Source organism: Anabas testudineus, chromosome 10 (assembly GCF_900324465.2).
Source record: "Anabas testudineus chromosome 10, fAnaTes1.2, whole genome shotgun sequence".
Taxonomy (NCBI): domain Eukaryota; kingdom Metazoa; phylum Chordata; class Actinopteri; order Anabantiformes; family Anabantidae; genus Anabas; species Anabas testudineus.
The window spans coordinates 9,837,272-9,953,770 of record NC_046619.1 but is presented as its reverse complement, the minus strand read 5'-3'; the positions used below and the strand labels follow the sequence as shown (position 1 = coordinate 9,953,770).

General features: G+C 41.0%; 13 protein-coding genes across 15 annotated transcripts; 5 read left to right on the top strand and 8 right to left on the bottom strand.

The window, feature by feature from the left end:
• Positions 1-9,211: 9,211 nt before the first annotated feature.
• LOC113160006 (alpha-1A adrenergic receptor) lies at positions 9,212-20,310 on the top strand. Its single transcript, XM_026357012.1, has 2 exons — positions 9,212-11,087; positions 19,054-20,310. The coding sequence occupies exons 1-2, from the start codon at positions 10,115-10,117 to the stop codon at positions 19,617-19,619; spliced, it is 1,539 nt and encodes a 512-aa protein (XP_026212797.1). The 5' UTR covers positions 9,212-10,114; the 3' UTR covers positions 19,620-20,310.
• A 485-nt stretch (positions 20,311-20,795) lies between these two features.
• On the top strand, positions 20,796-21,908 carry LOC113160904 (5-hydroxytryptamine receptor 4-like). The gene has a single exon (XM_026358368.1). It carries the CDS (start codon positions 20,796-20,798, stop codon positions 21,906-21,908), a length of 1,113 nt encoding a protein of 370 aa, XP_026214153.1.
• Positions 21,909-23,665: 1,757 nt separating this feature from the next.
• Positions 23,666-24,752, top strand: LOC113160127 (gastrotropin-like). Its single transcript, XM_026357196.1, has 4 exons — positions 23,666-23,788; positions 23,912-24,072; positions 24,178-24,267; positions 24,464-24,752. Exons 1-4 carry the CDS (start codon positions 23,722-23,724, stop codon positions 24,521-24,523), a joined length of 378 nt encoding a protein of 125 aa, XP_026212981.1. The 5' UTR covers positions 23,666-23,721; the 3' UTR covers positions 24,524-24,752.
• Positions 24,753-28,151: 3,399 nt separating this feature from the next.
• Positions 28,152-44,119, bottom strand: ccnjl (cyclin J-like). 2 transcript variants are annotated; one of them, XM_026358649.1, is made up of 6 exons: positions 43,856-44,119; positions 43,120-43,230; positions 39,790-40,000; positions 32,362-32,661; positions 32,085-32,244; positions 28,152-31,530 (listed from the first exon to the last, which is right to left on the bottom strand). In XM_026358649.1, the coding sequence occupies exons 2-6, from the start codon at positions 43,195-43,197 to the stop codon at positions 31,014-31,016; spliced, it is 1,266 nt and encodes a 421-aa protein (XP_026214434.1). In that variant the 5' UTR covers positions 43,198-43,230; positions 43,856-44,119; the 3' UTR covers positions 28,152-31,013. The 2 variants fall into 2 exon arrangements, with proteins under 2 accessions (XP_026214434.1, XP_026214433.1); XM_026358648.1 differs by having other exon boundaries at positions 43,120-43,227.
• Positions 44,120-44,385: 266 nt separating this feature from the next.
• Positions 44,386-48,935, bottom strand: c1qtnf2 (C1q and TNF related 2). Its single transcript, XM_026358288.2, is given in 4 exon segments — positions 44,386-46,204; positions 46,206-46,330; positions 47,583-47,840; positions 48,137-48,935. Coding segments are annotated over 4 exon segments (939 nt in total). The 5' UTR covers positions 48,177-48,935; the 3' UTR covers positions 44,386-45,688.
• A 139-nt stretch (positions 48,936-49,074) lies between these two features.
• slu7 (SLU7 homolog, splicing factor) lies at positions 49,075-53,863 on the bottom strand. Its single transcript, XM_026358286.1, has 15 exons — positions 53,719-53,863; positions 53,264-53,423; positions 52,804-52,957; positions 52,633-52,713; positions 52,347-52,511; positions 51,966-52,031; positions 51,707-51,838; positions 51,491-51,588; positions 51,338-51,405; positions 51,010-51,149; positions 50,310-50,471; positions 50,108-50,209; positions 49,913-49,990; positions 49,683-49,799; positions 49,075-49,582 (listed from the first exon to the last, which is right to left on the bottom strand). The coding sequence occupies exons 2-15, from the start codon at positions 53,410-53,412 to the stop codon at positions 49,403-49,405; spliced, it is 1,692 nt and encodes a 563-aa protein (XP_026214071.1). The 5' UTR covers positions 53,413-53,423; positions 53,719-53,863; the 3' UTR covers positions 49,075-49,402.
• A 609-nt stretch (positions 53,864-54,472) lies between these two features.
• Positions 54,473-66,474, bottom strand: nsd1a (nuclear receptor binding SET domain protein 1a). Of its 2 annotated transcripts, none has more exons than XM_026357719.1 (23): positions 66,071-66,474; positions 64,603-65,468; positions 64,036-64,177; positions 63,756-63,928; positions 61,874-63,674; positions 61,658-61,782; positions 61,114-61,330; positions 60,916-61,019; positions 60,744-60,803; positions 60,102-60,323; positions 59,890-59,982; positions 59,674-59,797; positions 59,379-59,579; positions 58,983-59,162; positions 58,528-58,684; positions 58,227-58,432; positions 57,974-58,086; positions 57,620-57,889; positions 57,404-57,520; positions 57,153-57,294; positions 56,656-56,762; positions 56,328-56,532; positions 54,473-56,008 (listed from the first exon to the last, which is right to left on the bottom strand). In XM_026357719.1, exons 2-23 carry the CDS (start codon positions 65,449-65,451, stop codon positions 55,221-55,223), a joined length of 6,396 nt encoding a protein of 2,131 aa, XP_026213504.1. In that variant the 5' UTR covers positions 65,452-65,468; positions 66,071-66,474; the 3' UTR covers positions 54,473-55,220. The 2 variants fall into 2 exon arrangements, with proteins under 2 accessions (XP_026213504.1, XP_026213503.1); XM_026357718.1 differs by having other exon boundaries at positions 61,114-61,333; positions 66,071-66,473.
• A 1,106-nt stretch (positions 66,475-67,580) lies between these two features.
• si:ch1073-44g3.1 (UPF0461 protein C5orf24 homolog) lies at positions 67,581-69,446 on the bottom strand. Its single transcript, XM_026357143.1, has 2 exons — positions 69,222-69,446; positions 67,581-68,956 (listed from the first exon to the last, which is right to left on the bottom strand). The coding sequence occupies exon 2, from the start codon at positions 68,951-68,953 to the stop codon at positions 68,285-68,287; it is 669 nt and encodes a 222-aa protein (XP_026212928.1). The 5' UTR covers positions 68,954-68,956; positions 69,222-69,446; the 3' UTR covers positions 67,581-68,284.
• Positions 69,447-69,858: 412 nt separating this feature from the next.
• atp5po (ATP synthase peripheral stalk subunit OSCP) lies at positions 69,859-72,377 on the bottom strand. Its single transcript, XM_026358220.1, has 7 exons — positions 72,249-72,377; positions 71,896-71,946; positions 71,688-71,798; positions 71,395-71,524; positions 70,527-70,639; positions 70,233-70,319; positions 69,859-70,054 (listed from the first exon to the last, which is right to left on the bottom strand). The coding sequence occupies exons 1-7, from the start codon at positions 72,273-72,275 to the stop codon at positions 69,944-69,946; spliced, it is 630 nt and encodes a 209-aa protein (XP_026214005.1). The 5' UTR covers positions 72,276-72,377; the 3' UTR covers positions 69,859-69,943.
• Positions 72,378-74,651: 2,274 nt separating this feature from the next.
• LOC113160794 (serine/threonine-protein phosphatase 2A catalytic subunit alpha isoform-like) lies at positions 74,652-78,364 on the top strand. Its single transcript, XM_026358219.1, has 7 exons — positions 74,652-75,245; positions 75,699-75,908; positions 76,027-76,200; positions 76,287-76,376; positions 76,836-76,997; positions 77,112-77,230; positions 77,330-78,364. The coding sequence occupies exons 1-7, from the start codon at positions 75,144-75,146 to the stop codon at positions 77,400-77,402; spliced, it is 930 nt and encodes a 309-aa protein (XP_026214004.1). The 5' UTR covers positions 74,652-75,143; the 3' UTR covers positions 77,403-78,364.
• A 368-nt stretch (positions 78,365-78,732) lies between these two features.
• On the top strand, positions 78,733-85,761 carry sfxn1 (sideroflexin 1). Its single transcript, XM_026357393.1, has 11 exons — positions 78,733-78,837; positions 80,432-80,601; positions 80,699-80,869; positions 81,063-81,161; positions 81,264-81,339; positions 81,657-81,742; positions 81,849-81,976; positions 82,102-82,151; positions 82,394-82,443; positions 83,081-83,128; positions 83,250-85,761. Exons 2-11 carry the CDS (start codon positions 80,438-80,440, stop codon positions 83,344-83,346), a joined length of 969 nt encoding a protein of 322 aa, XP_026213178.1. The 5' UTR covers positions 78,733-78,837; positions 80,432-80,437; the 3' UTR covers positions 83,347-85,761.
• Positions 85,762-85,822: 61 nt separating this feature from the next.
• On the bottom strand, positions 85,823-98,987 carry atp7a (ATPase copper transporting alpha). Its single transcript, XM_026357392.1, has 23 exons — positions 98,729-98,987; positions 97,633-97,763; positions 95,945-96,449; positions 94,194-94,967; positions 93,738-93,950; positions 93,481-93,644; positions 93,151-93,312; positions 92,890-92,966; positions 92,446-92,665; positions 92,103-92,336; positions 91,902-91,993; positions 91,404-91,531; positions 90,698-90,852; positions 90,473-90,607; positions 90,161-90,355; positions 89,831-90,013; positions 89,496-89,709; positions 89,185-89,331; positions 88,942-89,084; positions 88,305-88,508; positions 88,075-88,192; positions 87,872-87,974; positions 85,823-87,752 (listed from the first exon to the last, which is right to left on the bottom strand). Exons 2-23 carry the CDS (start codon positions 97,750-97,752, stop codon positions 87,479-87,481), a joined length of 4,560 nt encoding a protein of 1,519 aa, XP_026213177.1. The 5' UTR covers positions 97,753-97,763; positions 98,729-98,987; the 3' UTR covers positions 85,823-87,478.
• Positions 98,988-99,565: 578 nt separating this feature from the next.
• Positions 99,566-116,180, bottom strand: atp10b (ATPase phospholipid transporting 10B). The gene is made up of 21 exons (XM_026358475.1): positions 115,673-116,180; positions 113,523-113,727; positions 113,127-113,212; positions 112,775-112,881; positions 111,625-111,756; positions 111,264-111,391; positions 110,810-111,062; positions 109,445-109,644; positions 108,268-108,432; positions 107,035-107,566; positions 106,810-106,910; positions 106,599-106,725; positions 106,296-106,480; positions 104,223-104,490; positions 104,035-104,111; positions 103,827-103,952; positions 103,540-103,740; positions 103,325-103,405; positions 103,090-103,194; positions 102,702-102,889; positions 99,566-101,833 (listed from the first exon to the last, which is right to left on the bottom strand). Exons 1-21 carry the CDS (start codon positions 116,080-116,082, stop codon positions 101,554-101,556), a joined length of 3,957 nt encoding a protein of 1,318 aa, XP_026214260.1. The 5' UTR covers positions 116,083-116,180; the 3' UTR covers positions 99,566-101,553.
• Positions 116,181-116,499: the final 319 nt, after the last annotated feature.

The window sequence follows — 116,499 nt, the reverse complement described above, 5'->3', positions numbered from 1 at the left end:
AGAGGAGGATTGTGTTTTCATGAGGAAAAGCCACTTTTATATACTGACAGCTTTTCTTTCTCTACGGGGGGCCTGATGTGACCTCTGCTGTAGAGGAGTTCAGCGCCATGTCATATCATCCAAAATCTCTTGCTGCTTTCAAAGACCTTTCCAATGTCAGATGTCCAAGCTAACCAAACAACTTCTACTATGAGAAAGAGTTGCGCCTATTCCCAAAGAAAACGTCTCATTACTTTCTGTAGATGTGTTTTCTTTAAATGAAACGCTTCCTGTAGATTTTCAAGCATCCTGTTTTTGCTTTTAATTATAATGTGTACTTTCCTTTTAAAGATATGAGACATTTTCCACAGGCCAGGAAGCCTTTGATGGGTTTTAGCAGCTGAAAACAAACCAATTCAAAATGAGAGAGGAAAAATGAGTGTGGGATGAGCACATTGCACCTGGACCTGAAAGAGGACAACATGTCCCGTCCCTTCAGTGAAGAAAATCAATTTGAACAGACAGCTCCAGCAGGTCATTGCTCATCCTTCTTAACCTTTCTACCTGCTTCTTGAGGAGCAGTTCTTACATTGGTTTGTTGCATTTGTTTGGCTACATATAACACCCCAGGCACAGGGTTTTATTTACTAGTTTTCACAGGATATTCTGAGAAGCTGAGAGCCATTGACGCAGGCAGACCCACCATCACTTCACCCAAACTCAATAGGTTTTCATTAAGGCTTCAGAGCTGAGGTCATGTGACCTGTCTTGGCTCTGTGTTCTTTTGGATCAATGAACAGAAATGGGTCTGTTCGCTTTGCTTTGCTAAACAGGATATAAGCCACAGCAACTGTTGTGTTGTGCACAGATAGTCTAGCCCAAAAATAAAGATTTAATTTTTTTTGTGCCTGTAAAAAACAATGTTGGAGGAATTTAGGAGTAAACCTGGGTGATTGAGGAAATAGGTAATCTGTAAAAAATGTTCCAGGTTCTCTGGTTGAATGGTGCTCATTGCTTATCTTAATGGCTAATTAATTTTTGAGTATACACTAGCCATTATTTATGATCACAGTCCATGAAGTTTTATCATCACTCAACAATTCAAGATGTTCAACTATTTCGAGAATAACAATTTACAATATAAAATACAGTAATTGGCAAACATGGCAGGAAACTGTTGCAATGGTTTTACCAAATCCAAAACAGTCATCAGCCAAATTCTCTTTGTTATGAATGTAGTTATAGAAATCCAATCATTCGAATGATACGCAACATGAAACACTGCAAGACTAGATTAGAATAATTTTAAGAACCTGCAGCCATTCTAGTGGCTCTGTGACGTTGTACTTGGAAACACAGTGGTGCTAAATTTTAACATCAAACTGCTAATATGCTTGCAATGACAATGTAGCTACTTCATCCTGAAAGTTGGGTTCAGTTTAAGGGGAGCTACATCTCTACAGGACAACGGACACACCCGCACAAAGCTCTGTTTGAAGACCTGGTCAAAAGCTTAGCAGCAATTTGGACTATTTGTAAAAAAAAAAAAAAACCCAGAGGTGTTTTGTCTGAGTTTAACAACAGTCATTAGCTGGAAAAAGCAGGAACAAGTCAAAGACATCAGATGCTTGTGAACGAGCCAACATTTTCCTGCACCTTAGAGCCAAGACTGGCAGGAGAACAAACAGGGATGAGATATTTCACAGATAAGATACAACTTTGACCCAATGATGACACGCGGTGAAAAGTCAGGAGACCAGAATCAGTGTGAGTAATCCCCTGAAGACCGTGGATCAATCAGTCCAGTATTTTGTACATTTAGTCTGTTGAGGAAAAGCCAAGTGGCTGAGTGATGCTGCCTTCAGCTTATTCATACTGTTTTAACAAAATGAGACAAACAAGAGAATGTAAACACTTCCCTGAAATTTGAATGAGTGGCCGTTACTGACAGTAACTTATTTAACTCCAAAGGCTCAATGCATTATTGATTGACATTGAGCTGTTCTTATCATTCATCTAATGATGGACTAAAAAGTTTCTGGTCCCTGTTTTCCATTTTTAATTTTCTTGATGTGCTGACACACAAAGTGCACTATGAAAATGAATGCAAGTTTGTTAGTCATAGTAAAGATCAAAATGTGCCATCGTCATAACTCTGATTTCAATCACATTTGCCAAAAGTTTGATGTCGAAGGAAGATGAACAAAGACAGCTGGTACACTATAATTTAGCTGATCGGTCCCTATCGTCGTGTCAATGTTAGTTTGTCAGCTCCATTTATCATCACACTCACAGGGTTACATTTACATGCTACACACAAGTGACAATCAATAATAAGTTCTAAAGGCACAAAGATACACACACAGATTGCTTTGAGTGTGAGCAAAACATTTCCCCAAACTGAAATTGCTATTTATTTCCAGGTAGAGATGGTTTTCTAATCGATTGCTGGCGTTGAAATGGAATAATGATGTGCAGCACTGCAGTAGAATTATTACGATATTCATTTTAAGATGATAGAGACTCCGCTAACGTGCTCTTTTATAGACTCAATCATTATGTCTTTGAAGGACTAACAACCTGTCAGTTGAGGTAATGTGACAGCATTTTGGTGGTGAAACACTTTTCCCTAATTTGCCTCAGTTCGATTCACATGCCATTGATCAACAATCACTCAAAGGTCTCCCTCATCATATCTATTAGTGTTTCTTTAGCACTGCTCGGGAAACATGCAGAGGACAGATGTTCCAGATGTTCCACTGATCTCAGTCATCTAGATTCCGCAGAGCAAACATAGAAAACAATACGTCTCCCTCTCCTAATCATGTAATGGCTGTGGCCGACTGCACCGCTAAAGTGTCCACTCAGCAGCACTCCGTGTATGTACAGCCTGGGCTCCTGCCAGGCCATTTCCGGACTCTAGCATCCTCAGCCAAGAATTCCCTCTGATGTACGCACCTTCCTACAACCTCAACTACAGCTCTGTCCGTCAGCCTCACGCGCACACACCTCTGCTACGGCCCAGTTTTCCCTCAAACAGCCTCTGCTAACACACTAATTTTGCAGCCATGAGCGTTTCTGATGGGGTCAGCCAGGACCCATGCTAAAGCTTCATCAAATTTAAGTGATGTGCCACTACCTTCACTGCTTCCGATTCCCATTTGGCAAATATATGTAGTGCTTTAAAAAAGAGCTGGACTTGCAGTTTTCCTCTTAAGGTAGTAAATCAGCTCTTTGACCAGCTGTTCATTTGCAACAGGACAGGTACCTTATCAGTCTGCAACAGTAAATGCCCCACTGCATGGTTTTCTTAACTGTATGGCCAGTCATTGTGACTGTGTGGACAGGTATGATAACTTTTCCTGGGTGGTTCGCAATGTGGAGATAAAAAAGAGGGAGCGAGAGAGAGAGAGGTGGGGGCAGAGGGAAGCTGAGCTGAAAGATAGTCTTTCAAGGTATCTTTGGACAGATAAACTCAATCATGCCTACAGCTCCTTACAAGCAAGACAAAAGCTTTTCAGCTGCTCTTTTGTGCAGCCAAAACAGTTTGGTCTCCTCTGGCACACTGACAGCAGAACAGCAGTCTTCTTCTCTTTTCATTACTCTCCACTGACTGATGCCTGATGCTGCTGAACTGTCCAGAAGCTGTGATATAACCAGCAGAATCTTGTTGCCCTTAAATTATCGGACAGCCGCAGTCCAAGATCCAGGAGGATGAGTAATTTTCACATTAGAGTAGAATTGACAAATCCAGTCAGTCAGATAAAAGTCATCGTGTCAACAGAAGCACTGTTGCATTGAATTTAAGCACAAGCTTATTTAATCTGTTACTCAATAAAAGTAACATTCGGTGGCACCAGGAAGTGGCAGTTCACTCCCTGATCATGTTTTACCGGTTTGCTTGTTAATGTCAGCACTTCTTATCGAACTCCACTTTCCAATCATCCCGAACGGTCGAAGCAGACGGCCGCCCATCCAGAGCCTGGTTCTGCTGGAGGTTACCCTCTACACTGTCGCCCTGCGCTTGCTTCAAGAAGGACTATTGGGTTTCTCTAGATGTATAATTCTGTGCCATGAGATTATTCTCTATATACATAAAACTGAATTGAATCAAATAAATAAAATAACTTCAATCCATTTCACCTCTCTGATTGTCTTTAACAACTCTGTGACACAGCTGATGAAAACCAGAAGCTGTATATAGAGTGTGAAATGTTAGAAAATGGTCTGGTTGCTGTTCACACACAAATTCCAATATGACACGGGTTAAAGGAGCTGAGAAGGTGATGTGTAACGCATGCATTGTAAAGTATAGTAAACGATAGCTGGTCCCAGCTGTGAACATAATTTCCACCATCTCTGCAGGAATTTCCCTTTGCAGAGCAGTATGAGTAGATCTGCATTTATAAAGCATTAGCAAACCACTAAAATCAGCAGTTTGAAATATGAGGAGTGGGGGAAATGGTTTCTCTTCATCTCCTCCACATTTCAGCCCAAAAACTTTGGACTTATTTTGTATTTCCATGCTCCACTTTAGATGAACACACATATTCTATCATGTGACGTTTTTATTTAATAGACAAACTTGGATGGGAGATGGTCAGTTTGACAAAATCATCTTCAGAGATGTTTCCATTATTATCTTTCTCTGCCTGTCGGAGTCATTCCCAGCAAAGTCCCGAAGGACAGTTTAACATTACTTCCCATTTCAAGTGACAATCTTTGGAGACTTGGGCTGATATGGGGATTTCTTGGCCAAAATATTTCATGTTGTCCCAAATAAAAAGCATTCAGCATTAAACCAAGATGACTGTTGTCAGGGAAACTCAACGTCTGGCGGCCTGGGTCTGGTTTCTCTGTTGTGCTTTTTGGAGAAATGGGCTACCAGGTGGCTGCGTCTGCCACGTCTGTGAGCCGGGCTGTGAATCCTCTCCTGCTTTGACAGAAACCAGAAGGGATCTCTTTTGCTTTTCCAAGGGAGAGTTAGGTGTTGAAAGACGGAAGGGACGATTATTCTTCAGTCAATGGAAACCTTTATGCAGAAGCAGTCTGGTATTATTTCAAGGATTTATTGGACTTTATGAGATTATAGAATTGAAGTAAATGTGGCAGTTAAGTAATATGATGAACTGATGTGTTAGTCACTTGGGGTCACAACAAGGAATGTGATAACATTAAACTGTCAACCATGTTAGCAAACAGGGTTGTATTCACACACAGTAACACTTTCTGCCTCTTTACCTGCTACCTTCCCACTGTGTTCATCAGCTAGTGACTAACTGTGTCTCTCTTTACTGTGAAGCACTTTGCAATGTTTGATCTTGAAAGGTGCTATATAATTTAACTTTATTTAATTACTTACTTACAGTGTGCGTATCAGGGGCTAGACACAACACGAGTGAAAGTGAGACTGAACCAAAACGTTAAAGCTCAGTGAGCTTAAAAGATGCTTTAAATCTGTTGGATCATCACTTCGAGGGATCCTTTGCACATTACATGTTGTTATTTAATCCATTCTCAACATAAGCATATTGACTAGAGCAGCTTTAGAGAGAATTACTTTAAATACAATGCTTTTACTTCCAACTGGTCATTAGTAGCTGCTGCTAAGGACAAGAAATTGTATATATGACATGCAACTCAACACCACCAACACACACACAGGCCATAAGAATTGGATTTTTGCTCCTGGCATCTTTGTGTTTCTTGTACCAAGAGCATGAAGCAAAACAAAATATATGTCACGTGGTTCCTGCCATTTCACTTGGGAATGTTAAAGGGTCATTGGAACCGCAGCAAAATAAAAAAAAAGGTATTATTAACCGTACAATTGAAAGATTTGTTGTCTCGCGTAATTGCAGGTACATGCCTGGAGGTTATTTTTACAGACATTAGTCCAAACATGCTGAAATGAAACTTCCTCTGAGAGAGGGGTTCAAAATGTGCAAGTGCCAAACATTTTGTGAGACAGCATGATGGAAAGTATCCTCGTATTCTCTGCAGGACAAGTGCCTGAATGTATAAAGAGCGACAAACGAGGAAGAAATAATCGTGTTCTTTATCTTTGGATCTTGGTTTTTTGAGTCTATTTATGGTTGTTGCAAAATCATAGCACTAATCCAAAAAATAGTTATACAACAAAAAGTATTTTCTGGGTCTCGGCATATTACACAACATTATCCATATATGGTGTGGGAGAGACTACACGACCGGGCAGCAGAAACCCACTCATCCAGGTGGGCTGCTATAGATTAGCTTTGTGTGTGGGCTTAACTGCCAGCTGGCAGCTATCTGCCTATTGATGGGATGAAAACACCTCTATAACAGGAGTTTGCCCTAAAATCAGAAACTCTACATTGTGCAAACTACTTATTTGCCTCCCAAGAATTTGTTGTTGGAGTCACTGTCAACTGCGCTAGAAGGTGAGTGTGTCCATACCTCCTGTGAGTTGGTGCCACTGATGAAAAATAAACAAATGTCACTAACGTACAGTGCTGAGGCACTTGTGCTTTAGTGTCTGCATTATTTACACTTACTACTACTTCACTTCCATTGCACTTTTTGCTTCAACACGTTTTCCTGATGCTGAAGTAATTTTCAGATTAAGATTTTAGAATTTAAGAAAAAATCAACTCAGAAATGCTTTGTTAGATTATCCTAACAGTTCTCAACATTTTTGGCTCATGGCGTCTTACAAAAAGCATATGTAGCTGGGGCCCCTTATCATATTTCATTGACCTGTTAGCAGTTCCACGAAAGAGTGACTTCCCCTCTAAACGTCTCACATGGTTTGATTTAAAATACTGTAACTACAACGTTTCACAAAAAAAGCTAAACAATGATAAAGTTACAGCAGTAACAGCTGCTGAATAATCCATTAATATGAGCAGTGTAATAAAACACAAGGTGTTATTCTGCAGTATATTTTGCCCCTAACGCAAATGCACTTTTTCTTAACTCATTTTAAAAGCAGGACTCGTACTTGCAATCGACTGTTTTCACATTCATGTGTTGATACATCCACTTAAGTTAGAGGATCTGAACACAACACTGGTTTTCCATTATCTGCTCCAGACCTGACAAACAGCAAACCTGTGAAAAAGCGCTGTCAAAACACCTCTTTTACAGAGTTTATCACAGCTCTCACTGCTCTTAAATCTGTCCTGTGTGTTCAGCGTGATGATTAAAGGATTTGTTTCACTCGTTCAGGCAAATAATGTTGAACATATGGTGTCAGCGGGCACGGCTTTGAATGAACTAGTTGGAGGCTGGACCTTGAACAGGAGAAAAGGTCAAAGGGAGACTCTCACCTCTTAATGCTTCACAGCAGGAAAAACATTTAACTCATATGGTTGAACCCAAATAGTTTAATGCAGAATATCTGGACTTTGGCCAGAAATGAAATTTATGTCAAACTGACACCAACTCATTTCACCATATCTGAGTTGAGCAAAGCACAATTTCCTCTCTTAAAAATCTCTAAATTACAAAATACAAATACTCAAGCAGCATATCCACTAAATGTGGAAATGTCTTTATTCCCTACAGTCTAGAAAAAAAAACATCTCCTTTCTTAATCTCATATGAGTAATGTTAGATGGATTAAAATAATGACAAATTACAGAGCAAGACAAAGAGCCATGTCTGTAAAACAGTTTCAAATTGAAGATTTATATCATTTAAACTGCCCCGAAAAAAGAACTCAAAGCAAATCCTCACTACTGAAGCACAAAAAAGAAAAAGTTGCTTCTGTTCAAGTCGAATTTCCAGCGAAAGATGTGGAATTTTTCTCTCGTCCGCAGCACTTGGCAGCGTGCTGAGCAGCAGAGGCTTTTATGCTATTTGAAAGTTCAGTGTATTCAATCAAGCGAAATGGGCAGTGAGATGTATTTCATCCCAGCACTAAAATCCAGTCCTAGATATGAATGGATATGATTCCAGGTGATTTATCTTTCAGGAAAGATGCTCAGAATACCCGAGTAGTCTGGTGCCCATTGAAGGATTGAGAGATAGCGTGCGTAATCCTCCCTGGAGGAATGTTGTCTTGCATTATACAAATTAATTATCTCTTGATTTACAGTCTCTCCGAGCTCTGAAGAGCCTAGAGGTGCCTTCATTTTTATTTATTTTTTTGCTTGTTGAGTCACTCAATTCACTCAGATGTTTTAAGTTGACCTTCAACCAGACATTTTGGTAACTCTGAAACACTGATCAGACCAAAGTTGTTTAAATCCGACTAGTTCCCAAAGTGAAAGGCTAACACTGCTGGGGGGCTTTCACTAAGTTTCATTAACACTAAGTTTCCAATGACTGGAAGACGACACTGGCATCACTGTGGCAGATCATGACTTAAAAACCATAACAACATGGAACAGAAAAAGCAGCTGTTCTACTCATATATGAGAGGAAGGAGGCGGTGATCACCGGGTAAAGAGAATTAAAACTCACAGTGCAGCGAACTTTATGTTAGATTTGTGTATTTTATTTATTTATTTCAGACTTGAGTCATCCTAAAATCCTTTTTAAGATGATTCAACCATGAAACCTTAGAATTAAGGAAATAAAAAGTGACTGACTGTTTTTCTGAGGAAGGATCCAAAACCATTAAATGCTTTTAGTTTGCTTTGTGTTCTTAGTTTTTCTTTGTGTTTCTATGGTGACAGATGCTGTTAAGTCTTCTGAATATGCAAGAGATATAAGCTGTCGCCTCACAATTCGACCACAAAGAACCTGTTTTATGATAATGTAACTTTTATTGGGTGCATAATGAATCATCATTAACTAGTGCATCTTAAAGAAAAGCACATTCTTTTTCTTTTTTTACATAACTTTCAAAAGAGTGTTTCTTGACACCATAATTCACATATTTACTTGCAAGCATAGAAAAGTTGCTTGAACGGGTCAAATCGGTGATTACATAGAAGTCATGATCCACAAAAGAAGTACAAATTGAAAATATTAAAAACCAGAGAATAAATGATCATAATAAACATGTTGAATGTGCTGATTTCAAACACACCAGCAACATCCCACATGTTTACACCCAGGTTTGGAAATAACCTGAAGCTATGACAAGTCATGGAAATTTCCAACAATTAAGAAGGATGAATAAGAAACCACTTCTGTAACCTTCATACACCTTTAAAATCACTAAACAAATTTTTAAACTAAAATAAAGGAATTCAATTCTTTCTATGAAATCATAAAAGTTGCCATTCTCTGACAGTCAGTGTTCACTATCTATCCTCCAGGAGTGAAAAAGCTATTAAACAGGAGAAACAGGAATGTGCCTGTGTCCGAACTCAGCCCATAACATCAGTCACTCCTCACTAACAGAGCTCACATCCAAAATGAGATGATACTTGTGCACTTTACCAAAATAGGAATTTATTTCATGAGGAATTCTTCCTATATAAGAGCGGATGTCAGAACTTCACCAATTTCACTTTTAAGACAATATATCTGAGCACATATCCATTTCTTTCCAGGGGCTCATAGTTGAACATACATGGCTAAAAAACACTTTGAAAAAAGTTTTGTAATATTCCTTTTTTCCTATACGTGGCGCGTTTTAGGAACCTCAAACCAAAACAAATCTAAGGTGGATTTGGCACAAAGGTCATTTATAATTGTCCCATTAAGTACCCTCCCACAGTCAGAAAAAACAACTACAAAGAAGCCAAAGAGGCGCCTCTCCCAAAAACTGCGCACTTCTCCGCTCCATCTCTCAATGGTGCGCAAAAGATGCAAAAGCATGTTTGTGCAGTTTGTGCGGAGTCAAGGCTGTCGGCGTAACGACGCGTCACGTGCGCTTCACGGGCTCGTGTTTAGGTATGTTTGGTCAGTGTTTGGCGGAGCTGTGCGTGCTGGAGAGGAGGCAGGAGATGACAGCTGCCCCATTCACTTCTCCACTGAGCCCTCAGGAGAGTGGAGGAAGGACTGCATGGGGACTGTGCGGCTGCACAGTGAACAGTTTTCTGTCATAAATCATCTTAAGGCTGATTTGGAGGCGCAGCTGAAACATGCACACTTGGGTCGTTTAGACAGTTTTTGTAGGATATGTTTAGTACAGCTCTTTCGTGAGTTACAGTTACAATAGATCTGAATCCTGCTATGGAGGACTTCCTGAGTCAAAATGAGTCTGAGCACTGACAATGTGACAAACTTGTGGAAAAATGGTTCCTCGGAACTCGACGGGACTCCGGGCGCATCCTCCCATGTCAACTTCACCAACAGCTCCAGGGGAAACCACACGACTCCCAGCGAGGTGGACCTCTTCCGAGCCATTCCGCTCGGGTTGGTGCTGGGGGCTTTCATCGTGTTCGCCATCGCCGGCAACATCCTCGTCATCCTCTCGGTGGTGTGCAACAAGCACCTGCGGACCCCGACGAACTACTTCATCATCAACCTGGCCATCGCCGACCTGCTGCTGAGCACCACCGTGCTGCCGGTGTCCGCCACTCTGGAGATCCTGAACTACTGGGTGTTCGGCAGGATCTTCTGTGACATCTGGGCGGCGGTGGACGTGCTCTGCTGCACGGCATCCATCATGAGCCTGTGCGTAATATCCATCGACCGCTACATCGGAGTGAGCCACCCGCTGCAGTACCCGGGCATCGTGACCGAGAAACGGGCGCTGCTGGCCATGCTCGGGGTGTGGGTGCTGTCGGTGGTCATCTCCATCGGACCCCTGCTGGGTTGGAAGCAGCCGCCGTCGCCGGACGACACGGTGTGCCCCATCACAGAGGAGCCGTTTTACGCACTCTTCTCCTCCCTCGGCTCCTTCTACATCCCTCTGGTCGTTATTCTAGCCATGTACTGCCGCGTCTACATAGTCGCCAAACGGACCACTAAGAACCTGGAGGCAGGTGTGATGCGGGAGAGGATGGACTCCAGCGAGCTGACCCTGAGGATCCACAAGGGCTCTCAGGTGCACGACGAGCCCGGCAGCTCAGGCGCCGGCAAGGGCCGCGCGCACCAGGCGAGAAGTTCACTGACGGTAAAACTCCTGAAATTTTCCCGGGAGAAGAAAGCAGCTAAAACTCTGGGAGTTGTGGTCGGCATGTTTACACTGTGTTGGCTGCCCTTCTTCCTGGCCTTACCCATAGGTAGGTTCAATAAGTCAGCTCACGCTGTGCGGTCTGTTCTCCTGCCACTAATGGAAACATACCACCCCCCACACACCCCCCACACCCCAAAACTTCATTGTTTTGAAATAGTTAATGAGACTTGGAGAAAAGATAGTACAGTCATTTCAATCTCTGTGGGAAGTTAAAGTGAGGCAGTTAAAGGCTGCTGCAGGCCTCACAAATCATACCTACCTGGCAGTGGGGAAGTCTCCTGGGAAGCATTTGCTGCTTTGAATTGTCACTAAAGCACTTAGTGGGTTCTGATGTTTTGATGTTTTGATGCTACAAACAATGCATGTGTAATAATACCCATTATCAGAGCATTTAATATATGGCACAATGAGCATGTAGTAGTAGAGCTGTTTTGTTTCTCTGATTTATCTAATTTACTTTGCCTCAAATAGACTTTTTTCATTAGGGGGAAACTATTACTCTGTTTACTCTGTAAAGCCAAAGCAATACTGACAGTGTGGTCTCTGAATTCAGGGATGAAAACATGGTTTTAGGAGGAGTATGTGGATGAATTCTTCACGAGCTTATCCAAACATTATTAGTGTTATCTTTGTATTATCCCCTGAGTGACAGTTAATCTTGATGCAACAAACAGAGCCGTCGTGTGTGCCAAGTGAAGAGTAGGTGGCCTCCCTCTGCTCTGGTCTCTGGTTGATTCAGAGGCCTGTGACGCTGGGACTCCCTGATGCCACTGAGCCTGGCAAGCATTCAGCGCCCCGCTGGCACCGCTGTTTACGAAAGTGCAGAGGAAATTAAACAATACAAATTGTGTGGTGAAATGCTCGTGCTGCGGGCTGTGTTGTGACAAGCGGGTTAAGAAAACATGATGTCTTTATTTAGTGATGGAGTTCGGAAAAAGGGGCTCGCTGGAAACACAGGGACGGCTGCTCTATTTTAGCAGATGTTTTTTCCTGAATCGCCGCTTGCCAGCGTGTGTTGTGGCAAAGTCACATGTGGTTGTGGACAGTTTATTTCTTTATGTAAGTGCGACTTTGTGTATTGTGCATTTGCTCTGTGTGTGTGTGTGTGTGTGTGTGCCATTTTCTGTCACTGCAGGTCATCACATCCTCTCACACACACACCTGGGGACCAACCACACAGCAGGGATTATTTTATCTTCAGGTATTTTTGATGAAATACTAAAAGTACTCACAAAATATGATTTTCCAAATTCCCAATTTACAGATGTGAAAGGTTTCAGAGTACAGAGTTTATGTAACACTAATCAACAACCTGCCAAAAAAAACTAAAGAACAGAGACACTGTTGCTCTGTACAGTCTCTGGTGTAGCATACTGATACGCTGTGACAAAGCACTGCACAGCCTTATTTCATACTTTTAATTGGCCTAGAAGAAAGACAAACACTCAGGTCTTCTAGGGGGGAATTCCACATAATGCAGCTACTACTATATAAACAAAGAAGGACACTGAAAAGTGCTTTCCTCCCTAACAGTGTGTGTGAGCGTCCTCCATCTGTGGGAGACGCTTTACAATTTAAGATTGTGCTTCTGCTCCCTGATGTGATTTATGTCTGAACTTTAATACTACAAGTCCGTTAGGGCAGCGGCACTCTCCTTGTGTTGCTCCCTGACTATTCACACAGAGTGGGATTTCCTGTCTCACACTTGTTATTGCCTTGCTCCTTCCTCTGCATTCAGTCACCGATATGTAACATATGCGAGGTTTCTGGTTGGCAGTGTGCATGTGCCGGTGGCTGTCGCGTGTGTTTTGTTTGTGTGTGTGGAGGGCTGATGCGTATTCACGTGTGTTTATCTGCACGTCTCTCCTTTATCTTCGTGCATCTTTAAAAGTCCCCCTTCACTTGTTTGTATTTAACTTCGCTGAGCTGTCTCCTGGTTTCTGACCTGACACTGAGTGATGTATGGGCACAGTTTGACATGACAAGGAAAGTTTCTTTGAGCTCACCTTAAAACATACACACACTAGCATGATTTGAAGGAATATTTTGAAGTTAGTCCAACTGGGGAATTGAGAGACATCTTATTAAGCAGTTTAATCCTTGAATGATGATGTGCTTTTGAGAAATTTGAGAAAGTGCACTGACTTATTTTGTGGAAAAAACGTACGAGACAGGGTCTATTATTCAAAGCAAAGTCATTAATGCGTGGCTGGAGGAGATTTTCAAAGATGAAACTGTGCTGTGACCACTGACCTCTAAAGTCTCAGCCTCAGGTCGTGTGAAGATGAAGGAGGGAGCTCACATACCTAAAGAAATATGTAGTGTATGAAGTCCCTCGTTCACATCAGTGTCAGCTGAATTCAGATTCTGTACATACAATGGGTTTGTGCATAACACTCAGATAACAGTGTCATATTCATTCTTCCTTTTATGCATTTAACGTGGAGTAAAGTAATGTGTACAGTAGTAGTATAGTCATTTTTACTTCAAGCAGGCTTCAGTGGATGAAACAAACAGCCTAAAGTTTCCTTCACATTCACTGTGCACTGTCTAACGTCACGTCTGTGTCAGTAATGGTGACATATCTAAACCTTAAGAGATAACATCAGAGCACACACTCATATTAGAAGAAAAACAGCAAGGTAACAACTTCATTAAACAAAAATAGGCGAGAGCAGTAACTGACCAAAAAGGGATTTTCAAGAACTTAACTCTTCCAGAGAAATACAGTAGCTCAACCCATGCATTTGAAGGAGAAGTCTTATCTTAGATAATGAGGGGTTATTTTTATTGACAGTGTTGCAGCTATCAGGAGCAGACCTGTTTTACAGTAGTATGTTGAGCAAGTGACAAATATACCAATATAAGTTTATATCTTTTATACTGTAGTGCTGAAAAAAGTTCAAATTGTTTCTAGAGGACTCTGCAAAATGTTTGATTGAAAAACAAGACATTCCCAAGCCCAGTTTCTATTGCAATATGTATGGCAGTAGAAAACTACATACGTTGGCAACTTACAGCTTTGATTACATCACTGAAGCAAATGAATTCCTCTAAGAAATCCTGGTACAAGCAGATATATAAAAATAAGTACACAGAATCAGTCTACAAATGTTTAGGGTTGTAACTAACTAATTTAAAGTTAAACTAAACTTTACATGAATCTGAATAGTTTTCTTCTTAAAGGATTAATCGTTTCTTTCTATAACACTGCAGACAACAGACAGACATTTCATTGAGGCATTTTTCTTTTTTTATTTCTAACTCATCTAAATAGAACTATTTCACTCTCATGGGGACACACACACACACACACACACTTTCCCACCAGCTCTTTAACACCCAGACACTACTGTCCTGTGAAGGGTTTGCATTCAGCAACTGGTGCAAGCAGTGAGCCCGAATGTGAGAGAAACGAACACTTTGAGGTGTTAACAATAATTTCCGTTCGTGTGTGTGTATGTATGTGTGTGTGTGTGTGTGTGTGTGTATGTATGTGTATGTGTGTGTGTGTGTGTCTTTGGAAGAGATATTTTGTATCTGTATGCGTCTCGCACACTTGTGGATATGTGGGTTTGTGATTGTTACATTAAGCTAGCCAGCCCGGTGCTCCGGGGGTAATTGAAATGATTTCAGAAGAGGAAAAATAATGAGAGTGCTAAGTGTCAAAGCGATGGAGAAGAAAGGAAGTGGCAGCGCCGAGCTAAAAGGGCCACAGGGCAGCGGGGGTGAATCCAAGGGTCCGTGGGATGTCAGCTCAATTTTCCAAAAATAGTTTCATGCTATGGTTTCATTGAAAGCAATCTGCAAGGGCAATAACACTTCTGTCCTTTTGGATCAAGACATATTAATCATATTTATGGGCGAGTTATGAAACAGGATGTGCGAGTTGTTGTGTGTGTGTGCGCACATGTGTGTGCTCTACATGGTACAGAATAGGTAATGCTTCTTCCAATTAGTATGAATAACAGGATGCCTGGTTTTGTTAAGATGTTCCTGTGTTTCATAGCGACATGCGCGCACGTGTGCCTGTCTTCAGGAAGGAGGTGCAACATTTCACTTAGCAGAAGGGGCGAGACCACCACCACCAAGCCTCCCACGGTTATCTATATAGCATTGTCTTTCAGCCATGGCCCTTGTGTCCTCTGCGTACTCTAGCCTCTCAACATAAACACTCTTTAATAGACAAAAAATGAACCATGGTCCCACAGAACTTAAAAACACAAACATGTACCATATCTGGCTACAGGAAAACTCTGTTGCCACTCAGATTTGTTTCTGTGTTTCCTACACTTTTATTTTGTGTTTATGTAAAAAAGGAGGCACAGGGACATGTTGGCAACGTTCCACCTTTCTTTTCTGTATGGGCATCTCTAGATAGGGGCCACTCCATCCTGAGAGGCCATGCAGCTGTGACAAACCCTATAGATGCACATTTAAGATGTTCACACTGCACAGTACATGTGTTTTCTTCTAAATCCAAACGTTTCCTGACAAATTAAAGAGATTTCAGATGTGACAGAGTCAGTGACTTCTGCTCGACACAAGCTTTTCTCACCAAAAGCTTCTTAACACACTGATATTTCTTACACATTTTGTTGCTTTTGTTTTTATATATATATATGCTCTTTTTGAAACTGTCACTTTGAGATAGGGAACTTTTTATTTTGTTTAATTGACAAAATATTTTTAAAAATTGCTTAAGCTTGGTTGAAGGATGTTTGGAGAAACAGAAAAGTCTTCTGAAGATCTTGGTATCTCATCACCCAGCTATCTGCTCAGGAGCATTACCATTACAGTTACGTCTTGCTATACTATAACAATAATTAGTAATGTTACAAATAGAAGAATTAATAAATATTATCATTATTGCCAAGCATTTATTAGGACTAACAAGCAACAAATAAAAACGAATGAAGGTGGACTAATAAGAGAACAGAAATGAAAGTCTGACTAAGTTTAATTCCACCCCACTCCATATCCCAGTCACAGACATAACTCACAGTTATGTAATCACATTTAAGTGGCTGTCCAGAAGCGAAAATAGCATGTGAAAATACCAGCCACTAAGCAGAGACTCATTCATCTACAATACAAGAGGCCAAGACACATTCAGACCGCATTCTCTAGTTTCATCTCACAGTCTGGCAACCGCAGCGCACACACTCACACATGGCTTGTATTGCTGTGATTTAGGAGCCACTGAGTTAGATGATGATGTCACACTTTCATTCAGGTTAACATTCGGATGTGTGTGTTTTTTCTCAGGATACTGAATGAATGGCAGTTAACAGTTAAATGTGCCAATAATTGAACAAGCATTGTTATGGACGCTCAATGTTTTTGTGATGTTTTGAGCCATGTCTTGTTTCAGGCCGTGCCATTAAACCGTAAACATGCTGGGCATCATGATAGGTCATGGTTTCCTGTCCCTGACCTAACTGATCCAGCATGGTCAGCCTCTTTCTACTCTCACCCGTACAATGACTAAAGGCTCTGCCTCATTTTTGGATTGGATCTGCTGAAGCTGAGCTGCTGAGGTTGGCCCCACTGGGTTGAGATGGGCCTCGACTGAATGCCACGTGTTTTACCATCTAAACATGATTCTACTGCTAAGAGTTATACCAAACACAACAACACACTTTGCATGAGTACACCTTTAAATCTTTACACAAGCAAAAGGTTGAGCTACAGTACAGTGGCACAACTGACCTGCTCAGTTGTCCAGCCACCATCATAATCCCACTAATCTTTCTTATAACCACAACATAGCAACCCGTCCAAATTAAAAGACTTATCTTACCAGTGTATGGCACCAAAGTAGTTTGTCTGAGACTGAGATTCATCAGGGACACCTCTCATTAACTGGCCCACCACACAATAAGGTTTAACACTATGCTTCCCAGCATCTCTCTTTAACAACACAGATGCGCTCAATCCAACCCTCCACTAATGTACCCCATAATCTATCAATGAAACCATTAAGTAAGTAAGCTGCACAACAAGCTAGTCAGCATGGTAGCAGCAACCCATGCTATCCAGCACCATGAGCCTGAGGGAGGCTACCAAACCACCTTGTTTAGCCAGTCCTCCTCCACAACGCACCACAAACTACAGTTTCAAGTCTTTTCGAGTCCATTCTACAAGTACTGCACTTACCTATATCTGATTCCAGCCACACACACTTCTTCCAATCCACACTGGAACTCACTGGAACTGGCTGCAATGTCAGCCATGTTTTTTTACTTCCTGCTTTTGGTTCCACCCAAACTCAAAGATCAGGAAAAAAAAAACTCAGTGCCAAAAAAGAACTTCATCCTCCACTGGACTGACCATAGTTTTCCCACCATGCCCACCTGTTGCTAGATCGAAGCATTTTGCTCACACTGCGAACAGATTTATTTGGCATCCTAATAAAACTGTGTGATATATTTCAGATTAGATAGATTATTTGAAAGTGGACACAATTTCCTGGGCAGTTATCATTACATGCAGACACTATTATATTTCACCCCTCGGTTATATAATGTAACCTGTTCAGCTTAAAATAGTCATTAAAGCTGTTGATGTGATATTCATGGAGATGCAAGCTCAGGTGTCTATGTATTTGCCTATAATAATTTACCAGAGGTAATTTCACACTTGAAAGCCTGAGATTATAGTTTATCTTCAGCTGCTCCAGGAATGTGATATTAGTTCAATATTGGTATAAAGAAACATAGTTTTAGTTGAATCTGCCTACACAAACATGCTGTCTTTATTTCTTTCACATTAATCTTACGCTCACTGTGTTTATTAATTCCCCGCTTTTATCTTCAGGCGTCCTCCTTCACCCCATTAACTTGTGAGACATTTAAGCTTGGCCACAGTGGGAAAACACAGGGATTGATTAACAGGTCTTAGTCATAAGGATACAAGACTAACAGGCTACAGAATCTTTTATAATGCTGCAGTTTCCATTGTTAGGATTGCCAGTAACTGTGCCAGTAACCTTCTAAAACATACACCATAGAAAGACATGCACACATACATACACACAGTGTATTCTGTGCAGCAAAAAAACTCCTTGTATTTACAGGTGCAAAAAGGGAAAGCTTCTTGTGTTAGTTAACCTCTCAGAAAATAGGATGCCATGTCATTTAACCAAAACGTAAACCATTTTCTCAAACCCATTTGTCCCAGTGTATTTATCTGAAAAGAAATGAAGGGTCACACCACTCTCACTTTCTCTGTTCGTATAAAAGGGCTTCAGATAAACAGTGACAGAGTAGCTACCTTGTTCTTTTTTAAAGGAAGCACTTTGTCTGTTTATGAAGGTTTCTCTTTAGGGATAAATAGCATGTGGGACTGATTATCCTCCCTGATGCTTTATCCTGTTGCTTTAGACACAGCCTGCACAGACTGTAAAACCCTATCACTCTTAATCACTGCTGCCCTCTGCTGAGCAAAATATAACCTGCAGTCACAAAGAAGATCAACGAACAAGCAAGGATGTAGACTCAACACTACCCCGATTAGATAAATTACTGCAAATGTTTACCTTTTTTTTGTTCTTATTACTAGGAATGCTTCAATGAAGGGCATACACAACTGATATGATTATGAGCATTGCTAAAGTTATGAAGCACCAGCTAGCTACATAATAAAACTAGGAAATTATGATGTAGTAAGTAAAAAAAAAGTTAGATTTCAATGTTTATCTGAAATTCCCAAGACTAAGTCCTTCCTTATCAGTGAGAAAATGTTCCACATTATGTCACTTTATAAATATTATGTACAAATGTGTTTTATTTGTTATTGCAAAGTCCTGTTAATTAACAAAACAAATACTGTTAAATATCAGAAACTATCAATGTATGATGGAGTTTCAGGAAAATATGGGACCTGTAAAATAAAACATCACCAAGCCTTACTGCATATTAAGTCTTTCTTTAATGGGTTCACTTAAGTGTCTGTACACAGCTACTGATTGACCACATTGCCATTTTCTCACTTCATTCTTTTCTCCCCAGGGTCTTTTAATGTGAACCTGCGCCCACCTGACCTCCTCTTCAAAGTGATCTTCTGGTTGGGTTACTTCAATAGCTGTCTGAACCCCATCATCTATCCCTGCTACAACCGTGAGTTCAAGCTGGCCTTCATTCGCATCCTAAGATGCCAGTGTCACCAGAAGAAACGTCCTGGCTGGAGGGCATATAATTACCGCTCATCCAACTTCAGCTCCTCTGGAAACTCACGCAAAGGCTCTGCAGATCACAACTCCAGCTGCTTGAATGGCAGCCAGCGTACTCTTCCATCCTCAGCCAGTCCAAGCCCGAGCTATTTAAGCAAGGGTCTGCCACCTTGCCCTGAGGGGGAAACATTATACATCTGGGGGGCCACCACGCCAAGTCCCTCCACGCCAAACCTGCTGCCTGGCAGCACCACAGACTGCCATCCAGGAGCACTTAGAGGGGAGATAGGAGGACGAAAAGCATCTGACGAGTCTATCGGTGGTATTTTCTCGTTCTCCTTTGGCAAGAATAGAGAGAAGGGAGGGGTCAACAAAGACAGTACCGTGCCTGAGAACAAGGTGTGACTGCTGAGCGCTGCAGAAATGTAACGTGTTCACTCTTTACAGGGATTAAAATGTGTTTGTTTGGATTTGCTTCATTCACTGTACATGGTCCATGATCATCCATCAGTCAGTGGATTGCCATTTGTCGTCATTGTGAGGTGGTGATATCTGAATTATGACTATGCTGCTGTATCACAGGTAGTTTTTCCTTTATTATTGTACATGTGGTTGACAGGTTGAATTGTTTTAATGGACGGTAAAGGGTTGAAGACTGTTTATCTAAATCACAGTTCGCCACCCTCCTTGGGACCAGAGGATCAACATTGCATGCCTTTTGAATCAACTAAAGCAAAATCTGAAGGTGAAAGGACACAGGTTCAGAAAATAACTCTACCCATGACCTGTACAAAGACTGAACACAAAAAAGTACCTGACTCGTGTAAAATGTGTAACAAGACAAACGATCACCTTTCTGCTGCAGTCAATTGATGTCTACATGGTATGTTGTGGAAATAAAATATAACCTGTTTTATCTGCTGTGCGCACAATCATCAAATATCATCTTGTTTGTGTTTGATGTTCAAAAGGTTCTGAAAATCTATATTTGAAATTTGATCAGAAACATGAATAAACTTAGACCATTGCTTAAATGTAGCTTGGATACAAATCTCTGTAACTCTCTGGATATAAAAAGAAAACACATTATTATAGATAATATGATTTTAAAACAAGGCCAGGGATGCTATGTAATGCCATTTATTGGTTTAAAGGAAACATATGTGTCTGTTACTTTAAGAACATTTCCAGTGAGCAGAGATCAATTCAATGGTTTATTGCTTACACAGCAGGGACCTTGGATTATGCTCAACCCTCAAAACATGTAACTTTATATTGAGTACGTACATATTTCCTCACTTACCTCATCACCCACTGACTCCTGGTAAATGCTAGTTAATCATTTACTCCTGAAGGCTTTGTCATGGCAATAAATCAATATTGGACATACGCACAAACACACACATGAATGGGCAAATACAAAAGAGAGTGAGGTACATGTGATGTAGCTCCATATGGTGAGGGAACAGTATCAGATTTAGATTAACCAGTGTGACATGACAGCACTGAAGGGAAAAGCATCCACTTGATGGGCCTTATGGATTTATTTCGAGTGGCTGGTGGTTTGGATTTTGCTGCATCATGATTTCCATCCCAGAGACTAACACCTCAGATAACCAAAGCCTATTGAGTATTGACAGCAGCGATTCTGTGCTATTTCGTAGCACCGCTGTTCGAATCTGCATCTTATGCCTGCTTCTTCCCATCCCCATCTTTGCCTTCATGGGAAATCTTTTTATCATGGCAGCGATGGCACGTATCCAAAGCCTCTGGACACCCACCAATGCTTTTGTGGTTTCCCTGGCAGTGGCTGACTTCCTGGTGGCAGTGCTGGTGATGCCTTTCAGTCTGGTGCGCTCTATCGACACCTGGCACTTCGGGGACTGCTTCTGCCGAGTTCACTTCATACTGGACGTCACCTTCTGTACATGCTCCATTTTTAATCTCAGTTGCATCGCACTGGAACGATACATAGCGATATGTGACCCACTGCACTACCCTGCCCGAATGGCTCCCAGAAGTGTGGCCGTGCTGCTGCTCCTCTGCTGGATTCTGCCTCTGATCATCTCCACCATTTGTGTTTCCTTCGGCATGTACACTCCGTCACCTGCTGCTGTGTTGAACAGCAGTACACAGGGGGATACTCAGATCTGTCCGACCACGTTTAACGTCCCCTTTGCTGTTGCGACCTCAGTTATGTCCTTCTTCATCCCCATGATTTTCATGCTTTTTGCCTATGGGAAAATCTTCATAGTAGCCCAGAAACAAGCAAGGTGGATTCATGCAATCGCACACCATACTGAGCAGCTTCAGATGACCCAGAGCCCCCTGAGAATGAACTCCAGCAGACAGGTCCAAGCCCAAATGGACAGATTTTCTCTGAAGAAGGAAAGCAAGGCTGCCAAGACACTGGGTCTCATCATGGGGGTCTTCCTGTTCTGCTGGCTTCCTTTCTTCTGTTTGAATATGATCCATCCTCTGAAAGGCTACAGAATCAGCCCCCTGATCCTAGAGGCCTCCACGTGGCTTGGATATGCTAACTCTTCTCTGAACCCTTTCCTCTATGTCTTATTCAACAAGAACTATCGTCAAATGTTTGTGTCCTTGTTAGACTGTGGGATTCTGGGGAAATCTCCCTCCTTAAAATCTGGTAGACAAACACACTCTGTTAATTTAGAGACTATTTCAAGATGATACTAGCCTGACGATGACAGCTAGTACCTTGTTAGAAAAGTTGAAATAACCAGCAGCACTCAGATGTATCTCCATCAAAAGTGATGTTAATCTTTTAGTTTAGGGTTAGATTTATTCTACATCTCCAGTAAGTTGTAGTTTGCTACGTCTATCATACAACAAAAACACATATGCAAACCTTTGCAAACCAGCGAGTCCTCTAATCTGACAGAAACAGAAAGTTGTTTCATGCTGAACTTCGTCTCCTGTGGGAAAGTCGTCTGCTAGATGTCACCCAACCGTAATACATCTCTCTACTTGACAGTTTTTATTGCTGGGGCAAACAATGGAGAAGTATTTTACAGGAGAGAGTTCTCCTCTAAACGTCACCCACATTTTCTTTTGTAGAGCTTTTATTATTTTATAATTTATTCTTTTAACCCTGGTATTTAAAGATAAGATCAGAAATGCCCATATTATTGTAATTGTTTTTAAAGTTGCAACAGTTTCTATTCTATGTTTAAATATTTTTTATTGTGCTTATTAAAACTGTTTAATTGAGTTTGCCACTTGCTCTGGCCTCATATCTTTAATAGTGAATTGTTTGTTTTTTGCTGGTATAAAATTAACCTTATACTGTCACATGTGGCAATATGGAAACATAAAGCACTGTGGCTATTTTATTGTATACTAAAGGACATTTAAATTACATTTTGTCATACATCTCATACGAGGGGGAGCAAATTTTACTGTAGCTGCACTTTGAAGGTGTGACCTCAACGTAAGTCAATAAAATACAGTGTGGAGAAAATGGCGAACAGAGGAGAATCTAAGAAGAAAAGGAAGAAGGACTGTGCTGTCACAACACTGCGGCTGGATAGTGTAGTGGTAACATCACTGCCCTCCACCCTGCCTTTGCCTTGTACTTTCTAAGTCACTTTAAATAAAAGAGGCTGCGAAATGACTAAATGTAAAAATGTAAATGTAACACTGGATGACCTGCATAAAAAAAACGTACGTTAAGACATTTGGGTGCAAGGCCTTCATCAGCGTGAAACAGTGGAGACTCAACATAGCCTGTGTTGTACTGTACATAGTTTGGTAGCATTGAATGTGAACACTGAAATCATGAGGGCTTTTTTTTTCTCCACAGTACTTTGTGCTTTTTTTCAGATTTCTCGAGGATAAAAGGTCAGGAGGGTTTCTTCACAAAAGCAAATGCATTCAATTTGTCCCACCGATTCCAGCCGAAAGGGAGACGTCTCCTGAAAAGGTCTGAACCTTATAATATGCTTGAAAGCACTTCATCTTTTCAACAGTCCTTCTTTAAACATCCACTTCATGCCCCCTCTACTTGTGCATTCATTTCACATCAAACGATGCAGCAGCCACTGCGCTGCAATATCCTCCAGTCAAACAATTACAACATTACCAACATGTCTTATAGGGCATGTGGGTGTCATGTACTGTGCACACACCATACTTCATGTCCTCAGTAGTTTATTACACCACACATGCTCACACTTGCAAACCAAACCCACGAAACATCACAAGTGCTGGAAAAACATGGCATTCACAGGAGCATGGAAATATACAGGATAGTTCACGAGTAAGAACACTGTAGCTTAAAACAACATGACCAGTATTCTTGGAAAAACATTGCTGTCATTTTTCATACACGCATGAGGATGACACACCGTGACAATGCTGTATGTGTGAGAGAAAAGGAAGAGGTCGGGTTTGGCAGCGTCTCAAAAAGAACATATCTGCAGCAGGCCACTCCTCTATTTTCATTTGTCTGAGACTCCTTCCTTACTTCTCCTCTTTTATCATCATGGCTTTCAATGGGAAGTATGAGCTTGAGAGTCAAAAGAACTATGAGGAGTTTCTGGAAGCAATAGGTACTTGATTTTTATTATTACTTATTGTTACAGGCATTTTTATATGTGGGGATAAACGGGAGTTGTCATGGGTTTGAACTTTGTTGAAGTCATTTACCGGAAACTTCACCTGCTCTCTCACAGGACTTCTCGATGCCAAGACAGACCACAAAGTGATAACAGAGGTGGTTCAGGATGGGGACAACTTCACCTGGACTCAGAGTATTCCCAACTGGACCTGGTCCAATAAGTTCACTGTTGGCCAGGAATGTGAGCTGAAAACAATGACTGGCTCCAAATTCACGGTGAGTTGACAACAAGTACAGGTTCTTAAAATGATAATGTACTGGCATGTCTGTTGCACATCCAGCTCATTTCCCTCTGTGTCCTTTTGCCCTTGTGAACTGCAGGCGCCTGTCACTATGGAAGGCAGCAAGATTTCAATACAGTTTCCTCAGTATCACTTCACAGCAGAGATCATTGATGATAAATTAGTAATGGTAAGAGAAATTACTTATTCACACAAGCCAAAGCTTAAACCTATGCCCCCATCCATCCAATATTTTCACCACTTTTCCTTTAAAGGGTTACAGGGGTCAATCCTAGCAGTCATTGGGCAAGACCCAGGGTACACCCAGGATAAATCTGGAGTTTGTTATATTCTGAATCTAAATCTTTTTTTTTCTTTGCCGGTAGAATTGCATAACTCCAGGAGAGAAGGGTGTGACATTCAACAGAGTTAACAAGAGGATCTAATACTGCAAGACTCAACATGTTTCAATGCAAAAGAGGATATGGGATCTGAAGCACATGATGACAATACTTGCTCCACTTACCAGAAGAATAACGATATCATCTCCACTGTGGAGCCAGTGTTAGTTTGTTGTTTATACTTTCACCTCTTGTTGAAAAGAAGTATGCTTTATGAAAAGTGTTCGCCTGTAACAGTGACCATGCTCGATCCAATAAAATGTAAATACATTTACTGCAGCCTGTTTTGCTAGTGACACACTACACAGAAATACCACTACCATTAACAAAGGATGTAGATCCCAGCCAAAATGCAAATACACACAAGTCACAGAAGAGTATGAACTCAGGGTTTCCTCATCAAACCTGGGAAAAGCACCTAATCCTGCTCCTTCTAACCCGAGAGCAAGTGGGGTAAATCCAGCTGCCAGATGTCAGGCCCGTCTGTAGTGCTCAACACCAATGCCTAAATTTAAAGGTGAACATAAATAACATGGCAGGTGTTACCTAGATACCACGGTACAGACCGTCTCTAGAGCTGCCATGATGGACACAGAGGAAAGATTAAGGCTGGTCAGAGCCTCTGCCCCATGTTTTTCCTATATGGTTTAAAGATATGGATCTTTCCCTATGAGAAACAGGAGAGAAATCCTAATGCCTTAATGCCAGTTTTTACAGTTTGTTTTACAGTAGATTTTTCAGCATTTGGCCTTGTTACAAATGCCAGAAACATATTTATGATACAGGATCGTTGGTTAAATTTAAAATCTCTTCTCTGTGTTGGGACACTAATATACTTAATATTTAACACTAACTCCCCCTATGTGATTCAGATTTTATTGTAATATTATAAAATAGGATTAGATAGGCTTTTATTAATCCTGCAGCGGGGAAATTCCTGTGTTATGTACATTTTGTGCTTAGAGTGCTTTGGAAAGATTTTGAGTATTAAATATTGCACATCCTATGATTATTGACTTATTGTTTACTGCATAACACCTTAAATTACACATAATTGTATTCATATTTTATTTTTATTGTTATTATTTTCTTTCCTTTCCTTTCTTTAAACACGCTGTCCGTTCAGTTCTGTCTAAATCTTTTACCTTTAAATAACAGCTGCACAGACTATTTGTCTACTGTCCATATCTGTCTTTTGGGAGGCTATGAACAAAAACGTATACACTGCCTGTGCAAAAAAAAAAAAGTCACACACTATAATATTTCGTGTACCACCTTAATATGTAAGAGCAGCAGGAAAAACATGCACTTCTTCATTGTCGCCACTACGAGGCGTCCTCCTTCCTCTATAAAACAAGTAGTAAATGGTTCTACTGTTGGGAGTAGGAATATAAAATGTTATCAAATTAATAACTATTGTGTGATCACATTTGGAAAAACTAATACTGGTAAATTACTGAATCTCCATTTATTAATTGATGTTACCTTGCTGTAACATGGTCTTGTTGATCTTCACTCGTCCTGCATATCTGACATGCTGCATTTTAACATGACAAAGAATGAACTTGGGAATATTATTGAAGAGCGCGTTGCTTATGCAGCTGTCAAGTGGCACAAACCCTGCAGATGGTATCACATCACAAGTTTCCCTTCATGGATGTTACATGAGGTTTTTCATGTGTGGCATCACGTGTTGGTACTGGTTAGAGTATGGTCGTGTTTTCTGTTATGTCTGCTACAGGGAATAAATCTGATTTTCCCCACAAATATTTTAATCCCAGTTTCTCGGGCTCAATGCATTTTGTATCTTACATATAATCTTCTTTGTGGTACAAACACCTCAAATGTAGACTGTCCATAACATTTGTTTTGTGTTTTTTTGCTTAATCTTAATCTTTGGGACTCTTTGTTGACACTGTTATTTTGTGGACACTATTAACTGAAACGTCCAGTGTGGACCTGTGAGATGTCTGTTTCTCAAACTAGACTCGAATGTACTTGTCCTCTTGTTCAGTTGTGCACAGGGGGCCTCCATCTTCTTTTTCTATTCTACTTAGAGCCAGTATGCCCTGCTCTAAGAAAGCTTTTTATGTGATCTTCTATTTCTTGGCTATTTCTTTCATGAAATAGATTTAATTTTCCAGAAAAAGAATAAACTAATGAGGAGAAAGTTTGCTGTTTCTGGACATTTTGAGCACATAAACAAACACACAGTGGCTTATGCTCCAAAAACCCCAATTAGTAAAAAAGAAGTTTCCCAATGATAAATTAGCCTTTTAAATTGATAAACTATAATTATCAATTATCGGAACACAGGACTAATGTTTGCCCATAATGTGCCTCTGTACACCTGTGTAGATATTTAATTCGTAGTTATTTACATTATTAACTATCTACACACTACACTGTATTTCTGTTCAGCTTCGACTTCGTCTTTATTTAATGGCCAAAAAACAAGGACATATCCCAAGTGTTCCAAAACCTTTGAACAATAAAGCATATTTTAATTTATGTTCAGCCGTCCAGATAGAGCTGTACAAGTTTAAAGCACATGTATGTAGACACCCAGCACAAACGTAAACACCCTGAACACCCACCCAGTCCTTCTCCAAATTCTTTTGCTTCTTTAGCTCCACATACAAAAGCTTACAGGAGACTGTGAGAATGATCCATTATTAAACTGACAGCGCTGAGCACAGCACTGCTCTACTGTCTCCACCCGCTCCACCTGCTGCTACATGTACACGAGAGTGGTGCCAAATAATCATCTGTCTTTAATCTGTATGCCAAGTTAATTACATTTTGATCTGGCTTATGTGGAATAATTTGTTATCAATTATTTGTTACTAATTAAAAATCTGTGAGCTGATATAACTTGGTACTGGCTTCATGTGTATGAAGTCAAGTTGGAAGCCCAAATGTTTCTGAACTGAGCAAGGACTCAGTACTTTCAATAAATTTACTGCGCTGTGTCCAAGACAAGAAAGGCTTCTTACACAGGAGTACGTCTTCGGTAGGTGGGTGTGTGTGTGAAAGCTGCTGAATGGATTTCTATGTAAGAAAATGCCATAAAACAGTAAAATGTCTGATTGGCTGTGGGGGTGGAGGTAAGGAGAAGAACTGCATTTTTGTATGCTGCTAATAATGTATGTAATATTCGCCTTGTGGGTCACGATAGTGGGAAGGAAAGACTTCAAATCCCTTTAGACAGTGGCAGAGAGAAAAATGCACACGCGTCCTTTACGATACAAACATTACATAAACACCACAGTGTCACTGGGTGAGAGGCGAGATACACACTGGACAGGTCACCACTCGATCACAGCGCTGACATATAGAGACAGACAACCATCCAACTCAATATGTATGTCTTTGGAGGGTGAGAGGAAGCCAGAGAGAACCCACACAGACACCGGGAGAATATGCAAACTCCACACAGAAAGGCACGGGGCCGATCCGTGGATTCGAGCCCTGGTCGTTCTTGCTGTGAGGCGAGCACTTCCACATCACCACTGGTTTTAGTTTCGTTTTTAATGAATGGTATGTTTCACTGACAACATGTGGTCACAGCTGGAGGATTATTAAAACATCATCTCTGGAGCTGAACCCAGAGACCACCCTTCCCCTAAAAGCTGCATTCAGGCTTGCTCAAAAGAAACACACCCCTCAGAACCTCAGTTCACTTGTGTGTTTATTTTTCCATGACACATGATGATAAAATAATCCTTTCTATCATTCGGTGTCACATAACTACAGATTGGTACAAAATAATATAAAAAATATAAATTGGAAGTTTGTGGTGTTTCATTACTGTCACATTAGACAAGTGTTGTTTGGTGAAAGCGACATCAGCATCTTTCACACGAGAGGAAAAATGCTTGGTAAAAAACTCTAGCTAAAAGACAAAAGCATTTAGTAATACGTCACTCAAACGAGGTGGCTGCAATATGCAACATACTCATTGTGTTCAAATCCCACTGCTCTCTAGAGGAACCCAATCTACAGCAAGTCAAATCACACAATCATCAAAAATAAGTTACAAAAAGATGAACCAGTGGTGTACACAAGACAGTGATGGCTGTGGTCAGTTTATACAGGAAAAAAAGAACAGGAAACATATTGCACCTTTGACACCTCAGTGAGAAGTTGCTCATGAATTATGAGGAAAAGAGAAAGTTGAACTCTTTAAGAAAGAAAGAAAAATCTAGTTCACACCAACAATATTCATCTGGTGACTCACAAAAAAGCATCAACTAAAAATGAAATGAAACAAAAGGTAACATAACTGTACATAAACGTTAGCAAAACAAAGGCATAGTGTCTTTAGGCTTAATGTTTTTATCAATGAAAAGCACATTAATACATTTTGAAGTGGTAGCAAAACAAACTGCTGTAGAAGATTTGGTGACACATGATTGTTTAAGAGTGTTGTAGTTTTCAGAAAAGCTTCATGTAGTGATACGTGAGAGATGCACAATGTTTACAGCTCAAACGTCACAGCTGATGAGGATGAGGGAAAAGCAAAGTCAGAATATTTAAACTAGCCTAACGTTTGAGTAAGATTTGCAACCAGTACATCACGAATTATCACTAATTTCTTCCCAAACTTGTTTATTATGACCCAGCACACAACAGAGCAGCCACTGGTTTCAGTCTAATGCTGGAGCAATTAGTGGATTAGTCGACTGACAGAAAAGTAATCAACTTTTTTTGAGAACACTCCTCTTTGTCAAATAGGAGTAAACTCAATATCTTATAAAGTATGCAATTTGAATGGTTAATAATGGACATTTTTCTCAATATTCTTAGAAATGTTGCAAACAAAACAATTAATTAGGATCATAAACAAATTCATCATCATTAAAAACAACTGGTAGATGCTGCCCTCATTCAGTCCGCGGCATCCTACAAGTTGGTGTCCTTGGTTATTTAAAGTATCACTAAAGTAACCAGTGGCCAACTGGCACTGGGAATCTGGATGCATTTAAACTTCTAGAGGAAGTGAAGATTGCAGCTTTAGAAATCTTGGAAGCAATTACTGATGACTGGCTACAGATGTTTGTGTGTGAAAGCAGTGACCATGAGGTTGTTCACAATGATGCAAACAGACTGTTTTGTGCATTCAGATAATAAGCTGTAAGCAGAGTATGGTCCAGTGATGAAAAAGGGGTTATTTCAGACCCCACAGATGCTCCATTAGCATCCACTTTAAAGCATAATAGCACAGAATCATGGGAAGGCCGCTAGTTAGCCTTAAAACCTGAGATTTTACAGTTTACAGTTTCTATAAACAGGTACAAAGATTATTCAATGGTGTATTTCTAAGCTGGTATAAAAAAGCTAAACTATACAAAATAAAACAATAAAAAAAAATTAAGAAAAAAATGGATGTTCATAAATAAAAGCTATGGCGTGTTTCATCATATTCAAGTAATCTTCAAGTCCCTGAAACTTAGTGGTTCATGTAAACATTGGAGTCATTAACACAGACACAGAACCAACAGTTCTTAAGAAGGCAGCAGCAATTCATATATACAATAAACAACCAACATCCATGTCTCCTTCACCATGCTGGTCCAGTCACATCAGTTTGTGTTCAATTCTTTGAGTGGTGTTGGAGAAATTAAAACTTTAGTATGACACAGCTTGCAGCTGCAGAGCCCCATTTTCACACAGGCGTGACGGCTCTGCCACAACTTTGGAGATGGGAGAGAAGACAAGATTCAGTAAGAAAAAAAAAATCTAAACACTGCAGGCATGTCAGAGCAGCACGCTTCACCTGCTGTGAACAAAACAAACGATTAGTCGTCTTATCTGAGGTCTTATGTAGTGAGGAGTTCCCAGAGAGGCCCCTCGGGTAGGACCTACAGGCCTTAGTTCAAAGTTTGCTGACATTCAGGAAACACCATCACAACCTTCACCATAAAACAGCTATTTTTTTGTTTCCTGCCAAGTCAGCAACAAACCGCTGTTTCTTCTTCTATCGCTCTTAAATGTCGGCTAAAATAACAATACTAGCCAATTACCTTCTCTGACACGTTTTCATTTTTTGGGATTAGAAATAAAAAGTATGTCAAGCAGCAAGATATCCTTATCACAGATACTTTGTGTTCTGTACACTTCTAAAATTGGCTCAGCTATCACACAACTGAGAATAGGCACTGAATGAGGTGGATGTTGGATCAGGCGGCTGCTTTCATCTCATTCACAGTGATGACAGTCTCAATAAAACCAATGAATAAAACCGGTTTAGAATATGGCATAGCATTTTTTCAATAACTTGGTATTTCATGAGTCAGTGGAGCATTTGTCACGTCAGAGTGATGACTTCCACTGGGTCTGTTTTGCCTTTGGACCTTTGTTTGCGTTTGAGGCGTCTCTGTGAGAGGGACGGGGAAGTTGGACATGCTGATGGTGTTGTGGTGCCGACGGAGAGAGAGAGAAGGTCTGTAAGTGGATATGATGGGGTAGGGATGGATGGAAGCACAGCAGTGCACTCCCGCAGGGGTTTGGGTTCCCTCTCCGTCTCCTGGCGTCACCTGTCAAAGCAGCCAGCTGCGAATGTGTGATGAGCCCCCAGGTAGCCCCCACTGTAGGCCATACTCAGACAGTGCCGCGGCTCTCCAGCGAGGGCCATCTGCACAGATATAGGGCCCTGCAGCGGCACTGCACGAGCACCCTGCTGGAGACTAGTGGTCAGGCTTGGGTAGGAAGAGAAGCCAGCAGCAGGAGTCATTGAAGCAGCCCCAGTTAGTAGACCCATCCTGTGGCTCTGAAGGAAATCCTGAGACATGTTCACTACAGGCCCCAAAGCCTGGGACTCAGCTAGCACTTGCAGCTGGGACAGGGATGGGGAATGCTGGGAAAGGTGTGGGAAGGCATCAGACTGAAAGAGCAGCTGTGGTGTGGAGGAGGTGGAGGAGGAGGGTGGTCTCTGGATGGCTGACACTGGAGAGAGGTGGGAGGTCTGGGGTTGAGACTGTATAGAGGAGGGTCGGTGAGGAGGAGTGGATTTGGTTTTGTTGGCCTCCTTAACATCGTTGTCATGAGCCCTGTGGACAGGAAAGCCAAAGATATTTCAGTCATTGTTACATCAAAAATAAATGTTAAAAATCCAAATATGTAGGTGGTTAATTAGATTATCCCAGTACTGCTTAGAGAAAGCTTAGCAAGTCAATACTTAATTATCTTTGCAGAAAAATGGCTGCTCAGGTCAATGCATTAAGAGATCAGTCTGAACCACCCCTTTTTACCCTCGACAATTAGTCTCAACATGTGCAAACAATTCTCCTCACACAGATGCACACAAATAAAACACACTGCCTTCCGCTGACCAGGAAATGTGCAACTTAATTACACAGCATTGAGGCAATGGGCTAGCATTATTAGTTAGAGAGGCTTTGTCAGATGATACTGGTATAACGATTCTACTGGTTAAAACAGCAGACATCTTATAATCCAAACCGTGACAACTAAAGGTATGCTGAGCCAGGAGCCTCTATGGCATCCACCTATGGCCCACTACAACTCAAGGCTCCTCTCCCAGCCTGGCTTTGTGTTAAGACATTTGCTCACTACTTATATGTATATCTGGTGCGTCTCTTACAGCAACATAAGTTCAATGCACTGGGTGAGGTGGTCCCAGGTGTAGCCTGTCAGCAGATGCAGAGCGGTCGTCCAGCTTGGGGAAATCTGAAGGCAAATGCGAGATGCTGCCACACACGCAGCAGCAACCTGGGATGGTCGGAAACTCAGAAAGGCATGGTCTAGAAAAACCCAAAGAAAGGTTTCATAAATTCTTTGATCAAACTTGCACCTGCCGATCAATTCAGGTAAAAACACCTCACCAACAATTCTAGTTGACCCTCATCTTTGTAACCCACCTTGCAGTGAGACCTCCAAAAAGTAGTGAGTGTATTTGTCCATGAAGGCCTTGGTCTTGGAGAGGGAGGAGAGGGGCCAGCCGTTGTACAGGTCACCCTCCTGCACCGAGGCATGGAGGTAGTAGTCAATAAAGTGAGCAGGTGTGGGCATGCATAGATTCCAGCCAAATGTCTCCAGCAACAGAAGCTCCATTTTGATTAGATCCCTCTTGTTGAGAACCAGGTTCAGGCTGCACATAAAGCCAAGAGAGTTCAGCTGCTCCAGTTTTGGAACCCGGTCCTCCTTCTCCTCAAATTTACCTAAAAAAACAAACAGAAACAGTGTCATTGCACTGGGATCTAGTGCAGTGATGACTATGACAATTATAATTTAAATAATAATAATAATAATAATAAACCAAGGTATGCTCTGTATTGTACAGTCCACTTGTGTCTGCAAGTTATAAAACAAAAAAGAATAGTTTACAGGCATGGTTGTTGGTTGTATCACAGCTTGTCCTTCATGTCCACTACATTACTCTTTTCTCTTTTTTTATTGTTTTTTCCATTAAGTAGTTTTGGAAAGTAATCCCATGTAGTAACTCCACAGCAATGTTAGGTCAATTATCAGCCAACATTGACAAGATCTAAGGCCATACTTCTAATCCAAATATGTCAATATGTACTGATGATGGCGGACAGTATTACATTGAATATCATGATCTGAAGCCACACGCAGCAGGTTTATAGAGAGCTCTAAAGAGCCTCCAGCTTCCACAAAACCTAACAACTGCCAGCTAAGCCTTAGCAATTAAGCTGACTATTCAACATCTGGCCATAAAGCTAAGCTATTACACATCACTATATGCTTACAGAGAGTGGAGCATTTACTGTGGATTATACAAGCCTAACACTTTCTATGAAAAAGCTACTCAGCTTTGTTCATATATTTCTGTCTCGCTCTCTCTCACTCCAGATTCTTGCAGACATTACAGCAGTGCCATTATGTTGAGCCCCCTCCCCATCCCAAGACAGCCTCTTTTCCATAGCAACAGCCCCAAGGCCTCTGGGGTCCCTGTGGCCAATGAACGGGGCTGACTTTGCCTTTAATCCATGGGTTGAACAGGCCTCTGTTCAAACTTTTAAAAATGAGGCCAAGAAGGTGTCAGGTTACTCTGATTCTGGCTTCCCTTTAACGCCTTAAGTAGTAAAATGTAGGGACACATTGTAGATTTATAATGAATATGAGTGACTACCAAAATTACTGAACGTTAATATAAAATATCCTCATATCTGTTTACGACTACATTAAAGTGTGTTATAAGTAGTGTATAATATTACACTACTATGTAGTATTATATATACTACCATCTAGTGTTATATACAGTGTATATACATAATATTTACACATTCACTGTATATACAGTACATTTCATACAAACATACTCCTAAGCACACATACACTGCTGCCTGCCGACAAAGTGCCACTTAGTTGCTGCAGTTACTAGTTATTATATCCACTAGTTCACATTACAAAGTTATGTATCAGCTTTAACAGAATATGCATCCAGCTGGGAACAACAATAATCCTGTGCTGGGTTAAATGTCTGCCTCTAATCTAAAACCATGGCAACCAAACATTAGAAATAAAGCCTTTATTGACTTTTCCAAGCTGCATGTAAAGGGAAATTATTATCTGACATGCTACAACTATTGTTGTTGATGGGCCTATTTAGCTGTTTCTGCCCATGTCTTGGGGAGCGGGGGTGTCTTTCTGCAAAGTGTCAGTTTTATCGCGAATGTTGCGACCTGTCTTTAAGCAGGGCAGGAGAAAGGAAGAGAGAGAGAATGGTTGAGAGAGCATGAGTGGAGAGGAGTGGGGGATATGCAGCCCAACGCGCCAAAGGGGTAATTAGCAGAGACGCAGTAATGGCGTCTGTCCCACAGAACAGGAAGCACAATGAAACAGGGCTGTTTACACCCACCGGGGCTCGTTCCAAAGCCCAGTCCACACTTGTCCCATTCTCTCACCCTCATATCCTTTGCAACAGGGCTGTCTTCTGCTAGACTACTATGTCCACACAGACACTGCCATAAAAAGCCATCAAAGCCACCAATCTCCACACAACTCCAGCCTCTTTGATCTTAAGAGACATGGCACAAGTCAATCTCCTCATTGTGCTCTCTGATTACTCTCTTGTTTTACTGCTGTGAGTGACCAGGCACATGAAAAACATGAGTGGCCCAAAAGCAAGAAACCTACAGGAATACAGTTATTATTTACAGTTATGTCGTTCAATTTACAAAGTTATTTCTAACAATTATATCGCCTCCTGGAGACCACATTAATTTGAACCATTGTCTAAAAAACCAAATGCATTCAACTGATACAGTAAATAATAAACCACACACAATACAAGCATACATATATTAAATGGGGTAATCAAAATTTCTGCTGATTAATATTTTACAGATTGCCTAATCCATTAAATATGTTAGTGCTACTGTTATAGTAGTTATAGTTATTTTTAATAGTTTAGGTACAGATACCTAAAAAACAAAATTAATCATGTTAGTTTGATTAATATAGTCATACTTTTCTATTAAGGTCTTTCTCAACACATTAGTATGTAATATTTCATACAGTCATAAGATGTTCATCTAAATGCAGGTTAACATTAGCAGTATTATTATTTAGACCAGCAATTATCAGACCAATGAATAATTGAAGACTTGAAGAATTGACTTAAGTAAGAATGTAACCAAGAATTAAAAGTCGCCTTTAATCATTTCTGACACCTGACATGTTATAAATTAATTCCCATTAATTTTTAAAAAGTACTCTGATACCTAACCCATTCCCACAACATACCACAGTAATAAAGGTGCACAAATCAATTTGAATTCCATGTGTGTATCTTACTAGCTTTTTTACTGTCCGATTGACATGTAAAATCCCGTCTAAAACTACCACAAGTATTGTATAGTGTCTCAGTGTCTGATAAGCCTTTAAACTGGACTTTCTGAATTGTATTTCCTCTTCTCTGTGACACCCTGGAGGAACATGCTAACACCATCACAGCCTCATGTCAGTCTGAATATGGCCTCCGAGACAGTGCATTCCTCTCCTGTGAGTTCAGCCTCCCTGGAATGCAGGTGGCTAAATGATCCTATCATAAGCCAGCAAGCAGGGACACAGAGATGCCTTCGTTTTCATCTATAGCAGCTACCTTTATATAAAGTTCAAATATATACCTATCCTTTTTCTCTGCAACCACAGGTGATTGTGATGATGAGAAAAGGTCGAGTAAACAGGGAGAGGGTAGAGGTCAGGGGTTAGGAAAAGGTAAGGCTGGGATGCAGGGCCTCCTCCCAGGTGTGCCATTTGTGAAAAAAGGTGGGGGTGGAGGTGCGGGTGAGGAGGGGCTTAAAGTGATAGGGGCTATTAGGAAACCTGAGAGCTGTATTCTCACACACACAGAAAGGTCTCTGTTTCTACTGCTTTCTGTTTTGCAGGCATCATTTGAAAAAGAAATGAAGATGTCACAAATAACTGTCCTGGGACAGCATGGTTTGTAACTGGTGAATAAACTAACACCAACCGGCACAACTAAAATTAAATCTGGGTAAAAACTATTTTTACATTACATGCTGCTGTGATTTAATGTGGATTTTTCTCTTTGACTTGTTAGACACTTTTTCTGCTTTTTAAACTCTTTTCATTATCCGGTTCATCTTTCATTGGGAGGGTAAATTGGTCACAGCTCCATCACAGAATCAATGTGTTACCACCCCTGGCCTTGGGGCACTCACAGTGTAGACCCAGGCTGACCCTTGATCCCAGATGCTAATGCCTGGGTGACCAAGGAGAATTCTAGAAACCGGGGACATTGTATGTGTATGTGTGTGTTTTTTTGTTTTGTTATTTTTGAGGAGGGGGGGGGCATCAACTGAGGGTATAAAACGTCTTGGCTCATTGGTGATGAGGACTGACACAGGGAGTGTATGAGCAAACAGAGCCACTGGCATTACACAACCAAACAAAACATACCACTAAATTCTAACTTCTGAGAGTTTGTGAATTATATTTACAGTGAACTATTTGGCAGATTCTGATAATATTGGATATCTATCATCTACACATGACCACAAATTTATTTAATTATGAGATCATCACATGAAATTCACTCCATCAGAATAATTGTCAAACCTCTGAGAGGAGGATAAAGTGGGTTCTATATTAATCTACATATAAGGGGATCCTGCTGGGTGGTTCAGTTCTAACATGTCCCATTTTGCAGGCCACCACCTCTCCCTCCCTTTCTACCCTGTTTAACCTCAGCAGCCAACCTGCCTTTGAAGTACTGCTCCACTTGCTTCCCAACCCCCCAGTGATGTGGGGCTGCTTTTACTGGCCGTCCTGTCCCAGGACTAGTCCACTCTGCCTGACAAGGTGAGAGAATGAAAAGGAAGCAGAGACAGAAGAAGAAAGGTAAAAAGACACCACCACAACCCAGCTGGTTAAGTGGTAATGTAGCAGTAAAGCAATGCCCTTTCAGTAGAAAACTCTCTAATGGATGAGATTTCAAATAGAATCTTAATTAGGGTGCTTGGGTGAAAAAAATCTATAGGTTTAATCACAAGGTTGCTACAGCAACCATCTCCGCTTCAACAATGTTAGCTTATGGCAAGTCTTTACCATACACATGCACACAAATACGTCTCCAAACACAACCTCCACCCCCCAGTCCCTGCTACCCTCCCCCTCTCGCGGACGGGTCTGGCTGGCTAGCAGTCCTGCTTGCATTGACGGGCCTTTGTTTGAGGCCTGACTCGGAGAGCATATGGCAGGTGCCCCTCAGCACACAGATCCTCCCTACCCCCGGGCTCCGAAGTCTATGTAAGTGCACTGTGTGGTCAATATGTCTGAGCTTTTTGCACGTTTCACAGAATGCTCTTTTTTGTTTAGACACCCTTCACTGAATTAGGTCCACTGAGCATAATGGATGAAATCAAGCTTCAACAATAACTCAATGCTGAAACACGGCACAAAATAGATCGCAACAGCATCCAATGGCCATCATCACGAGTCCAACAACTAAACTTAAACATAAAAACACTCATGAAGAGAAAAAAAAACATAGCATACCATAGCATTTTTTGTACTGGCAACAAAGACAAATGCATGATGTCATTAACCATAACAAATAGCCACAAGTATGAAAGGCACTGAATTCAGGGAGCAAGGCATGCCAGGAAGACTGATGTGATCACTGCAGGACTTCATGGAATGTAATACAACAGAAACTTACATTACTGGACTGACTTTTAACAAGAAATATGCAAAGAACCCATGGTTCTTCGTTAAAGTTGGCATTAAAATTTCAGGATTACGTTTTGAGTAATTAGGTTCTCTGCAATTAACCAAGTTCTCTCAGTAAATGCACAACAGTCAATAAGCAATTGATTTCTAAAACAACTAACCACAATTTTACACTTTCAAATAATAAAAAGCTCATCCATGAACAAACACATGCACAAACAAGAACCCACAAAAACACACTCACAGTGGAGTAACGGGATTAAGCAGTGACTGCTGAGAGGCACAAAGGAGGTAGAGATTAATTAACTGAGTGCAGAAGCAAAAAATAGTTAAAGAAAGACAATGTATGTGCCTGTCAAAGACAGGGAGAGGGACCTGGGGAGGCCGTTCAATAACTAGGCCAGATTCCACAGCACCTCAGGACAGATAAAAACCCAAGACTACTTTGAATCAAACGCCCTTTCATGCCTTCATCAATCATGGCAGAAACTCCCATGAGTGCAGGAGTCAGAGGCAGGAGAGCATAGGAGAGAGAGACTGAGTAACTGAAAGCCACAATCAATAGATTCAATAAAAAATGATTTAATCTATTAGAGAGTAGGAGACAAACCTCTGTCCAGGTTGGTTTGACTGTATTTATATCTCTCCATGAGCAAACACTCAAAGATATTCTTAGATTCTCGTGAGATTGCTTTTAAATAAAACCTCTTTCAAGTCTCATATTTAAATGTATCCCACCACAGAGACTACTCTGACTGCAAAGGTGGCCTGTACTCAACTACACACACATACTCTGAGCTCTCCCAAGTGAGTGGGCCCTGTTCCAGACTCCCACTTTGATGGCATCATTAGTCTAATTACCCACGATGCCAAGGGCTGCATTAATGTACAGAAAACCTCACAGTCTTTTAATCACCAGACAGACACAGAGACACACTACCATAAATTGTGCACCATGCATCAGCAGCAAGAGACTGATCGCTGCACCTGGTTTACATGTAACGCAGGAAGACATTTTTGTATTCCAAAGCAAAGGAGTATGTTGGTTACTAGTTACACGACTAAAGCACCACTTACCTCGCTTCTAAACAAACACTCACAGCTTGAGAAAAGCATCAGCTAACAGCAACTAATAATATTGACCAGTCATCAGTCTAAAGAAGGCAGCACAACACATAAAACATGGTTGTTTTAAATTTGGAGATAACAATTCCTTTCTCATTACCTTTCCCAATCATTAGAGACGCTACTGGCTAAATAAATTTTTTAAAGGAAGGTCACTTATTTCCTAAACCTGAGTAACACATGAGCACCAGAATGTTATATGTATTACTGACTGAAATAAACCATTGTTCATTATAAGCAATCCATTCAGGATAGCTTTGTGGAATACTGTTGTGTTGTAAAAGTTTTTGGAAAACAATGGAGATCTATTACTCAGAGAAATAAAATAATAATAAATAATAAATATGATGTACATCAGGCTTTGGCTGCACAAGACATTTAGGCAGGAAAGAAATTATAAGATCAGAGGAATAAGCTTAAAACTAAAATAAAAGATTTATATGTCTAGCTATGTTTTGATTTACGGAATAAATGATTCAAAATTGGCCTTGGTAAATACAATACTACTTCATCGAAACCTGATTTTTACATGACTAGAGGTAACAGCAGCAACCCCAGACATGTCATTACAGTCAGGATCAAAGACACAGATAAAGTTCTGCAGATACAGTTTCCCCTAAAACAATGGTACAGTCATGTTACCACAATGCCAACCTTGTGTTTTTAACCAACACTGCAGCTAACTGTAAACTGTCATTACAAACTCTCGTGTTCTCTTGAGAGTAACCTAAATTAGCCTTGTTGCAGGAAATGTTTCACCTTGTGCATCTGTGCATAAACCACAGTCACGGTATCATTTTAGCTCACAAGACCTGTAAATAAACTCTTGTTTATTTAAAGGTAAAAGGCAAAGCATTTCTTATGATGAAAATAAAAACATCTTAGTGAAGTTTCCTCTGAACTATATTTAAGCTTGGACTTAAGAAATACAGAACAAACAGAAACAGAAAAAACACTTAACTTATTTAGGGATGAAGCTGGAAGACTGTTATTGGACTTACTGGCAAGAAGCAGACAGGACAGGGCAATCACATATAGCTGCTTCACAGCCACATCATAGTGGTCCATGAACAGGTCCAGCAGGTAGACAGCCAGGTGGCGTGCTGTGGGACATAGCTGGTAGCGATTACTGAGGATGGCCAGCAAGTCTGCAAAGTACCGTCGCATGCCGATCTGCGGAGAGTGGGCGCGGTAAATGGGTAACTTCAACTCCTGGACAAGAGAAGAGAAAAGGGATGAGACGGGTTGTAAATGACACAGGGGTGAGAGGAGCAGGGTGGGCAGGAAGCAGCAGTGGAGAAACATGGGGGTTGTAAAGAATATGCATAATAATGGTGAGCCATGCATGTCTCCTGCTGACTGTGTCTAACTGCTGGAGAGCTACAGAGCCTGACACACATCAGGAATAAAACGTATTCTTGATTATGTTTCAGCCTCATTTCAATTTCCTTTAATTCACCATTGCTGCAGAGAAGTGGAGCTAATTTGGGTCATTGCATGGGTCTGAGAAATGAAGGCGGTGTGTGTGTGTGTGTGTGGTTTAGGGGGGCCATGGAGGTTGAGCAGGAGATAGGATTAGGTTTCACCCCTTGCACATCTCCTATTCATGTTCAATTAGCTGAATGTGTTTCAAAGTAGAAGGAAGGTACTTGGGGACATTAGCATTGAATCAGCCTCGGGTATCATCACCAACAGCAGAGCATAAGGGTCCAGTTTCAAAATCTGCATCAGAATGAAAAACACAAAACATTTGGCACTGAGTGTGCAAACTCGCTCTGCCATTGTATTTGTATTCAAGCTGCTTATACAAAAAATGTTTTTGTTTTCAAAAATGTTTTTCCCCTCTATATATCCGCATAAAAACAAGAGCTTCTGATTTGTATTTAGGGATTGAGGATTGGTAGATTAATCTGCTTTAGTTCAAACAGTGAGGGGTCCTTATATTAGAAAAGAAATACTTAAAAAAAAAACAAATCATGTTAGGACTCTTGTTTGTGTTACATCAGTCCCTGCCTTACTTTAAAGCCCAGTGTTTCAAAAGAAATTAAAAAAAGGAAAACAGAAATACATGCTATGATCTTTCTACACAATTCTCTGTGAGGCTCACACAAACTTTATTTTACTTTACATTATTTATTTATTTTGAGCGCAACTAAAACAATGATGCCCAGACTATCACTTCAATGATATCCAAAAATAAACAGTACCCCCCTCCTGAATCCACATACAGCCGCTCCACCCCCCAGTGTCACAACCATCCATACCACCCAATCCCCCCCCACAAACTCTCCTCTCCTCCCACTGCTTCAGCCTCTGCCTCTGGTCCATCTGTCTGTCTGGGGGTACAAGAGCAGCAGGGGAATGGGGGTGGATGTGAGGGTGAGGGAGAGAGGGGGTGTTCTGGAGTCTGGAGGGGCTCCAGAGGGGGTCTGTGTGGGGTGGAGAGGTGCTTTGTGGTGGACCCACACCATAATTAAAGATTCCACAGCTGCCTTCACCTGATTTGCATGTCTGATAATTTGCCACATGCTACACACCACCGTTATCTCTCACATCAGGGCATTATCACTGCAGCAAACGCCATTAAGGGAAGATGAAACTGTGGGGGAGCAGGCGCCATGCAGGAAATCTGAACACTATGTGAAAACCTTTATACACACGGCTCTGATACTGACTTCACCATTCTTTTGCACTGTAATTTTTATACAGCAAACATCTTAAACCAAATTATCTGTTACTATTAATCAAACTTCTGAATGAATTTATAGTGTATTTAATTTATTCATATCACACACTGTACTGTAATTTTTATATGTTTAATCTACCTTATTGTATTTTATCTTATTTTAAAAATGTCTGTCACTTCTATTCTCTTTAAATCAATATTATCTTTTTTAATTTGATTTAATGTGTTTCTTTAATATATTGGCATATGTAAAGCAGTTCAAAATAAATACTAGCCTTGTCCCAAATGTTGTCTTGCCTTTTTGTCAGTCAACATGTTACAGAATCTGTGAACTTGCCAATTACTTGGTTGAAACCAGACACTGTGCTGTCACCATGAGCAAGTAGAGGTAAGCTCATGGCAGAGGAGAATCAGGCTGCTGGTCCTATGTCTTCTTTGCAATATGCCAAAAATCATTCAATATCTTTGGGCATCATGTCATATATGAAAAGATACCTATGTAAAGGCTTAGAATAAAAGTCATAAAGGGCTGACACGCTCTCTGTATTTCAAAGCATAAACAGTTAAGAGCCCAATTGAGAAATAAATATATAGTATGTCTGCTACAAGTGTCTAAATAAAGCAATCAACTCTAATCTGTTACTCTTCAAATTAAAAGGCTCAAGCATTTCTCAATTCAGCAGTATACAGTATATACTATGGTGAGTGGGCAGCTTTGCGTTGACTAAAAATGCTGATATAGGAAGATCAAAACCTAACATTAGACAGTATCGTTCTCTCTCTCATTACAGTATATGAGAAAAGAGTGGGTGTGTTGTTTAGTTTCCCGCTCTGCATACAGATTGTGAGACAGCTCACTCTGAGTCACAGACTGTGTAACATGAGTAAACTGAACAACATGGCTCACAAACATCTGATGCACTACATCTAAACATACATACAACCAATCTCTGGCATGTTCGGGCACTTGCCGTCTCAAACCTGATCTCTATTCATCTCCCTCAGTGTGAAGCTGGCAGGAGAGTGCCAGCTACATGACAGTCAAGTGACAGATGTCTCCATTAAAATGACACATGGGAAGAAATATGATCACACTTCGAGGTTAATTAAGACATTCTCAATTAATGAGCCTTAACTCCTCCGTGTAATCTAATTTAAATCATGTTTAAATAGATAACACGCTGTCCCATTTTATTTTCTTTCCAAACTTCAATATATTGTGGAGCATCGGCACAGGCCTGCTGAGTCAGACTTTGTAGTGCTACAAGTGAGATGATTTTATTTAACTTGCAATTAATTTTCTTAATTAATTAATCTAAAACATGACAAATTAGTAAAAATGTCGATTGTAATTTCACTTCACATTTCTATTGATCAACTGCAACTATTTTATTAGCAATTTGGTTCAATAAGAAAGCAACACAACAGAAATACTGACAACTTCATAGATGAAATAATGACTTCTTGAAATTTTGCTTCAAAATGTATTCAGTCATTTGATGTTGATTTACTTTATGTAGCTCCATTAATCAAGTCAGCTCTAATTAACTTATCAATCTTTTCCCATTTTTATTTTGTACATTTCAGATTTGACTTACCTGACACAGTGAAAAACAACATTATTTCCTCATGATAGGAGACTCACCTTGATGCGGAGGGACTGATGGATATCTGCAGCTAGCTGTCCTTTCCACCATTGCAACTCCCTCTCCATCTTTCCCATCCAGAGGAGACTTCAAGAATCAAGTGTTACCTGCTGAGACAGACGCAACGAAAACAAGTTAAACACTTCAACAAAGTGGCGATAATACCTCCTGAAAAAAAAGCATCCTATGGGCACACTGGGGAATTTGGATTTAAAAGGTCCTGATTAAAGATGATTTTACATTAGGTCGTGTTTCTACTGGCAGAAAACGATCAAATAAAGCCCACTGTGGGAGACACAGTCCTTCTGACAAAGTTTTCCAACAGCTTGCTAACCCCACCACAGAGGTCTGCTTAGGCCATTTTCTCTGCTCGGGAATTTAAATGGCTCAGTTAAAAGCCCTCTCCACCACACTATAGGTTAATAAGAATCAAATCTACCTCTCAGAGATGCCTCTTTGAACAGTGGCCCCTGTAAAGGCCAAATCCTCTCCAACCCCGCACTTTGGTTATCATCCAAAACGCGTCTGCACCACGAGACAGCGGCCAAATAGTGGGGCTACACAACTTAACTGGCCACCGAGCTTAGAAATACTCCCCCTCCACAACAACAACAACAACAACCAAAAAAAACAGCTCAGTGTGGTGAAACTACACATCTCTACACCAGCACAGGCTGTTTGTCGTACAGCTCGGCACGCTGCTCAGTGTTTCATCACATTACATGTGCCACTCACCGCTCCGACGGGAATGCCCCCCAGACCCCTTTGTCTCAGTCCGACATCCTGAACGACTGAACTCCTCTTCGGCTCAACTTTGACAAACACCTCTTTTATTTCGGCGAAAACACAACGCACAAATCCACGGACAAGTTCATAAAGCAGCTGCCACCACTGAACGCCGACAGCAGAGGTTTGACTGAGCCGTTTTCCCGAACTGGAAACACTTTTCCAACAGCTCCGCCGTTTTCTCTCCGGTGGCTCCGCCGTAACAAAGTAGCCTCCCCGGCTGCACCAGCTGCTGCTGCTGCTGCTGCGTGAAGCTCATGCGCTCGACGTAAGCGTCCCTCCTCCGCTCTGGGAGTTGTAGTCCCCTCAGAGGTCATTCACAGGACTACAAACGCCAACATTATCATCTTTATATGACAAATGTATATTTTTGTCTTCATTTATTGCTCTGTTATTTTAATATTTAAGAACACATACACTAACAATTCGTTTTAATAACATTGGATTGCATTCATACTAAATTAGACTTAGCCTATGCTAAGGCTACTTCCAATGCTGGTATCCCCTGCTTTTAACCCTTTTCCTTCACCCCTAAAGCATCCAGCATTGCTAAGGACAAACAAGTACATTTTTTATCACTGTGAGTATTAATGTTTATAATTTTTTGCATTTACCTTGGCACTTTATGAAGACAAGACAAAGTACAGGCTAACTGAATGGTTGATTCTCTTTATAATGACTCCTTTGATAGCATTTTACTACATTTTATATATGGACATAATTAATGTAAAAAACAATGAGTATAAAATAATGGTGAAATTGATAGAGGGTTAGTGGAGGGCAATATAGATTTATAACTATACATAATAAAATGAAAAATGTTCTTCACGATGCACTAAATGTGGATGCGGCAAATAGAAACTAATATACTACAAGCATGCAAAATAAGTTGAATAAAAAATGTTTTTCTGTATTTGCCTGAGATGTAAAACTTGAATGGTGTAAAGTGAACAGTTTAAATTGTCTACTGTATTATGGTTCAGGCTTTCAGCATGCTTGTTCTGTTAGTATGTCACCTATACAGCACATGTATACAAACAGTAATAATGAAACTACTAGAAATTGTCAGTGTCACAATATTGACAATATGACAAAGTTCCTATCATGGGGAGGAATTATCAAGATATATAACAGACCTAATATGGCTCACAATCACAATCCACCATCCAGACCCCACTATGAGATAATTGTTGTACTAAATACCAGAAACATGTTGAGAAATGATAAGGTAAATAAAAAAATCCATGAATTTCTTTGCTCAGGAATACATATTCCAATGTATATATAACAATGTTGTTTTGTTTTCAGTTTAGTTTTTGTGAATAATACTTAGATAGCAGATTGATGTGGATGGATTATTAAATAAAAGTAAAATGACCATGTGGTCATTTTATTTCTCTTTAGTCATTTTAACATTTTTGTGGATTCATAATAATTTTGCATCTTTTAAGTTAACTTTCATTTTTAACTTATATTAAAACTAATTCATACAGTGGCTCTGGCCTGTTCAATAAATCCCTCTATGCAGATAGGCAGTAAAAAAATGTGGGTAATGTGGATAATCTTACTCCAACACAAATCTAGAAAAACAAGATTTTACACACATCATAGCACCAAAAGTGAAGTAGAATTAGGAGACTTCCCAAATGTAGTTCAGTCTCCATTTGTGTCTGTCCATTTGTGCCCCCTGGTGTCAGAACCTGATAAACAACTGAACTTCACTGGAGCCCTTGACTGTGGATCAGGGTTTTCAAAACATTTTGAACATGTTTCAGAACCATATTAACCCTCATCCTGAGTATTAGCTTTTCTATCAGCTTCATTGAGGAAATCCTGGTCAGCATAGATAAGAAAGCCAGTGAAGGTGCTGTCTGTCCAGAACGGGTCAAAGAAGAGTCCATTCTGTTCAGAGTAGAAGATCTGCAGCCAGACCTGGTCTGACTGCTGCAGGTGGAGAACGGTAGAACCAGACGCCACGTCATGGTTCCCTGTGTTTGCATCAAATGTTTTGATCTTGTACTGTCCATTGTGCACCAGCCCGATGGCTAGGTGCTTATTTGCCAGAGTGATATCATAGGTGAAATAATAGACTCCAGGGATGACACAGACAAACTTTCCACTGCTGGCATTGTAATGGCTCCCTTCATTCAGCAGGATCCGACTGAAGCGGATGGGCATTCGCTCTTTAGGGTAGCTCTTTGTCACTGCCACAGAGAAGGCCGAGCGGGCTGCACTGCCACAGTTACATCCTCCAGGAGCTCCTTGTTCACCCATGTCACCCAAGTCTCCCTTCAGCCCTCGTTTTCCCAAACACTCCTGCTGCTCCCCGTTGTCCCTTCAGTCCCCGAGGTCCGGCCTTACCAATAACACCTTGGCGGCCTTTCACACCTGGCTTGCCTGGGTTCCCAGTCCTTCCTGAATCACCTGACAGAGAGAAATATAAGTTTTACAACCTAGCATGATAAATACAGAGATGCTTTACTATTTATGTACACTGCCTGTCCAAAGATAAGTCACCACCTGGATTTACTGAGCAAATAGGTTCGAGCCTCATATTGGATGATTACTGCATGGATGATTATGTTTCAGCTGGCAGCAAGTTATTTAACCCTAACCGATTCAGTGAGTAGCTGTTTATTTCTTAAACAACTATGTTAGAAGACATCCTGTGGTCATGGAAATATGTTAATCTGTTTCAGAAGAGTCAAATTATTACTCTTAAACGTTTATTACCTAAACGTTTGGCGAAATCAAATTATAGAAAACCAACAGTAGAACTCATGGCTTTGTTTAATAGTGAAACTAAGAGCATGTCCACACACACAATACAAAGGGAACTCGAGGGATTGGAACTAAACAGCTGTATAGCCTTAAGAAAACCTCTCGTCAGTGAGGTTAATAAAAAAAAAAAAATGCTTCAATTTGCGAGGGAGTATAAAAATTAGACTGTGAAGCAATGGAAGAAGGTCGTGTGGTCTAATGAGTCCAGATTTATCTTGTTCCAGAGTGATGGCACATCAGGATAAGAAGAGAGGCATTTGAAGTGATGCACCCATCATGCCTAGTGCCCACAGTACAAGCCTGTGGGGGCAGTGCTATGATCTGGGGTTGCTGCAGTTGGTCAGGTCTAGGTTCAGCAACGTTATGCACCCAAAGAATGAGGTCAGCTGACGACCTGAATATACTGAATGACCAGGTTATTCCATCAATGGATTTTTTTTTCACTGATGTCACAGACATATTCCAAGATGACAATGCTGGGATTCATCAGGCTTTTGTTGTGAAAAAGGGGTTCAGGGAGCATGACACATTATTTTTACACATGGATTGGCCACCACAGAGTCCAGACCTTAACCCCATTGAGAATCTTTGGGATATGCTGGGGAAGACTTCGTCTCTCCCATCATCAATACAAGAAAATTACAACGAATTCAACAAAATATTAGTGTTTTTTTGGACGGGCAGTGTATTAATCAATACAAAAAGCCATAAGAGCCATAACCTGATATGGTGAAATATACATCACTGTATGCACTATAACAGTCAAATATTTTACACGAGCTATAGAACAGATAAGAGACAGACATTCAGATGATGATGATTAGCACCCAGACAGATACAAGAAAATTTAAGACTTGATGGAAACATTACAAAAGAAGAGTTGCTTAGTAACTACCTCTATCTCCCCTTTCTCCCTTCTCTCCATCTTTTCCATCTGGGCCATCCTTCCCAGGCGGCCCCATGGGGCCCATGGCCCCTGGTGATCCAGGGGCTCCTGGGATCCCTGCCGGCCCTGCTGGACCAGGCAGACTGCAGACCAGCTGGGAAGAGTGGATGGTGATGTTGCGACCTTTCTTGGATGACAAATTATTTGACTGGGAGATGGCAACCGACAGCAAACAAAACATCACACATATCTGGAGCTTGAAGGTCGCTGTGGAGTCATGAAGAGACGTAACTGTTTACAACTCTAAATTTGATTTAAGATTTGTGTTGGTTTTAATCATGTGAAGCCAACAACGGAAACCATAAAAATGAGTGTGAAATGGAAAGTGGTGGCAGAGTACATGCACACTATCTACAGCTAGAATCTGTTGGAAAAACTAAGACATCTGATCGATATTAATTTTCAGCCATGACCGTTAAATAAAAGCAGCTAATGCAGCTTACAGCATGTTTTTGCAAAGGGAGGTGTACAGGACGTTCTGGAAATGCAGATAAACAACTCACCAGTTACGGAATTATGACCTATGGCCATTTTCAGCTCCATCCAAGTCCTTTTTCAGAGAATGCACAAACTTTCTTACATGATTTTCCAATAAATGGAAGAGACAGCATTGTTCGACAGAAGCGCTGCAGAGAAATGTGTAGTCCAGTAAATCATAGTCTATAACATCCGCCCTGTTTAAGCAGCTACGCTGCCAAAAAAATACTTTCACAATGATGTCATTACATTCAAGTCAGTGCAACAGTATTGCACAGATGAAGCAGTGACGTATCACACAAAGTCGCACTCTGGGAGAACAGGATATTACAGGATATTAGTTTCAGATTTGTGCGTCTTAAAAAAATAGTTCACCAACAAGTGCAGAATGAAACAGAATAAGGCTCTGCAGCAATGTGTGTTGTAAGATGCACTTACAACATTTACTATTGAAATACAGAGCCAAGGGACTAATAAAAATGCTCCAGCTGTCGGGTAGGGCAGTGCCTTGTGTTAAACAATGTACAGTTTCCAAATGTAACTAGAACTCTGTGAATGGAAATTACACACAACACTCCTTTAATTAGAAAAGGAGAATTGTGAAATAACTTAAATTGTGATGCTGACTGATTGGTAGCATCAATATTCAATATGTAACTCATACTTGGTCACTTGGCAACATGAAATCTCTACAAGACAGTCAAGCAGCAGATCTCATGTCCAATAGCAGAAGATACACATTTACTATTTATGCATGCAAACGATTTAGAGTGAACACAATTTATTTTTAATTTAATTTTTTGGGGGGCGGTGGGGGTGTTTATATCAGACAGCAAAGTATCTTTAAATGTGTTTTAGGGGATTTTGAACTTCTGCACAGAGCACACCAGTTCAAAATTAGCGACAATTCTGATACATAATTCATACATTATTTCCATTAAAATATTTTAAATGACAGTATGTGTTCAGACAAATAAATTTTATTATAAAAACATATCAATACAACTAAAAGTAGTTCCTTAAATTACTGGTCAACTCCATTTTGACTGTGACTGAGAAATGTGGGCAATTTTTTTTTATGTGGAACACAAGTAAAAACAAAAGCAGATTTAGCAGATATCAGTGGTTTACCTAGCTGGGCAAACAGAAATATACAAAATACTGTACACAGTTTTAGTTATGTATGGCTCCTGCTGTACGTGTACGAGCTTTATGACTTATTTTTCTACCGAGCAGCTGCTCTGGTAGAGTCACTGGGAGAGTTTGGAGAGTTCAGCAGAGTTAAGACAAGGTTACTGTCCCAGGAAGGAAGCCATGGGGTCATCTGGCCGGCAGCGTTTCATGCGGAAGGCCTCCATCTCCTCCTCAGTGGGCGCCTTCACTTCCTGCAGGCTGTTGTATGGCCTCTTCCTCTCATCCAGCTGCATTATTGCTTCTATATGCTTCACCCGTTTGTCCTCTGCTTCTAGTGCCTGGAAAAGAGAAGCAAAGTGCACGTTAGTTACAAACAAAAGCCAAACATATACAGAAAGATGATCTCAAATTCAATCTATAACACAAACATGTTTTTACCTTCTTCAGCTTCTCCTTCTTCTTCTCTTCATCCTCTGAATCACTGCTGTCAGAGTTACGCTTCTTGTTCTTCTTGCTCTTCTTTTTCTTCTTTTCCTTCATCTTATCTTGATGCATCTGATGATTGAAAACACCGGCATGATGAACATGTAATACAATCTACATTTACCACAGACAAAAAAAATCCCACATTTTCATCAGCAGATGTAAATCTCTTCAATGTCACTTACTTCAAGCAAAGACTTGGGCATTTCCTCCTCCTGTGGTTCAGTTAGTCCCTCTTCAAATGGCACACAGTCTGAGGTGTTCTGTAAGTTATTAAAAAAGACAAAAACAGAATCTAAGTAAAGGCGCTAAATTACAAAAGCTAATGTGCTGTGTATCAAACAGACCCTTCATGCTCCTTCAGAGCTTCATGTACTTACTGTTCTTATTCCAGTCTCTCCTGTGCAGTAACTCTGTTTGACCATGGAGTGACAACATTTGTATCCCCAGCAGCCGTCCTTCCAGTAAGAGCCCCAAATGCACTTTAAAAAAAAAAAAAGAAAAATCAAAAAGTGTAAGAATACACACAGAATGAGGACTGGCAAAATTAGCTAGAGCTATAGCCTGTTCTGTTGTTCTTACAGTGTGGTTGTTGATGAGCACGTCCTCCTCATACTTGGAACGGGCAACAGCCTTTTCAAGTCCTTTCAGTACAGCGCCGTGACGAGAGTACTCCAAATAGTCCTCTGTCTGGGCCAACAACAGCTCCCGTGGCGGAGCATCTAAGTGCTCCTCACCTCCATACTGGTTATTACACACAAAAGCAAACCTTGTAAGTAAAAATATCCACCAATATAAACACTGACAGACCCCTATACAACATTTTGATTGGAAAGAAAATGAAATATTGAGTTGTTTCAAATTACAATTAGAGCATTGGTGACCAAAGACAGTCACTGCTGAAATTCTGTGTTGGAAAGTTGTGGTTAAATTCTCACAATACAACAATTGTAACAACCTATATCTACACACTCCTGGAGTTTATTAAAATGAAGTGCCCACATCACTGCATATTTATCCCAAGTGCCATTCTACATCAAGTTAAATAAAACAAGTAAACAGTGTGGCAATTTTCTAAACATGGCACAGACCAATTGTAAAATGTCTCTACTTGTATAATCCAACTCACCAATGCACTGTTGACATGCATCAAGGCTGGAAATTATACAGACTGATATAGATGTACTGCAACTAGACCCTTGTCAGAGTTTTAGAATTGCTGCTTGTGCTCTGCTAATACATTGTAAATACTTTTTGTGTAGACATGATGTCAGGCTCTCACTTTCTCCAGGATGCTCTCCCTCTGCATCTCTTTAAAGTCCTCTTTCTTGACCTTGAAGGACCGATGGAGCAGCTCCAGCTTGGTGGGGTCAGCCTGCAGATGTACCTCAGAGCCCCTTTCATAGGCCTCCCAGGCAAACACTGTCAAAAGATAAAAAAAACAAAAAATATATATATATATATATATATATATATATATATATATATATATATATATATATATATATATATATATATATATATATATATATATATATATATATATATATATTCACATTGTAACCTTTTCAAGAAAAACAAAATATATAGAAAATATATTTAGCACTTACATTGTGTCTGAGCCATGGTGATTGTGTCCCCACTATAGCGAACAAAGTTGTCTCCAGCATATCCCACTCTGTCAGACAAAGCAGTTTATATGTTATTAGAACGTTAAGCCACTGAGAGCTGAGCTATCAGGAAATGCAGTAGCACTAACTTACTCATCAGGGTTCATGCCTGTGTTAGAGTATGGATTCTCTCTCATAGCTCGAGTCTTTGGATCATAGTAGGCGGAATTTAGATCCAGATTTCTCAAGTACTGTGAAAGACAGACATGAAAAGATTATTGAGCGTTTGTGTTAAAGACAGTATCTCTATTCTCACTTGCCCATTCAATAAGAATCATCAAAAGGTGTTGATCATCATATGTCTCTTACTTTAGCTGTATCTTCTCTGATACGCAGATTTCTGACAGTGATGCGCCTCTTGGAGTCAAAGTTCTGACCGGGCATGTCGATGTCATCTGCATATTTATCTTCATCCTCATCCTCACTGTCATGTTCCCGCTCCTGCAGAGAAAAGATTTATTCAAATAATTTAAACCAGTCAGTCTCAAGACAAAACCTGCATTTTATCTCTCACATATAACAAATACACTATTTATTATTATTATTATCATCTTGATGTTCTGCTTACAGATTGGTCCAGTTTTCCAGAGGCCAACTCATCCTGCAGTTTCTGTGCCTTCAGTGTCCTTTTGGCCTGTATCGAAATAAATACAAAGTCAGAATAACATTGAATACTGGATGAAGATTAAAGATAAAAAATGAGCCTGGTGTTGCCTCACACCTGATTTAAGTCCTGATTAAAACCTGCAACTAAATACAGTATAAGTTCTTGGTAGGGCTGAAACTCATCAAGACACTTTCTCACTCTTCCTTGCTCAATTAAATCAAATGAAATAATTAATCCATGTACCATTAAAAATATTCAGTTTAAAGACGTGTTTTGGTTATGTGTATTGAATATGTGGAAGAAGGCAGGACCTTGATGAATTATGACTTCATCAATGCTTACCAGATCAACCTTGGCATACTCTTCAACAATGCGCTGGTGTTCCTCAGGGTCATACCCATTCCATCGATCCCGCTTTCCATCATAGTCCAAGTCAAGCTGGACCTGTGAGTGTTCATCTGGAGCTATTCCTGTGCCTGTAAACTTTGCCCCAACTTTTCTAGGTCGCTGATGACACAAAGGTTAAGTTCACAGATTTAGAACATTTTTGAATGTAATGCATCTCAAGTACAGGATTAAAAATGAGGGAACCTCCTCTGTAAGATGAAATACTTATCAACTCATTTACCTCCAAACAGTCTTTCTTCTTGTGTGTCATGGCACCACAGTTCTCACAAGCTCCCTTGCGAAATTTGGTGGTAACAGAACCCTGAAGAAAAAATAAGTCATTAGTCTTCTGCTAAAGCTGATGTTAACAAAGTTAATTTGTTACAGCCATATTTAAGACACTCCTTCTTACCTCTTGCACACCTCTCTTATACCACTCGCCGATTGCTGTGTATTGCTTCTGATTTTCACTCTGTGGTCTCTGATGCTTTAGCGTGGGCCTTTTAGATGGGTCAACATACCATGGGACTGATGAAATGTATTGTGGGATGTGAGGGTTTATGTCCCTGGAGAGGAGAAGAAGCAGCACATGTTAATGTTACAGTGTACCCTCAAATGCCTTTTCAGGCACTGGAGGAGTTTTGTCATGCGTTTAAAAAAAATTATTTGAGCAATTGAGTTTTTAAGTTGGTGGGCCTTTGGCTGTGTTCATGTAATATGTGTAATAATTAATATGTAATCTGCAGTATGACTCCAGAGTTATCCACGTTCTGTACTCAGAAGTTAGGCTGTAGTTATGTTAAGATGATCATCATCATGATCATCTCAACTGTGAGGCCTTTTGGCTTTCAATGTTCTCAACCTAAACTTACTTTCCCTCCTCATCAACCTCAGCTGGAGCATTTCCGAGCTTTCTTTGCTCCTCCAGCTCCTTCTTCTTCCTCCAGTCCTCCCTGGTCATCTTCTTGGGCTCATCCAGGCCCACGATCCCCTCAGAGCTGCCGCTGGTCTGTTCAGTCATGACTGAACTTGCTAGCAGAAACACATCACAAGTTATCAAGATGGGCCTTTAGCGCACTGGCATGTTTACTGACACACACAGTATATGCTTGCAATATAATCCTGCTTTTCTCTTGTTCATGCAGTGAGTGTATTTGGTTTACAACATTAACAATAACAAAAGCAATCGTTACTCCAACGTTAGCTAGCTAGCTAGCTAGGCTAACGTTAACAGTTAGCGTTAGCTGTTTACTAACTAGTTGACACGAGTATAGAAGTATATTAGCTAGCGTCATTTCTTACGAATCAAATGAACCAACTAGCTTACCTTGTTAGGATCCAACAAATAACAACGAAGCTGCTGTTGCCTCTGTGAAACGTCACGTTTCTCTGTATCCCTCTGTTGTGTTTTCAGGTTTTCACTAACACACGATCGTCGCCATTTCACAGCTGCGACGGCTGCGTCACGTCCTTTCTTCCTCTGTGGTGTTTAAATGTGTCTGTGATGTAGCGGGCGCCCCCTAGTGCTGCAAAGACACTGTAGTTTACAGTAGTGTGTAATGTATGTGTGGTAAATCACAGAACTTTACTCAAGTTAAAGTACTAAAGTACTATGTATATGCTCTGAAAGTGTCAGTACAAAAGTGCAAACACTGCACTAAGAATCAGATTTCTGTGGGCATCAATCCAGTTTACAGAAACATCTGTCAGATCCGTTTTTTTCAAAATGTGTGTCATACGTGTTTCTACACTACTGTAGAGCTAAAGTGTACAAAGGCCCTATCACACTTCACAAATATCTGCAATGTTCTTATTAGACGTCATCTGTTTTATCTCATCCATGCACATTGGCAGAAGGCGAAATTGTGCCAGGAATTTCTATTTTGAGTAAAAAGGAATTTCATGGAGTCTTTGTCCATGACTACAGCACAATCCAATCATGTTCGATAGCCTTAACCATCATCATAACTAATACAGAGAACATACACTGTTGGCTTTGTTGTACTGTGTATTCCCCAGACCGTTTTAAACATTTCTTCTGTCATATAGGTTTACAAGAGAACAAAATACTGGATACCAAATGAATAAGTACTTTGATTTTATTCTAGTTCAGGTAATGGAACAGCAGTGATGAGTGTGAAATCAGTGTTAGTGATTTATGTGATGCATATTTGGGTTGTGGAACATTTTGTTTCTCTGTGCGTCTGATCCTGAGCTCTGACCTAACTGTTTAACAAGGAACAATATGTATTATGACTTAATATGAATTTACTTGGGAGAAGAATCATCTACAGTCTCAATCATGACTCCAGTGGGTTTATTTTTGCATCCCTCAGAAGCACCAAGCAGTTATGCCTAACTGTAACTGTAACATGGACAAGTGAGAACATTATTTTTTGATCACTCTTGTAATTAGAAAGACAATGTTAACACAGCGACAACAACATAAGATGTCCTTGCGGTGACAGTTTGGAGAGTCTAAACCTCTCACCCTTTTCTCTTATATTCCAAACATGTTTTGTTTGTTTTTTTAAAAAGGCCAAAAAATGTAAACAATGTTGAGAGAAAGAACCAAAGAACAAACAGCACCAGACACAAATAAACACGTCGACAGAAGTATAAAGAGATGGACTGAATCAGTCCTTTAGCCTTAGCACCAGTACACATCCCTACTGTCAGACCAGCAGTCTGAGGATGGGAAGGCAACGTAGTACCAAAGTGAAGGCAGTGTTGCATTCAAGTAGGTACCAAAATATCAAACTCTTTTTGTCCTTTGAATGTCTCTTGAGAGTTTCTGCCGAGCAGTTATGAAAGAATGAATGGACCGACTCATTTGTCATCATCCTCTACCCTCCCCCAGTCCTCCATGTCCTCCTCGTTCACTTCCCCATCATCAGCATCTTCATCATAAACATCCCAAGTATCATACACATCCCCTCCCTCTTCTTCTTCTTCCTCCTCCTCCTCCTCCTCTTCCTCCTCCTCGCCTTCCTCTTGTATGTCACCTCCATACAGCGGCTCGTTCTCATCGTCTTCCACTATCTCCATCTCCTCCATCTCTTCCTCCTCATCACCATCGTCATCATCATAATCATCATCTTCCACATCCAAGTCACATACCTCTCCGTCCTCCACCTCACCGTCCTCTCTCTCTCCTTTCGAGGAGGTGGGAGTGGAAAACGCTTTGCCTTCAGTCCTGTCTGTGAGGTAAGACCTGCTGGAGGGGACGAAGCTCGACGTTGCAGTCTTTGTGTTGATGTAGAGACGAGGAGGCGGCTCCTGCCTGGCTGATGCAGTCTGGTCAGTGGGGGAAGAGATGGGGGTAGAAGAACAACTGGCTCTTTTCGAGTTTGGGATGAGCGAAGGAGAGACAGGCACAGCCGTGGCCCCGGGCCTCATGGAGGTCATGTTGGGCACATATTCACGAATCTCCCCTGGCTCCAACGGGTCGGGCCCACAGGGGTCATGTTCACTGCAGGACAGTTTGCCATCCAGCTTGGAGATGAAGAGCATACCATCACGGTGCTCCTTACAGTAAGAGCTGGGGCACATCTCGCAGAATGAAGCTGCTTCTTTACCACAGATGTCACACTGGTGCCACGGACATTCCCACCGCCCTGGAGACAAGATCAGAGTTCAAAAGGTAAACACAGTAAGATTTTTCTTAAAAGAATCATGTTATCACCAGATGTTTTGATATACTTGGTCTGTCGGTCATCATTTAGACCAGAATATAGTTGCTCAACATTTAGTTGTTTATTCCACTTTCATCTACATGCAGCCAAAATGCCCTGTGTACTTTTGTTAAAACCATGTGTGCTTGAGTTTGGAACGCAGACTCTGGTAGTTAAATAGTTAAATCTATATATTGTTCTTTGGAATAATACAGAGTCATAGTCCTTATCCTTATCCTTACACGACTCTGCATCTACTTGCCTGCAGGTCTCTTGGCCAGGTTGAGACAGTCTGCATGATAGACCTTTGGGCAACCTGGTTTCTTACAGGACACTATCTGTCCCCCATCACCACAGCTGAAGCACTCGTCCTCCCTTTCCTTGGTCACTTCTTGCTTTGTCTTCTTCTTCACGGGGACCTTTCTTTTCCCATCCTTTAGTTTCATTTTTTCAGCTGATGGCTGGTTCTGAAAAGGTTAATAGGTTACAAAGCAACTCTTCTTTGAAGTTGTAAGTTTAGACAAGGCAGAGGATCATAGTGAAGGGTGAAACTGAGTTCAGAGTTAACATTTTTAAATTTAAGTGTTTACCTTTGGTCGAACACCCAGGAAACCACTGCAGTTGGGTGCTCCGCATTTACACACAGTTTTCCCATTTCCAAGACACTCCAGGTTGTAGTTGAAGGTCAGCTCCCCACCTAAAGCACATGTTGCATTATATCTAATTTATGCTATTTATTCTATGAGTGTTAATTTGAACAGGTTCCATCCATCCGCTGTTTACTTTAAGTTATGGACATTACCTGAAAACCCTAGATTGTTTCAACCACATTTGAATTTGCGAGATCAAATACATGCAAACGACTGTCTAAAAAAAAGGAAACAGCTTTCGGTGTTTTGAGATAGTAACTGTTATCTTAAATCTCTGCCATAACAGAGCAGTTGATTTAGTCTCATATTTATTCATCATTGTTGTGGCTTTTTTAATGTTGTTACAATTTAGTTATTAAATAAAAGGTCATCAACAAATTTTCATTGACAAAGTAACACAGAAGTCTATAAAATGAATGTAACAGAGGGATTCAAACCTTGTGGGATGTCTTGTAGAGCAAACAGCCCCACCCTGGTGTCCCCATTCACAGTCCATTTCTGAGTCTCGCAATTTGGCTGGCAACTGTGGTTCATGAAGCGAGCCTGGTTCCCCTTGGGCCCAGCATCAATAATCCGGTCCTGGAAAAACATAATACACAAAATGTAACCTCCATTATGAATCAAGCGCAGCCTACTGCTCTGTACAGATGCTGATTCCTGCATCTCTAGGTATCATGTGCACAATCACCTTGTCCAGTGTTAGCATGTAAAAGTTACAGATGTCATTTTCCTGGGCATGTCTGATCCTGGCTCGACATTCTTCTTCGTCTATCACCTCTCCCACATATTCACTGACAAAAGCACCCTAAAAAAGACCATAAAAAGCAAGATGAAGAAACCGATGAATAAATATACAGTGGTTAGTACTAGTCATTAGTACTAATGACTTTGTTTTCTAGCTTACCTTCTTGATGTCTGACACAGCACGTAAACCCCAGCCACACGACAGTGTCCTGTAAATCTCCACAGGTGTGTACTGGCGCTTTGTGAAGGCTTGGTTCTGACATCGCTCCCCAGCCACACACACCTGAGGGTTGCACTCGTACATCAGCATGCGGTTAATGCACTCCGAGTCGATGCTGCAAGGGTTCTCGTCAGTCGCTTTACAGTTGCATCGTGGTATCTCTGACAGGTCAGCTGTGATGATCTGCGCCTTCCCAACTGGTCGGTTTACCTGGGAATCACAAACAACGTCATGGTTTCTTGGTCCTCAGCCAGAATGAAGCAGCACAAATGAGTATGTGGTGACACACAGTACCTTAATGTGCCTGTACGGAGGAGGTTTCTTATCATTCTTTCTGTCCTCCTGAAGCTGTTTCATCTCCTTTTCGGCCTGGAGCTCTCTGAACCGCTCTGCTGCTTCAGTCAAGGCTATATAGACAGACACAACCTTTACTCAGACCACTGGCCAATACCCAAATCTGAACTTTAACTTAATCTGAGAATTCAGCACTCAATTTTCAGTAAAGTACTTATGGTATTCACTTATACCAGTGAATTGAAGTACATACCCTTTTTGTACACTGCATCTGCACCCTTTCCCATTTTCTCTATATTGTGAGTGTCACCCTCCATATAAGGGAAGACTCTGGCCTGGTATGTCCACACAAAATCTTTGGAGCCAAAGAATTGCACTGGGAACTCTCCCACCTCATGCTTCATCCTCAAGATGCTATTTGGGACGTCTTTGGCCAGGCAGACTTCAGCAGGCCACCACCTAAAGACAAAAGTCAGGTTTCAAACATACTAGTATGGGTAAAGTAACTGTTGCTTAAAGCAAATATATGTAGAAGGGAGACAACGTGTCTTTACCTGTAACGTCCCCATTTGACCCACAGTATGTCCTTTATTCGTGGCTTCTTTCCAGCTTTGCAGTCATTGCAGAACCAGCTGCCCTGAGGCATCTCCATATTCAAACATTCCCGATGAAAAGCAGCAGGACAGGCTTCACAGCACAGCAGACTGCCCCCTATGAAGCACAGCAAACACACAGCAGTGATCAGGACTATGGCGACTAGAAAAACATTTTTATTTTATTGTATGTCTTCAACAACCTTTTTAAAGACATACAGAGAAAAGTACTGGGAACACTTAAATGGAAGAAGGACGGAGGTTATTCATATTTTAAATATGGAGACAGTTTAAACGAAAGGTGTTACACTGTAATAACACCTCATTAAATGGCCGAGTCCATTAACACATCTGTGATCATAGCAGTAATATTCTTTTGGAGTTAGGTTAAAACCATGAAACGTGTTCAGATTCACCTTCAGAGCAGACAAAGCACCAGCTGACATTGATGTGTTCGTGGTTCTTGCAGCCTTTGCGAGGAGTGAAGTGGTTTGGACAGAGAAAACTGTTGTTTGCTAGCACCACACTGCCTGCTGCCATGCAGTTGTCATTTGCATGATAAGCTACGGGGCAGCGCACACATCGAGCCAGCCGACCTATGATAAAGAGAATCAAAGACAATTTAATATAAGAACATCAAATATTAGTTTTGGAAGAATAAAAACAAATTGCTTTAAATGTGCTTCTTTCCAAATGACGCGTCTTCTTCTACATATGTGCACGGCCCTCTGACCTTACAATCAGGAAATGACAAATCATTTCTAACATTTTACACCCATCATTTTAAGTCCGCTGACAGCACCAGAACTCACCTTTAGAGCTGCAGATGTTGAGTGGGTTAGTGATGTGGCAGGACAGACAAACATGCAAAGGGCAGCGGAGGCCTTTGTTGTGAGGTTGGGTGGCAGAGAAGGCCAATATACAGTCGTTATGGTAGAACTTCCCGCAAAGTGGTATTATGCAGCGCTTCACGTCATTACCAGACTTCTTACACACAAAGCATGTGTGGACACCTGAAAGGAACAAAAAAAATTCAATATGTAAAAAGTATATAAGAGCTTTATATGAGCAGTAACAGTACCCCTGTCAGATTTGTAGTGTACATACCAGTTTTGCATTCATGACAGAGGAACTTTCCCTTGGGAGCTACTGACAGGCCAGTACAGTGTGGGTGAAATGCTCCATAACAGTGGCCGTCACACACCAGCAAGTCTCCTGTCCTCTCACATACCTGCATAAACATACGTACACATACACAATGAGAGACATGCTAGTCTGAAACTCACAGAAGTGTCACACAAAGCACAAAGCTGACAAACTCACCTGACAAACATTTTCCTTAGAGGATGCAGTTCCTATTTTTCCCTTTACATCCACTGGGGAAGACAGGATGTCATTCAAACCAACAGACAGTGCCTATAGAGATGGAAAAAAAGAGCTGTTGTTCACTCAAGCACACGGTGGATGTAGGATGGATTATTTCTTCTTTGATGGTGGACCACTGACATGTTCGCTGGACAACAGATCATATGTACCTCTACTTTGGGAGTTAGTGTTCCAGTGTGTACGTTTTGTTTCTCCTCACTGCTGCAGGCCTCCACTGCTGCCTCCTGCTTCGGTGTCTTAGGTCCTCGTGAGCTGAGAGGCCTGTTTGGAGTGAGTCCCCTGAGGACATCTGTGCCCTCTGAGTGCTGGGAGGCAGCAGCAGGGGCAGGAGATGTGTTGGCCACAGATTTCTCTTTCTTCACAGATCCAACCTATTAAATGAGAGTTTGTTTAGGATGGTTATATACAGCAGCAAGAAAAAGTATGTGAACTTTCTTTATCGGAGTCAGAAATATTGAAATAGTCACAATTATAATCGATGGTGTGGTTACTGAACACACCCAATTGACATTGCTGAAGGTAAATGCCTGTGTATGGCAAACTAATCAACAGAGACATTTAATAAAATTGTTTTTAAATGTTTTTTTTCTTTCACTGTCTTCAGGTTTGCTAATTCCTGACCCAAGTAACATGTTGATGTTAGTAGCATAGTGTTCCACATACTTCTTGCCACCTAACCTAATAGTGTGTTTGAAATTGTTGAAGTTGTTTATAATTATAATTTTTAAGCCAAAATGATGCACAGACAGAGATCATTTCACCACTATTTAATCATTTTAATGTCCTATTACCTGAGATTTTTTGATTAACACCTTCACCTCTGAGGTAACTCCACAGTGTTGCTTTTGCTCCTAGAAAACAAACATTTAACAAATTGTGAAAATTAATGTAAGTCCAAAATATTTTCTGTTGCACTGTAGCTGGCTAGGACTCTTTCCCACTGACATCTCAGTCCTAACATACCTTGTTTTTTGTAGAAGCAATAGACACTTCTTCTATGGTACATTCCAGCACCTTATGTGATAGCTTCCTTGGCCTTTTTCTTTCTTGGATTAATAGCCCCGTGTCTAAGAACAAGCAACAAAAGGCGTACAGCAAGGTCACTGATGGTGTATTCAATAATATAATATTCAGTATAGAAATATTTTTACACTTATTTACCAGATTCAGGAGGTAGATCAGTTTCTTCTGGTGTATCTGTGTCAAGGGAGGGTTGAGCAGTAGCTGGAGATCCCGAGGAAGCTACAGGAGAAAGCTCATCCTTGGATGGACTCTGTTCCAGCTCTGCCGAATCCTCTGTGGCTTCTACAGAAGACGAGGCTGAGGTAACAATTCCCGGAGGGGGGCTGAGATCATGGAGTGCCGACATCCCTGATGTCTGCTGTGTAGACAAATGCAAATGACTCACAATTTGACTACATCAGCTATGCAGTTGTGAATTAAATACACAAGGCGTGTTTAGTTAAGTAGTTACTGACTACAGGCTAACATGTTCCACTGATATTCTACTGAGTCCAGAGATGAAAAGTAATATATATATTACTATATATATAAAGTTGCGCTTTGATTCTGTAGTGGCCTGTTGATAACTTAGTAAGAAGATCATACATAAAGGAATGATACACCGTTCATGTGGGATGATGTGGCTGATAAGGGATTTTCTTTTTTATATTAGAGCAAGACTAAAAACTAAACGACATCTTACCATTTTTGCAGATTCTGAGGTGTGTTTCTTTGATTTCTTTTTTTGAATAAATATTTGTTCATACTCTTCAGCTGACTCCAAGAGTCTTTTGGTCGGTCTCCGAAGACGTTTATTCTCTGAATGGCCTGTGTAAACATGCGATGAGATACATATCATTTTCTTAATCATTTAACCATTTCTGTGGAAAAAACATTCCAGCAGCGGTTTGTGTCCTACCAGCTGTGCTGCTCGACTCCGAGAAGTGTGCGTCATCCTCTGCCTGCTTCTCAAGTCCCAGATCAAGATCTTCTGCTGTTCCTGTGAAGTAAGATCCACTGATGCCAGCAGACACCTCTCTCAGAACATCATCCTTACTCTCAGCAGACCCCTCCACCACCTGCCACCGCTTCTTTGGAGCCAAAGTGGATTCTGAGTGCTTACCCAGGTAGGGCACTAAGGGATCAGTAGGGACAGGGGATGCAGGCCCGGGATTAGCTAAGTCAGCGTGGCCACTTACAAATTCCCTGCCGTAAGCCAAGTCAGCGAGGTCTGAGGAAAGGCCAGGTATGCTGGGTTTTAGTTTGGCTGGTAACTTCTGTTTTCTACGCTGCTTGTCTGAGCCCCCGATGTGAGAGCGAACTGAAAAGTCTTTACAATAGTAGGTGTCAGCTGTCATGATAGCTTTAGTTCTATGCTTGGTTTTCACAGCAGAGTTGTGGGGTGTCGTGGATTTCTCTGACTGGCAATTCTCTGTTTTGATACCTTGAGTGAAACCATCACAAGATCCATTTAACGCGTGACCTCCTGTAGAAGTAGGAACAACCAGGGGTTCCTCCTTAATCAGCACTGGTGCTGGTGGGAGAGTCAAGGGCTTGCCTTCTTTTTCCCTTGTATCATGAATGTCTTTCAGCAGCATCAGTAAGGTACTGAATTTATAATTGGAGTCAGGCTCAAATACAGTCGACTCAGAGTCACTGCTGTTCTCCTTCACAAGAGATTTAAACATTAGCTTTTTGACATCCTGAAAAGCATCCATCGGAGACAGAGACGAGGAAGGGAAAGACAACGCCAGATCAGTTTCCGTTTTGATCTTAACAGGTTTAGTGGATACACTGGAGCCATTGCGCGTTAGTTTCTTCTCAGGCTTCCGTGCGCGCCTCTTTGGAGAGCTGTGATTTGCAAGAGATGATGCACTGTTCGGGCATTCCCAGTGAGCATACAGTTCAGTTTTGATACGTGCATTAGTAGGTGTATTATCAAGAGCATTAGCAGTGTGGGCTGCTGTTGACATTTGGCTTGTGGCCAGTGCATCTATGAGGTCTGTCTCTTCCTCTGTTTTCAGAGCCCTCGTCATCAGACGACAGCTTGCAGGAAAGGTCATTGAGTGCTTGTCAGTTGAACTGCGAGACAGTTTTTTACAGGTGCCCAAACTGTTTTCAGAATTGGTATCTTTAGATTTACTTGATAAATTGCTGGAGGAATCACAGGAACCTGTCACCTTTCCAGTAAACTTTGTTTTCGCCTTTGATGAACACTTTTCTTTGCTGACTAATCTGTCTACATCCTGTGGTGGAGACACTGCCGTGCGTTTAGGACGATGGAGCATTGGAACAGAGTCCAGGTCAGCATAAGGAGAGTCCTTTGGCTCTTCTCTCAGTGCACGAGTTGTTCTATGACACTTGTCCGCCACGGTGTTGACTGTAGATGATTCCTTTGAGCCACCAACTATATGGCCAAATATGTCTGACAAACATTTCTTTTTCTTCTTGCAAACTTTGCTCTTATTGGATTGAATTGTAGAGTTTTTGATGCTATGGTGCTCGTTGTCACTGGGCGCCCTGTTGGGCGATGGGGTTCGATCCGAGTCCACAGAGTGAGGGAGGGCCTCCTGTGGTTTTTCGCTAGGAACGGGGCTGGAATGCAATTCTCCATTGATGGATTCTGAAAGCACACTTTCAGTATTCCTTTGTCGAGCAGGGAGCAGATACTCTGCCTTTTCCACACTGACTTTCCAAGCAGTCAGCAAACTTTTGGGTATCTGCCAAAAACAAAACTGACATTAAAAATAATGCTCACCATGGGTTTATGTAAGATTTTTTAACGTACTTCCATAATTTACCATATACTTGTAGTCTTTCTCTTTCTGCTTTCCTCTCCGTCTAAGCACAGGCAGGTGGTCAAACTGATGGCCTCCTTCAAATGGCAAAATGGCATTTCCTGGGACCCAGGCATGCTCTGCAATCTCCGCTATGGTCTCCAGAAAATACATCCGACAAGGACGGGGACTAGGAACTGGAAAAAAAAGAAGTCCAACTAATTAATTAACGTACACAACTCCTTTGTTTGGCAGATGGGGAGAACAATTTGATTTTAAAATCCACATGCAAATTTAAGCTCACCTTTCATCTTAGTGTGGATACCCAGTTCTTGATCACAGGTGATTTGGCATGGCCACCAGGGCCGTCTGTTGAACTTTGCCCATACCAGGTCACCTTCCAAGTATTTAACTGCATGAAGAAGCTTTTTCTTTGGGCTGTTGGACTATCCAGGACAAGGAAACAGATTTTATAATACTTATAATATTTACACTTATACTTTATAAACACAGTATGATGCAGAAAACTGCTATATATTACAAAGTTAGTATCAAATCTAACATCCTGATATTGTGAGTAATGTTAGATTTGGTGACACAATCCTCTTTTGTATTATTTACTTATGTGTCTAAGTAGTATATAATAAACACTGTTAGAAACCTGTATTTGTATCATATTGTCTGTTTTGGAGCTGTAAGTTATACACATCAACCAAAGCCATCATATTTCTAAAAGCAAATTATGAGAGTAGGTGACTGTCACAGTTACAGGTCTGTAGGGTGCAACACGTTAACCCCTCATACTGACACCCGCCATAGAAATACAAAATGAAGATCCACTTTATAAGTTTCCCAGGTGGTTCAGACTCACATTAGAGTTGGTGCCGGCCGGTGAAATAAGTCCAGGGTCAACAGGAGAGAGAAGTTCTCCATCACTGTCTGATTCTTCACCCAAGCTCCACCCGTCTCTCATAGTGATATCTGGCAGCGCACTGGGGCTTAGTGTAGGGTTGAGTTCAGATATAGTTTTTGACATCAGATTAAAGAGAGTAGGTTTGTATGTCCTTTTATCCGCTCCTGAGGTGCACATGGACTTACTGTCAGTAACAGTTTGACCTCGACGCAACTTTGGGAAGTGTTGGAAAGGCGTCAGGCTCTCGCTACTGTTGGTCTCCCCCTCATCGTCCTCCTCCTTTATGTCACTGCTGTCAAACAGCGTGGACCCAAAATGCAAGTAGCCATTGGGGATAGAAGAGCAGCTCTCCACACTCTCAGGACTGTGAGGCGAGAAGCCATTTCTGTTCACGTCCTGCAAAGTCTCAAAAGCGTCCATGTCATCGTCAGCTGGCGAAGGAGGAAGCTGGACCGACGGTGCCCCGAACTCATCATCATCACTGATTGGGCTTGCACAGTGCAAGTGGTTCCTAGGATGGAGGTCCCTCTCGAGGTCACGTCTGCTGACCGCAGTGTTCAGGTCTTGTAGCCTCTTCAACGGGCTGTAGCAGTGAGATTTGTCTGGCTGATTGTAAGTCCGTACAGCTGGCTGTTTGAGGCTGGAAGGTGGCAGTTGAGCAGCTGACTGTTGGTCTGATCCACACTTAACAATGCCACATTGGTTTCCATAGGAAGTGCTCACAAGGCCATTGCGGGGCCTAAACTCTGGTTGGCCTGGACCAAACACCGAGTCTACCCCAACAGTTGGTCTGTATGACTGATTCATGTTGTCATGGCTATATCCTGTCAGAAAAAAGAGAGGCAGGTTAGACGAGGGAAATGTGCCATTTAAGTTTGTCACCAACTATGAGCAGCCAGGGTCATTTAAGTATCTATACTGTACAATAGCATAAAGCATGGGGAGGATCACAGAAATATATTGCGGAAATAGAGAGACAGTCCGATAGAAACCTTAAAAAAAGCACAACAGAGACGGACTGTGTACGCACACATACACACACACACACACACTAACATGCCGACATTGCATGGCCTCCATACTGGAGGCAGGTCGGTCGACACAAAAACACAGAACACAGCCGCAGCCTCGCTCCGTTCACATGTTTCATTCATCTAACAACAAAAAATGAAAACCACCTTGTCTGATGGCTGTGGGTCCTGACGATCGCTCACTAGTACAGTCAATGGAGGAGCGCAGAGCCCGTAGTAGAGGTGGTGACACCGAACCATCACAGAAACAGTGAGTGGCTCGCACAAACAAGCTACAGCCACACACCGACATAGGAAGCTACTATTAACTCACACACACACACACACACACACAAAAAAAAAGGGCTGATCGGCACAACACTATCAACACGTGGAAAAAAGGGCGAAAAACTCACCATTTGGAGGTCGGTCACCGTGAAGCCAACAGGAAAGGGTTGATAATGTGGCACAAAGCGAGTGTTTTCCTCGGTTTGTGAAAGCGGATCTGCACAATCCCAGCTGCAGCAGCTCTAGTAGTAGGCCAAGGCACAGCTCTCATTCTCTGCGCTTCATCGCCTCATCAGCGGCGGCCCTCTAAAAACTGTCATCTTTAAATACAAAACAACAAGGAAATGTCCAGTACGCTGCAACATCATACGGCCGCGAAGGTCAGTGTGCCATAACCGGTCCATGAACAGCCACGGCAGCTTATTTACTACATGATTTTTGCCTGCTGTCGAAGTGCCCCCGGTTATGTTAAAACAAGCCCAGACTGACTGTGTTGGTGAGCAGCAACCAATCGGCACTGCTACCCAACCCCCCGTCTGCAGAGGGCCGTGACACTCACCCAACACACACACACGCACACACACACGCACACGCACGCACACACACTCTACAAAGCGCACACGCACGCACAAGTGAAGTTTCTAATAGGTATCAGTGTAATAACTGCGATATGACCCAATAATCACAAGGCACCGAGGGACATGTTTTAGAAACGGACCGCACCTCTGCGCGTCCACCCCACTGCTCCTGAATCTCACTCCGGTGCCCGGTGCACAGGCCTGTTTCTGTGTGTGTGTGTGTGTGTGTGTGTGTGTGCAGCGACAGGGAGAAAACGAAATGATTGCTGTGAGCGAGCAGCCACACGGCCCTGTCTGCTCTGGTCAAACCTAACTCCGTGCGCCATGTTGCCTTTCCACCGAGTCCTCTGACATGAGGAAACGGGCCGCTGAGCGCTCAGCAAAAACAAGGACTGCACGTCTGAAAGTGGGCATAAAATGTCCGACTGAAAACATCCCAATCATCCCCTCACATCACATGAAAATGATTTGTTGCGCGTATTGGGAATCAAATGATCCATAAACGCGCAACTTATAGTGCACAATAGACTGCAGTGGGCCAGTCCTTGAAGAGCAAACAAAGACTAACCAGTCGCACGCCGACTTGACAGTAGGGGAACTACTTGGGGTTTTTTTTTTTTTTTGACGTTATATTGTCTGTGTCGTTGGCTCGGATCTCTAGCTGGTTCATTTCTCTAACCTTTTTGGAGACTGATCCTGCAGAAAGACTAAATAGATTCGAGAAGTAACTTATCACTCACCCTAAGAGAGCAGCTGCCGACCGTCTGCACTGAAACGTGGCTCATTATTATTTTGTTTTTAGACAGTTCTGCTTTTGTGCCACATTACGTCCATAAAGAATAACAGTGGATGTCATTACGCTGTAACTTAATTGAACAAGGGGTAAAGAAAGGTATTGTTACATGACGATTACTATTGTCTGAGGAGACGTGCCCTCTTGTGTGTACAGGGAGAATTACAGGTTACTGATTCAAATAAATTTAGAAAAGACTCATTTTGGTTTCACATACAACACATTTTCATTTATTACACGTTCAACAGCATATTTCTGGTTTATGACGTTTTTTTTCTCAAAATGAACTGCATAACAACATACTGTACATGGAAATGCAGAGGTGCTTATAAAGTGTGTCTGAGGACAAAAACAGGTAATACTCCTTTCACGAAGTGCAGAAATAACAAATACTGTGTTCAAAATAATGTTATGCTTTGAGCTTTATTGTTTCAGACTAATTAAAAAGCATCGCAGTGCTCATGTTATAGGTGCAGGATAAAAAAAAAAAAAGACAAAATATATTGAAAAATTGGACAACACAGAAAGGACAACACATCCACACATTAATGCTCAGATAAAAGATGTTTGAATGGCTATTCGTACTAAAATACTATTTTTAAAAATAGGAAATGTCACAAAAACTTGGCCATAGAAATGTTAAACCAGAGTATGAGAACATATCACAAATTAGAGAAACATAATGCTCGAAGGGGATAAAGATAAACTTTCCAGTGAGACTGAAACCACAAACTGATTAAAACATTTTTTGCCTATACTGACTGGTGTGATTAATTCATATGCATGCATCGCTGACAAAGTGGGATAACATACTTCTAGTTAAGTCATTTGTTATAAGAGGATAAAGAAAATGTCAAACACTGTACAGTGAAAACTGTTTCTAAATGGCAAAAAGTTCTTTCCTCCAACGTGTGAGATAAATGTTTTCCTACGCGTTCTCTTGCTCATGCACTGGAGAAACCGCTGCTCAACTATTCACTGGTTTCATCCACTTTGCCACCGGGCTCACAGAGGTCTCTTTTCTCGAGCATGGTGTATGGAAAAGGTGGCATGTCACAGGTAGCAAAGCCCAGCTTTTTGGGAACACTGCAGTTGCTAAAGTCAAGTTTCTTGGCACCATCGCAACCAAATTCCAGCTTCTTGAGCCGGGATAGACTCTTGATGCTGCCAGGAGGCCTGCCGGGGCTGACCTTGTATCCTGCTGCTTTAGTGGTACCAAGGGGCCTACCAGGGCTGGTTTTGAACCCAGCTGCTCTAGTTGTCCCAAGTGGACGTCCAGTACTTGTACGGTAACCGGCTGACTTTGTGGTCCCCGACGGTCTCCCTCTCCGCCCCGACTTCACTATGCCCTTCTTCTTCTTAGAGCCATCAGCTCCTGCACCTTCACTGCCCCTGTTTCTCACCGTCTGAGCCTGGAAATCATCCTGTGTTTCTTGCATTTGACATGCCATGGCTTTGTGCATGCCCTGTGACAACGGGGCTAGGCCGGCAAGAGACAACTGCAAACCAGGGTTTGTCGGTGAGGGGTAGTATTTGTTGGACTGTGTGCTACATAAATCAAAGTGGCTGGCTGAGTGACAGTCCTCTGTCAGTCCACTCATACAATAATCACTGCTGCTGCTGGTCACTTGATGCATCATTTTCTGTTGGAGCACAAAACAGAAACATCAATAAGTCTGCAAATGCATGTGTGTTCAGACAAACACAAACCCAACAAGCATTTTAATAATAGCCTACTTTTGAGCAAACAGGCCTTTTAGCGTTGCAACACAAAAGCACAAGTGATGTGAAAACGAGGCAAACTACAGTCACAGTTGGCAAAGGAAATGGCACGCAGGAAAATAAACGCAAACGTGTCTTTTACAACATGCTAAACACGTTTGAAAACGTGAAATGAAGTGTTCGTACCTCATTTGTTAGTGGACGATGGACTGCAAAGGGTTAATTTCGAATCGCATACGCTTTCCTTCTCTGACAGACACAACATCTTCGTGAAGACGCTGCACAAACTACGCCCTGGCGTCCATGAATAATGTCTTGAAGCGGGAGTGTGATTTCCGCTGCCTATTCAGTGCTTATTTAATCCTTTAAGCAGAGCTTTAGATGAGAGAGGCAGCCATTTTCGCCTGGAAAAAAAAAAAATTCATAAAACAGGATGCGCTGAACGCGCATGCGCACAAAGGCTTCCAGGAAACCCAGATGATCACCATCAACCCGCCGTCGGTGATGAGCCAATGTGATTCTGCCAAATTAAGCCCATAACAACAAGATCCTAATTATTTTTAAATTTACACTTTACAATATCTAAAAACAACATAAAAGTACATCCCTCTAATTGAAATGTCAATTGATTATATTGGTTGAGTTCAATGTTGAATTTACACTAGTGCAGTAACTATATAACTGCCACACTGGCTAGTACTTTCTACTTACCAACTCAACTATGTGTTTACGTTATTTCTAGTCATTGTTAGGAAAGAAGCACAATCAAAATAAATCAATGACAACAAAGACCATTTTCCATTTATGTATTTTTTAATATTCATAAGAACTGAAGCACATAGAGGACTTGTGGAACAACTGCACTGTTGGAGCAGGTAGCAATATACATTTATCAGCATCCACAGGACTTAGGTTTCTCTTATTAGCTTGGTCAGCTTCTGAATCTTTGTTTTTGTGGACATGTCCACGTACTTGTCTCCAATACTGACAATCATGCCACCCAGGATTGAAGGATCCGACTGTGAAGAGAGGAAAACTCAAATTTACATTACTGTTGAATCATTAAGTTGACATCTCACATGGATGTTTTCCCTTCATGTATTATTATTATTAAAGATGGAAATAACCCTAATTAAAATTAGTAATAGTTAAAATTATAATTTTGTATGTTTCTGAAATTGTGTATTTGAATATTACCTTTGTTTCCAGCTTGATCGTTTCACCCTTCTGAAGAAAGCCCTTGAGAGCTACTTTCAGGTCAGCAAGATTGGCTTCATCCAGAGGCTGAAATAGATAAACATTCATTGGCTGACTGTACAGAGCATCTACAGTAAGAAAATATTATTTATAATAATAAATAATAATAACAGTTAAAAAAAAAAGAAAGAGCCCCTGTTAAGGACAAGTAACTATATGAGGTGACTTGTTTTGAAGTGAAGAAGGTTTAAAAGGAATGTAAAAATAAATCACGCATATCCGCCCATTTTCTACCTGTGCAGTGGTGACAGAGCAGATGACCTCTCCACGATGTGCACTTATCATTTTGCCAAAAGCAGTGATAACATCACCAGTTAGAGTAAGACGACCATTGTCTGCCAAAACGTCTGCAAAACAAAGGCAGGACACATTTGAGAGAAATTTACAACTTTCTTGTTGCTCTGCATTTAAACCTACACATTATATAACGATATATAAAAAAATATATAACAAACAAACAAACATAATACAGTGTACTGCACTCATTTGATATTGCATTAGCTCAAAACTAAATATTGTTTGGAATTTCATCAAGCTGTTTCTGTCAAAAATCTTGATTTAAATTCTGAAAGGTGCAAACTTCAATTACCCCATGATCAATGTTAATATTGCAACTATTGTGAAAAGCATTGTGATGCCTACAACAAGCTTGTTGAAAAGCTATTTCTGTCTACGTTTGTATTTGAAGACCTTGTACACCTTGAGTTTCTGATTTTAACTAATAAAATAAGGTAAGGTTATTTTTCCCTAGTTTTAACTAGGAATACTAGACCCAAACACACACACACCCCATACTTTGTACCTAACAGAACCTATTACTTGACAGCTGTCAAGATATTACATAATTCCATGCTAAGAAAGATATCAACACATAACATTACATTTAATCATTTGGCAGACGCTTTTATCTAAAGCGAATTACAAGTGAGATACAAGGTGCAAGGCTAGGTAAGGAGGTCTTGCCTAAGGACCCCTACTGGAGGTAGGCAAAAGCCTCAAAAGGATTTGAATCCCAGTCTCCTGCATGAAGGTCCTTGATGTTACTACACTGTCCAGCCCACATAACAATAATGTGACTTGGACCTGGCCAGTGAAAACTTACTAATGAGATTGATGGTGATGGGTGAAAGCTTAGCCTTTGTAAGAGCATCAGTGAATGTCTTCTGCTTGATGCTGCGCTTAACATGAGGATTCATCACAATACTGGAAATCTTGGGGTCCTTGATTAGGGTCTGAAAAACAAAATGGCACAAAGCAAGGCATCTTTATTTTATATCATCATTCTTCATATTTAGAGTACATTTAGGGATCTTATCACATAAAATCCTTTATAACAATAGTGTCCACATCACGTAGGAATAAACTACATTTTGATGTTTTATTTATTTTACTTACAGAGACTTTTCCCAGTTCCTGCTCCACTTGGTCCAGTTTGTTCTGCTTACTGGCAGCTGAGAACAGAGCAGTGGCATAGCGGCCCTCCACTCCATACACCTGAATGGGAGGCTAGAAAAACATATATAACGTTTCAAAGATAAGTTGAACTGCGACTACTGATTATATTAAAGTCGGCAGATGAGAGGTTAAGCTCCGCGTACTTTACCTTAACCAGTTTTGCTACAGGTCTGATCGCAGACGTGCTGAACTGGCGGACCTAGAATAGAGAAAGTGCATGATTTAAACACACACACACAAAAAAAAAACAACTAAAAAACAACATAACCCAGAGATTGTTTTGGGCACGCTTCGTATCAAGTACGCTATAAACAGCTAGCCGGTAGCTAATAAGTTAGCAGTCATTCAAGTGCAATGCCTCGTGTGGATTTGTTGGACATTTAGCTATACCTCCCGGTCATCAGAAGGACTATAATACTTAAACTGTGTTTTTATGTAAAGAATATTCGGTGAGAACAATTGTAAAAAGATTAAAATAGCAAAAATCATTGAATGTCTTACCTGCTGCCCTAGCATGAGTGCTGCCATTTTCTCCTACAGCTGTCCAGAGTGGATCAGACGACTGCGCATGTGTATTTGACAGGATGACGTCAAGCTGTGGGTAATGTAGTCTTTGGAGTCAGCGGCGGTCAACCTCATTCTGTCACAACACTATGAAACAGCCCAGAATGTTTAAAAATAATTTTTATTCGCACTGAGACTACAACTGGTGTATTTTGACAGAAAATAAATTATATATAAAACACATTGACTGAAATCAGTAATTTGTTTGCATACAAATATGCAGTTAAATTTAATAAAATCTGATTTATTTAAGTGGTATACCCTGGCTGCTATTTTCTCCACTTTACATAATGAGCCCTCTCTTGATGCCACTATAAGGGGTATGTGTTACCTTATTATGTCAAGACATGGCAATGCAAGTCTTTTGGTTGGTCCACCATCTCCACGCAAACTAGAACACTGCTCAACACATGAGCTATGATACAAATATCATAATTACCAAACAATGACCCCTTTATGAATGTATTGGATCAAGTGAATACAAACCAACTTTTTAAAATCTAAAACAACAAAACAAAAAAAGTCACACACTCCACCTTTGGCTTTGATTATTAAATTAAGAAAAAATCCATTGATGGAAAAACCTGGTCATACAGTATATTCAGGTAGGCAGCTGACCTCATTCTTTGGGTACATAACGTTGCTGAACCTAGACTTGACCAACTGCAGCAACCCCAGATCATCGCACTGCCCCCACAGGCTTGTACTGTAGACACTAGACATGGTGGGTGCATCACTTAACCTGCCTCTCTTCTTACCCTGTGCCCATCACTCTGGAACAGGGTAAATCTGGACTCATCAGACCACATGACCTTCTTCCATTGGACAGTTCTTAACCCAGTTTTAGTAGTTTCTGCAATCTCCTTAGACGTTTTCTTTTCTTTATGCATGCCAATAATTTATCCCTTCTGAAACAGATAAACATCTTTTCCACAACCCCAGGATGTGTCTTCTGACATGGTTGTTTAAGAATTTAGAAGCTACTCACTGCATCAGTTACTGTTAAATAACTTGTTGCCAGCTGAAAAATAATCATCCCTGCAGTAATTATCCAATGACAGGGTCTTACCTATTTGCTTAGTTAAATCCAGGTGGTGACATTTGGACAGGAAATGTATTATGATTTGCTAAAATTCCTATCAGCATCTGACAAGCACTTGAACATGATGCAGATTTCACACGCTCCCATTGCCCAAGCATCACAAATCCCTAAATCCTCACATTTCCACCTCTATGCTTTACTGATGGTGTTAGGCAGATCTATCATCTTTGATAGAAAACAAGACTTGTTTTCAGTCATGTAAACTCCACTGTTTTGTGCATGTTGGTCCACTGCAATCTTTTCTTGCAATTTGTCAATCTTAGTAGTTTTGTTTTCTTTGGTAACTCTGCCAGCTGGCCTTGGTCTCCTACACATGGTGTCTGTGTACACTGGTCACTCATTTTATCCATGAATGCAGCCAATTCATGAACAGTAAGGCATCTATGAGGACACTGCCAACTACTTGTCTTGCTAGGATCCAGTTGCAGCATGTTTCTAAAGGCTTTAGCATATAGCTCTCAAAGAAATCTTTAATTTCTTGGCTTTCTTTTGTAAAAATAGTATAGATAAAATGCCATGTTTCTAAGGAAAGCTGTTTTTGTTTGGCCACTTTTGGTTTCTAAACAGATCACTTTCCATATGGCAGAAGAGACAAATTCAAATTAAGATCAACCCCACTTGAATTCCTGGAAATAAATGTAGCTGCCAGGCTTTCAAGTTCAACACTGATTAAGTAGTAAATATCAGTGTTTTGTAAAAGGGAATCTTTGCAGTTTTAGATGAAAAGATTAAAGTTTAAAACTGATTAAATTGTCCCAGTTGAATGAGGGACGTCTTCTATGTTTTAGTATTTGTTTGCAATAATGTCTTGTTTTCATTTTCATTTATTTGACGCATTGTTAGTGTTATAAGTAATTAAATACGGTGTGTTTCAGCTAGCTCTGATCTGACAGATAATGCTAAGCTAATTAGCTGTAGTACTAGCTACAATAGTTAACATTAGCATTAAATTACAGGCTAAGCATTTTCACAGCAGTTGCCCAAAATTAAACAATAAGCAATTATTGTAATATAAACTGTATTAACTACATATAACACCTTGCTTATGTATTATGCTGGCATTAAACTGTTATTTAGTATTAATAAAAGTAATAATTAGTCACCAACAATTTAAGCTAACCCTTGATGTTTTCATGTTGGTGAGTTAGCTAGTAGCTACCGACTGTTCCCGGGTTCAATCAACAGGGGGCAGATCAACCAGTAAATTCAACTTTTATATAACTAACATTCAGAAAACACAGCGATAATAAACCAATGTAATATTTAATAGAACAAATAAACCCAGTACCATTTAATACGTCTAACGAGACGTTTTCAAACCCACCTCGAAGGACCATCAGGGATGCGATGACGTAAATGGGATTTGTTGCTCAGCCTCGGTTTGGACCAGAAGCAGGGCTGGGTCTGCGATTCTGCGAGCCACTGAGATTTACAGTCTGTAAACGCTGACAGCATGACCTTGGATGTTTAACAAGGAGAAGTACATCATTTCTGTATCATGTGAAGTAACCACTTGTGTCCTCTCCAAACTGCAGGGACGCGCAGCACTTGACGCATTCGTTTTCACGGATCACACACACACACACACACACACACACACACACACAAGTTGCGAATGACCAGAGAGCTTGATCGGACCGGTGCCATCAAAACGTAACAACATAACCAGAGGATTTTTTTTATTTTTTTTTTTAAAGCTGGTCGGCTTGCTAGCTGGCGGCGAACCAGGCATGGACGACAAATCATTCACCAAGGAGTTGGACGGATGGATTGAACAACTGAACGAGTGCAAGCAGCTCTCAGAGAATCAGGTCAAAGTCCTGTGCGAAAAGGTAAGGGTTTGCGCAGGAGGGAGATGAGCTGTGATTACTCTTCAGTAGCTCGTTACAATGCTAGCTGACTGTGAGCTGTATCACTGTGAAGAATGGTGTACATTTTGACTGGCCTGAAGTCAGATGATGCATGTGGCCTTGCTTTTGGAGCGCACCATTTGTCTGCAGCTGCATGCAGCACATTAAAGAAAGCCCACTCAGGAGAACATGGAGGGGGGGGTAGCGCCTGCGAATATGTTTTTCCTAGCTACGCCCACCTCTGGTACCTCTTGATCTCTGGAGTGCACTGCTAGTGGCGCTACCACATCAAGCTGTATAATAATCTGCTGAATGCTTGATGGATTTTCACTGTTTAGCTTACAACACATGCCCGTCGTGCGCCCCATACACTGCACCATCCTCTGTTTGTTATTCAGCATCATTCTCGTGTGTTTTCCTGCTCCCTGTTTTAAGGCCAAGGAGATCCTGACGAAGGAGTCCAACGTGCAGGAGGTGAGATGTCCAGTGACGGTCTGTGGAGATGTTCACGGTCAGTTTCACGATCTCATGGAGCTGTTTAAGATCGGGGGCAAGTCTCCAGACACCAACTACCTCTTCATGGGAGACTATGTTGACAGAGGCTACTATTCTGTGGAGACAGTTACACTCCTGGTTTCTCTGAAGGTAAAAAGAAAAAGCAAAACTAAAGAATATTGGAAAAATAAAACAGGAGTAGGAGTAAGTTTGGTCATGTTCATGACTGATGTGGTTGAATTTTGTTTATAAATCCATCTATTTGTAGGTAAGATTTCGTGAAAGAATCACAATTCTCAGAGGAAACCACGAAAGCAGACAGATCACACAAGTGTACGGCTTCTACGACGAGTGCTTGAGAAAATATGGAAATGCCAATGTTTGGAAGTACTTCACAGACCTGTTTGACTATCTGCCCCTCACTGCACTAGTAGATAATCAGGTGAGATGCTTGACTCCATATGTGACACAGCAGAGATAAGGGGGCTTCGACTTTTATTTATTTACATCTTCTTGTACTTGTTGAAGATTTTCTGCCTCCATGGAGGACTGTCCCCTTCAATAGACACACTGGAACACATCAGAGCGCTGGATCGCTTGCAGGAGGTTCCTCATGAGGTAAATTTGGTCTACGTAAATTTGTCAGTGATTTTCACATCAGTATTGGCATGACCTGGTAATTTACATGAGAGAATATGCAGGTGACTGTAGCTGTAGATGTGCTAATGATTCACATTGTTTATATCATGTTCTGCTACACATGCTCACAAAGTAGTAGTCAAACAAAGGTCCTTTGCTGTTTTTGAACTAGAGATGTTATAGTTTATGGTCAGCAAATTACCCTCTAAGCCACAGGGGGGCTAAATGTCTATTTTATTTTATTTTTTAGCAAAAATGTATTTTAATAGCAAACATTTTCTCTGTATATTAGTTTTCTACACCAGTATACTGAAGTTACTGTGGGTTTTAAACTGTTGGTCAAACAATGCTGACTTTTTTCATAGGTTTCTGTCAATTTTCCGTGTGCTCAATATATTTTATATACTGAACAACACTTCTGTTTCGTTTCTGTTTCAGGGTCCCATGTGTGACTTGTTGTGGTCAGACCCAGATGACCGTGGTGGTTGGGGCATCTCACCCCGTGGTGCTGGTTACACCTTTGGGCAAGATATTTCCGAGACTTTTAATCATGCAAATGGCCTAACTTTGGTCTCAAGAGCCCACCAGCTGGTGATGGAGGTAGTTAAACTTTGTTTATGTGCTAAGAGTAATTTCGTTTTTCCGTTCGAGACATTGCAGATGTAGCTTTGATGTAATTCTTAAAGTGACATTAATGTTGTGAATTAAATCTAGGGTTACAATTGGTGCCACGACCGCAATGTAGTGACGATCTTCAGTGCACCAAACTATTGTTATCGCTGTGGAAATCAGGCAGCTATCATGGAACTCGACGACACATTAAAATACTCATTGTAAGTTAAGTTTTTTATATTAGAAATTGCCTTCTTTAAAAGTACAGTAATTACCGTGCATGAAAAATCTCTAAACTGCCCTTTTGCCCCCTGATTTAGCCTACAGTTTGACCCCGCACCCCGCAGAGGAGAGCCCCATGTGACGCGGCGTACTCCAGACTATTTCCTGTAAAGTTCACTGGTGAGGATGGCAACAGAGAAAAGAAGCATTCATAACCACATATGGACCAAAAGCGTGTGCCATAATCAAAATGAAACGGAAACTAACACATCCTCTGAAATCCTTTCAACTTTCTTCTCGCTGTGCATGACGTTTTTATTGCTAGAAATGACTGCTTCTACGAACAGTAGATTCACAAAACCTGCTGGTTTGTCAGGAAATATTAATAATGCTGACAACAATGACCCAATGTAAGTAATCTTTGTGTTAGGATGTTGTTGATGACCTGAGTGTGTTGCCATATACACAGTATCTAAGCTACATCTTTCACTCGGCATGGCCTCAAATCAAAGGTTGCAGTAAGTATAACGTGAAGTCTTTTCTTTCTGTAGCCGAAGCGCCACAGTTTATTTTGTGAAGTGAGATGATAGGGTTAGACGTCAGAAACGAATGTTTTCTTTGCACTTTTGTATTTGATTTTTATCACATGGCACTGACAGACTTTGTTCTCTTTTCTACCCTGTTATAGTGTAAGTAGCTCTCTTTCTGCTCCGCTGTCTCCAATGAGATTCAATGTAATTCATTTAAGTAGGCAATATCAGTACAGACAATATCAGTTGTTAAAAAGAAATGTTTTGCAGCCACAGCTATATGGAATAAACACAGTCGCATCGCCATTTATGTCTTTTAGACGCAGTTTGTGACAGTTTATGCCCCACAGCCGTCACCGGTCCCCACTAGATGGAAACAGACACCACAAAAAAAAAAAAACAATCTGATGGTCAACTCTGATAAGATCATCACCATAGGACATGTGCTAATTTGATTTGTTATTACAGGTATTTGTCACACCATTACTTTAAAATGTCAAAGAGACAAGACTGGTTGGTTACAAAACGCCACTCGTGTTGCTTTTAATTTTGGTATGTTTAAAGTTTTACTTATTTATCTATGTATTTATTTATTAAACGAATTGATGGACGCTTTGTTTGTTTAAAAGACACTTTTTAACAAGGTATTCGAGCCAGCAGTTGTTAGGCTGTCGTACACAGAGTCGTGTGTGGACATTTATATAGTTATTTCTAGTTATTAATGATTTACTGCGAGTCAGTGTCACACCGCTGCCGGAAGTAGTGCTCAGTGGCCGCTCAAAATAAAAGCCCAGGTGTTATAAAAAAAGAACCAAGTGGAAGTTAACTTAATTTGTGTCCCCAGATGTTAAACCGAAATGTTTACCGTCTTACGCATAAGTAGAAAATGGTGCATTTCCACAGCATTTGCTACGGACACCCTCCGCTGTGACTCCAGTACTTGGTGGTCTTTTACTTTGTCGGTGCGGCTCCTCGCACTGCGGGATGTGACTCTGTGCTGACGCTGCTGCGTGGAGCATTAGCTGGCTGCAGCCTTTCAGGGACACCTCTTGCGGACCGCCGGAGCCCACAGTGCAGTAAGTAGCCTGTCCATATTCTCAAAAATGGGTCCATCGAAAATGTCGACACATAAAAAAAATTAAAATAAAAAAAACATCATCGTGCCCTTGTGTGTGTGTGTGTGTGTGGACGCGTTTGGCTCCTGCAGAAAGCCGCTGCTTGTGTGGATGTGGCAGCCTCATACTAGTTGAATCTGGGGCTCACAGCTGGACAATTATCGGGCCGTGCAGATGCTGTGTCCAATTAGTAATCAGTGTTAAAGATGAGGAGGCTCTGATTTCTGATGCTTGGTGTCGGCGCTTTGTTCAAATGCAGAGACACCCTCCAGTTACAGTCCAGATCTGGCTGGTCTACGTCGGGTTGAACAATTAACCGTGTCCAGTCACAGCGTGTTTCTGCGATCAGACGGAGAAAGCAGCAGCACACACACACACACACACACTTGTGAATGCTAAAACACCTGCCGTGGGAAGCTTCCCATGGTTATTGACTGATGGTGTGATTGGAAGGAGTTGTTGTGAATTGCAGGTTAATGTGTAGCCATGCAGGCCTTTGATTGGCTGAGAGTGAGGGGCTGAGGTTATATATATATAAGTATATCAAATAGCGTGTTAGTCCAAAGTTCAGGGCCCTGTTATGATCTTCATTAGCAGTCAATATTAATACTTTCACCGGGGATCTGACAGGAGAAGGCGCACTGCAACCACTGTGCAAATGAATCTCATCCACTGATTTAGTGGTTTATTGAAGAAGACCGGAGTGGGGGGGTTTGTTGCCACCTCTTGAGAACCCCGTGGAGTTTAATTCAATTTAAAGAGACAGCACGCCTCCTGCGAACAGGGGAATGTGTTCTGTTGTGTTGTCAGTCCAGCAGCCATCTTTGGTGCAATTTCAGGTGGAGTTTCATCATCTGCTGCTGCAGACATGTGAGACAAATGGTTAACACCAGACCAGCCTGGGTAACAGTGACCCCCACACACTGGGAACAAATGAGCGTGCACAAATCAGATTTTACAGTGCAAACCAGTTTTATCTGGTTTTACAGTGTGGAACCATAAATACATAATTTTTTATTAAAATACTAGTAATAGTGTATAAACTGCTGTTATGACCTCTCTATACTGTGATGGCATTTAAAAAATATTATATTCTATCCATACAATAACATATATATATATATATATATAAGACGTACATGCACAGGGCTTTGTCACTTTCCAAGAGCTGCTTTTCACTCATAGTTTGGGGGGTTGGTGTTGCGCCCATAATAGAGCTCTGCAATTTAGCGCTTCACAACCCTTGTGTCAGGTCAGCCATCACCATAGCAACATTATGCTGAATTAGCAGCATGGCAATCCAGAAAGGAGGTTTTTTTTTTCCACCGGTCCTCATTCGCTGACTTGTGTCTGCAAAAAAAAAACAAGGACTAAAGGGCTGCGTATCCTGGGGTGAGTACTGGAGCAGGGCCCTGGATTCTGCCAAAGTCTAGTCTTTACATGTTGATGATTTCAGTATGGGGAATTTTGTTCTTTAAGCACAAGACTTTTGAAAGTCGTTCATACCTATACTGTGCACTTTCAAAAACCTGATCTCATCATTGCCTTTCCCCAGATAAATATGGCAGCAGAGCTATCCACTTCCATAAACATCAAGGAGCCCCGGTGGGACCAGAGCACATTTGTAGGTCGGGCTAAACATTTCTTCACTGTCACAGACCCAAGGAACATCCTCCTCACCAACGAACAACTAGCACACGCGCACAAAATCATCACTGACTACAGGTAATTGTGGCTGCAGCAGAAGTCAGTAGCAACAAACCAAATAGAAATGAGTCTATCCGTGCTCTTAGATGAACTTTGCTTCTAATTCATCTCTCAGGCAGGGTATAGTCTCTCCAGGGCTGACAGAAGATGAATTATGGAGGGCCAAATATGTTTTTGACTCTGCTTTCCACCCTGATACCGGGGAGAAGATGATCCTGATTGGTCGCATGTCAGCGCAGGTTCCAATGAACATGACGATCACTGGATGCATGATGACATTTTACAAGTGAGAACTTAATATTGTGACTGTAACTAGATAGACTTGATATTTTTATGTATTACCAAAGGACATCTGGAAAGAAAATAATTTGTTTAAGCTCTGTAATCCATAGATGAAGCACCAACTCTGTTGTGCTGCTTCTTCTTCCTTCACCCCTACACTGTTCTTCATGATGACTCTGCTGTTGTACGTCTTGCAGGACGACTCCGGCCGTGTTGTTCTGGCAGTGGATCAATCAGTCTTTCAACGCAATAGTCAATTATACCAACAGGAGCGGCGATGCTCCAATAACAGTAGGGTAAGAGACGAAACATTCGGCACTGACACTCGCTCAAACTGTATTAACCCTTTCATCCAACAGTTCTCGTGTGATATGACCACTGGCTTTTTTTATTTGCAGTCAGCTTGGCACAGCTTATGTGTCTGCCACCACAGGGGCAGTTGCCACCGCTCTAGGACTAAATGCACTAACAAAGGTATCCGTTGATCTAACGCCATTCTCCATCTCACTTTAATGCACTGACCCCACTGCATGTGTGTGCTGATGTGACGTCAGCCACACACACACACAGATATAGTGCTTTTGTCATAGCAAATGATAATTCACAGGGTACGGTGCCATGGTCGGTAATCAACACGTTGACATGTCAGCTGTTATTATACATTCTGATTTATGAGCAATATCTAAAACATAACCTGCAGCAACCACACTTCCACTGGTCAGAAGGGTTTAATTGTTGTGTTGTCAGGTTAAAGCATACCCAAGTGTTTAATTTCTCCCCTCCTGCTGCAGCACGTCTCACCTCTGATTGGACGATTTGTTCCATTTGCTGCTGTAGCTGCTGCTAACTGTATCAACATCCCTCTGATGAGACAAAGGTAAGTGTTATTGCTGTGAAAATATTCAAAGGCCTTTCGTATGAGAGGGTCTGATAAAAGTTCGGCTGGACTCTCTGATGAGACTTGGTTTGCTCCTCGTCTTCAGGGAACTTCAACACGGCATCCCTATAACAGATGAGAATGACAACAGGTTAGGAGAGTCGACGAAAGCTGCACAGCAGGCTATCTCTCAGGTCGTGGTGTCCAGAATCCTCATGGCTTCTCCTGGAATGGGTATGTAGATATATAAATGTAGAAATGTATCACCTTATAGCATCATTTAATAAAATTGTTGTTATATGTTCAGGATTTAAGTTGAGAATGTAACGTGCAACAATGTTTTATTTGTGTCTTTTCAGCTATCCCTCCATTTTTAATGAACCATTTGGAAAAGAAGGCCTTTCTGAGGGTAGGCACATTTCTGAAGTAGTTGCACTTTTAAGATCGTGTTTGCTGCAGTAACCTCGTTATGAGCCTCATCTACTCAGATTTAAAACAACACGAATGCATAAGCTAAATAGTGGGGCCATCATTTTCACACTGTCTCTATCACTTGGAATGAAAAGCAGTGAGGACATGAGGCCACTCTTGTACGGGAATTCAACCACTGCTTTTGTGCCCCTCATTCGTTTTTCTGCCTGGTCTTTTCAGAAGTTCCCATGGATGAGTGCACCTATTCAAGTTAGCCTGGTGGGATTCTGGTGAGTGGTCAGAGATGGTCCACCTGATTAGCCGCCACGTGAAACTCTTTTGACATTTTAACCTAATTTCGTACAACAAGGATATGACATTTCAGCAATCCTGGCGTCCTCAGCAATCATGCTGCACAAAATTGTCGTGTAAAAGCCTATCGCTAATGAAATGTGGTCTTAAGCTCTCTCAGCCCAGCTCTCTGTAACTTGGCACCAGGTTTTGTGTCAGTTCAGATCACATAGAGCTCATTTCCCTAGGTTTATTCATTAAATTAAATTAGCAACAACAGCTGCTATTATTATCATTATGGATGATGTTTTCTAGAATCATTTATATACTATTTAGTCAAATAGAACAAATTTTAGGAACTGGTGGAAAATCAGTTCAATACAAAGAAGATAAACATAGTAAATAGGTGAGTAAATGTTTAACAGTTCAACTGAAAAATCAATGAATTATCATAATAGAAACATCAACTTATTGACTATTTTAACCCCAACTCAGATCTCACTCATGAAACAACCCACTTCCTACGACCACACAATTGAATTTACCTTTCTTCTTGTCCATTGGATCTTTTTTCAGTTAGATGATTTCAGATCACTAAGCTCATATGTTTTGTGGCTCTGTGTTTTTTTTTTTCAGCCTGGTGTTTGCCACACCGCTGTGCTGTGCGTTGTTCCCTCAGAAGAGGTGAGTGAAACATTCAAATTTGACACAAAGATACCAGGAACTACGTTTCTGCCTCAGCTGTTGCAAAATAAAATGTGTGTTTGAATCATTAACCCCTGTGTTTCCTCCTCCGCTGATCCAGCTCTATGTCAGTCAGCCGCTTGGAGCCGGAGCTGCAGGAAAAAATCCGGGCCAACCACCCAGGAGTGGAGAGGGTCTACTTCAACAAAGGGCTATGAGTGTGCAGCCCCCTTATCCAAACACTGCCATAACACAACTGCAGGCTGAGTCCTCACCTCTCTGCCGGCCCTCCTCATTCAGTGTGCCAAAGTTAAGTTCGTGTCTCCTCATTTCCACCACTCTGATGGACATCTGATGACTTCCTCTCCGGGTCAGTCTCTGTGTAACAAGATGTTTGCTTTTGTCTGTGCGATTTTATTGTAACTGACGGAGAAGATTTTCTCCGTCTGGGCCGGATGAAAAGGATGTTGTTTAGCACATTTAGTGGCTCTTATGTGCACATTTTATTTTCGTGTGCAGTATTTTTAAATTAGTCATCACTTGATCGTTTGTTACTGCCAAATGATTTTCATACCTTCCCACCTACGGTTGGCAGGCAGTTTATTTTTTTCAACCTGCATAATAATTGATCATAATCATATTATAATATTGAAAGTTCGTGCATTTGCCAAATCTGTACTCACCTTTTTTTAGACCTCAGTCAACAAATACAACCTCCTTCTCTTGACAGTGAACGAAAGAATGGCATTCACATTTAATCTCTTTAATTCAGTTCATTTTGCCAAACGAGTGACGTTCAGCGAGACCAGAGACCTCTTAACATGTCATTTAAAGTCTCAAAACCTATTCTCCAGGAATCTCCCCTGTAAAATGTGATATGACGGTGGCAACCATTGATAGGCCAACACGGTGCTATTTCATGCCTTTATAGTCAACGCTTAGCACACTGCAGTATTTTATTCTTCTTGATAACATGCATGAACAAACCACTCCGCACAGGCATCATGGAGTTTAACCAGACAGAGAAAGTTCACTCTCTGATCAGAAGAACTGAACAGAAGTGACAGACTTGTTATTTGTGATAATACAACAAACTCTGTAGTTGTCAGTATTAGAACCCGCTAAAATGTCAAAGATTCATTCATGCCTTACACAGATTTGTATGGTATCTAACTCCTGTACCTTAATGAAGCATCTGCACAATATGTCACACAAGTGATGCATTTTATATTGATGCAGGGGGTTTGATCATACAGTGTTCAAGGCATTAAAGCACATTTATGTTTACATTTGGAGTCATGGATGCCAGTATTCATGCCAGAAAATGCCAAAAACATTGTCGAAGGCAGTATTCTTCAGTATAGGAAGGGTGTACAGAAGGATCTGTATAACCGTTTTTGTTTAGCCTACTCTGTGGACTTCAACATTGCAAACAGTGTCACATTTCAATCCACTGGAACGTCATGCAGAAATATTTTGATCTCATCCTGGATAGCTTCTCATCCAACCTAAATCTTGCATCAGCAATATTCTGCTTTGTGTTTCATCATATTTAAATTTAAATATATAGGCACAGACTATGTGGTGCGCTGATAAAGCAGGTGCAGTCGGATGTTTTAAGTTTTGTTCTGTGCATTTGCAACAGCCGTCAGCATTCAGATGACAACACCAGTCTTTGTGATTGTGAGCCTGATATGGATTTGCATTTATCAGCCATACTTTTCAGCTCGAGTATTTATCTGATGGCCTTTGTGCTGCATAAACAGTACAAAGCTAAAATGCCATATCAGATCAGATCAACACGTCATTGGATATTTATCAGGGATCAGAGTAAAGTAAGACTTGCCACAAAACTCAGCAGCAGTATTTAAATGTTTGACCAACCTATCCTCATTTTGAGGACACAGTTCAACATTCAAATATTTTAATCTATATAATGCTTGTGAACACAAATTTGATTTCTTTGCATCTTTTGCTCATCATAGTGTGCAATTTCTGTAATCTGTTAAATGTTTAATATACTGTAAATCTAGCTACATATATTGCTGTAAAAGTAACTTTACTTTTGGTTGTCAGTGTTTGACAAGAGATGTTAGTCAGAGCTGTTTTTTAGCTGGTTTGAAGTGAAGTTTGTTATTCCAGTGTTCAAGGTAACTGAATGTAGCATATTCCAATCCCAGCCGTTCAGTGCGTCAGTTCAAGAGAGCACAATGTTGTATGTGAAATGCTGCAAACCTGTTAAACCGGTTCAGTTTCCACTATGCTTTTCAGTCAATCCTTGATCAGTGAGGCACTAAGATAACGCTACCTTTTGGCAGATATTATCTCTCTCTTAATCTCTAATGTCCTATAATGAAAGCCAATTCCTCTATAACAAATTGAATCAACTCTCTAATAAATAATGTGTTCACAAGCTTCATACTACCAAATCAAACGTCTCCACAGCCAAAGCGATACAAATCAATACAAGAGGAAAAAGTCATTTACAGTTTGCATTTGTTGAAATTAATATTTTTTAGAAAATGACAGAAAATGCTATTTGATTTTTTTTTTTTTTTGTTTTGATGTAATGAGGTGAGGTGATGTGATGTTTAGACTAACTGGATGAAATAAAGTGAAGAAATCTGTCTGAAATGTGTTTGATCCATGTGACTTCACAGTGCCATCTTCTGGTTTAAGCTGGACATAGCAGAGTGACCTTATAAAAGCATTTTATTCCAAGGCACATAATGTTCAGAAAAAGAAAAAATAAACAATTGAAGACAGCAAACAGGGACGTGCTTCCTCTGACTGCAGGTCTGAAGCCATATGAATGTCCTTACAATGCAATGCACTAAAACAACAGACTGGCACAACTGAGCATGAATCTACGACGACTACAGAACATAGTGCATCAGTGCAAAGCGTGTTTTTACCATCAGAGAGAAACACTAGTTTTCCTGCTTGGAAACAGGAAAAGCTGGACTTTAGGGGTTATCTCCTGATTTGATACAGCAACAATGCATAAAAACTTTGTTATCATGTAACAGGAGGAAACCTGAAGCATAGACATTCAAACAGTCCGCCTATGACGGTAATTGGTCTGGCCTCAGTTTTGCAACTTGCACAATGCTATTTTCTGAAACAATGATGTATAAAATATTTGTGTTTCTCTGTAGCTTGTTTGGTGAAACAGTTCAATTTAGCTCTATTCAGTCTGCGTGTTCTGCTGTTTTCCTGAACCCCAGGGTTTAAAGAGGTTTCTTTGATTAAGTGCAACAGCTTAAATCACAATCATGTAAAGAGGAATTAAAGTTGCATCACTGAGTGAAATTCTTAACAATAAACAAGTAACACCATCTTCCCGAAAAACACAAAAGCATTTAGAATTTGCCTTATGACCGCACATATCTTCTCATTACAACACACAAAAATAACTCAAGCACAAACAACTTCTGTTTCAATTGACTGTTCACATTCATTGAGCGACATCTGGAATTGTTCACTAAAGATGCAGAGTGCTGACACAACTATAGAGACCAGAGAAGGCTTCTCTACAGTTGGTGTAGGTGAAGGTTTCACCCTCCATGACAACTTCTTCAGGTTACTGCTCTGAGTCCTTGACTCAGTATCAGTTCACACTTTGTGCACATTAAGTCCAAGGTAACCTCTGCACAGTGCTTTCTTTGGAATGTGTTGGACTTTGCCAAGGTGGCACTTCAGCTGGCACTAGGGTCACACTCCGTCAGTTTGCAGTAAGCTACAAGATTTTTACTAGACTCATTACACATTTTGGGAAACTGAAAATAAAAATGGGATTTGGATTCAACAACTTCATTTTCACACAGGACATAATGAAAAAGATAAATAAGGTAATATAAATACTCTGGAATAGAATTTTACATCAATGTCTTTTTTTCCCATTTAAGGACACAGTAGTGTCTATACTTGTATGAGGCACTACTATTAAAATGTCTTTGGATAGGATTGGTGTTCAAGATTGTACTGGCAAATGACCACAGAGCTGATTAGAACTCTGATTCCTAGATGTGGACACTTAATTCAAGGCTCTGAAGATGCTTTGTGTTCACACATAGAGCATCAATTTAAGTGCCAAAGGATTGGTCAAAGAGTGTGCCAGAGGGCAATGACCTCCACATGATTGACAGGAAATCTGCTCAGAAGTGCATGTGTTCCACTGGTTGAACTAGAACACGACACATATGAGGTCCTCTAGTCAACAGTGCAGCTGCGAGGCACCTACAGCAGATGGATGATTCAATATAACCCTTTTAGCTTAGTAGGAATAAATGCAATTACTGTCTACTCCAGCATACAAAAGTCAGTGCTGGCCCATATAGGCGTTAGTATTCAGCAAAACTCCTCCTCACAAAGTGCGTCCCCCACCAGCAAGGAGTGTTTGTCGGGCTCGCTGAGCACCAAGCTGTTGAGAGAGTGCTTGTCGGAGCGCAGGGAGTTAATCGAGGCTCGGCTGCGGTTGACGATACGATCCAGCAAGCTGAGTTTGGGAGAAGGACGACGCATCTCACCCATACCGATGTGGACGCTTACATCAGACAGGCTGCCCTGCCGCCTGCTGTTACCCAGTCGAGCCTCCAACTTCTCAGCAGTAGGCTTACTGTAACTAGACAAATGCACAGAGAGAAGGTGATGGCGAAAATGGTTTTAGATCAATAGATTCAAACGAGAGAAAAACAAACACAGATAAAAGAGGCCTCAACAAAACATTAAATATCTCATTACCACTTGAGAAGAAGAGATGACAAAACCACAGAAACAGATGACAGTGCCATTGCAGCAGATCCCATCCACGGCTGTAACACCAGACCAATGGGAAGAAAGACACCTGTGAACAGAGAAAGTTCATATTACTGCTGGGTCAGAGTAAACTGAACTCTAATGTGTCAGTATGACTAAATAATTTAAATAAACCTGCCAGCACCCACCAGCAGCAATTGGAATGCCAACCAGGTTGTAGATAAGAGCAAACACAAAGTTGATCCTGATCCTCTTGACCGTTTTCTTAGAAAGGTCAATGCTGCCCACGACATCCAGGAGGTCATTCTGTAGAGAAAAGAAAATGCTATGAAAATTGTATCTGTGTCCGAATATCGTGTTCACAATGGTTAATGGGCTCGAATAGAGACAAAAAAAAAAAAAAAAATCAAGCTCTTACCCTGATCAATACAACATCTGCTGCCTCTATGGCCACATCAGTCCCAGTACCTATAGCGATACCCACATCAGCCATGGCCAGAGCAGGCGAGTCGTTGACACCGTCACCCACCATGGCTACTCTCTTTCCTTCCTTCTGCAACTGCTCCACCTTGGCCACCTTGTGGGAAGGAAGCACCTCGGCAAACACCTTCCTGATGCCCACCTGGTGGAGATGCACAATGGTGTATGTTAAGACCTGAACAATAGAGCTACAAATGGTTGTTTTTCAAATGCAACTCTGCATTTCATATTAACATACTGACTCTTCTTTTCAAACTAGGGCTGATCTCAAATGTTTGTATATTTGTTGGATGGGCATTGAGTTTTCAATTTTGATGTTCAGATATTCTTTATTTTTTACTACATCAATAATATGGATAAATTAATTCTCAGCTTGGGATCCTGACATCCCTCCCACTAACCACGGTGAACATGGGAACACTTTAAACTACTACAGGGGCACAACTAACATGAATGAAATAGGTATGAATCAAGTTTGTGTCACGATCAATATTCAGCAGGTGACTCAAAATATTATTACAAAGAACTAATCTTTTTTAAAATCAACCAGCTCTTTGCCCACATAGTAGTCATACCTGAGCAGCAATGGCCCGTGCTGTCTTGCTGTTGTCTCCGGTCATCAGCACAACTTCCAGACCCATGTTGGTGAGAGTGTGTACTGCCAGCTCTGCCTCTGGTTTCACTATGTCTGCTATGGCAATCATTGCACACAGCAGGTCTATGCACAAAGAAAACAATTTTACAAAAATCATAAAAAAGACTTTTTTCAGTTTTAGAAAAGAAAAAATAGTATTCCATGTTTAAAAAGTAGTACTTACCGTCTACAGCTACTAGAACAGCAGTGCGTCCTCTGCGCTCATGCTCCATCATGGCCTCATCTACATCAGGTCTGATCTGCAGGCAGTTCCTCCTCATCCACTCTCTATTGCCAATCAGGACAGTGTAGCTGGCTGTCTGGACCAGGCCTAAACACAGAGATTACAATGGAACACAAATGAAGCACAAGTTTACCAACTTTACAAGTGCCTAAATCTAAATTCAGAACTGAAGGACTTTCACAATATGTTTTAGCTTCTACTGAAACACTTGTGACTGCAAAAATGTGTTAGGGCTGAATTCAGAAACTTACTCAGTGGCTGTGGGTCCATGATAAGAGGATGGGAGCTGGTGGTTATGCGGGTATCACTGATCTGTACAAGGACGCTGTTACGCTGGTTGTTGTCCTCACTGTCACTGTCTGCCTGTTTCAGCAGGGACTCTGTGTTGCTGACTTGACATCGAATGCCACAGCCCGGCACGGCCTGAAAGTCTGTACATGTGCCGAGAGACTGTGTGCCAAGCTCCTGCACAGACAGTAATGAATGTTTAATTTAACGTTGTACAAACTGAGGTCGTGTAAAGGTCTTGTCAAATGAGATTTTTAGAAAGTGGAGTATGGAAGTTAAATTTAAAGAAGAGACCAACATGTTTGCAGTATTTGGTGATGGCTGCTCCCAGAGGGTGTTCACTATTGTTCTCAGCTGTACCCACGATAGCCAGCAGTCGGGAACGAGGCATCCTGTTCCCCTCTACAACTATCTTGACTTGGACAACATTTGGAGCACCGTAAGTGATGGTCCCAGTCTTATCAAACACCACTGACCGAACCTGGACATGAAACAACTGGTTAACACTCTACATGAGATTAAATTTTCACATCTTCAACAAATTTAATCTGAGTAATATGTAGACTTATGTGATGTTGTACCTTTACAATATGGTACCATGGGTGTCAGAGTATTATCAGAAACACACCTTATGAGCCATCTCAAGTGGCTCTCCTCCCTTTATCAGAATGCCATTTTGGGCTCCAACCCCTGTGCCCACCATAACAGCTGTGGGGGTGGCCAAGCCAAGGGAACAGGGACAGGCAATGCATAACACTGTTATAGAAGCCTGGAAGGCAAAGCGAACCACTGCCTCCACCCTGGAAATGCTCTTGTCATAACCCTGCAGGAAGACAATATCAAATGCATATTGTAATTTTTAGATTCAGTAAAAAGTGAAAGATGTTATTTTGCAAGGAGCTTGGTACAGTCCGATATTAAGATTAAAAAGAAGACTCACAGGAAAGTACTTTTCCACTAGAGTGAAGTCTAAGAACCCAATGATGATCCATGCAATCAGTGTGAGGGCAGATATACCAACAATGAATGGTACAAAGTAGCCACTGATCTTATCTGCATACTGCTGGATGGGAGCCTATAAATAAAATGTCACTAATTAAAAAACCATAGTTATTTAGTTAGTTATTTAGTGTCAGGTACTTAGAGCTCAAGCCACATAATTCACCTTTGAAGTCTGAGCCTCTTCCACTAGTTTGACAATTTGAGACAATGTTGTGTCCATGCCAACATGTGTAGCACTGACCAGCAGAGAGCCATTCTGATTGATGGAGCCTGCAATAACAGAGCTCCCAGGCTTCTTAGTCACTGGCATGGCCTCACCTGGAGTCACAAAGCAACAACTGGTCAGAAAACATAATAACAAAATACTGATGCTTTGGCAGAAACCACTGTTAAATAATGTTTCATAGAGATGACAGAGTAATGATAGCAACAGTGTGAAATATTATGCCTGGTAAGCCCTGTGATGTGTCAACATTGCAACAGTAGATTTGACCAATCTACTGTTGCATATCTAGGCTCTTACATGGAAAGAAATGACAAATAATAAACACTTATTATTATTATTGTACACTGTATTTATTTTGGAAACATTTGCAGTATTAGTATCCTTTATATTATTCACATTCTTCCCCCTCTGTCTACCAGCTCTGTAAATCTGTCAGTGCACATTAACTGTCTTCACTGTACATTTCTCACGTGAGTACAAATAGTAAAACAGCTAAATAAAACACATTTCAGGGACCAATTGGAGCAGTGTCTGATTATACACATATATTACCACACTTCACTTAATATTTACATTTTTGTATTTTAGTGGCAATGCTGCCATTAAGAAATAGTTATCTAGTCTTTCAGACCATGCCACCAACCTGTGATAAGAGATTCATCTGCCATTGACTGTCCCTCGATGACCCTTCCATCTACTGGAAATTTCCCTCCAGGGACAACTTTCACCACGTCACCCCTCTGCACCAGCTCAACATCCACCTGCTCCTCACTGGGTAAATAGTACATTGCCAATTCAATGTTACATTCAATACAGAAAATTTGTTTCATTAAGCCAGATTTCTCTTAGCAGGCTTTTGTAAATCTACTGTAAGTATTCCAAATACATAGAAAAGCCCAATAAATTAAGTTTACTAACTTTACTTGCAATTTTCCCTTTTAAATAAAAGCACTGGGAAATAATCAGTCATCACTTTTTAAAGATGGTTATTGTGCTTTCATACATAATGAACTATTTAAAACTAGAGATTAAATCTGAATCTGAGATGGCATGTTCCCTTCTGGCATTTAGATATGTTATCAAAAACCAACAAAAGATATGGAAGGTTGTAATAAACAAAGTGGGAATAAAGAATGAGTACCTGAGAACAGACTTGTCACTGCCGAGAGTGACGACTGTGGCTTCAGTAGCTTGTAGAGACATCAGTTTAGACAAAGCCTCAGACGTCTTGCTCTGGATGGAAAACACAGAAAAACAAATTCTCAATTACTATTAAAGTAATTTAAAGTTAATTATAAAAAAAGCTAATTTAATGTAAGATATCCATAATAATGAGCTAAACCTTGGCTATCTGTTCCAGCCAGCGTCCCAGAGAGATGAAAACAAAGAGCATTGGTGGTGTGTCGAAGAATGTGATGGGGTTTACTTTTGCCTTCTCCACCATAGCCACTATTAGGACAGCCAGTGAGTAGGTGAAAGCTATGGAGGTAGCCAAAACTATCAGCACATCCATGTTGGCAGATCTGTGCTTCAGTGCTTTGTAGGCTTGAATGTAGAAGTAGCGACCTCCAATAAACTAAGAAGAAGAAAACCAGGCACGTTTGTATTTATCAAACCAAAAACATTTTAATAAGACTCTTTCAGGATCGAAAATGTGGTATGTACAGTTAATAGCACTGATTTACCTGTACAGGTACACAAAAGAGGAAGGAGAGGAGGTTCATGATGGAGAGGCCTGGAAGCAGCTGCTTCTCCAGGAACATGCTGGAATGGTAATGGTTGCGGTCTTCCACCGTAGAATTGTGTTGATGTGAAACATTCTGGTGGTCCATGAAAATCATGTAGGTCATCATGCCCATAACAGGCACACAGAAAATCAAGCTCACCAAAAAAGATTTTCTCCACCTTGAAAAGTAGAAACAGTTGGTTATTACTTCTGTAATGAAGTGTTTCATTCTGCTTTAATGCAGGACAAAGCAAAAGTACTAATCATTAAAAAAAAATCTTTTGGTGTGATAGAAATTCAAGCTCCCAGTAAGGTGCAACAACCTAGCTGCTATGTGAACAAAGAGAGATGGACTAACTATCACACAAACAAAAAACATGCAGAAATACAAACTGCTACTTACTGTCGTATCTCCTTAGTGTGATCCAGGTGGCTGGCAGAACGGTCCCTCTTTACCAAAGATGCTTCAAAGCCCAGACTCTACAAATAAAGTAAAATTACTGATCAAATGTCAAGTGCTTGTGATAAAGGTGCTAGCATTTTGATTTTATAAAAAGGTTTTCACTAGTTTGTATGCAAATCACTTTGTGCTGACAACTAGTAATGCTGATAAAACATATACTTGAACCAATGTATAAATAACAGTGAGAAGCAAGAGTAACACCTCAATCAGCTTGGTGATGTCTCGTGGACCTATAATATCCAAGTCGTACTTAATGTGTGCCTTGTTGGTTGCCAAAGCAACAGAGGCATATATAACCCCCTTTTCTTTCATGAGGCTGGATTCGATTTTATGAACACAAGAGGCACATGTCATTCCCCTGACCTGAAAGAAAGTAAAGAGGATACATGGAACAAATGAACAAAAATATATTATAGTGTGTGTTACATAAGTAACTAACTAAGTAACTAATATTTATGGATTTCATTTATGGAACTATATCACTGTGCTGAACGCATCTTGGGTTTCAATCAGTGCCTTATGCTGACTCACCACTAGTTCTAGGTTCCCATCTGAACCTTCATAGTTCTCCATCACAGAGGCGGTGAAGCCCAGCTCCTTCACACACTCGGCTATCTTCATGGGCTCAGTGACTTCTGGATTATAACGCACCTCTGCCTTACTGGCCATTAGTGCTACCAGAACAGAGTAGATACCTGCACAACATTGAAGATGTTTATTTAAAGCAGTTTTAAAGCAGTAAGTTAATCCTTTGTGAAATATGTAAACATTTTAGTGTTTCTACAAACCAGGTTCATTCTTAAGGTTTCGTTCAATGTTCGCTACACAGGAAGCACAGGTCATCCCACCAATTTGGATGTAGCATTTAGAGCGGATGTCTTTGCTTTGTTCTTGTGGGGTTTCTTTATGTAGCTCAGTCTCGAGTTCCTTTTCTCTCACTGGTCCTAGGCTTGAAGACTTTGAGAGACTGTGATCAGATGCAGGCAGCAGAGAACTGGTCTCTGTAGACAATAAATTACAGTAAAACTTCCAGTTAGCTATGATGTCCCAACCTTACAGCTCAAATAGCCCCACTAGCCGTGCAATAATATGCGATACTTCAACAGAAAGAGCATATACAAAGGCAACAAAGGCTTTAGACTATCTTCAGACAGTTCTCTAGTCAGAACACTACAATAAAACAAATTTAACATTTTACTATGCAAGGTATTGCATTTATCAACAACCACTGTGTATTCTCTCACCAGGTAGAAAAGCATCGAAGCCCATTTCCTCTATAGCATCCTTCAGCTTCTCTGGTGTGGTCAGGAGGGAATCATACTCAAAGACCCCCTGGTGATTGTTCAGAGAGACTTGGGCCGACACCACCCCCTTCTTTTGGGAGAGCATGCTTTCTATTGACTGGACACAGGAGTTGCATGTCATGCCCTCGATGTGAATATTAATTACAGATACCAGAGGCTGGGTAAAACAAGGTTGAGAGGCAGCCGGGTTGACCTGAGCTGCTACTACAGGCCGTGATGACATGACAGGTGTGGATGGTAAGGATACAGGACTAAGAGGGCCAGAGGAGTCCCAGAGCTCAGTCTTAAAGTTTCCTGGAGGCAGAGCCTCAATGGCCTGCTGCAGATGAGGCACTGTGACTTTTAGAGGGTTGTAGCAGATAGAGGCCTTCTCCTTCTCCAGAGATACCTCCACAGAGGAGACGCCAGGTAGCATGGAGATATTGTCTTGGATGTTGACTACACAGGAATGGCAATGCATGCCTTTCACCCTGAGTGTGACAAGTGTTGTGTCTATGAATATTTCTGTCTCCTCTGAATTCTCTGATGCTGAAGAAACTGTTGGTTTATGAGAATCAACAAAACGTTCAATTTCACTGGTTGACAGCTGAAGAGGGCGGGGCTTGGACTTAACAGTAGCCTTGAAGCCAGCCACAGCAATCTGGTCAATAATGGTTTGGACGGTGATGAGGTAAGGCAGGTACAGGATTGTAGCTTCTTGAGACTCTAAAACAACTATGGAGAATAAAGACACAACAAAAGTTCAAATACAAACATAGCATGAATAAAAGGAAAGTCACTAGTCAATATGAACTGCGCCTCATCAGGAATGTCAACAAGAACTGACAGTGGCAGCACGGGGGCAGAGACAAAATATTGCAGCCAGGAAGTCATAACCAATTGCATTTCATTATATCTGGTCCAGAATTAAATGTAATTTTGCCAGACAAGTATCTGTATATTTGTATCAGTCTCCAATTATGGCTGTTTGTTCTTCTAGACCACAGTGACACAAATTGAAAATGCTACACAATCAATTAGTATTTATATACCCAACTATTTTATATGAAATTAGATTCTCAAATAAAGCAGTCAGCAATTTGTTGTTGCAGAGCTATATAAAATAATTTCATAGTTTTCACTTGTGTCAAACCAAGTTAAATTAACAAATTTCTGTTAATACATGAGGAGAGGAACGAAGAAGGACACATGCAGTACAAGACTTCAGCTTCCAATAACTCAAAATCTTACTATGTTAACTCAATAAAGTACATAGCAAAAACTCACTATGAAGTTAGTATTTAAAAAAATAACAGTAAAAAGTAAATAACTCAAATCAAACAGAGTGGGGCAGAGCAGAGGGAGCAGAGTTGTTACTTGAGTTGACCATAATATTTATAAGGTACACATGCAACAAAAACCCACCAGTAGAGGAGACAGTATTACTATTTAAGAAACATCTGTTGAACAAGCCACGATAATTCTGTACTCAGTAAATAATAATCCTATCTGTCCACATGTCACTCCTCACAATACAAATGAAAGATTTCACGAGTCACTCAAATCCCCTTCATCAATCTGGCAGTGGTGAACCTACAGAGAGCCTGACTGACACCTCTGATGTGTGAAATATGTAATCCTTCACAACGCAGCCAAAACATCACTTTTAACTCAGACAGTAAGGTCATTTGTGAAATGGTCAAGTACATCACCTTTGATCTTTTCAACTCCTTTCAATTTCCCAATCTTTCCTTCAATTGTGGTGGTGCAGGAGTGACAGGTCATTCCTTCAATGGTAAACTTCTGGAGGGCCACCCCTCCTCTGGTGCTGTGAGATGGAGATAAGGTTGAGCCTTTTCGCGTAGGGCTGCTGGGTGTGGGGATCTCCATAGGTGTTATGGTGGCCACAACTTCATTCAACTGCTGCAGAGACGTCAGGGTAGGAACAAAGGTGACAGTGAGACCTGTCTGGGTGGGGTTCTCTATAACATCCAGGACTCCCTTAATCTGGGATAGTTTTTTCAAAGCATCCTGTCGTGCTGTGGGTGTCAGGTCGGAGGCAGGGATCAGTTGGGTATCTGTAGAGACTGGTGTGGCTGTACTGGACTCTGATAGACTTGATTCAAAGCCCATGTCCTCAATAGCCTCTGACAGAGATTCTGGGCTTTGCTGGCTGTGGTCAAACATGACAGTGGCATTGTTCTGCTCTAAGGACACCTAGAAAACAAAAACTAGCTTTAGTTCCACGGGGTCATAGCCTATAACACACTTATATATACACTTCTGAATTGACTTATTAAGTAAAACTAAATAATTTTAAAATGAATATCAGCATTTAGGTTGATCATTTTATATAATAATAATAATCAGCATTTCAATACAATAATGACCCTATCAAAATCCTCAATTGAATTAATAGAAGCATAGTGCATGTAGACATTTCTCATAAAACTGTAAAAAACATTGTAATGACCCAACAATACTGTTAAGCATCTCATATAGGCTAGTTTGCCAAGTGCTGGATTTAGTTTCAATACATTTTAGTTAGATACTGCACAAAGAAAATTCTTTTGTGACCATACACACTTCCTCTTATTTTTTTATGGCCATATTTTGGAGCCGTCTTGTTGCAACAGTGAAACTTACAATATAAAAAGGCTAAAATGGGTCTATGTCTGAACTTTAGCCCTTCCTCTTAAGCATGATGGAAACATGTGACATACTGAAGGGATCACTTGACTGAGCCATGAGTTACAAACCACAGTGGGGGGTTACTAAGTGAATGGGCCTGCTTTTAGCATTAATCTTTTTCTACAAATTAGAGATAAAAGAAATCTAAAAATCAGACAATGACTGTCTTACCAAGAAAAATCAATTAACTTGTAACAGATCATGTCTTTATAGTTAGCCTAAAACAATCCAGGCACAAAAAGTCATAAATGACATATCCTGTGGGTACAGACTGCATATTGACCTGCTGCCACTGCCCTGTAAAGGGCAGAGGCCTATCAGGAGCAGACTATTATGTTATCTTCTCATTTAACCTCAGCCTGAGGGGTAAACAAACTATAAACAAAACACAGGCCACAACAATGGCAATTTAGCCATCTCTCATGGTCTCATTAAAGTTATAAATCAAATCAACAAGTCATGAGTGAGTGAGACTGTGCAAACTTTATTTAATATAAAAATGCAAATAATATATCTGCCTTGTCCACAAAGGTTTTAATACCGTTATGAAGTACAAATTGCACTGTTAATTCAGTGGTGGTAATGAAAGTGAGATCTTTTTTTAAACTAGAAGTGCTATGCAAAAATTTTAAACTTTAAGTCAGCAAATGTCACTGAATGTCACTAAATGTAAAAAGGGTTCCTATATCCTTGCAAACACTGCACTTACCTTTATATTTATTACTCCAGGGAGAGATCCAATACGCTCCTCTATGGACTGAACACAGGAGCCACAAGTCATGCCCTCCACTCCGAGGGAGACTGAATGCAGATTCACATTCTGTGTCATGATTGCTAAGTCTAAAAGGAAACCAGACAGACAAAGTTTATTTGTTTCAAATAACATTGAAATAAAACAAAGCGTCCTGGTAATCTTTCCATTAGGTACTAACTTCTGTATTTCCTTGCTTAAATGAAGTGATTTGGTACTATAACCATTGTCAAACAAGGACAAACTGAATTAAACTTGACTGCAGTGACAAAGCAAATACGATCTGTGGAGAATAAAAGGAACAAAGCGTTTCTGTGTTTAAAGAATAATGGTAGGTTGCCAACTCAGCTCTCATTTTGGTATCAACTCAGTATATACGTGTAATATGACAGTTGTCTTGAGTTATGTGTAGCAGCAATACAGTGTTTCTTTAGTTTACAATCTTGGTCATATGGACTCTTCTGGCTTTTTTGGCTGTAAAGATAGCCAGTCAAATACTGCTGAGTTTAATGGACAAACACCTGTCAGATCTGAGACTGGTTTACATCCGAGATACCTAGAGAAAGGCTTTAACAGACTGACAAGACCAAAAATCAGCTGGGCACAAGATCTCCATGATATTATGTGACATGTCTTACTTATATACCAAATACCAGACTGTGAAAGGTCACATAAAATTGACGCCAAGTTAAGTGTGCATAAACCTGTTTTAGGGAACTCATTTAGTGTAAAATCATCAAATATAATTAGCTACATAAAGTCTCATTGTTATCTACAACAAAATTAATGATTTGTTAGCTTCGGTGAGTAAGTAGCTCTGATTACAGCAGTTTGTTTAGCTAAAGATAGAGGAGGCTGAGGGTAAGCTAGCCTGACTAAGCTAAGAAAGTTAAACGTCAGCTTCCCCTGCATGATGCTAAACCTCAAAAATACTGTACAAGTAACGTAATGTCAGCGATGGCATGATAAAAATGTTGTTTGCTTTCTTTTGGTAGACAACATGTACCGTTTATTAAACCGCCGCCACAGTTAGACAAAGAAACGCACAACTTACCTTGGTCAAAGAGAAGTAGCCAGTGAACTACAGCCTATCGGCGTTGGATAATTAACGTTAAGCTAGCAGCTAGCTAGCTTCTTCTTTTCTCACCCTACGTTACAATCAACAAGACGGACACGTGTGCCATCACACGGTCCGCTGGGACTACTGAGGCAGCATAAACACGAGTTTTATTGTAGTGTAACCACAAAACTCAGCTGTGTGAAGCTGTTTTCGTTTCTTCCTCTCGCAGCGACGTGACTGACGGCGTAACACAGTGACGCAGCTGCGCCGACAGACGGCACTGCGTCACGAGAAGCCATGGCAACAGTGGTGAGGAGTGGGTTAATGCTGCCCGGACGCAGACCTGTCAGGCTGCATTGCGTCTGTGTGGGATAAACCTGTCCAGGAAAACAGAGCAACTTTATATTTGCCAGAAACAGAGTTAAGACCAGGATCTGTCTTTTTGGACCTTTTACCTTACTCTAAAGATTATTATGCAAGTGCAAATATAGTTTTTTTGGGAGGGTGAGTGTGGACAATTATAAGAGCAATATAAGGCTTAATTTCACCTGGTGAGAAGGTCCTACAAAAAGCTACTTTAGTAGTTCAGTTTCCTGGAATTAAAATGAATGTTTTTCAAATCAAATAATTTTCAAACATAACATGCCCAGCACATACAGTGCGTTAGCCTGGAATCTTCTCTGCTACTGCCCTTTTCCATAAGTTCCTCTGTACAAAGATTTTTTAGAAGTGGCTTAATAAGATATACCATAGAGAGTATCGTAAAAGAGAGAGGTGGAAAGATTTAGCTTGAAGTGGGATATTGCATGTAGATGAGTTAAGATAAGATAACATTTTATTGATCCCTGTTTCAGCAGCCAGTGACAAGAGGAAGTACAAAAACACACAATAAAAACTACAAAAAAGACAGAAAAGAAATATAAGGTACTTTGTAAGTAATAAAGTAACATAAGTTGAGATATTAAATGAAAATTAAGAGTTGGGATTAAAAGCTATACATGGGTAGACATTGCAGTAAAGCTACATAAACATAGAAGTTTTCACGGTTTTTGCAATATTTGTACAAGAGATTCAATTGAGTTCAGTTATACGATTCTATGCCATCAAGTGGGAACAGAGGTGAATAATTAACAGTATGTCAGCTTCATGTTGCATTGTAAAGTAAAATAGGAACGCAAGGGACAGTGCAGGTGAATCCCATAAGACACGTGGTAGAATGTGCATAGTATACCTAATACTGATCCTATAGAGAGGAAGAAGTCCAAGATGGAGCAGTTCCAGAAATACATGGCTTTAATTGACACTTATTATATGAGAATCATTCTTTCTTTTTTGTGATATATTATTTTATAATTATATTATATGTGTTATATATAATAGGATGTGAGTAAAGGTTGTGACTCTGCCATCTACTGGTAAAGCATCACACCTCATCGTTGATCTTGAACATCACCTCCCGCACTGAATCGTTTATTTATTTTATAGGAATATTGTGTGTTATCATATAGCACTGTGTCCACCCAACCGTTGGTAATGTCAACAGTAGAGATACTAATGCAGTTGGCTACAGAAAGCACCAGACTGTCCGGTTCAGTCACATGCACATATGAACACAATAGGCCTTTTGTATTGATGTTTATTTACGGTATGTTTGTGTCATTGGGCAACTACAACATTTATTCAGTTGCTCAACATCAGAAAGTATGTTATTGAATTTCCAGGTTTTAATTATGTTACTGGGGTGGGCAGTCAGATGCATTTTCATTTTCTAGGCTCATAACTGTTCTTTACCTGTCTTTATTTAGAATAGAGGTCCTTCTGATGATGTCCAAACGTGAATGGACCTTCGTTCGTTGCCACCAAACTTTAACAACTTGGTACAAATTCTTTTTGTGCAGAATGGTTCTGATGCATTAAAAATAGACATGCAGTTAAAGGCGACTTCAACGATTTGCCTTCTATTTGTGAATTAAATAGTAAAGAATGTATCATTTGCAATATAATCACATTCATGTAGATGCCACATTAATATAATATTTACTGTGTTCAATGCTCAATAAAAGCTGTGTCTAATTTTTGTAAGATGTCACATTTTGTATGTCTAATACAATGAAGCTTGATGAGCAGTGTAAACGTTTTCCTGACTTTGTCCAGTTTGACCTTTCTGCAGTTTGTCATTTTCTACACTAGAGTGCAGCAGTAATCTAACTTGAGGCACTGGAGCGTTATATAAGCAGAGCCTGCTACTGTGTCATGAAGTGTGCCAGTGATAACTCAGCCCCTTTTCAGCTTGTGCTTCCAAAAAGAAGCATCAGACTCGATGTAGATGTAGAAGCTCTTTTTTCTGAGTCATCTGAATTTACCTTTTTGTTTGTTTGGTCCAGATGCTACATCTGAAATAACATGAAATCTGACGCACACATTTGTGGAAAACTGTTTGTTTTACATATAGTTTTGGAACAGATACAAAAATACACCAGTCATGGGCTCAGCCTATGGAGGTCCAGATGACTTTACCAGTTGGGTTACGGATTTTGTTTTCAGTGTGGCAGCTTGTGATGAGGAGTGTAGGGCAGAGCGCTCCTACATACTTTTTATCAAGCGGTTTATTATTAGAAAAGGAACTCATCACTAACAATTGCTTATTTATCATAAATCAGAGAGGAAGAGAATTGCTTCCTGATTGCATTTCTGTAAGACCCTGTATGAATCTTCACTGTGAAATAAAGACTGATGAGGCAGCTCAGATTATTTACAATGTTCTAAATAAATAATAAATTTTCCTTCAAGTTATTCCAAGTTCAACAAGTCTCTGTTTCTCACATGTGCACAGGTTTCTGTTCACTGAACACATTCAGTGTAAGTTCATCCCCCGTGATGTCAGAGTTGGTGGGTGACTGGGGATAAATGTCCACAGGAGTCTCCAGGGTGGAAGGGGGTGGGGTTGAAAGCCTGGAGCGTTTGACCTGCCTTCTCCCCCTGAAGCTCCTCCACTCATTGATCCAAAGGTCCCTCGAGAAGAGATTCAGCCTGTCCAGATGCCTGGCATGTACTATTGGGGAGGGAGTGATAGAGTTCTTCAGCACGTGAAACAAGTACCTGGGGGAGAGAGAGTGGTGGTGAGAAAGTAGGCCAGTGAAAAATCTGCAGCCCTTTGAAGTAAATCAGAGCATTCCCTCTAAATATCAGCACTTTCAGACGTATCAGCAACCGAGAGGAAGGCCAAGTCATGGTGCAGTTGTTCCTCACCTTTACAATTTATGTTGTTTAATAATAATCCAGTCTTGACTGTTTCTGCACCACAATACAATTTCATACTTATTTATTTTCTTAATGAATAAACAAATCATAACATAAATCTGTATTATTAATTCAATAATTTCATAATACAGTTCTCATGAGACTCCATGTGTTTAAACAGGAATTGACTTGACTGTGGTTTCCAACCTTGTTGGCTTGTGATTTGAAGTTATTACCATAGGCTCTGGAACAGTGAAGGGATCTTAGATTAGTGTAATAAAAAATTAAAAATGTGTGAAATAATAGTTAAGATTAACACATGTACTATACATAATATAGCAGCAGCATTCTTTCAAAGCCATCCATCCACTGAACATCTCTGTGCTAACTGTTTGAGAGATAACAAAATCAGTGCCTTAAACTAAGCGATGCCTTTGTTACATATAAAAAAGAGGAAGACAGATGGTACTGCAAGACCATATTCTGTTGCTTATATGTTCTTCAGATACAGTATGTGATGAAGTAATGCATGTTCAGTGCATTATGAGGAAAAATGTATAAAAAGAAAAAAATATCCTCAAGTAAAATCTGTATTAGAAATCACTCAAAAAAGTACAAGGACATGATTGAACTACTGTGCCCTTGTGCAATGACAAGGGCACACTAAATGACTGTGCCCCCTCTGGGTTTCCAGAATTACAGACACGGGGGATATTGCTGACAGTACCTGGGTAGAAGTGCCACCACAGTGGTGATGATGCAGATAAGGTAGAACATGGGGTCGGCCATCTGGCTTTGGAGGATCCAGTACGGGTTGGATGGAGGGTTACAGGTGACGCAAGTGGCACTGTAGGCAAGTGTCACGATGAAATAGAGCGCTACACTGCCCACCATAGTCACCCAGTGAACCACCGTCTACAGGACAGATGCAGCAATAAGACAATAACAAAGCCGTTGTTCAAGAAGTCCTTTATTCTCTTTTGTTTTGCTGTATTTCATTGCAAATTAGGTTTCCAGTCCATGTTGACTCAAACTATTTAATGATAAGTGTCTCGCTCACTGGTGCTACACTGTGATTGTATCTAGAAAAAGATATCCATCAGTTCTGTACTCACCCAGGCTTTGATCTCTATTGACAGATGCAGCAGGATAGTAAATAAAGAAACTGTGTTCAAAGGAGTTCCAAAGGTAAAAACATCGATGTCTGTATCCTGGTATGCCTAAGGGAGAAAAACGCATGTGTCAAAGAATTAAGCAGTGAACCAGTTAGAAAACTCAAGGAATGCATCATGACACCTGAATCATTTTCAGTATGTAATCAAAGACTTTTGGATTTTAAATGTGTCTTACCAAGTATGGAACAAAGAAGCACACCAGACTCTGGTAAAAAGCATCCAGTATGGAAACCCAGAAGGCTGCAAAGTTGTATTCCTAAACAAACACAACACACACAACAATTAAAACCATATTTAGCACCTAACTCAATAAACAGTTTCCAGCTACTACAATTTTAATATGCATTTATAGATTTAGGGACTTTATTATATGTTGTGAGTGTCACTGACCCCTGCACCCTGTCCAGTCCGATACAGTTCAGGAACCCCCAGCAGCAACTCTGCTGAAACATCTTTGTCCATTATCCCAAACATGATGGGCGGTACAGAGGTGAAGAAGAGGTTGAAGAAAATCATCAACCAGTAGTCGATCATGGCAGTGCCAGAGAAGCCACAGAAGAACTGGTACCAGAACAGCAGGTTCACGTACGCCTGAGAGAGACATGAGGTTTTCATGATTAGGTGGAAAAGGGGTTGATTCAGACAGCAGAGATCTGCAGTGTAGATGCAGGACTCACCACATTCTTATAGAAGAAATAAATGATCATGTTGGCCAGTCGAGAATAACACCAGTGTCCATGAACCAGGAGGAGTTTTTTCAGGTGTTTGAAGCGAGATATAGCAAAATCACTGGCCATGACCGCCTTTACATGACAAAGATGAGTCAGGATATGTTTTGGGAAGTGAAACAGTGTGATTTTTAAAGCTAAAGACCTCATTTCAGACCTGCATGCCCTCTTGTCCAGATATCCCAATGCCGATGTCAGCTGCTTGGATCATGTTCACATCATTTGCACCATCACCTGGGGCCACAGAGCGCACATCAGTTTAACAGCAGTCGAGAGTGTATTTAAACAATGTGAAGGTCTTACATTTAAAATAGAAAGGGTGTATTTGTAAAATGAATGTCTTACCAACAGCGAGGGTCATGACCTTGAGTTTTTCCTGGACCAACTTCACCACCCTGCTCTTCTGTAAAGGCGTGACTCTACAGCAGAGCACAGAGCGGCAGCGCTTCGCCAGGTCCACAAAGCGGTCCTCCAGGTCGGACGACAGAGCCATGGCGAGGGTCTGTCCGTCAATAACCAGAGAGATTGCTTGGGTTGTATCCACGTTACGGGGGTCATTGCTGTACCTCCTCACCTCCTCCAGAGTGCAGTCCAGGATGGATGTACATGCGATCTATAGGACATCTACTTAATTAGTTCTCCACTTCATTATCTTATTACAAATAATATTGTGGTAGGAATTGTTTTAAAACTCATTCAACTGATAATAATTACAGTAATTTTTAAAGAAATCATATTAATTAGTTCCAACTTCTTAAATTAGAAATTTACACTCTTGCTGATAGAGACATAACATTACTCTGCTCCACTCAGAACCTTTATTGTTGGAAAACCAACTCAGTGAAACAAATGTATTTAATGCTGCCTAAATTTCATCAGGTTTGGTAGGATGATAATCGTGGGAGAGCATCACTCAGGTTTTTATCGAGTTATAGTAGTAAATATAGTTCATGACCAATATGCCTGGCGTGGGGAGGGAAGGTATTTCCTCTGAGGGTTGAATATTAGACTGCTAATCAGATATGAAAACATTACTTATTGTGTTGGGGGTAGCTGACTCCATTCATCATCAGTGACTAGTCCCTTCTGAGAGAAGCGCTGCAGCCCCTTTATTCCAGAAATGTCCCCGTGTATCCGTCACAACTGACGGATAGTTTTGGTCTACTTGAGACTAAGGATGATTAGACACGCTCAGGTCGTTATGAGGGGCTGCTTCCTGTTGTATTGGGTCTTTAATGACCTCAGAGTAGAAGGGCCCACACCCAACACCTTAAAGTCTTCAAATTTAAATGTGAGGGTTTGACCTTTAGCTGAAATGTAAAAGTGGACAAAAAGGTTGGGTCATTAAATTGCAGAGTTAAAACCGCCTGAACTTCTCGGGAAACACGACTTCTCCTCAGTGACCAACAGTCAGTGCTGCCTCCTGAAACTAGCTGTATGTGATGTGATATAGAAATTATATCTTTAATTGTTTATTTTTCTCACTGTTCAGGGCTTGTAATGTCACACGCCTTTACTGTTTTTATTTTCTGATTCGTTCATTTAAAAACTTCACTTCACAGTGAACAGTCACTTCTTACTGAATGACTCAAATATTCAAATACAGAAAGTGTTTCGTTTATTGTTGTTTGTACTGTTGTTGAAACTAGAAAGATATTCTTAGCTTAGTCACTTAAATCCATTGACCCTCACCGAACTGCTTGCAATTGAGGAAATTCCTACATTTGTTGTTTTTTTTTTGTGTTTTTGCAGATATTTTACTTTTCCCATTAAATACAGTTACCTACCACCATCTATAACCAATTATGCATTTTTAGTGGATTATATTTTACTTTACTTTCCTCCCTAAATATAAAATCTCTGAATATAGAATTAGTTTAAGTCAGCACTGTTACCCCTAAATGAATCCTAAAGTTTTAGTGCAGAAACAAATTGCTCATTAATTAATTTGTCAAATAACACTATTACTACTACTACTACTACTACTACTACTAATAATAATAATAATAATGATAATAAGAATAATAGCAAATAACATGATTAATCAGTAACTGTGTTGATAATGAATATTAATATTTGATGTCCTAGATTAAATTAACTACACTGATTCTTTGAAATGTGGTCAGACAAAAACAAAAAGCAATTTGAATGTGTGATCTCACACTTTTTTCTGATGTTAAACTAAAACAATTTGTTGATTGAGAATACAACTGGCAGCTTCATCAATTCAAATTTATCAGTTTACAAGACACGATAGTGAGTCAGTTGCAGCTCTAGACAGCAGTATGCTAAATGATATTGGAACTAATATTAATCTTAGATTAGATTAACTGTAGAAACTCAGCAGCCGATCAGTTAGGAAAACCAGCTCTGAGTCAAGCAGACGAACTTCAGAGAGGCAGACAGGGGCCTCCTCACCTTGTTTGTGCAGCTCATGTTGATCACAAGGTCTTCCTCTTCGAGTAGCCTACAGGCATAGCCGATGTTGACAGCGGTCTCTGGCTTGTCACCAGTCAGCACCCACACCTGGATCCCCGCCTCCTGCAGTGCCACAAGGGTGTCGGGGACGCTCTCCTGCAGACGGTCCTCGATGCCAGTCGCCCCTACGGGAGGACACAAATTAAAACATAATCCACAGACAGAGCTCATTACATGTACAGTATATTGTTCACATGATTACTATGAATGATATATGTGTGGGGCTGATGAACAGTATGTTACCTAGAAGTGACAGGTTTGTTTCTAGCTGTGTTGCAGTTTCCATTATGAGCTCCTCTCTCCCGTCTATAGCAGCGAGAGCTCTCCTTCTGTTCCCTGACCAGCTGGCATACTCTTTGTCACTCACAACCTGTAGCACATGCAGAAAAGAAATGAAACAGGGCTCTTGTCTTATTGGAAAATGATGCTGGTAAACATTTGGGCGATTATGCACCTTCTTTGCAATACAAAGAGTACGCAGCCCATCTTTAGCATAGCAGTCAAGGTGGTACTGAGTTTTAGTTGCTATAGCCTTCTGATTCCCACTGAGATGCTCTGAAAATAACATCACAGAAATATTTATATAGTTTCATTTTGAATTAAATGACTCTACTGACTAATACATGCAAATAATAAACATGTAATAAATATATATGAATGTACTTTGTCTTGCACATACCTGCGTATGGTGTACCGAGAAGCTCCATGATTGCATAGTCTGCACCTTTAGTGTACAGCACATACTCTTTGGTGATTGGGTGTCGCACCAAAACAGACATTCTTTTCCTGTTGTAGTCAAAGGCCAAGGTGTCCAGCACCTCAAACACCAGGTCCTCCCCAGACGGGAGCCTTACAGTCACACTGTTTGGGGTACGGGCCAGCAGAATGAAGCCATACGCCTTGGCCGTGTACACCAAGGCTGCCTCGTCTGGACTCTCTGCCTCATAGTACAGATTATCTATCTCTGCAGGGTTCTCACACTGGGGTGGAGCATGGAGCGAACATGTTTGGACCCCATTCGTACCTCCAATCTCCTCCATCTTTACAGTACGATTAAAGTGATCCTCCTCTATGGCTGAGTTGTCGGAGCAGGTGCTATTTCTCTTTGGTTTGTGCTGCCTGGAGGTGAAAAGTGAGCCAGTCCTTTTCAGCAAGCTGGACAATGTTCCCAGTGGATTTTTTGTCTGGCAGGAGTGTGACACCCTTCTCATCTGAAACATATATACATATAGATATGGACACATAGATATGCCATTTAATGTCCAATTCAGTCGACCCCCTTGTCCAAACAGACTACATGTGGTGACAACATACCAAATGTCCTCTCTGTTCCTTTTTGTACTCTAAGTAGAAACTCGAGGGAAAACAAACACACAGGCTGCTCCCATCTGACAGACCTCAGAACAGCACAGTCAGGAGCAGCGAGTGCTCAAATTAATGAAGGCTAGCCTGACTGCACCTGCAAATCTCCCTTTACTGTGTGGCTAATTTAGTGAAGAACCTTTACAACCTTAAGAACCTCAGGAACCTTATAAATGAAACAAAGTTAGAGGGGAGGGGAATGTTTCATTCATTGCATTTTCATTCACTTTACAAATTAACTACATCTTTGAGGTCAGTATTAAAATTATTATACTTATTATACTTTACTTAATTCTGGAGATTTTGCTGTAGTACTGCAGCCAAATGGCGTTGGGCTACAACACATTTGCTGATCTCTAGAATTCATTAAACAATTAATTATCTAGTTAATACATTTGCCTCAGTTTGTTCTGACTGAAAAGTTTTCCAGCCATTATTTTAGGAGTTTATATAAGAGTTTAAATAGAAAATGTGTCTATCTTTGCTGTTGTAACTGTGTCCTTCATCTCTACTTCCCATCATCCACAGTTGCAGTAAACAGAGCGCTCACCCTCTGTCTCCGAGCTGTTGCCATGGAAACCACCACCGTGTTGCAAATGGCGAGAGCCAGAAAAAAGTCCAGGTAAGGATCTATCTGCCGTCTGCTGCTGCCGCTGCTGCTCTCTGCCCTGCTAATCTGCTGAAGCAGCTCCCTGTCTGGAATCACCTCAGCTTCCTGTTGGAGTAAAAGTTCATCAGTTTGTTAATTAAAAGCTCATGTTGTTAAACTGCTGCTGGCTTACGCCCAGCTTTCACCGAGCCTGTCACTCATTTGATTAAAAGAAGGACAAGAAGTTTTCATTCATGCAAACATTGTCTGTTAGAGACACAGCATGACAAAAGCTAAAGACGGCCTCCACATCCTGTACTGCAGGCCTCTGCTCTTTGCCCTGTGGACAAAAATAGACTCAAGGCTACTGTACTGTATACCAAGACGATAATGACTAATCTATGGTGCACAGTCACAGTTTGTGTTGCATCAGTGGTCTGTGCCAAATGGTGCCCAGCATGACCATATGTGTGTCACAGACACAGGGGCAAGCTTGAGCCAAAATGGATGTGCTCATCACTGACACCTAGCACTCAGCCATCTGCAGCAGGGGCTGCGACCATGAAGCCTTTTGACACAAAGAAGGTGAAATTGGGTGACACAAAGACACAAACCATAGAAAATCTACTATAATACACCTCTAGTCTTTGAAGCCTTTTTTCTATTGATATCATATAATTCTACCTCTTCTGGCAACTGGAAGGAGACACTTTTTTGTTTTGAGACCAGCTGAAAAAGCCTGGGATCACTGCCCTTGGCACTTTTTAGTTTATATTTGGCTGGAGACAAAAAATCTGCTGTCATACTGATAACTGCATTTTCTTGGCTGAACCACACTTTCCGTGATGTAAGAAATCATCGTACTGTAAGTGCCCTGCTATAAGTTCAGAGCAGTAAGACGTCAAGCCAGCCTTCCCATCCTCCTACATGACTACTCCTCACTCATGAATATGATTTTGTGGGCCCCTCAAGGAGACTTTAGCAAACTGCCTGACTTTTCTTTTGAGATATCGCAAGTAATTGTTGCTTGCAGTGACCCTGCATTACCTGCCCTACAATTTCAAGACAAGCAAAGCAATAAGTTCACCCCACTCTGAGTTAAATATATTTCTTCTTCCTGACAGAACAATCATCTTACCAGTGGAGTGCTGAAGGCGGCATTGCTCTGGGCCGTCCCTGAGATCTTGCTCTGGTGCCGGCGGCCATGATGATGTTGTATGTTTTCAGGGCTGGCTTCCTCAGTATCCAAGGACCATCCAGCCTGTGAGGGTTGGGGCCGCTGGTTGAAGATGACCTCCTCTTCTGATTCTGGTTCTTCAAGGACAGCTAGGCGGATGGCTGCAGGAACCATGATGTACATACAGTGTTATATATACTGCATGTTAGTAGTTTTCGCCACAAATGTAGTGTCAAAGCACTTAAACGGCCTGATTTGACATCCTCGCTGAGGTGGAAGGAAAGACTCCTAAAGCCTTTCAGTTAGACAAAATAAAGAGACTATTGTAGGAATCACACGAGAGGCAACTCAACTCCAGGGTAAATAGATCGGTAATGCAATTAGACAGTATAGCGCATCATATTAGTGCTAAATAGTATTAAATACACAATATGTACAAAAGGCAAATGAATCTGTCTGAGTAGAAAATAATATGCAGATGATGGGTTTAAATATTCCAAATATACTGATAATAAGTATAATTTGTTCTATTAATTTGCTGTATATGTTACCATGTACTCTGTTTTATGGATTTGCTTCTTAATATACAAAATGAAAGAGTTACAGATGCAGATGCAGATCATATAATTATTAATTATGTCACAACATAAGAGGAACAACAGGAAGTTCATACTAACCAACTAACAGACATATACGTATACGTATGATATTATGCAATTTGACTTGGTTATGGCTCGGTGAGCAGCCACACAAGACAGGAATGCTGCAGAAAACAAAACTATTCTTAGACCCTAATCACTAGTAGGACTAAATGTGTAATTTGCCAACTACAGCTAGTTGGAAAATTTGCATGTGAGTGTGCTAAATTTGGCACGTTCACAACCTGTTACAATGGTATGCTGAGCATGCAGTATGCCACTGTGTTCCAGCTGTGTGCTAATATTTTGCACTTAAAAAAAAAAACTACTAAATGAAGGCTCACAATACATCACAAAAGCAGATGAATTTCAGGGATATTAATGTGAAAGAGACAAGTACCACCACAGCTTGTTTAGGATCCTAGTCTGGGAGGAGTGTGTTGCACCAATCTCAGTGATGTAAAATGAAATATCATGAAAATTTTCATAAAATTCTTTAAATCAAGAACATTTATATTAGTTTAATGACCAAAGAAAGGATTCAAGAAAGGATTCATAAACCTTCAGACGGACAGAGCACAGTGGAAAGAGGTGTCGGGGTTTAAAGACATACAAAAATATGTAGAGGACGAATATGAAAAGCTGCTGCATCTGTCTTTTTAAAAACTTTTCAACAATGGGGGTTTACCATTCTCTTTGTGTGGGTACTCTTTGCCCATGATGGAGCATCGCCGAAACACCATCTTGTTCTCAGTAAGGGTGCCAGTCTTGTCTGAGAAGATGTATTCAATCTGACCCAGGTCCTCGGTGATATTCAGGGCCTTACACTGCATGCGGCTGTCAGTCTCCTCATCATACAGATCAATGTCATTAGTGATGAAGAAGATCTGGCCAACCTTGACGAACTCAATGGAAATGTAGAGGGAGATGGGAATCAAGACCTACATAGGAGAAGAGAGACAAGGTGAGGGAAGGATGGAAAGGAAACAGAGAAGGAAGTAATTGGACAAAGGAGATGACAGAAGTAAGAGAAAGCAGCGAGGAGACCGGAGGAGAACGGAGTGATTTATTTATTTTTTTAAATAAATATGGACACACTCCAACAGTCCTGAATATTCTCACACCCATTCAGAGTCATTCACCTGCAGCAGGATGATCATGGTGAAGAACATGTAGAAGCTAGACAGGCTTGCACTCTCTGGGTCACCGATTCTGCCGGGGACCAGGTAAGGGGGCTCACCGGGCAGTGCCTGCAGCCATAAGAAGTGACCTGCATGTGTGAGGACAGGAGGATTAATCACATCAACTATCGCGTATAGAGGGAAGCTATTTTTGGCACCACACCTTCTCCCGTCTCCTCCTTTTACTCCTGATATGCGTTTTGGCTTGTTGCCCAAATGACTGAGCTTCCTTTCTTTTTTAATGGAACTTCATTATCTTATAAATGTAAAAACATTAATCACGAACCACTTTTGTGGTTAAGTTATGTAATGATTCACTGACCTACTGCTCCAACGAGACACATGGCGAAGAGGAGAATGACGCAGAACATGACGTCTGTGTTCAGCTTCCGCTCTAGTTTGCTGCGCTTGTATCTCGGCCCATTGTTGTTGAGCATGGATTTGGTTTCGTGGCCTTAAAGGGTGGATCAGAAGTTGTCAAATGATCGTTAGTGAACACGAAGGGAAAGTTCTGGGCAATTTAATTAAAGGTAAAAAAAAAAAACAACTAACTACTACTAACACATTAAAGTAAGATGGACATCAGAGTAGTGCAATAACATTTAGCATCATCCCTTCCAAAAGTATTGGAACAGTGAAGCTAGTTCCTTCCATGTGACTAACAGGTGTGTCCTATTACATTTATTATTCAAACAGGTAGACTAAGGAAAACAACAGTGATTGATGACAGAAACATTGTGAGAGCTGTAAAGAAAGACCCTAAAACAACTGTTAGTGACATCAGCTACAACCTCCAGAGGGCAGGAGCCAAAAGTATCACAATGAACTGTTCACAGAAGACTTCATGAACAAAAGTACAGAGGCTACAACTGAAGATGCAAACCACTCATTAGCAAGAGGAATTACAAAGACCAGGCTCAAAAGTTCTGAGACAAGTTATGTGGAGATGGACCTTTACCAAAGTGATGGAAAGGCTAAAGTTTGGAGAAAGGCAGGATCTGCTCATGACCCCACACATACAAGTTCATGTGTGAAACACCGTGGTGATAATGTCATGGCTTCTTCTGGGACAGGTTCAATAATCTTCATTGATGATGTAACACATGATGGCAGCAGCAAAATGAGCTCAGGAGTCTCCAGAAACATTTGGTCTCACACCTCTTCTGATGTCAAACCCAAATGTTTTTCAGTCTACAGCAAAAATAAAAGAACTGGCCTCACTGTTCCAATACTTTTGGAGGGGTGTACATGAGATTAAATCATAATGTAGGATAATAAAAGGTGCAGAAAACAGACTTGAAAGATTCTGTGAATAAGTATCATAAACATGTGACATTGTGTGATTGAGTAAGTCAAACATTTCCTAGGTGGGAAATTTGTATTTGTGACCTCGGGGGTTTCTCAGTTAGCTACAAACACACTACAAGCTCAAGGTCATGGCAGCGAAGCAGCTGAGAAAATGGAGACTGTACCTGCAAACACCACAAAGCCAACAGCGTAGTCTGTGTTTCTCACTGTGCAGCCTCGCAGCAGCAGACTCTCGATTCCAGTTCCAACCCTCTCCTTGTCAGGTTTCTCTCTGCAGCAGATGAAAATGAGAACCTAGTTTGTGCTTTCATTACAGCTACATCTCATCAGATGTTTTCCTGCTTCCTGGCTATATAGAAGCTGGACAACATGGATAGGCCATCTGTAAGAACTGTGGTGCCTATGGTCTATTAAAGCCACATTATGTCTCTGGTGGCATCAGAAAGTGCAGAGAGATGGTAGGAACTAATTGTGCTTGACTGCTCTGTTTGACCAATTTGCGTATTTGATACTCACACATAACACTTGAAATGATTCAGATTGTTGTTGGGCTTTTCACACACCACTACGCTGTTGAAGCTTTCAGGTTCCAATTCAGGATCCTGGCAAAGAAGAAGAGGCGCGGAGTCACTACAGCATGAATGACTTTAAAATGTAACTTAACCTGAATCTCCAAACGGTTTTCAAAATATGCATTCAAGCTCTATAATCTAGCAGGTATGTGTTCTCTGTCTGTCACCATGACCTTTACATAATGTAATGATCTGCGGTTACTGTCAGTAACGTGAGGACGCATGACAGTTTAAGTGTGTGAAATGTGACCAGGGAGAGAAGAAGAAAGGTGAGGCAGCAAACATGGACTTGTGCTCAAACATATGTATATGAGAAGTATTAGATATTCTTGCCCCTCACCGAGTTACATAGACCAGGTACCACCCTCCTCTGCTTCAAGTTGGTCTCTCCATCCAGGTTGGCCGTTTCTATGTGGCACACACCGTTGGGGTCAGATGTGTGCAGGAGCAGGAGGTCCGCAGGAATGATCTCATTGCAAACCACCTTCACAAAATCCCCCACTCGCACATCCTTCCAACGCCTCTGCATAAACTGCTTCTCCATCCTGAAATCAGAGAGATGGGTCATTTATTAAAAAGACACAGTCTCGGGTGGTTTTTATATTGATTTATGTCACATTTATTACTGCAACATTGGAAAGTATCTACTTAAATTAGGAAATGAACAAAACAACCAAATGAAAAATCAATTGTGTTGTTTTTGGAAAGAAGCATTGTTTTAGTGCTTTGGAGGGTTTTTAACTATTTAGAAGAAGACACACGACATCAAACATTACGAGCTGAAGCTGTTTCCAGATTTTGGGGCTTCTCGCAGAGGTAAATCCTTTCTGCTTTGAACCTGAATTTCAAGTTGACAGAGAGTTGCAGGCATGCTGCCCTGCATGTAGGACCTGATCAGGTGGCTGCCCCAACACCAAACCACACCTCACTACACAAAGCCAAGAACAAAGATACATTTTTTTGGTATGTAGCACTTACAATTTAATAACAACAAATGTTTTTTTCTAGGAAGGAGGATGTTTCACACACTCTATTTATATAAATGATGGGGGGAAATATTGGAAATACCTCTTAATATAGTGGACTCTACTTACTCATCTAGCTTTTCAGCTACACTATGTGTCTTTGTCTCACTATTGTGGAGAAAACAAGTCTTCAGTGATAAAGTGACACTTTAAATAAATAGCATGTTTGTTCAGATCACATGCATTGAACCCTCAGGACAGACAGGACCAGCCTGCAAGGTGTGGTGACTGAATTCAATGCTTTGTAGTAAGTATGAAATAAAAATAGACATTAAGCAAAACATTAACTTACGCAATGTTTGAACAGCATGATTATCCTTTGACTCAGGGTGGTTTGACATAAAGACAAAATGGATTGGACGAGTTTGACGCCACGTCACGCACAAATGCGCACTTAACAAATGTACGAAATAAGCATGCCGGTGATAGCTGACGGGAAACAAGCACACATAGCCGTGGGCAGATTCCTTCATGTACATTGAAACTGGTTTCATTGTGACTGAACAGAAAGGAAGAGTGAGTGTGTGCAATTCAAAAATGTATTCCTGAGCTTCATCTGGAAACATTTGTATAGTTCAAAGAAATCCCAGCCTATCGATTTTGTTCTAATCTTTACAAGCTCAAAATTAAGCTTCATCGCCCGTCCGACGAGCCACAGGGGACCCATGATAACCCGCTCGCCATGACTCAACTGCTGTTTGCCTGATTGCGTGAGGCAGAGGCAACTGGTGTCCACTAACAGGCCCAGAGGGGCTGACGTGTTCTCCTATAGTGTCTGAAATGGCGTGTCTGGAGTCAGCACTTCAGGCTACCTTAACCCTATCACCACGAAGACACACATGATGCAGGCTTTCCTCCAGCTGAGGCTGCTCTTCACAACATCCATGCTGAAATTTGAACGCAGGCAGCTGCTAGTTAGTTGACACATCCTTGCAGAGGTTGAATCTCTTAGGATTCATCATCAAAGGTGGCTCCAATCACACATGGAGAGAGGAAATCCACATCCCCTCCTCCTCGTCCCACTCTACTCCAAAATCACAGCAGTGGAAGGGTTGAATGTGACCGTGCTTTGTGAATTATTCATTTTTCACCAGTAATTCAAAAATAGATAACCGCTAACCTTGCTTTCTGTGCTGACGCAACAGGATTTCATCAAATGTGCACAATGCGATGGGGAGAGATATTGTTGTTGTGCTCTTCAAAAGAGGAATGATCTCCCACACATTTTCTATTTCTAAGTCAAAAATTCCCACAGGGCGCTGAAACGCAGAGGAGGTAAAACACACAGCGTGCACAATCACACAGATCTACACTCTCGTGCAGGCATCAACACGCGGCATGATAGGAATTGCACAACACAGATGTGGAGGTGCTGTCAGTGCATCGTCAGTGTTTTCTCGAGCCACATCAAGCAGGAACAGCACAACGGACTGAATCTAAACCGGGCACACTCTCTTTGACTTACCTACTGTATACTAAACATGGTGTGTTGTTGAGCTTCCTGTCCGACTGATACCTCCTGAAGTCCTCCCAGGCGTCCTTCAGGGCTGTCAGAGACATGATGACACAGATGGGGATCAGCGCCACTTCGGGCTGGAAGGCATTCACTACAGGGAAAAAGTTCAGAATGGCCAGGCCCACAAAGTAGATGTTGGCCAGACGGTGAAACTGCTCAATGAGGTTCATGGGGATGAAGAGGAGTGGGGTGTATTTGGTGGTCTTTATGGCATTGCCGGGGAAGTAGCGGTTGGGTTGTTTCGCTTTCTCCAGGCCTTCATAAGGCAGATTTGACTGCAAGCTGCGGAGGTCCATCTTCCTCGCCCTCTGACCTCTAAGAGCATCTCTGACCAGGGCCAGAGGGCTCCTCCACGTCATGGCTGCTGTTGTCCTTTCGCTCCTCTCAACAACTTTTGCTTCCCATCCTCTAGATACTCACAACTCCTCTGAGGTAAAGACACGTGCCCTCTGCGCCAGTGATTCCCTGTCAGTGAGGTTGTAGACTTGGTTAGGTGACAGCACACCTTGTCCTGCTTGGGGTCCACCCCTTGCATTAACAGGTGTGTTTGCATTCCTTTCAGCGTCACAGTGAAGAAGCAGCTAATTACAGTAAAAAATGTAGCTCTGAGTGCTTCAGTGGCTCATCTGATTTTACATTTTCTGTCAATAATCACATTTCAACAGAGCCACTGACCCCATGAAGTGGTTAAGTAGTCTTTACTGTTATCAACACTTCGTACATGATGCTGCTTTTGATAAATAGACACACAAAAGAAAATTGGTGATAAGTGAGTC

Coding starts and splice junctions, on each gene's coding strand:
- LOC113160006 (XM_026357012.1), top strand. CDS start 10,115: ATGAGTCTGAGCACTGACAATGTGACAAACTTGTGGAAAAATGGTTCC. Junction 11,088..19,053: donor CTTCCTGGCCTTACCCATAG/GTAGGTTCAATA, acceptor TTTTCTCCCCAG/GGTCTTTTAATGTGAACCTG.
- LOC113160904 (XM_026358368.1), top strand. CDS start 20,796: ATGATTTCCATCCCAGAGACTAACACCTCAGATAACCAAAGCCTATTG.
- LOC113160127 (XM_026357196.1), top strand. CDS start 23,722: ATGGCTTTCAATGGGAAGTATGAGCTTGAGAGTCAAAAGAACTATGAG. Junction 23,789..23,911: donor GGAGTTTCTGGAAGCAATAG/GTACTTGATTTT, acceptor GCTCTCTCACAG/GACTTCTCGATGCCAAGACA. Junction 24,073..24,177: donor TGACTGGCTCCAAATTCACG/GTGAGTTGACAA, acceptor TGTGAACTGCAG/GCGCCTGTCACTATGGAAGG.
- ccnjl (XM_026358649.1), bottom strand. CDS start 43,197: ATGGGAAAGATGGAGAGGGAGTTGCAATGGTGGAAAGGACAGCTAGCT. Junction 40,001..43,119: donor ATCAGTCCCTCCGCATCAAG/GTGAGTCTCCTA, acceptor TCTCTTGTCCAG/GAGTTGAAGTTACCCATTTA. Junction 32,245..32,361: donor TTTGGAGGTCTCACTGCAAG/GTGGGTTACAAA, acceptor GGGTTTTTCTAG/ACCATGCCTTTCTGAGTTTC.
- slu7 (XM_026358286.1), bottom strand. CDS start 53,412: ATGACTGAACAGACCAGCGGCAGCTCTGAGGGGATCGTGGGCCTGGAT. Junction 52,958..53,263: donor GAGGTTGATGAGGAGGGAAA/GTAAGTTTAGGT, acceptor TCTCCTCTCCAG/GGACATAAACCCTCACATCC. Junction 51,589..51,706: donor TCAGAGAAGATACAGCTAAA/GTAAGAGACATA, acceptor TGTCTTTCACAG/TACTTGAGAAATCTGGATCT.
- nsd1a (XM_026357718.1), bottom strand. CDS start 65,451: ATGAATCAGTCATACAGACCAACTGTTGGGGTAGACTCGGTGTTTGGT. Junction 61,020..61,113: donor TGATCTACCTCCTGAATCTG/GTAAATAAGTGT, acceptor GCTTGTTCTTAG/ACACGGGGCTATTAATCCAA. Junction 58,685..58,982: donor GTGCTTTGTCTGCTCTGAAG/GTGAATCTGAAC, acceptor TGTGCTTCATAG/GGGGCAGTCTGCTGTGCTGT.
- si:ch1073-44g3.1 (XM_026357143.1), bottom strand. CDS start 68,953: ATGATGCATCAAGTGACCAGCAGCAGCAGTGATTATTGTATGAGTGGA.
- atp5po (XM_026358220.1), bottom strand. CDS start 72,275: ATGGCAGCACTCATGCTAGGGCAGCAG. Junction 71,525..71,687: donor AGGAACTGGGAAAAGTCTCT/GTAAGTAAAATA, acceptor TTTGTTTTTCAG/ACCCTAATCAAGGACCCCAA. Junction 70,640..71,394: donor CATCACCATCAATCTCATTA/GTAAGTTTTCAC, acceptor TTTGTTTTGCAG/ACGTTTTGGCAGACAATGGT.
- LOC113160794 (XM_026358219.1), top strand. CDS start 75,144: ATGGACGACAAATCATTCACCAAGGAGTTGGACGGATGGATTGAACAA. Junction 75,246..75,698: donor TCAAAGTCCTGTGCGAAAAG/GTAAGGGTTTGC, acceptor CCCTGTTTTAAG/GCCAAGGAGATCCTGACGAA. Junction 76,377..76,835: donor TGCAGGAGGTTCCTCATGAG/GTAAATTTGGTC, acceptor TTTCTGTTTCAG/GGTCCCATGTGTGACTTGTT.
- sfxn1 (XM_026357393.1), top strand. CDS start 80,438: ATGGCAGCAGAGCTATCCACTTCCATAAACATCAAGGAGCCCCGGTGG. Junction 81,162..81,263: donor GATGCTCCAATAACAGTAGG/GTAAGAGACGAA, acceptor TTTTATTTGCAG/TCAGCTTGGCACAGCTTATG. Junction 81,743..81,848: donor ATCCCTCTGATGAGACAAAG/GTAAGTGTTATT, acceptor CCTCGTCTTCAG/GGAACTTCAACACGGCATCC.
- atp7a (XM_026357392.1), bottom strand. CDS start 97,752: ATGACACAGAATGTGAATCTGCATTCAGTCTCCCTCGGAGTGGAGGGC. Junction 94,968..95,944: donor AGGAGTTGAAAAGATCAAAG/GTGATGTACTTG, acceptor TATTCTCCATAG/TTGTTTTAGAGTCTCAAGAA. Junction 87,753..87,871: donor TCATCTCTTCTTCTCAAGTG/GTAATGAGATAT, acceptor GCATTTGTCTAG/TTACAGTAAGCCTACTGCTG.
- atp10b (XM_026358475.1), bottom strand. CDS start 116,082: ATGACGTGGAGGAGCCCTCTGGCCCTGGTCAGAGATGCTCTTAGAGGT. Junction 113,728..115,672: donor CCATGTTTAGTATACAGTAG/GTAAGTCAAAGA, acceptor CTCTGATTTCAG/GATGGAGAAGCAGTTTATGC. Junction 103,953..104,034: donor CTGGACAAGAGGGCATGCAG/GTCTGAAATGAG, acceptor TGTCATGTAAAG/GCGGTCATGGCCAGTGATTT.